This window comes from Bubalus kerabau, chromosome 11, assembly GCF_029407905.1.
Source record: "Bubalus kerabau isolate K-KA32 ecotype Philippines breed swamp buffalo chromosome 11, PCC_UOA_SB_1v2, whole genome shotgun sequence".
In the NCBI taxonomy this organism is placed as follows: Eukaryota; Metazoa; Chordata; class Mammalia; order Artiodactyla; family Bovidae; genus Bubalus; species Bubalus kerabau.
Window position 1 is genome coordinate 69881757 of NC_073634.1, and position 121896 is coordinate 70003652.

General features: G+C 43.9%; 1 protein-coding gene across 2 annotated transcripts; it reads left to right on the plus strand.

Moving 5' to 3' along the window:
- Positions 1–30675: 30675 nt before the first annotated feature.
- ARHGAP25 (Rho GTPase activating protein 25) lies at positions 30676–121584 on the plus strand. 2 transcript variants are annotated; one of them, XM_055540528.1, is made up of 11 exons: positions 30676–30808; positions 74608–74807; positions 81520–81607; positions 88888–89004; positions 103109–103316; positions 109045–109177; positions 111178–111251; positions 112808–112929; positions 113724–113908; positions 117720–118246; positions 120717–121584. In XM_055540528.1, exons 1-11 carry the CDS (start codon positions 30748–30750, stop codon positions 120922–120924), a joined length of 1923 nt encoding a protein of 640 aa, XP_055396503.1. In that variant the 5' UTR covers positions 30676–30747; the 3' UTR covers positions 120925–121584. The 2 variants fall into 2 exon arrangements, with proteins under 2 accessions (XP_055396503.1, XP_055396505.1); XM_055540530.1 differs by lacking the exons at positions 30676–30808; positions 74608–74807; positions 81520–81607; positions 88888–89004 and adding exons at positions 95415–95605; positions 95684–95930.
- Positions 121585–121896: the final 312 nt, after the last annotated feature.

Sequence of the window (121896 nt, forward strand, 5' to 3'; positions counted from 1 at the left end):
TTGGCGTTCTGATTTTTGCATAGATGAACATCAGCCTAGGATTGCTCAGAGTTGTTCCATCTAAAGGACATGATCAGTTTTTGGTCATTCGCTCCCATTTCAGGTGACTCTTGATACCCCAGACCACTCTTTCTTTCTGGAAGATGTCCCTGCAGCAGGTAACAGTTTTCTCAAGGTCAAAGCCCTCAGTCAACTGGGTGAAACATTTGTTCCCTGATATGGACTCAGTGGTTTTTTCTAGTTCTTACATAACTAACTGGGTTGTCAACTAGGGGCTGACCTTCCCCTCGAGACATAGGTTAAATTACTTTTGACCTTCTAGTAACTGGGCCTGTGGAAAGTAAAACAGGATTTCTGCTACATTTCCCTAGGGTGGACCAGTCTTACATTGCTCTCTGAGTCTCCTCTGCCTCTTAGGCTTTCTGCTTCCTCCTGGGTTGTCTGGGTCATCCCATGCCAAATGTGAAACAGAGCTGCTTTAGTTTCCACCGCAAAAACTCACTCAAACAAGCATGTGTAAGACTCTTAACAGAAAGAAGGACCCGGCGAAATGATGAAGGAGATCCAAGTGAGAGTTCACAGCTCAAAATGCAATTCCTCCTTCTCAGTGGCACCCAGCTTTCTCTCCTCCTCTCTGCTTTCCAGTGGATTTCCTGAGGAGGTCCAATGACGTCTCCTTTCATTTGTAGGTCATTTCAGCCCTCTTCTCTTGAGCCTTCATTTTGGCCTTAATGGAGCTACTCATGCTGAGTAGCAGTGGAGGCGATATTTTTCCTCAGGTTCTTTTCAAATTATTTTTCCAAAGGGGAAGAGTCTTCTTCCTCAGACGAATTTTGGTGCAAACCAGAGGTTAATATTTTGTCAACCTCGGGACTTCCCTCATGGTCCAGTGGTTGAGAATCCCCCTGCCAATGCATGGGACATGGATTGGATCCCCGGTCCAGGTAGATCCCACAAGCCTTGGAACAGCTAAGCTAGTACACCGCAACTACCGAGCCTGTGCTCTAGAGCCCTTGAACCACAACTACTAAAGCCCATGTGCCTAGAGCCAGTGTTCCACAACAAGAGAAGCTACCAAAATGAGAAGCCTGCACACTGCAACGGAGAGTAGCCCACATTCACCATGACTAGAGAGAGCCTGTACACAGCAACAAAGACCCAGTGCAGTCAAAGTAAATAAATAAAAATGATAAAAAATATTTTTTCAAGCTCATCATGATGATTTTAACTCAGTTACTCAATACAGTTAACTCAGTTACATTAAGCTCCATTCACAACCTTGATGTTGAGACATAGAAATGGATGATTAGAAAAAAGAAGAGAGGGAAAATGTTCTTTAGTAAGAAAAACACACATTACAAAAGCATTCTTAATAAAGCAATAATACAGATGAAAAGAAAAGTTCAATCAGTTCAGATGGGCACATAAGCATAATAAAATATCTCATGACTTCCTCCCACCCCCTCTTCTCCCACCTGCTCCCCAGGGGCTGCCACTTTTGACCGTTTCTGCTTTTAGTTCATCTGATGGTTACAATCATAACTTCCCTGAATGAGAGAGATGACTAAGCTCTAAGCATGAGGGTGTACCGTGAGCACTAGAAGGCTTAGCTTAAAACGTGTGGGCAGGAAGTCAGGTTAGAACGACTTAAAATGCTGAAAGAGGATGGGCCCTTCACTGTTGGTTGCTTCCTCAAACCCAGTAACCACACTGTCAGCATCACCTGGGAACTCTTCAGAAAAGCAAGTTTTTGGCCCTATCCCGACACTTACTGAACCAGAACTTCTGAGGTGGGATCCAGCAATGGGTGTTTTAACACATACTCCAGGCAATTCTGATGCACACTCAAGTTTGAGAGGTACTGCCCTAAATCAGCCACAGCATCACATTCCTCTTGTCTACAATTGGCTTAGGATAGACATGTGACCCTGTTCTGGTTACTGAGATGTGGCAGGTTTGTTTGAGGGGCTTCTGGGAAAAGAGTGCTTTCTCTTAAAAGGGATGCATGAAAGAATGGGGGCCATCCTTGGTCCTTCTACCAGGCAAGAGGGTGGAACTCCCGTGGCATCTATTGGTGGTGGGGTGAAGTGACAGAGTGAACAGGGAGGAGTTGAGAGGTGGAAAGAATCTGATGTCCTAATGATATTCTGGGGCTCTGAAATTAACTGTCCTGAAATTATCCTCCCATGGACTTTTTGTTGTATGCATGGGAGAGGAGAGAGGACAGGAGAATGGACCTACTCTGCAGTTTATTTCATAAACATTTGTTCAGTCATTTTCATCCCTGAGTCCAGTACCCCTGTTCTGCAGCAGGCTTCTCCTGGACATGTTCTGAGCTGACATCCCTTTTGCCAGTGTCTATACCTCTGTATAATTCTAACTATTGGCTCACTTCCAGAGAGTCATGAAAATTCTCAGTCTGCTAATCCTCTCCTATGCTCTCCATTCTTCCTGGTTTTCTTTATATTGTCATTTAGATAAGATTGGAGGAGAGCAGAGCAAGAAAAGGAATATACTTAGCATTGCCAACTTGAATCAGAAGTCCTGGTTTGTTTGTTTGCTCTTATTGAGACTTGACACCCATTTTCCCTGGTAACCCATTTCAAAAGGAGAAAGAAAGAGGAAGTGCATAGAGAAAGAGGAGAGCTGTTCAGAGTGGCCTCTTCTGGGACATCCATGTAACCCTTGTGAGACATTTCCGTATGTGGAAATTATGCTTAACTTTTTCATGCTGTGGCTTCTCCCAAAATGTGGCTCCTTCAGGAGAGACAGGACTACTGCAGTGAGTTAGTGTGGCAGTAGAGAAGCCCAGCAGGGCTCCTGAGCTCGTCTTGTGTGGCTTCTACCATTTCCTGGAGCTTGGGACAACATCCTTCCCTCCCAGAAGTAATTGAAACTGAAGTTTCAACTGTCTAGTACAAGAGGATTAAAAAATATGTGTATAGTTTTATCCAAACCCTCAACCACATGAAGTAATCTCTTTTAGCATACATTGATTTATGTATTAATTTTACTGAGTATAGCTGGTTTACAATGCTGTGTTCGTTTCGGGTGTACAGCAAAGTGAATCAATTATGCATATACATATAGTCATTCTTTTTCAGATTCTTTCCCCATACAGGTTATCACACGATGTAATCTTGAAGTAGCACTTACACTGGTGAGAAACCGCCATGGGATCTCTAGAGCTATTTTGGATAGGCATCTGTATTCTACTTTATAGAATAATTTTCCAATCTATACTTCTTTTAATCTGATGTGGTTTTGCCACAGCTATTTCAATTTATGCTTTGATCTTAACTGAGTAATACATGTGATTCTTTTGCTCTCCGTAAAGGTCAGAACGTGACATTCTGTTGTTTAGAAGAGCAACCCTGGGTTGTTGAGGGTCGGCCAGGATGGAGAGGCTTTTTCTGACTCTAGAACTTAGTCAATATATGCCTTTCTTTTTGACCTTCAGATTCTTCCTCTGCAAAAGACAGAGATTAATCGCAGCTTCTGACAGGCTTATGGCGCTGAGGCTTGACAGGGGTGGTAGATAAAACTGACTGCAATGTTGTGTAAGAAAAATCAAAGGTCTGAAGTAAATACACCATCCCCACCACTGAGAGTGGCAACAATCACTTGATCTTTTAAATTTGCACTTAAAAAGTAGGTGGATATTCCTGATGCATATTTGTTTGTCTAAATCTTGTCTGTAATGCACTGGCAGAAAAGTTTTGGTTTCTTTAAAATAAGAGTGAAATTTTAAAGGCACATTTTAAAACACTCAGTGTAGAGATTTTTATGATTCTCCCTTGCATTTACCCATCTGTGATTTGACATATTTGATAGTGACATACATTCACTCTCTCTTTCCAAAGCCATTAACTTAATTTTCATAAAAAGAGTTCTGCTTTTTTCTTCACACTCATATTTCATTAGTTTAGGTAATCAACTTAATCCTATAATTAAAATAGTAAGTACAGCTTGTATTGCCTTGGGACACACTCACTTGGGAACAGAGCCAACTGAGTTTATATGTAGAATATACTTGGTAGAAGTGGAAATGAGTGATGCGACCTGCCCTGGGCATGCCTCAGACACCTGTCTAAGTTTTATAGAGGACTGGACAGAGTTGGGAAGGTGCCAAGCAAATGTGTTCCCTTTGTCCTTGTTCACTGTTGGTGGAAATGTAAATTGGTGCAGCCACTATGGAAAACAGTATGGAGGTTCCTTAAAAACTAAAAATAAAATTACCATATGATCCAGCAATTCTACTCTTGGGTGTATATCTGGAAAAGACAAAAACTCTAATTTGAGAAGATTCTCCTTAGTTCGTAGTAGCACTATTTACAATAGCTCAGACATGGCCAAGCACCCATCAACAGACATTGGCTTAAGAAGATATATATATATATATATATATATATATACACACACACATATATATGTATGTATATATATGAATACACATACATACATACACACACATATGTGTGTGTGTGTGTGTGTGTGTATACACATGTGTTCAGGCTCAGTCACTCAGTCATGTCTGACTTTTTGTGACCCCATGGAGTAGTCTGCCAGACTCCTCTGTCTATGGGATTTCCCAGGCAAGAATACTGGAATAGGGTGCCATTCTGTGGCTCATGCATTGGCAGGTGGATTCTTTACCACTGAGCCACCTGGGAAGCCATATACATGCACCCACACACATTAAAAAGAACGACATATTGCCATTTATAGCAACATGAATGGACCTACAAAACAATATACTTAGTGAAGTGAGTCACACAGAAAAAGACAAATATATGTGGAATCTAAAAAATAATACAAGTGAATCTATGTATAAAACAGAAACAGACTCACAGACATAGGAAACAAATTTGTGGTTACCAAAGGGGAAAGAGAACAGGGGGTAAATTAGGAGTATGGGATTAACAGTTATAAGCTACTATGTAATAAAATCGATAAGCAACAAGGAAATACCATATAGCACACGAAACTATATAGTCAACATCTTGTAATAACCTATCATGAAAAATAACCTGAAAATATATAGATAATTGAATCACTTTACCACACACTTGAATCCAACACACTATTGTAAATCAACAGTGCTTCTATTTTTAAAAATGCATGTTCCTCTAGAGAGCCTGGCTACTCAAAGGCTGATCTGGGGACCCGCAACGTTGCATCATCTGGAATGTGTTAGCAATGCAGCGTCTCGGGCCTCACCCCAAACCTGAATCGGAATGTTCATTTTATTTATTTTTAATTCAACAGCTTTTCTTACAATTCACATATTTCATAGAAGAAGGAATGTGGCACACAATCAGGTTGTATAAAAAGCAATAAATGCAGATTTGTTGCGGTTGCTCTACTGACACCTGGGCAGGCTCTCCCCACATCAGACCGAGCAGCGGTGCTTGTCCAAGGCCCCTCTGCAGATGCAGCGCCGGGCACACTCGCCCGGCCTCCAGGGCAGCAGGAGTAGCAGCTCTCCTTGCGGGAGCTGCACCGCAGGTCCCTGCCAGTGGACAGGAGCGCTGGGGGCCCCTCGGGAGGAGAGCTGAGGCTGAGGTCCGGAGGAAGTGGGCAAGCAGATCCACTGGTCTGGTGCGGGGGGCATACAAGGTTCACTTTAACAAGAACCCTGATAATTCAGTCACAGAAAAGTCTGAGAATCACTGCTCCGTGTCTGCTTTAAGGCCTCTGTTCTTCCCACTCTCCATACTGAAAAAGCTATGTCATGGATAGGTTATAATCTTGTTCTGAAAAAAAGGGAAAGATTGTTTTATTGGAAATTGCCTCCCTGGCCCAAGCTAGCTTGTGAACCACCCAAGAAAATCAGTTTTAGAATCTTTGAGTTTTTGCTTGCTCTAATGACAAATTACCACAAACTCAGTAACTTAACCTGGATTTATTCTGAATAATACTAGAGATCAGAACTCCAAAACCGGTCTCACTGGGCTAAATTCAAGGTCTTAGAAGGGCTTCCCTGATGGCTCAGACTGTAAAGAATCTGCCTGCAATCCAGGAGACGCAGATTCAATCCCTGGGTCAGAAAGATCCCTTGGAGAAGGGCATGGCAACCCACTCCAGTATTGTCACCCAGAGAATCCCATGGACAGAGGAGCCTGGTGGGCCACAGTTCATGGAGTTGCAAACAGTTGGACACGACTGAGTGACTTGCACTTTCTTCACTTTCAGCAGAGCTAGTTCCCTCTGAAGGTTCTGAGGGAAGACCGACTGTCTCCTTACCTTTTCCAGCTTCTAGAGGTCACCTGGATTCCTTGGCTTGTGGTGCCTTTCTCACCTCACTCCAACCATGCTTCCATATTCACATAATCTCCCTGTCTTCTTCCTAGAAGACCCCTGGTGTTGACACTGGGCCCACCTGGCTAGTCCAGGATCGTGTTCCCATCTCAAGATCCTTGACTTAATCACACCTGCCAAGTCCTTTCACATATTTTCAGTTTCTGGGGATTAGGATGTGGACATCTATAGGCTGACCATTATTCAGCATTCCACATCGTCAGACATTGTTTTAGGGAAAGTTAGCCTTTTTATCCGGAGAAGGCACTGGCAACCCACTCCAGGTACTCCTGCCTGGCAACTTCCATGGACGGAGGAGCCTGCTAGGCTGCAGTCCATGGGGTTGCTAAGAGTCGGACACGACTGAGCGACTTCCCTTTCATTTTCCACTTTCATGCATTGGAGAAGGAAATGCAACCCACTCCAGTGTTCTTGCCTGGAGAATCCCAGGGGGAGCCTGATGGGCTGTTGTCTATGGGGTCGCACAGAATCGGACATGACTGAAGCGACTTAGCAGCAGCAGCAGCGGCAGCCTTATTATCATTGTGGGCGTGCTGCATGTTAAGTCGCTTCAGCTGTGTCTGAATCTTTGCGACTCCGTGGACTATAGCCTGCCAGTCTCCTCTGTCCATGGGATTATCCAGGCAAGAATACTAGAGTGGGTTTCCATGCCCTCCTTCAGGGGATTTTCCCCACCAGGGATTGAACCTGCATCTCTTATGTCTCCTTCAATGGCAAGTAGGTTGTTTATCACTAGCATCACCTGGGAAGTCAGTATTTAACAATGCCTGCTATGTCCTGGCACTTTACATCCATGAAGCCTAATCTTTATTATCTGGTCCTTGTAGATGAGAAGTCTGGAATTCAGACATCACAGTAACACAGAGACTGTTACCCAGACCCTCATGAGTCCAGACCTACTGAGCATCCCTTGGTACCTGGCTTGTTAACTCAGCACAAGTGATGAATCCAGGCTTGTCCAGTTCCCTGTTATGCCCACTGATCTTAAAGCACATGTTAATTTTGAGAAGAAATTTTGAAATGTTATTCAAAGACTAAAGTGTTGGTTTTTGTGAAAAGCCCAAATGACTTCCTGTGCGCTATCAACTGAGTGATCAGCCCATTTCTAGAAATCACACACCTAGACAGGAAAGGTTCCATCCTTAAAACTGCAGAAGTCAGAAATGCTGTCCCTTGGCAGGAGGCAACTTGTGAGATGCCACTCTGATGAGCTTCCAAGGCAAACTGTGGGCAGAGGAATGAAGCTGGGACAGAACAGAGGTGGCAGACATGGAGATGTTTCAATTTGTTTGTTTTTCTAAGAAAAAAAATTTTTTCAAACAAAAAAAGTTTGTTTTTCTCTTACACTTGCTCTGGAAGCTGTGCTATGGGCAGAGGTCAAATTCCTCTCAATATGTGGCCATAATCACCTTGTTATTGGGATCATTTAAAGGGCAAGTTCAAGGACCACAGTTTGCTTTCAGGATTGCCCCATCCCCCAGATTCAAACATCCTTTGGCAAAGGTGGGCAAAATCTATGCGACTGTTAAACGTGTAGGCTCTTTTCTGATACACTTACCCCAACTCCCCACCAGATGTTGTGGAATATTTGAAGGTGATCTTGTTAGACTCCTCTGCTTGAGCAATATTATCTTTCAAACCTAAAATAAGCTTTTGTAGAAATCCAGCTGTGCTTACAGACTGAATGCAGAAACACTTACAATATGCCCAAGCTCCAAGGTCTTACCATGGGTTTAAGTCTTCATTCTTTTTTCTGCCCAAGTGTCTGGAACCACACATGAAATTCCTTGGTGACAACTTTACTACCATCTCTCCATTAACACTGAAAAGAGTGATGTTTCAAAATGTGTCCAAGTTTTAATTTGTGTTGGCTATGTAAAATTTCATAAACAAAGCTTTTTTGGAATAGCATATAAAGTATGTCGACTCTTTTTATAAGACTGGCCAAAACTCAGACATTTGACTGAACTCCTCTTTTTACCATCGGAACTAGCAACCAGAAATGAATTCCTGGGACTTCCCTGACGGTCCAGTGGCTAAAACTCCATGCTCCCAATGCAGGGGATCTGGGTTGGATCCCTGGTTGTGGAACTAGATCCCATGTACCACAATAAGAGTTTGAACACCCTGATTTAAGGGTTCCACATACCACGAAAATGAAAGATTCCAGGTGCCACAACTAAGACCTCATGCAGCCAAATAAATACTTTAAAAAGGAAATGAATCCCTATGTATAAAACAGATAACCAACAAAGACTTACTGTATAGCGTATGGAACTATACTCAGTATCTTATAATAACATATAAGGGAAGAGAATGTAAAAAAAGAATATGCATATGTTCTTATATGTATTAGTATACGCATATACATATACATAAAACTGAATCACTTTGCTGTACACCTGAAACTAACACAACATTGTATATCTACCGTATTTCAACAGAATTTTTTAAAAATAAATAAAATTAAAATTAAAAAAAAGAAATGAGTTCCTTGCTTTATTTTGCATTTTATACTTTCTTTTAAGGATTATGTTGTATGTTTTGGGATTAAGGTTTGCAACAACTCATGGACAAAACATACATGTCTGACCTTACTCTTAAACAAGTTAGCTCTCTAGTCCATGCTTCAGCTTTCTGATCTGTAAAATGGGATGAGTCGTACAAGTTTGTTATGAAAATCATGAGGGTTTGCAACGGGTGTGAAAGTCAAACTGTTCTCATCACCAACGTGTGGAGTTAAAGTTCCAAGCTAACACCAACTCTTCCCTTCCCTCAGCAGCAGGGTTTGGCTATACTGTGTATAATCTCTCAACGTGAACCATGGGTTTTATATCACCGATGAAATCAGCTGCCCTTGTCATTTCCTGTTCTGGCAGCACCCTGCTGAACATCTTGTGATCTCCGGGAACTAGAAGCTGGCTGACAGAGGATGGGCCTAACAATATAGCTGCCCAACTGTTGGATTAGATTTCCTCTTGGTGGCAAAGCTCCAGATAGACTAGAGACAACACGTTTACCTTTCTGCAACTTGAATCCCTTTCTGTCATCTCGGTGTTGGGATTAGAACGCTACCCCCTCCCCACAACACCACTTCCTTCCTCCAATGTGTCCAGGCTGGTGGAATTGGGTGTGTCATTGTTTGCCCACGTGCTGGGCTGCTGTGGGGTGGTGGGGAGGGGAGCTCTTTAAACCACAGTGCTGGTTTGTGGTCCAGAATTAGTCACTACTCTCAGCATCTCAGCCCTGCAGTGCTTTGTGGACAGACAGCGCCCTTCCTCACTCCTGTCCACGCCCCTCCCCAACCAACCCAAGTTGGCTTTGCAGCCTTACGGACCATTGAAACAAGGCTGGGCCCTCCTGTTCCCCAAGTGGTAGCTAATACAGCACGTGTTAACTTGCTAGCCATCAGCTTGCTGCTGCTGCTAAGTCACTTCAGTCGTGTCTGACTCAGTGTGACCCCATAGACAGCAACCCACCAGGCTCCCCTGTCCTTGGGATTCTCCAAGCAAGAACACTGGAGTGGGTTGCCATTTCCTTCTCCAATGCATGAAAGTGAAAAGTGAAAGTGAAGTCGCTCAGTTGTGTCTGACTCTTCGTGACTCCATGGACTGCAGCCTACCAGGCTCCTCCATCCATGGAATTTTCCAGGCAAGAGTACTGGAGTGGGCTGCCATCGCCTTCTCCAAGCCATCAGCTTACTTTCTTATTAAATCACATGAAGTGGAACTTCAAGGACTCTTCAGGACGCATCATTTTGCCAGTACAAATCATATTCTTCTTCAACCTTTATTAAGAACTTGCTATGTGGCAGGCACTACCTTCAGTGTTTTTGATGTATTGTCTCATCTGATCATCTCATCAGCGCTATGAGATAGATGTAATTACCTTCATTTTGTATATGGGAGAAGTAAAGCTTGGAGAGGTTCATTAACATGGTTACAGTCACACAGGTAGACTAGTGAGCAAGGAGGATTCAAACCTGGGAGTTGGCTTTAGAGGCCCTGCTCCCCATGGTGACTCCCACCCCAACTCAGGCTCCTGACCCTCCCAACACCCCACCCCGACCCCTCACCAACCTTTCCACATCAGTGATGGGTTCCTGAGCCCTCAAGGACAGCTTTGTGAAGCACTGGGCCAAAGACTCAGGACAAACACCGGCCGGTGCCAGTAGGTGTGGATGCCCTTGGGCAGATGGGGAATAGGTGAACCATTTCCCCACTCTCTGCACTGAGGGGAGTGCACTTAGCTTGGGTCCACGCTGAGAGGAGTGTGCTTGGCCTGGGTCCACACTGAAGCGGGTGTGCTTGGCCTGGGTCCACACTGAAGGGGGTGTGCTTGGCCTGGGTACACATTGAGAGGAGTAAACTTGGCCTGGGTTCACACTGAGAGGAATAAACTTTGGCCTAGGTTCACACTGAGGGGGGTGAGCTTGGCCTAGTTCACCCTGAGTGGAGTGAACTTGGCCTGGGTTCACACTGAAAAGAGTGGGTTTGGCCTAGGTTCACACTGTGAGAAGTGAGCTTGGCCTGGGTTCACACTGCAGGGGGTGAGCTTGGCCTGGATTTACACTGAGGGGGGTGAGCCTGGCCTGGGTTCACACTGAGGAGAGTGAGCTTAGCCTAGTTCACCCTGAGTGGAGTGAGCTTGGCCTGGGTTCATACTGCGAGGAGTGAGCTTGGCCTGCGTTTACACTGAAAGGAGTGAGCTTGGCCTGGGTTCATAATGAGAGGAGTAAACTTTGGCCTAGGTTCATACTGAGGGGAGTGAGCTTGGCCTGGGTTCACACTGAGGAAAGTGAGCTTGGCCTAGTTCACCCTGAGAGGAGTGAACTTGGCCTGGGTTCACACTTAGAGGAGTAAACTTGGCCTAGGTTCACACTGAGGAGAGTGGATTTAGCCTAGGTTCACACTGAGAGGAGTGAGCTTGGCCTGGGTTCACACTGAGGAAAGTGAGCTTGGCCTAGTTCACCCTGAGAGGAGTGAACTTGGCCTAGGTTCACACTGAGGGATGTGAGCTTGGCCTGGGTTCACACTGAGGAAAGTGAGCTTGGCCTAGTTCACCCTGAGTGGAGTGAACTTGGCCTGGGTTCACACTGAGAGGAGTAAACTTGGCCTAGGTTCACAGTGAGTGGAGTGAGTTTGGCCTGGGTTCACACTGAGGAGAGTGAGCTTAGCCTAGTTCACCCTGAGTGGAGTGAGCCTGGCCTGGGTTCACACTGAGGAGAGTGAGCTTGGCCTGAGTTTACACTGAAAGGAGTGAGCTTGAGCTTGGCCTGGGTTCGCACTGAGAAGAGTAAACTTTGGCCTAGGTTCATACTGAGGGGAGTGAGCTTGGCCTGGGTTCACACTGAGAGGAGTGAGCTTGGCCTGCATTCACAATGAGAGGAGTGAACTTGGCCTGGGCTCACACTGCAAGGAGTAAACTTGGCCTGGGTTCACACTGTGAGGAGTGAGCTTGGCCTGGGTTCACACTGAGAGGAGTGAGCTTGGCCTGCATTCACAATGAGAGGAGTGAACTTGGCCTGGGCTCACATGGTGAGAATTGAGCTCAACCTGGGTTCACACTGTAAGGATTGAGCTTGGCCTGGGTTCACACTGAGGGGAGTGCACTAGGCCTGGATTCAGCTGGCATATGGGCCTGTATTCCAGCAGAGGGACACCACCACCTCTTTGCTCTCTCTCCTTATAGGCAAGTGTGACAATGGCTATGTTTTGTTCCTGAGCTGGCCATTCCCGTGCTCACATAGCCCCATGGCTGCAGATGGTAAGGAGAGTGGAATAGACAGCAGATTCCGTGATGCTGGGCCCACTGGGAGGAGTGGCCATAAATGGAGTTTCTCTAGTCAGAGATTTCCAGCACATGATAAAGGGGATCATTATCATCCAACAGTGTGTGGCCATCCATTTGAGAGAGATGGGCAATTCTGTGGCCTAAAGCGGAGCCCCCTGTTCGGGAGCAGGGAGCCTGGAAAGTTCATCTGCTTGTTTTGGCCAGACCCCTGGAGGCCTTCTCACTTAGCTGGCAGACAATGTGTTTCTATATCTGATAGATTCCTAGTTGGCCTTCCTGGTCCTTGGTGGCTGTTCCCTCACTGTGCTGGTTCTGAGCATGGATCCTGCAGGCCTCTGGGTGCTATGGGCTCACTATCATGGCTGCTGTACCCAAAGGCTCCTTGTGGTTTTTCATTCCAAGTATTTTTAGTTTTCATAAGTGGACCCCTCACCCACCCCCGTAGAGCAAATCCAACATTTGCAGCCAAGAGGAGGGAGACCCTGGGTACCCACTGACCCTCCTGCCCACGATCAACCCTGCACAACTGATGGAACCAGTGTTTCCTCTGGTGAAGTGTGTTAATTTTGAGTAAATGCTGCCCAACTAGGTGTGTAGAAGGGCATGGAGGGGGTCCCCAGGGTGGAAAGATGTCTCCCCCACCCCAAGGGTGCTAGCAGGTCAGGAGAAAGCAGTAATCAGAGTGGCCACAATGTCAGCAGACCACTGAAATCCCTGAGAGGGCGGGTGCAGACCCTAAGAAGGTGTGGCAGTCTGGTGGCCATGCATGGTAGACTCCCCACCTGGGGGAACTGGGGCCATCAGCCTGCAGGCCTTTCATCCCTCTGCTTCTCCTCACAATCCGGAAGGACTAGGGGAAAAATGGGACCCAAGATACTTCCCTTGGATGGAGCAGTTACTGTATGAATACACTGTCCAGCCTCTGGAAGAATGAGAACTGGGGTCCCTAAGGTGTGAGCCACCAGAATCTCTAGATGAAATCTCTGTGCTATGGAGTGACAGGCAGCAAAAGGCTAATGCAGACATTTTTTGTTTTTTTAATGGAAAAATAAAGTATCTAGACTATCCGATCAAGAGTGGGCAGACACACCTGGCCTAGCCTTTTTTTTTTTTCATTTTTAATACAATTTTTAAAGGTTATTTTGCATTTACAATTATCACAAAATGTTAACTATCCTCCCTGTGTTGTACAATGCATCACTGAGGCCTATATTTTTTAAAATTTATTTATTTTAATTGGAGGATAGTTACTTTACTAGGGGTTTTCCTGATAGCTCAGTTGGTAAAGAATCTGCCTGCAATGTAGGAGACCTGGGTTTGATTCCTGGGTTGGAAATATCCGCTGGAGAAGGGATAGGCTACCCACTTCAGTATTCTCGGGCTTCCCTTGTGGCTCAGCTGGTAAAGAATCTGCCTGCAATGTGGGAGACCTGGGTTCGATCCCTGGGTTGGGAAAATCCCCTGAAGAAGGGGAAAGCTACCCACTCCAGTATTCTGGCCTGGAGAATTCCATGGACTGTAGTCCATGGGGTTGCCAAGAATCGGACATGACTAAGTACTTTCACTTTCTTTCACTAACTTTACAATATTGTGATGGTTTTTGCTGTACATGAACATGAATCTGCCATACGCATACATGTGTCTCCTCTCTCCTGAAATCCCTTCCTACCTCCCTCCCCTCCCCATCCCTCCAGGCTGTCACAGAGCACTGGCTTTGTATTTTCTGCATCATACATCAAATTCCCACTGGCTGTCTATTTTACATATTTTTGTATATGTTTATGTTAATGTATATGTTTCAATGTTATTCTCTCAAATCATCCCACCCTTTCCTTCTCCCACTGAGTCCAAAAGTCTGTTCTTTATGTCTGTGTCTCCTTTGCTGCCCTGTGTGTAGGACTGTCGATACCATCTTTCTAGATTCCATGTATATGCATTAATACACTGTATTTGTCTTTCTCTTTCTGATTTACTTCACTCTGTACAATAGGCTCTAGGTTCATCCACCTCATTCAGATCAGATCAGTCACTCAGTCGTGTCCGACTCTTTGCGACCCCATGAATCGCAGCACGCCAGGCCTCCCTGTCCATCACCAACTCCTGGAGTTCACTCAGACTCACGTCCATCGAGTCAGTGATGCCATCCAGCCATCTCATCCTCTGTCGTCCCCTTCTCCTCCTGCCCCCAATCCCTCCCAGCATCAGAGTCTTTTCCAATGAGTCAACTCTTCGCATGAGGTGGCCAAAGTACTGGAGTTTCAGCTTTAGCATCATTCCTTCCAAAGAAATCCCAGGGCTGATCTCCTTCAGAATGGACTGGTTGGATCTCCTTGCAGTCCAAGGGACTCTCAAGAGTCTTCTCCAACACCACAGTTCAAAAGCATCAATTCTTCGGCACTCAGTCTTCTTCACAGTCCAACTCTCACATCCATACATGACCACAGGAAAAACCATAGCCTTGACTAGACGAACCTTTGTTGGCAAAGTAATGTCTCTGCATTAGAAGCGACTAAAATGCATTCCTTTTTATAGCTGAGTAATATTCCATTGTGCATATGTACCACAACTTCCTTATCCATTCATCTGCCAATGGACATCTAGGTTGCTTCCAAGTCCTGGCTATTGTAAATAGTGCTGCACTGAACACTGGGGTACATGTGTCTTTTTCAATTTTGGTTTTCTCAAGGTATATGCTCAGTATTGGGATTGCTGGGTCATATGGTAATTTTATTCCTAGTTTTTTAAGGAATCTCCATACTGTTCTCCATAGTGGTTGTATCAGGCCTATCTTACACCCAATAGTTTGTGCCTGCTGCTGCTGCTGCTAAGTCGCTTCAGCCGTGTTCAACTCTGTGCGACCCCATAGACGGCAGCCCACCAGGCTCCCCCATCCCTGGGATTCTCCAGGCAAGAACACTGGAGTGGGTTGCCATTTCCTTCTCTAATGCATGAAAGGGAAGTCGCTCAGTCGTGTCCAACTCTTAGCGACCCCAGGCACCTCCGTCCATGGGATTTTCCAGGCGAGAGTCCTGGAGTGGGATGCCATTGCCTTCTCCAAGTTTGTGCCTACTGACCCCTCATCCTTATACTGCCCCTCCTCCTCTCTCCCCACACCCAGCTCAGTCTTAAACTGGACTCACAGTGGATACATTTACATACCCATGTGGGGAACATGGGAAACCCCGGATGGAAAGTTTCACAGCCCTGCCAAGACCATAGGCAGCACCTGGATCAGCCTGTCCTATGAAATCCCAGGCATAATGGGTACAACCCCCAGGGCTCCATCTAGGAAAGAGGGGAAAAGGGGTAGAGAAAGCCCAAGAAGGGAGCTTGGGTCAAATCGCCATGAGAGGCCCTCACCTGAAGCAGGAGGGCTAAGAGCAGTTTTGTTAGACAAGAAATGGAGGAGTTCCCAATTCCTAAGCCATAGGGGGAAATGCTGAAAGCCTGAAAGGGGAACCAGGCTTGGCAGAGTCTCAGGGGAACCCGGACACGTGTGCCTGAGTTCTGTCCATCTCTGCATGGGACAGCGGGCTTGTGTTCAAGGCCGGGGGACCCAGCTGGACTTCAGAGAGCCTGTGGGCAGCCACCTAGGTGCCAGCACTTTGGCTGCTGGTTAATAGCAAAGAAGGCTCAGCAAAATCAAAGCGAAGGAAGCAGGGCTGTCAGCCCAGTGAGGGGCACTTGGGTGGGCTTGCCCTTGCTGGACTCCTTGGGCAGTCTGTCCAGACCTGTGGCCCTACTGTGGGACCAGCTGTGAAACAGAAAACCAGTGGGCTCCCTGCAAGCCTGGATGGGCCATTTCTAAAAAATGACAGGAATGGACCAGATTTATTGAGAAATTTCTCTTGTGATAGTTGGACAGAGTAAGAAGGAACAGATTAAAAACCTCGAGCAGGTATGAGAGGGAGGGTGATCATCCAGAACACGGTCAAGGTCAAGGAGGAGAAAGAGCAAGAGGACTCCCTTCCTGCCCTAGGGCTCCCTCTAGGGATCAGCAAGCCCCTACTCCCCACTGGGCTCCAAGAGTGAGGGGAAATAAAGGGCACTAAATCTGGGCACCTCAACCATTTCCACCCATCTTTGGGGTCTGGGGTGAGCTGAGTGCTTGGGAAATGCTGGTCCATAGGCACTTCCTGGGAGGTAATCATAAGGCCCAGGCTCCTCTGTCACAGAAGACCCCTGGGCCCCTGAGAGTGGATGAAGGAGGGGTGGGAGAGCTAGTCCTCCATCCCTTACTCACAAGGCCTGCTTGGCATGTTGGCCTCCAAGCTGCTCTGACCTCTCCTCCTTGCCTTCACTGCAAGACACTTGTAAAAGGGCTTGAATGAGGGGACTGGGAGGAGACAGGCTCTAGTACTGCTTATAGCCAGTCAGTCTGGGATGGACACAACTGGACCTGAAGATGGGCGTGGGCTTATACTAACACACTTTCTGGTCCCTAGAGGTTCCTTCTAGTGGCAGGATGGAAACTCCTTGTTCCTCTCTGAGCCTATTGCTCCAAAGAGAGGCACACATCACCTAACTCACTTGGGAAGGAATGGAAGACCCCAGCTGCCTGACCATGGACATGCCTGACACCGGAAGGTGGTGGAGTAGGGTAACTTCCCAATCCAGACACCACAGAGCTATGTTCTGTGTGCTGAGCCACTGGGGTCAGAGAGCCAAATTAGAGCTGAGCAGGGATGTCCGGTGGAGACTACATGGCCAGGAAACACGGGGCTTCTCTTCTACCAGTGGGAGAGGCTGAGGCACCCCTGGACTCAACTTCCCACTGGACTGGGGGCCCTGACTCTCCAGGTTAAGGAGCGGACGTTTCCCCCAACCCCCTGAACACCTGGGCTGTCCCTGAGGCCCCTTGACATATGAGCCTGCTTGACATCTGAGCCTAAATGGTATATATCTCCTGGGCAAGACCTCTCATGCCAGCCCCAGGGAAAAGGAGGACAACCTGGGGGAGCATCCCCACGGGGGCAAGGCCCACAGTGCATTATCTCTGCAGGATGCGGGGAAAACAGGGCCAGGAGCTCCTGAGGCCCTCAGGTTAATACCAACTGTACTTACTGATGTTCTTCCTGAGCCACTAGGGGGACCAAAATAGTTTAAGGTCAAGGAAGTGTTTGTTTACATGATGTAAAATATCCATCCAATGGATCTAAGCCCTGAACGCCAGACTCCCACCCAACTGCCCACTGGACCATCTCCACTTGGAGGTTTATCGGGCATCTTTAGCTCATGATGTGCTGACCTCCACCCTCTCCGCCTGGCCTGAACCTTCCCCATCTCAGCCAATGGAAGCCTCGTTGTTCCATTTTCTCAGGCCAAGACCCCTGTATTTTCCTTTGATTCCTCTCATTCTCTCACACCCCTCACCCTATCTGTTAATAGAACTGACAGGACTCATCTACGATGCATTCAGAATCTCACCCCTTCTCACTAGCTCCTTGGCCACTGCCAGAGCCTGTGCTGGTCCATATAGTGATGCTTTTGTAATATTTAGAAAAATATCACTCCATGACTTAATGGGTAGACAGAGCCTTTGAGAAAGGAATGGTTCCCCTTCTTCTGGAAGAATGCAGTGCCATACTCAGGCTCTGGCTGGATCCCAGGACCCCTTCAACCTGTTGGTATGGCCGGTGCCTCTGCAAACTATCAACCATGTGTGGTGTGCTGGCAGGTCCACACCAATCCAGACCCACCATGCCTTCTCACCTGCGTTGTTGCAGTCAACCTCTGAAGTCTCTGCTTCTGTCCTTGCCCTTCTCACCCTTCACACAATTTGCCCCTTTTTGTTTCCTTCCCACCTACTTAAGCTGGGATCTCTTATCCCCTCTTCCCCAGCCCTCAACATGGAAGCCATAGTGATTTTTTTTTTTCTATTTACTGAAGTGCAGTTGCTATGCAATATTATATAAGTTACAGGTGTACCATATGGTGATTCACACTTTTTAAACGATGTACTCCATTTATAGTTATAAAATGCTGGATATGTTCCCGGTTGCCGTGCAACCCCTCCTTGTAGATTATTCCCTCTTAACCCCCTGCCCCTCCCCCTCCCTCTCCCCACTGGTAACTAGTAGTTTATTTTCTCTATCTGTGAATTCACTTCTTTTAAAAAAATATTTACTTGTTTGTTGTACTTTTTTTTAGATTATGCATTTAAGTGATGTCATACAGTATTTGTCTTTCTCTGTCTGACTTATTTTGCTTAGTGTAATGCCAAGTCCATCCATGTTGCTGCAAATGGCAAAATTTGATTCTTTTTTATGGCTGAATAGTATCCCATTACATGTATATTGCTCATATCTTCTTTATCCATTAATCTGTTGATCAGCATTTAGTTTGCTTCTATATCTTGGCTGTTGTAAATAGTGCTGCTATAAACATTTGAATTAGTGTGGTTTTTTTTTTTTTGGATATATAGCCAAGAGTGGAATTAATAGGTTTTATTATGGTTCTTGGACTTCCCTAGTGGCTCAGACGGTAAAGTGTCTGCCTACAACGCGGGAGACCTGGGTTCAATCTCTGTGTTGGGAAGATCTCCTGGAGAAGGAAATGGCAATCCACTCCAGTATTCTTGCTTGGAAAATCCCATGGACAGAAGAGCCTGGTAGGCTACAGTCCATGGGGTTGCAAAGAGTCGAACACGACTGAGTGACTTCACTGATGATAGTTCTACTTTTTTTTCAGAAATGTCCATACTGTTCTCCATACTGGCCACACCAATTTACATTCCCACCAACAATGCATGAGAGTCCCTTTTCTCCACATCATCACCAACGTTCATTACTTATGTTCTTTGGATGGTAGCCATTCTGACAGGTGCAAGGTGATAGCTCATTGTGGTTTTGATTTGTATTTCCCTGCTGATTAGCAATGTTGAGCATCTTTTCATAATGGTCTTTTAAAACTACAAGTCAAGTTACTCTTCTGCTCAAAACCTCACTCCAAGCATAAGCCAGAGTCCTGACCAGGTTCTAGACGGCCCTGTGCAATCAGCCCCCTGTTACCTCATCGACCCATCCCCAATGATCTCCTTTTCTTCCCTCCATGCCATGTACAAGGCTGTCTCACAGTTGTACTTGAGTGGGGCCCTTGCATTCACTCTCCTTTCTTCTGGAATGTTCTTCCACAGATACGCACCTGGCTCATTCCTCACTTTCTCAGGTCTTTACTCAAGTGGGGCACGTCCACCCACTTACAGCTGCAGCCACCCCCTCCTGAAACTCAGCACCACTTTTCCCTTCCCAGGGCACAACTACTCTCCCCTACAGTTCTCACCCCTGTTTAACATAGCACACTCACTCTACTTATTATTGTGGTTGGTTATCTCTCTCCTCTCACTAGAATAAACTTCACAAAAGCAGGAGGTTTTGGCTATCTTGATTTTGGCTGTGTTCCCAGCACCTAGAACAGTGCCTGGAACATCACAGGCGAACAACTTATTTGCTGTTTGTTGAGTGAGTGAGCGGCAGGAAGCACAGTGGGACTTTTACACTGAAATATATGAAGTTGTTTTTGCAGGTTAAAAGTGGTCAAATATCAGGAACTTCATGCAGTTCATTCAGTCTAATACAATGTAACCCATGTTTGGCCCAAAGGATGTATTATGTGGGGGGACACTTTCCTCACATAACACTTGCTCTGTGTGCTCCCAATCAAAAACTTAAGATTCTGTGTAATCCTTGGGTGACAAATTTCCCATTTAAATGGACATTTGTCTTCCTAATCCTATGATAGATGGAACAACCTTCCTCTAGGTAAAATTCAACAGCATTATATATCTCTATTTCTAGCTCTATATCCATATATATATATATATATATATATGTTTATGGGATATTTGGAATCAGTGAAGGTTAATAGACTGTCAAACTATGAGCAACCATAAAAATCAACCCTAGAGCCTTGGCAGAGATGAGATTAGTATCAAGTAGGGCAGGTTCTCTTCACAGTTCAGGCCTGGAGGAACAAGGATCCCAGCAGAGATGCTTGTCTGCCATCCCTTGACCCAGACAGAGTGTTCAGTGGGCAGAGTCTCTTCCTCTACCAGGCTGGATTTTTTTTTAAAATCTATTTTACTCCTATAGCCAAGGGAAAAGGAATAAGACATTGAACTTGTGCTTTTAAAATTTCACTGTCTTAAAGGTACAGACTATTACAACCCATATGAAACACGATATTTCTCTTGGTGTCTCTAAATGCCACACTCCAGAACACACCTTCTGTAGAATCAGTTATATCCCTGAAGGTGCAGCCTTTAACCCTGCAAGGGCTTCCCTGGTGGCTCAGACAGTAAAGAATCCGTCTGCAATTCAGGAGACCTGGGTTTTATCCTTGGGTCGGGAAGATCCCCTGGAGAAGGAAATGGCAACCCACTCAAGTATTCTTGCCTGGAGAATTCCATGGACAGAGAGCCTGGTGGGTTACAGCCCATTGTGTCACAAACAGTCGGGCACAACTGAGCGACTTTCACTTCACTTGAGTAGTAACTTAAAGGACAGTTGCTGGTCGGGTGCACACCCAATATGGGGCACACATCCCAGCGCTAGGAAGAGCCAGGTAAGGAATATAAGTGTGTGAGACTAGCTCACTCGTGTCCACAAAGAAATGTTTTCTCCCAAATGTCTTGACCTTCCCAGACTACCTTTATTCTCCCCACTTTAGAATGAGACATTCTAGAATAAGTTGAGTAAACTCCAGGAGTTGGTGATGGACAGGGAGGCCTGGTGTGCTGCAGTCCATGGGGTCGCAAAGAGTTGGACACGACTGAGTGACTGAACTGAACTGAACTGAGAATGAGACATGAGTGCAAAGTATCATACTCTTCTTCTTTAATCTAGCCCAAGGAAAACAGCAGCACAAGTGTGACGACAAATGGCGCCTGGCCCCGCCTCTCTGGAGCAGAAGAGTCTCGGCACTCCCCACCTATGTGACCAGGGTAGCCCCTGCTGAGCTTCTGCAGGATGGTTTTCTAAGCCAAACCATCTGATTCAAATTCCATGCTCACTGAAAAGCTGACAAGATGAGGTGGGTTGTTACAGACGATGACTGGGGAAGGTGGGGTAGGCGCTGGAATAGAGATTCAAATCCCCAGACAGCTGGCGTGGGAAGGATCGGAAAGGACTGGGGATGGTGTTAATATTTGCAGGTGGGCAATCAAAATTCATGAGCCCTGGGTGGGGTCCACAGAAAGGAGAGAGTTCTCAATGGATGAGGTGGGATCAAAATCAGCAGGGGTTGTGGGGGCCTACCAAAGTGGGGGTTGGAAGTGGTCCAACTAAGGGGAGGAGTGTTTTAGCAGATATTATTTAGAATTATCATGTGCGGTGATAATAAAAAAAAAGCGGATGGCTTTTAATTTTGTTATACTTTTTAAATTCTCCGCAGACAATGACATCTATTGTCTGCTTAGGGCAGGTGCCTCCCATTGCTCCCTTTCCCGGCCCCAGCCCCACCTCACACTCACTACTGAGAAATAAAGACATTAGATTCAGAGATCTGCCACCATGGACAATGCCTTATTATTATTATTTGACCAAGCATCTCTTCAAGGACTAGGGGAAACAGGTGGGATGGCAGCCAATCCTTGACCTCCTGTTAGACTCCAAGATTTTATTGTTAAATAGTGAAATGGAAAGCCTCTTTTGTTTCACTTCCAATGCCAAGATGCTCAAGATTTATCTTTGTTTATATCCCACCTCCCAAAATATACAAGCAAGGCTATTAAGGAAAACCATTGGGCCAGCAAGAGCAACAAAGCTTCTCTCTGTTCCTCCTAAGGAGAATCTTATTGATCACCGGTGTGTGTGTATGAGTGGTGTGTGTGTGCACGCGTTAGTCACTCAGTTGTGTCTGACTCTTTGTGACCCCATGGACTGTAGCCTGCCAGGCTCCTCTGTACAGGGAATTATCCAGGCAAGAATACTGGAGTGGGTTGCCATTTTCCTTCTCCAGGGGATCTTCCCGACCCAGAGATCGAACCCAGATATCCTGCATTGCATGCAGATTTTTTATCATCTGAGCCACCAGGGAAATCCAAAGGTACTGCCCTATTTCACAAGAAGCTAAGAATCTGGGCTCAGAGAAACCTCCCTGACTTTGTCTCATAGGCAGAAACATCCTGACAAAGGTGGACACTCAGGTGTTTGTCCTGGAGTCTGTTATTCACTCAGAGACACACACCGTGGAGAATCTGGAAAGCTGAACTGCCTTCTCTGTCGTACATCTCTCTGATGCTCATCAGTGAGGTGGCTACTGTATCATCCTCCCTTCTTCTCTCCAGGCACTGCTACAAATCCCTGCAGAAAATACCAGCTACAATAGCAGTGATGATGAGGAGGATGATGACAAACACGACCTGGAGCATGTGATGGGGAAAGAGAGTGAGGAAGCAGGGGGCAAAGGATTCTCTCTAGCAGACCTGACCACTGCTGGTAAGATGGGACTGTGGTTTCAGACCCAACATCACTTAAACATTCATCAGGCAGCAGGTAGGGGAAAGGGGTACTTCAGAAGTACATAGGAAAAAGACCACCAGAAATTTGGAATGAAATTCAGCATGATGTGCATCAGCTTCTCCTTAAAGAAGGGCTTGAAGGAACGAAAACAAAGTAGTAGAAATTGGAAGCAGTCAAAACTGGAAGTCACGTTTTAACTGAATGTGGTTATAGCTACTTCTCTGGATGTTTCAAGAAGCAGAATTTAAGCTTTAAAAAACAGAAACAGCCAATAAATAGATGGAAACATTACTGCCTTCAGGAAAATGCAAATCAAAACTACAATGAGATACCATTCCGTACCTACTAGAATGGCTCAAATAGATGATAATATGTGTTAGGGACAATATGGAAAAAATGGAACCCTCCGACATGGCTAGTGGGGACATAAAATGAGGCAGCCACTTTGGAAAACATTCTGGCAGTTCCTCAAAAGTTTAAATGTGAGTCACCATATGATTCAGAAATCCCACTGCTCTGTATATACCCAAGAGAAACAAAAGCATATTTACATGAAAATTTACACATGAATGTTCACAGCAATATTATCATAATATCTCCAAAGTAAAAATAATTCAAATTTCCATCACCTGATGAACAGATAAACAAAATGTGTCCATATAATGGAATATTCTTTGGTCACAAAAAGAAATAAAATTCTAATATATGCCACAACATTGATGAACCTTCAAAACATTATGCCAAGTGAAAGTGAGTATTATTTTTAAAAAAACACATATTATATGACTCCATTTATATGAAATGTCCAGAATAGGCACATATATAGATTCAGAAAGTAGACTAGTGGTTGCCTGGGGCTGGTTGGGGGAATGGGGAGGGTCTGCTAAAGGGCATGGGGTTTTTTTGGGGGGATCGCTGACTCGATGGACATGAGTCTAAGTGAACTCCGGGAGTTGGTGATGGACAGGGAGGCCTGGCGTGCTGCGATTCATGGGGTCGCAATGAGTCGGACATGACTGAGCGACTGATCTGATCTGAATGAAAATGTTCTAAAATTGTGGTGATGTTTGTGCAACTCTATGAATATAGTAAAGAAAATCACTGAATTTTACACTTTAGATGTGTGAATTGTGTGGTATATTATTAATCATATCTCAATAAAGCGTTAAACAACCAAACCAGTGAAATAAAGAACAAACATGAGAAACTGTCTCAAAATGTAGAGGACGATAACAGAAGTGACGAAATGAAAGACAAAGAGGCAACAAATAAAGAGCTAGCAGGTAGCTAACTGGAATTTCTGGAGATCCAAGTGCCAGCGGAACAAGTCACAAGTAAAGGTATAAGATAATCTCCCTCTTGAGCGAGCTCCAGACTGCTCAGACACATAGATACCTAGGCATAGTTAAACCCTACAAATGGCCAATATGCATATTAAAAAGTAACTTCAGTTTCACTATTAATAAGAAGTTGTTTGTTTAATTGGCAATGATTCAAAAGAAAACATGCCAACTGTTAGCAAGGCCATGATGAAACTGGAGTCCTCCTATAGCACTGATGTGAACACGAACTGGTAGAACCTTCTGGAGGACAGTGTGAGAATACGTCAAGATAACTACTCATGTGTTTTTGTCAAGGCATGTTAGTGTTTATCAAACAACATGCATTCTAATGTTTTAAAAATTAAAACTATACATAAATATATATACAGACACTTCCCAGGTATATATACATAAATATATATACAGACACTTCCCGCCTGCCAATGCAGGAGACATGAGAGATGCAGATTTGATCCCTGGGTCAGGAAGATCCCCTGGAGGAGGGCATGGCAACCCACCCCAGTATTCTTGCCTGGAGAATCCCATGGACAGTGGAGCCTGTTTGGCTACAGTCCATGGGGTCGCAAAGAGTCAGACACGACTAAAGCAACTTAGCACACAAACACAAACACAGGATGTACTGTACAGCATGGTGACTATAACTAACGTTATATATTTGAAAGTTGCTAAGAGTAGATCTTAGGCATTCTGACCACACACACACACACACAAAGAGTAAGGATGTTAACTATGTGAGATGATGGGTGTGTGAATAATCTTAATCTTAGTAATCACACATGTACAATGTATATGTATATCAAATCATCCCATTGTACACTTTCAGTATAAATAATTATATTTGTCAATTATTCCCTAATAAAGATAAAAATACATATACACACACAGTACACCCACAGAGAAGACAGAGAATGAGAAACATTTTCATTACATCTTAAACAATAACAGTGACTTTTATTGTCTTTATACTTATTTAAATATATGGAATTTCGAAAGATGGCAATGATGATCCTATATGCCAGGCAGCAAAAGAGACACAGATGCAAAGAACAGACTTTTGAACGATGTGAGAGAAGGCGAGGGTGGGACGATATAAGAAAATAGCATTGAAACATGTATATTACCATCTGTAAAATAGATGACCAGTGCAAGTTCGATACATGAAGCAGGGCACTCAGAGCCAGTACTCTGGGACAACCCAGAGGGGTGGGGTGGGGAGGGAGGTGGCGGGGGTGGTTCAGGATGGGGGGGTTTGGGAGCACCCATGGCTGATTCATGTTGATGTATGGCAAAACCCACCACAATATTGTAAAGTAGTTATCCTCCAATTAAAATAAATAAATTAAAAAAAAACTTGCATAGACATCTCTAATGGTAAAAATAACAATAAAAGAAATCTACTGTTGACTCTCATCTCAGGGTAGAGTCCAACCCCTCAGCCCGTGCCTGAGGCCCTGCCCCTTTGGCCCTTTTTCCTTCCTCCAGCCTTACCCTGCAGCCATATACCGCTCCAGGTACTTCCCTAAATGGGTTTCCTGTTGTAGCAGCTCTCTGGTCTTTCATCAGCCAGGACATCTTCCTCCCACACCCCGACCCTGCTCCTTGTCTGCCTGGTCTCTCCTGGGAAGCCACCCTGGCCACCCAAGCAGAGCTCACATTTCCTGCTCTCACCCTGCCCTGTGTGTGCACTATTTTTATGCCACCAGTGACATTGCCGTGATGTTTACACTTCTCTCTTCTGAGTCATTTGTGGATTAGTCAGGTTGTTAATCATCCTGTTTACTCAGCATTCATCCAGCACAGTCCTGGGTAAATGTTTATGGAGTGAAGTGGGGAACGAATGAATGTGAGCTCTGGGCTCTCACACCAGCAGAACATCTACTCTTAGCACCTAGTAGCTCCAACCTGCCCTGGATGGACAGAGCCCGCCGTCTTCTTCCTGGGGTATCTCTCCTTCCTCATTAGCAATGCTCACTCTTTCTGTCCACCCTCCATCTCTGTGATTGGAGCTTCCATCTCTGCAGGGACAGGGGCCAGGACCGTGGGCATCTTTTTTCTCCCATAGGAACTCGTCGGGTGCCATCAATCTTACCACCTGGCTGGCTCTTACCTTGTTTTCCCTCCTGCCGTCTTTCACTCTCACTCTCCCTTGGATGTCTATCTCAGCCTCCCCATCCTTATCCCAATAAAAAGCTCCCCAGTGGCTTCTACTTCCTCCAGTGTAAAGTCAAACCTCTTTCCAGGGATTCAGCCCTGATCCAGCCCTGGTCTCTCTCCCCAGATTCACCTCTCCTCCATCCTTCCTCTTTTATCCATTTTAGGAGCAATCTGATGAGTTCTTTCTTGCTTCTGTGCCTCTTGCATGCTGTTTGTTTCATCTAGAAAACATTTTAAACCCTTTTGCTTCCCTAACTCATTCATGAAGCCTTAAAAGACACTTCCTCCAGGAAGCCTTTCCTAACTCCCTAAGGCTCAATTAGGCCCCTCCAAGGCCAAGAAAGGTCCGTCTAGTTAAGGCTATGGTTTTTCCTGTGGTCATGTATGGATGTAAGAGTTGGACTGTGAAGAAGGCTGAGTGCCAAAGAATTGATGCTTTTGAACTGTGGTGTTGGAGAAGACTCTTGAGAGTCCCTTGGACTGCAAGGAGATTCAACCAGTCCATTCTGAAGGAGATCAGCCCTGGGATTTCTTTGGAAGGAATGATGCTAAAGCTGAAACTCCAGTACTTTGGCCACTTCATACGAAGAGCTGACTCATTGGAAAAGACTCTGATGCTGGGAGGGATTGGGGGCAGGAGGAGAAGGGGACGACAGAGGATGAGATGGCTGGATGGCATCACTGACTCGATGGACGTGAGTCTGAGTGAACTCCGGGAGTTGGTAATGGACAAGGAGGCCTGGCGTGCTGCTATTCATGGGGTTGCAAAGAGTTGGACACGACTGAGTGACTGAACTGAACTGAACTGAAGGTAAAGTCTCATGCTTTCCAAACTTTCAATTCAACATGCCCCTTCGCATGTCATATTTAATTGTTTACTTAATTGTTCTCTCTCAACAGACTGTAAGTTGAATGTAAAACAAGAGCAGCTTGTTTAACATTCTGAACGTGAACATTCCGCCAATATCCAGGAAAAAATTAAGTCCTGGGACTGACCTGATGGGCCAGTGGTTAAGATTTCACCTTCCAGTGCAGGGGTGAGGATTTGATCCCTGGTCAGCAGCAGCAGCAGCATCCCCTAAAACCAAACATAAAACAGAAGCAATATTGTAGCAAATTCAATAAAGATTTTAAAAATGAACCACAACCTAGATGTCTACCGGCAGACGAACGGATACACATATACATAATGGAATATTACTCAGGTATAAAAAGGAATGCATCTGAACCAGTTCTAATGAGATGGATGAAACTGGAGCCTATTATTTAGAGTGAAATAAGTCAGAAAGAGAAAGACAAATACTGTATATTAATGCATATATAAATTAAGTTCTCAATAGCTGGTTAGCATTCAATAAGCAAATAGATGCATGAATGTTTGCTTTTCCTTTTGCTGTTGCAGATGCTGATTCAATCTTCGGAACCAGACAAGACATCTAGTTCTTCATTTTCTGGAGCCCAGGAATCGGGAGCAGCACAGCAGTGGTGCTGCCCTCCACCTCTACACTGGCAGCGGAGGGCCCCAGAGCAGGCTCTTGGAGGCAAGGCAGTTGTGCTGGGCCTTTCCGGGGTGCTTTTCTTCTGGCTGCCTTTCTAAGTATTCACAAGCAACTTCCCCATCAGTCACGAGTTTTTCCAAGACTTATAGGAACGTACCCTGAAGAGTAAGGGAAGTTCTCTGCGTGTTTCTACATGCTACCTTTAAGATCTTTTCAGAGTCCTTGAGTTTAAGGTCTCAGGACTGAAACTTTGGGTAATATCAAGTTTCCTGTTGAGATGCTGCTGGGCTGAGCTCAGGATGGCTATCTACCTGTGCCCCCTCCCCATGCCCTGTGCAAGTGAGGACAGAAAAAGAATAGTATTGTTTGGGTTGGGCAGGCAGTCATGCAGAGTGGGGGCTGTGAAATGTGCAGGGGGCTGAGTCAAGTTCAGAGGCATCCAGCACCCCTGGGGTGGTTGGAAGGTAGGTGGCTGAATGAGCTGGGTTGGTGGGATGGATTGGAGTATTGATCAGTCTCTTTTAGTCTCTCCTCCCTTCTTCCCCCTCCGCCTCAGGGCTGTGAGTATTTCCTGTCTCACTGACTTTGGACTTGGTCACGTGATATGTGTTGGCCACTGGAATGTGAGCAGATATGGTAAGAACAGAAGCTTTAAATGTGCTCCTGTGGTTCTTCCCTCTTACAGACTTTTCACTCACAAGAAGGATATGCCTCAGGTCACCTTTGCCCCTTCAGCCTGGTTCCCCAAACATACATTTTGGAACAGCTTTGTTTGAGATGGTTATTCATTATATGAGCAGAGATGTGTATGACTGGGAGGTTCAGGGAACAATTTGGGCTGGAAATGTACATTGGAAGGATCAGCAGATGCATAGCATGCAAGCCTTGAGAGAAATGAGCTCACTGAGGTGTTGGTATAGATGGAAAAAAAGTTCACTGAGTGCATCCTGGTTTCTTCCAATATTTAGAATTCAGAGAGATGAGATGGAGTCAGCAAGGATATGGAGATGGGGCAGAAAGACAGGCAAACAACCATGCCAGCAAGGAGTCCTGGGGGCCAAGTGGAGAGTGGGCCTGGAGCTGGAGAAAGTAATCAAATGTGTCCAAAGTGAAATGACAGGCAGAACTGACCAGTGGGTTCAGTGACAGTGATGTTATCAATGTACTTGATAAGAATATATTTGGGGGAGTCATGGGATCAAAAGATATACGAAAGAGATTCAGAAGAGAATTATAAGACAGATATTTGCAAATACATAAAATTCTTATGTAAACTTTGCTCAGAAATGGAGAGAAATAGAGCCATAACCAAAGGGGGAAGAAGCATCAAGAGAGATTTTTTAAAACTATAGGATGAAAAAGAATAAGTTTGAATGCTGGTAGGAATGATCCAAGAGAGAAGAAATTGATGATGCAGTAAAGATGGAAGAGTGGTGACACGATTCATCCTTTGTAGCCAGGACAAGATTGAGTGTGTGAACTTTCCTGCGTGGAGGTGGGACCTACAGTGGTGGGAGCTTACAGAAATTCTCCTCCATTGCATCAACTTTCTCAGTGAAACAGGAAGCCAGGTCACCAACAGAGTGAGCATGTGGGAGGCAAAAAAAGAAAGTACGGCAGAGTCTTCTAGGAGAGTGGGAAAAGGAATGAACCAAAGATTTGCAGCTAGTATGCTGGCCAGTAGCGACTCTTGTGAGCCTTCTTACCTATTGCTTTATTAGCCCCATTACCCTATGGCCTCATTAGTCTCATTACCTACTGTCTTTATTAAGGCTCATGACAGCCCTGTGAAGTAGGTCCTATTGTTTACCTCATTTACAGATAAGACTATTGAAGTACAGAGTAGTCAAGAAACTTGTCCAAATTCATACAGCTTGAAAGTGGTTGGGCCAGGATTTGAACACAAGCAGTCTGGCTCTGGGCCCAAGTACTTAATAATTAAGTTCGTCCAGCCCAGTTGAACATATGAAAGCCTGTCATGGAACCGAACTAAATGGAATAAGGATTGAAATACGCTTGTGGTGCACCCACTGTGTGTACTAGATGCCTTCACAGCTCTGTACAGTCATGGTTATTATCGACCCATTTTACTGCTGAGGATACTGAGGCCCAGAGAGATTCAGTTGCTTATTAAAAGCTAAAAAGTACTAAAAGTAGAAAAACTAAGTACTAAAAAGTAGAAAAACTGTTGCTTATTAAAAGCTAAAAAGTACTAAAAGTAGAAAAACTAAGTACTAAAAGTAGAAAAACTAAGCACTAAAAAGTAGAAAAACTGAGTTTTGAACCCTTATCAGCCTGATTCCCAAACCCACAGCCTGTACACAAGGTCAAAGAACCATTGTAACACCTAAGTGGGTCTACTTAGCTAATGTTGACTTAAATACATCAGAATCCTCCTGACATCAGGTTGAGATCACTTGGAACCTTTACCCAGAGCAGGTGGAGAATTTACTATGTGGGCCTTATAGCAGGAAGAACTCAAAGAGGGTGCCTTTGAGGGAGTGCTGATTGTCTTACTGATCATTTTTGGAAGCGCAGTCTGTTCAGTGAGAAAGGAGGCTTAGAGGTATATGGCCAGAGTCTTCTAATTTTAATCAAACCTATAAAGTTTATACCCCAACAGCACTTACTCTACTTATATAAGCATTTCTAAAACCTATTCTCTGAAAAAAGAACTTCAGAGCTCAATGTATCATCTACACTGAACAGCCACCCACTTCCTCAAATGCAAGGAAGCAGACAGTTAAAAAAAAAAAAAAGCCAAGAGGCAGCCGTTGTTTATCACGACCTTGCCTCAGTGAGGCCTGAGATTCTTTCGAACAGGAGCTTTGCTTCCCATGACGCAGAGCGAAGTGTCAACTGGGATATTTCTGGTAATACTGAAAGCAAGAGAAGCAGGGTGTACACTTCACAAGGCACCAGCCCCCCGAAGGACCGTGGGAGGGCTGGGGTGCCATCCCCCATGACAGATGGATGGACCTTTCATCTGAGAAAGGAGAAGATACTTGGGCAGATCAACCTCAAACCCAAGATTGCTTGTGAAGCAATCGTAAAGGGGAAACACACACACACACACACACACACACGCTCGAGAGGCAAGAAGACCAAAAAGCCAAGAAGGGCGCGAATTGTGGCAGATTCCCCGCTTCAGCACTGACTCACCAGACCAGAAGCAAAATGTCCCTGAAGTTGCCAAGAAACTGGGATTTCAACTTGCGAGGGGAGGCTGGCAAAATAGGTACGGTCAACGTCTTTTTGCTGCTTTTGTGGTTCTTACACTTGAGTTCCCACCATTTGCATGTTGGTCTGCAGGGAGCATAGTCTGCTTAAAAATGGATCTCTGGGCAAAGCTGGGTGTGGGGTGAAATTTGCATTCAGATTGATATATTGGCTCAAAGTCCCCAAGCACCAGGGGAAGGCTTCTTTTTTTTTGGTTTATTTGGAGGTGGTGGGAATGGAGCTTCTTGGCATGTGGGATCTGGGGTACTTGGCGTGGACTAAGGCTACAGATCTCACAAAACATGGTGAGTTTTTCTCTGTTTATCTTGGAAGGATAATTTCCCTCCTGTTTGGACATATCCATGTATGAGTGGGTTTTGACAGAGTCTTGGAAGTGCTTGATCTGTTCTGTTTTGTGAGCCCACTGGGTCGCCAGACCTCTGTGAACTTGGGGCCGAAATGGTGTTACTTGTAGCAAAAAGTAAACAGTGTGGAACATACAGGCATTTGAAGGTAAAGATACTTTTAATTAAAAAGGACAGAATGGAAGGGAAATCTAGAGGAGTTGAAATAGATGCATTCTAGATAAATTAAATTAAGGGACTCTGGTATGCTTTCTGAGATACTCTGGCCTTTAATTCTGGCCTCTTCTCATTAACAATATTGGTGATATATTGATTTTTTTAAATAAATTGTTATTGAAATACAGTTGATTTATAATATTGTGTTAGTTTCAGGTGTACAGCAAAATGATTTGGCTGTGTGTGTGTGTGTGTGTGTGTGTGTGTGTGTGTGTATATTCTTTTTTTTACATCATCTTCCACTACAGGTTATGATAAGATATTGAGTATACATGTATGTCATTTTTTAAATTCTACATGTAACCAATATCATATGATATTTGTCTTCCTTTGGCTTACTTTACTTAGTACGATTATCTCTAGGTCTACCATGTGATCCTTTGATTTTAATGTATTCCATAATTGTTATCATCAGTTTCTTTATATGGGTTTGTTCTACAATTAAATTGATCACAGTAATTTACAATAGAGCAATTGACTTGGAAATGATTCCCGTGTTTTACCCCTATACATGTATAGTGAGATAATTTCCTTGATACTAGACATAGACAAGTATTAAGGTGTTTCTAATGACTTAGAAATGTTCAGTTTGGAACAGGTCTAACATGGACTTCTAATGATGGTTAATGTGCTACTCAAACAAAGGATGTGTTGCAGAAAGTCACATATCTAAGTGTTAATGATTACAGGTCTAAGAAAAGATTTGAAAAAAAATGAGAGTAATCAGAGAAGCCATTTATCTTGGTAACCAGAGAGGATTAGTGGTCTCTAATCAAGCTGGGAACTATTGCAGGTTGGTTCAGAGAATAAGAAGAGATTTTATATAATCAGAGGCTTTTCTCCTAACTACTGTTGATAGCAAGGTACTTGGCTAATGCTCATTCTATTGTTATGTCATAAAAATTTGCTTTTAGAAGTAAAACTTCTATAGTTCTGTTCCTTTGAAAGTGTCTTGTTTCTATTTATGTGGGGTCATTCTACCCTCTCATCATCTGTGTTTCAGTCTTATTCTCCTTCTGTTTAAAAAATGGGAAATGAGACAATTAATGGTTAAATGATTAATTGATTAAATAATTAAGGTTTTTTTTTCAGCATATAGGACATTACCACATTAGAGTACAGGCCTACATAATCTCAGACTTGGGATTAGGTTGGGTAGATTTCATGTGATATCAACCAATGTTTCTTAAACCATGGTCCCATAGTTAGCCTGTGTCAGAAGTCACCATAAGTGTTAGGTAAAAATACAGATTCCTGAGCATCATCCTGACTTGTAAAATCAGAATCTCTGAAGGGAGACCCAAGCATCTGCAATTTAATAAGCCTCCAGCCCTCCATCTCACCTCGTCAAGAAGTCCTGCTGTAGGGGCTGTGGTCTAAGTCAGTGGATTTGGGAAATTGACGTTCATCTTATATAGCATGGTGCTTGGTCCCAGTGGGCACACAGCAAATATTTGTTGACTGAATGAATGATTGAGTACAAGCAGATGATATTGTTTAGTACTATTTAATGAAAATATCAGGCTTCCCTGGTGGATCAGTGGTAAAGAATCCACCTGCCAAACAAGAGATGAGGGTTCAGTCCCTGGGTCAGGAAGATCACCTGGAGCAGAAAATGGCAACCCACTCCAGTATCCTTGCCTGGGAAATCCCATGGACAGAGGAACCTGGTGGGTTATAGTCCATGGGGTTGCAAAAGAGTTGGACATGACTTGGCAACTAACAACAGTAATAACGAAAAAAAAGATAATCACAAAATGAAATGCAGAGGAGCCCTTGTCATTATCTATGCCATTTACAAGTTTGTCACCCCAAGGATGGGACTGCAGCCAGTATACTTTTCATGAATATCACGTTGGTGAGAATTCAAATCACAAACTGAGCCCTCCGAGGGAGGAGAGTCACTGACTCAGCCATGGGACCTCCGGTTCCCTCTCCAGCATCCTGGGTCCAGGTGTGACTGTAGGAACTGACTTAAGAATAACCAGTGAAGCTCATATCTATTAAGACATGTCAGGGTGTCAACGACCTGTAGTTTCTCCAGCCTGGGCGAGTCAGGAGTAGATTAGTTTCTAAAGCTGGACACTACAAATTTTGGGGCTGGTTGATTGTTGTGATGGGGGTTATCCTCTGCATTGTAGCAGTGGTCCTCAACCTTTTCGGCACCAGGGACTGGTTACATGGGAGACAGTTTTTCCATGGGCTGAGTGGGGGATGGCTTTGGGATGGCTCAAGTGCGTTACATTTATTGTCCCCTTTATTTCTATTATTATTACATTGTGATAATGCAGTAATGTGAGCAATGGGGAGTGGCTATAAACACAGATGAAGCTTCACTTACTTGCTCACCTCCTGCTGTGTGACTGGATTCTTAACTGACTGGTTAAGCCTGGGGGTTGGGGACTGGTATGCTGTCCGGTATGATGACCAGTACTGGTCCACGGCCTGGGGTTTGGGGAGCCCTGCATTCTAGGGTGTTAGTAGCATCCTCGGCCTCTATCCAGTAGATGGTGGCCGCACCCCCCTACCACCACTAATGAGACAACCATATGTATCTCCAGACATTACTAGATGTCTTGGGAAGAGACAGCTCTCCTAGTTGAAAATCACTGAAGCTGATTATCATCAAGAAGGTGTGGTTATCAGGCCACTTGGATCTGGAATTCAACTACCACCTCATGATTCATTGTCAAGGGCAACTTTCAAGAGGCTCTTAGTAAGTTATAACTTCAGGGGCTGGACAGTACCCTAGAAGGATACCAGGTTCAGCACTTGTTTAGGGAAATAGCAAGACACTGATGTGGCCCAGGAAAGGGCCCAATATCTTTTTGCTGAGTGGCACTTCTAGTTGCCCTAAATCTTATCTTGAGAGTGCTGAGCTGAGGCTTGAATGAAAGTGAAAATTTCCAAGGTGGGGAGCAACTCTGTACTTCCATCTCAGAGACTGAGGAGACCCCAGTGAATGGGAGGTGGATAAAAGACCACACCATGGGTCTGGATGTATGGGAGAACCTGACCCAGGCCACCCTGGATCTGATCTATTGGTCTTGGGAGGGAACAGGGGTTGGAGGTAGGGGAAATGCTGGGCCAACGACTTGACTTGAGATGGAGCCAAGAGCACACATTTCTTCCTTTGATCCTTTGTCATCTTCAGTTTTAGCGCAACACTTAAAATTGCGACAGCTCTCCATTGCTTTCTTGCAGTGTTTTTTCTTATTCTTTGCAAATATGTTCTATCGCTTATTTGTCTTTGTAACAGAATTGTAAGCCCTGAAGGGTGGTTTTAGAATGCAGTGTCCTTTCTTGTGCTCTGTCCAAGGATCTGGCACATCCAATGGATGGAATGTAGGTGCTCTATTGAGAAGGTGACCATTGAGGGAAAGCCCCTTCTGCCCTGCGGCTGGAAAGTGCTTAGTTAGAAGATGACTGGGTGAATTTCAGGACTTCATTGTATCCATCCAGTTGCAGGCACATCTTACTTTTTTTTCGGGTACCCTAAGCCGAACTAGGGGAGAAATGGCATCCCACTCCAGCACTCTTGCCTGGAAAATCCCATGGATGGAGGAGCCTGGTGGGCCGCAGTCCATGGGGTCACTAAGAGTCAGACAAGACTCAGCGACTTCACTTTCACTTTTCACTTTCCTGAATTGGAGAAGGCAATGGCAATCCACTCCAGTGTTCTTGCCTGGAGAATCCCAGGGACGGGAGAGCCTCGTGGGCTGCCGTCTATGGGGTCGCACAGAGTTGGACACGACTGAAGTGACTTAGCAGCAGCAGCAGCAAGCCGAACTAGGGGAGAATGGGCCCTAGAGAGCATATGACTCTGAGATACATTTTTAAAAAGAAGTGACTATGGAGGGTTACTGTTTTCAACTTTCTTTTGTGTGTGGACATATAGTTTTAAAATTTTTATTGGAATATAGTTGCTTTATAATGCTGTGTTAGCTTCTATTGTACACCAAAGTGAATGAGCTATACTTTTAAAACAAATTTATTTTTATTTATATTTTGACTGTGGTAGTATGCAGGATCTTAGTTCCTTCACCTAGGGATCGAAACTGAAGCCCCTTCAGTGGAGAATCTTAACCACTGGACTGAGAGGAAAGTCCACTCAACTTTTTTTTTCTTGCTGAAGTTTAATGTTGAGAAAAACTTATTCAGAAACAAAAATTCATTGTTTTAATCTCCCAAGTAATACAGTGAATAATGACAGTAGAGGAGGGTTTTTTCCCCACTTGATTAATCATTATTTTTCTGATATGGAATCTAGTTTTGTCCTTTAGAAAATTAGCATAAGGAGAATAAAAATATTTGTTACTTAAGGCCCTAGAACTAGATCAATTTCCAGTGTAAATTATTATTCTTGTTTAAAGAAGTTAGATTTGAAAGTATAGTTTTAGATAGATGCATAGATAGACCAACAGAGACAGAGAGAACTGAATATATAAATAAGTCCAAGAATCCATAAAAATGCTTTAAAAAATGAGCAAGAACATGAATAGGCATTTTACAGAATAGGAATAATGATTCCAATAAATACATAGAAATATGGTTAATCACAGTAATTAGGAAATGTAAATTAAAAGTACAATAATATACCTACTCTCACCCACAAAAATGGTTAAAATAAAAAGTCTGACAATACCAAGTGTTGTTGGGGACGTGGAGTGATAGGAACTGTCAGACACTAATAACAACTTTGGAAAACAATTTGACATTCAGTTTAGTGAAACTTGGAGAAGGAAATGGCAGCCCACTCTAGTATTCTTGCCTGGAAAATCCCATGGATGGAGGAGCCTGGTAGGCTGTAGTCCATGGGGTCGCTAAGAGTCGGACACGACTGAGTGACTTCACTTTCACTTTCATGCATTGGAGAAGGAAATGGCAACCCACTCCAATGTTCTTGCCTGGAGAATCCCAGGGACGGGGAAGCTTGGTGGGCTGCCGTCTGTGGGGTCACACAGAGATGGACACGACTGAAGTAACTTAGCAGTAGCAGTTAGTGAAACTGATGATATACAAATTCTATGAAGTAGTCATTTCCCTCTGGAGAGTGCCCCCTGGAGAAAATATTGTGTGTATGAACATGAAGAGATATATAGCAGTTCCACAGTGGTATTTCTTGAAATAACAAGGGACAGGAAACAAACAAAGTGCCCATCAATAAAAGAAAAGAAAAAGAAATTTTAGTATCTTTATAAAATGAAAATAAATTTATAATAAATTTATGAAATGTAATACTATCCAAGAGCAAAAAACTAATTGTGATGTATTTCAATGAGACTGAATGGCAAAAACTTAATATTAGACAGAAAAGGGAAGTCACAAAATCAGAATGGGATTCATTTATAAGAAACTTAAAAACTATGTATGTCTGCATATGTATATGGCAAAACTATAAGGGAAATAGAGAAACCAATTAACATAAAGTTCTGGGTGGTTGTTACTTCTGGAGGGAAAAGAACAGGAAATACATTTGGAAACTCCAAAGGTACCTAGAGGGCTCACCGGTAAAGATCCTGCCTGCCAATGCAGGAGATGTGAGTTCAATCCCTGGATCAGAAGAATCCCTGGAGTAGGAAACGGCAACCCATTCCACTATTCCTGCCTGTAATCCCATGGACAGAGGAGCCTGGTGTGGGGTCAGACATGACTTAGTGACTCAACAACAACAAAGGTACCTAACTAATCTTAATTGGTAGGCACATAAGAGGGTATTTTATTAATGTGTATAAAATGAACAAAGAAAGAAAGGTGTAAATAAACCCTCGGAAATCTGGAAGGAGGTATACAATTTGTTTATACAATTGACCCTTGAACAAGGTGGGGATTAGGGGCACAGGGCCCTCCCTCCCCATTCCGTGCAGTTGGAAATCTGGGTACTGTTATCTCTGCCACCAGAACAAAGGAACTGATAAATGACTCACCCAAGGAGGTAGGATATTGAAATAGGAAAAGAATCTCCAATTGGACATAAACTTTTTGCTACATTTAATTTATTTAAAGATCTGTAAAGTGAAAACATAGAAATTATATTTATCAAAAAAATAATCACCTATAATTGGACATGCCAAGTTCAAACCCATGTTGTTCAAGGGTCAACCATAGTAGCTAATTATGGGTGAAGGATTTATGGGTGAGGTATACCCACACATATATGTACTATTACATCATAGGTATTTGCCAGACTTTCTATAGTGAACAAATATTATTAATAACTACATCATTAAGAATGTGTGGGTGCTCAGTTGTATCTGACTCTTTGCAACCCCATGGAATGTGGGCCTTCAGGCCCCTCTGTCCATGGGATTTCTCAGTCAAGAATACTAAAATAGGTTGCCATTTCCTCCTCCAGGGGATCTTCTCCACCCAGGGATCGAACCCATGCCTCCTGGTGCTCCGGTGTTAGCAGGTGGATTCTTAACCACTGAACCACACAAAACAAATTCCAGTGCTTGGCCAGGCAGGTTGACATGAGGTTTGGCAGGCGGCACATGCTCTTTGGTGATTTAGAGCCAGCTGCAAAGCCCTCCTCCAGCTGCAGAGGTTGCAACCAGCCAGGACTTATACATGGCCATCTGCAGACTTTCTGGGCCTCTAGCCTTGGGATACAGGGTTTTCCTGGATCTACATGGTCCTTCTGTGACCAGGCCAGCCTGGTTGAACTCCTCAGATTGGAACAACCAAGATCATGTAGCCTGCGGTGACTGGTCTATGTTTGTGGCATTCGACTCAGGTGAAGGCTTTCTTTATAATTCACTGCCAAACTTCCAAAGTGCTCATCCAGACCAGCCTGGGGTCTGGCCCAAATGTGTTGGGCTATATGCTGTAGCTGCCTTTGCACACCCCGAGCAGCTCCTGGTCCCTGAGGCATAAGGGGCCCCCCCACACACAGGCCGAGTCCAAAGGAGGCGTGTTGATTCCTCAGCCCATGACACAAGGGTACTGCTCCTCTTGGGACCCACCCCTGTCTCTGTTCCTTGTTCCAGTAAAAATGTCTCTCCCTATGTAGTCACTGACTTACCTTTAGATACAAATTAAATACATGCCTCTTGCTGCCGAGGTCGAGAGCCTCCTGACCACTTGGGGAACGGGGACTGACATCATCCCAAACAGCAGCAGAGTGAAGACCAATTTGAGTAATGATGGGAAGTCAAAATCTTGTTTTCTGCTCACTTACGGATAAAGTCCTCCTGGCAGACACTAGGCAAGGCTGACTTAGATTCTGACTTAGCTTCTGCACTTTTGTTAGATTGGAGCCAAGTGCCCTTGGATTGGCAGAGGTGAGCTCAGTTGCTCTTGGTACATGAACTTCCAAAAATGTGTCTAGGGTGAGACGTGCCTAGACATACACCTACGCAGGGCATACACAGACCTAAGTACCTTCCAGGCATGGTCAAGCTGTTGTCTCTGGCTCTCTGTTTATAAAGCATTGGCAGAGAGCATCCTATGGGAGAACTAGGGAAACTCTGCCCCTTCCCTTCACAGCTGGAGCGTGGTCCTTTGAGAAAAGGACACTCATTATATGGCAGTTAGAAAGATCCTGTGACTGATTAAAAAGACTAAGTTGGTGATAATGGTCCCACCACACACAAGACAGCTTGAAAGAAAAAAAAAAATGTAACCTCTCATGAGGCAGCTCTGTTGTTGATTAACTGGATATGAGAAGGGAGTGTATAAGCAGCTTTTATGAAGCCCCAGCTGCGGCCACAGCAACTGACACCAAAGGACACTCATAGAGATTCAAGGAAATACCGCAGGGAGAACCAGCGTGGGGCACAGGCCAGTGGGAGGGATTCAAGCTAGAGCGTGGTATGTAAATTTTGTATAATCCCCAGACAGGAACTGAGATGCAGAAGTTACAAACAGAGAAGATAATTTACATTTCTTGATACTTTACTCATCACCATTTTTCTCTTTGAAAACTTGATTTTTCCTTTGAAAATGTTCTAAAAAATCAAAATCACTTTGCAAACAAATGATACCCATAGGTCTGGCAAACAAATATAAAGGCAGTCAGTCCTGCTTTCTGCTTTTGCAAGGCTTACAGGCTAGTGGGGCACAGATAAGCAATTACAGGACATCAAGACAAGTCCTGTGATGAGAACAGTCATGGGAGCCATAGGAGGGCACCTAGGAATCTGCATTCTGGCCCCGCCACCTCTCTCCCCATCACTGCCATCTCTTTTCTTTAATATATAGATGCATGTGTTCTTCAGTGAATCCCAGACTTGCCATCCTTCTCACACTGATTTTCCTGTACATGGTCTTTGTTCTTTCAGAGAAGAAAAAAGTTCGATAATTTTGTGTAGCTCCTCCCTGTGGAGGGATTACACCTGCCCACTTGTCTCTTGTAGCACCTGCTTCCCCAAGCAGACACAGACAGACACACTCTAGACCCCAGTCACACCTTCTACAGTTCCTGCCCTTTCTCATCTGTGTGGAAGCCAGTCTCCTCGGGGCCCCCTTAACCACCACCCAATTCCTGCTTATGTTTTAGCCTTCCCTTGATCTCATTTGACAGACTGACATGCTTCCTCCTTTCTGTAAAGACAGTTGTGAAACTGACTGTGTGTCTTTTTTGTCTTGGCTGCCAGGAAGCTCAGAGCTAAATCGAAACTCTATCATGTTTTAGTCATAGCATAAACGTCTTGTCCCCTGGGAGCTCCTGAGCCTGCAAATCACTGGAAGAAGAATATAGCAATCCTTTCCCAGCCCATTTAAACAGAGACACTCACAGCTCTAGAAACTGTAGACTTCCTTTGTGGTGAACTCAGTGAAGGCTCCTGAACATTCAAGATATGATTCAAACCTACTAACTGATCACTTGGTTTTAAACAAAGCATTTCTCCTTAATCAATAACATGCAACACCGGTGCCCTAGGTCCTCCCAGGAGAGAATTAACTTGAATTGTCTGTAGAAAGTGGCATTGACTGAGGTGTGTCTAAGGGATGAATTGCCCATTGGTTTTTCTTGATAGGAGTGTAGGAGAACAAGAGGGTGTGTGTGGAACTGAAGACAGTGCACGAGCTTGGGATGCCTTTTCTGACTTGCAGAAACATTCACTTCATTATTAAACAGAATTAATAATACATATGTTGAGAGGAAGACATTTCATGCATATAACACAGTAGATGTTTAGCAAACACCTGTTTCCTTTCTTTATAGATAATCTCATTTCTAACCTCAGATCAAATGAGAAGCTGTACTAGGGCTGCCTTCCCTTGGCATCCTCGGTGAGATGAGCTCACTGAGCTGTGCTTTACTGTCACATCATCAGTTTTGATCACCACCACAAGTAATGAGTTCTTGAAATCTGCTCCTGATTATTTTGTAACAAGGAAAACAAGAAATGAACAAGGCAGGTGACTCTTAGATGTAATTCTAGGTGAGAAAATTCGCTGAGAATTCAGTGCCTGTGCTTTGTCTCCTTTGAGGGATTGGCATTCTTCCTCCTTTCTGTTAAGACAGTTGTGAAACTTACTGTATTTCTCTTTTTATCTTGGCTGCCAGGAAGCTCAGAGTTAAATTGAAGCTCCATCACAACTTTCACCCATGCAGCTAGCACGCATATTTTCCTTTGTCTTTGGTATGAATTTATGTGTTCATTGCAAATGAGTTTTCTATTTGAATACGAAAACCCATGAAGTCTTTTCTTTTAAGGAGAGAGTATAAATATATGCAATCTATCAATATATACCTCCTCAGGTATCCTGGGAGTAGATTTCCTACTTACTAGTGGCAACTGGATATTGTAATTTTTCTAAAACCAGTGTTCAGAGAATATTGGTGCTGAGAATCAATTCTTTTAGTTCACAAATGAAAACACATTTCTATGATCACTCATATTTTTTCACTATTTATATCAAATCATGGTGTGTTCAGTACACTAAGACCAAACATTTTAATTTCATTCATTCATGCAACATTTATTTGCTCACCTTTACATTATAGACCCTTTTAAGGACCATCCTCAATATCACGCCTAGTGATAGCTGGTTCACTTCCTCCCTGTGCTACTCAGTTCATTTCAGTCACTCAGTTGTGTCCGACTCTTTGTGACCCCATGAACTGCAGCACACCAGGCCTCCCTGTCCATCACCAATTCCCGGAGTCCACCCAAGCCCATGTCCATTGTGTCGGTGATGCCATCCAACCATCTCATCCTCTGTCATCCCCTTCTCCTCCTGTCCTCAGTTTTTCCCAGCATCAGGGTCTTTTCAAATGAGTCAGCTCTTCGCATCAGGTGGCTAAAGTATTGGAGTTTCAGCTTCAACATCAGTTCCTCCAATGAACACCCAGGACTGATCTCCTTTAGGATGGACTGGTTGGATCTCCTTGTAGTCCAAGGGACTCTCAAGAGTCTTCTCCAGCACCACAGTTCAAAAGCATCAATTCTTCAGTGCTCAGCTTTCTTTATAGTCCAACTCTCACGTCCATATATGACCGCTGGAAAAACCATAGCCTTGACAAGATGGACCTTTGTTAACAAAGTAATGTCTCTGCTTTTTAATATGCTGTCTAGATTGGTCATAACTTTCTTTCCAAAGAGCAAGCGTCTTTTAATTTCATGGCTGCAATCACCATCTGCAGTGATTTTGGAGCCCCCAAAATAAAGTCAGCCACTGCTTCCACTGTTTCCCCATCTATTTGCCATGAAGTGATGGGACCGGATGCCATGATCTTAATTTTCTGAATGTTGAACTTTAAGCCAACTTTATCACTCTCCTCTTTCACTTTCATCACGAGGCTCTTTAGTTCTTCACTTTCTGCCATAAGGGTGGTGTCATCTGCGTATCTGAGCTTATTGATATTTCTCCGGGCAATCTTGATTCCAGCTTGTGCTTCTTCCAGTCCAAAATTTCTCATGATGTACTCTGCATATAAGTTAAATAAGCAGGGTGACAATATATAGCCTTGACGTACTCCTTTTCCTATTTGGAACCAGTTTGTTGTTCCATGTCCAGTTCTAACTGTTGCTTCCTGACCTGCACATAGGTTTCTCAAGAGGCAGGTCAGGTGGTCTGGTAGTCCCATCTCTTTCCAAATTTTCCACAGTTTATTGTGATCCACACAGTCAAAGGCTTTGACATAGTCAATAAAGCAAAAATAGATGTTTTTCTGGAACTCGCTTGCTTTTTCCATTATCCAGCAGATGTTGGCAATTTGATCTCTGGCTTTTCAAAAACCAGCTTGAACATCTGAAAGTTCATGGTTCACGTATTGCTAAAGCCTGGCTTGGAGAACTTTGAGCATTTCTTTACTAGTGTGTGAGATGAGTGCAATTGTGCAGTAGTTTGAGCATTCTTTGGCATTACCTTTCTTTGGGATTGGAATGAAAACCGAGCTTTTCCAGTCTTGTGGCCACTGCTGAGTTCTCCAAATTTGCTGACATATTGAGTGCAGCACTTTCACAGCATCATCTTTCAGGATTTGAAATAGCTCAACTGGAATTCCATCACCTCCACTAGCTTTGTTCATAGTGATCCACCCCCAAAATGTGTACACACAGATCTTGTTTCCAGATGGGGCTGGTGACACTCTACTGCTGGAACTCTGGCCTATGACTTCTGAACCATCTGTATGTTTCCTTGTTGGTTTGGGGGTTTCAAAGTGAAAGGGGGAGTGGTACAGTATTATGTTTCTGTTGCTTATATAAAATATTTTTTAATATTTACAAATAATTTTATAAAGTTTACCAAAGAAATTTATAACAAAGTCTGAACTAGTTACAGTGGCATGAGCCAACTATGTATAGTATGGTAGTTAGAAAGTTACCTTGGAGTCAGACTGCCTAAATTTGAATACCACAGTCACTCGTTGCTGGTCGTGTGACTTTGGTTCTCACTTTCTTTATCTGTAAGATGGGCATAATCACAGTGCTAACCCATATGGCTATTGCAATAATTAAAGGAGATGATCTTGGTAAAAATCCTTTAGCATAACAGCAGACATTGACATGTGTTTCATAAATATCACTTATCATCATCACCATCAAGGGCATTACTACAATCTAGGTTTTCTACTACAACTCCTTTTAGCCAAGCCATTGGTGAAGGCCACAGCCAGCAATGCTAGCGTCCACTTTGGTTTGTCTTGGTCCATTTTAGTTCCTCTCTATTTTCTTTAGACAGATGGTCTTTGCAACATCTGCTGACCCACTTTCCTGCCCAGTGTTGGTCGCCTGGCATGTCTTGTTTCTGACTCCCTTACCTCCAGTCTTTCAATCCACAATCCTTCTTTAAGACATACAAATTTCATCCATTATGTCTATATAACTTTGTCATTTTTTCTTTTTCTTTCTTCTTGCTTTTCTCTCTCTCTTTTTTTTATTGACAGTTCTATCCCAAGTTGGTAAAGAACCTGGGTTGTGATTTTCCTATAAGGATAAGGAGGAGCTTCCGGTAAGTTTCCTGTAGGATGCCTGCTGTTGAAAGTTCAGTCTCCATGCTGTTGTGATGGGGGCCATTCCTCATGCTTCTCTTAACTCTGGGTGGGAAAAGAGTGAGTGACTCTGGGTGGTACACCACCGGGAAGACCTCCTACTGTTTTATTGAGAAGCTGTCTCCTCCAGGGCTGCAGGCATCGCCCACATCACAAGTCTCTGGCCTCTGATGTGAGCTTGCATCTTGTTTGTTTGGGCCTCACTCGGGTCAATGTTTAATGTCTGTGATCACTTACATGTGAGTTACCGTAGCAGCAGACTAGATTTTCCAGTTCTGTAAGAATCCTGCAGGTAGCCATCTATTCATTTCCACATCATTATTTTTAGATACAAGTGAAGAAAGAGCAGGACCTTCTAAATGAGAGCTCTGTCTTTCTCGGCCTCAATTCTGCTCTTGCAACTGAAGGGCTCTTGTGAGTGTCTTCTCCCTTCCCTGTCCTTCTGCATTTTGCTCTGGGCATTTGGTCATTTAGATACAGGAAACCCATTCTGCTGGTAGATGAGGAATCTCACCGGGCATGCAACCTAGAGTTATTAGGATCACAGGTACAGAGCATAGTTGTCACTCTCAGTCCATGCTTAGCCAGGGCTCTTTGTGCTCTGTCCTGAGACCAGCTTGGGCACCTCTCTTCTCTGTGTGAGCCATCCTGAGTTCTCCCACTCAGCTAGGGTGACCAGCTGTCCTGACTGGCCTGGACCTCAACGGGTTCTTGAAACTAGTATAGAAACCAGAAAAGTCACCCTAGTCCCATGCTCTAAGTTTGAGATGTTTTGACAGAAAATTGCCATTATTCTAATAGTCTCTCTATTCATTGAACTGGATTTCCAATGAGGTTGTATAGTTTAGGGTAAAAATAAATAGGAAGAACATCTTTAAACCTTGACTTTTTATTTTTTGGTACTTATGATCAAAAGTCCTTCCAGATTCTTCCTTCAGGCTACCTGAATCTGCCATGCTAACTTCCTCTGTTTTCATGAAATTTTAAAATTCTTGCTCATACTTTCTCTTGAAGATTCAGAGCCACACCTGTCAGTCATGGCAAGGAACGTCTTCCCTGCTGCTGCTGCTGCTAAGTCGCTTCAGTTGTGTCCAACTCTGTGCGACCCCATAGATAGGAGCCCACCAGGCTCCTCCATCCCTGGGATTCTCCAGGCAAGAATACTGGAGTGGGTTGCCATTTCCTTCTCCAATGCATGAAAGTGAAAAGTGAAAGTGAAGTCGCTCAGTCCTGCCCGACTCTTTGCGACCCCATGGACTGCAGCCTACCAGGCTCCTCTGTCCATGGGATTTTCCAGGCAAGAGTACTGGAGTGGGGCGCCACTGCCTTCTCCGAACGTCTTCCCAGAATGACACAAAAATCCCCCCTTTGTGGAATCTATGTCTGGCCCCTGGGTTTGCCATTATACTTTCTGGGTTTTCTTTCAATTCTACCCCTTCCTCCCCACCACTATGGCCACCACCCATCTGCCTCTGGAAGCCTTCCTGAAATTGCCCAAGTAAGATTAATCCCCCTGCTTGTGTGAAATTGTTCCATTTTGCTTCTCTTTTGACGAACACATTTATCAGACACCTACAATGTGCTGGGCACTGTGCTAGGCTGGGGGTGTAAGAAGATAAGAAACACTATGATCTTCACTTGAAGTAGCTCAGGCTCATTGGAGAGACAGGAAAGCAGGGCTCTCCCATTAGAATCAGAAAGTCATAAATGACGTAAGTGCGATTGTAACATTTAAAAAGCTGACGCAGGGTTTGTTCTGTAACTAAAGTTTCCGAGCCCCAACTGAACCACAGCCCCTAAGTATCTACAAGGGGCGAGTTTTCACTTGTTAATTATAATACGCGCGCGCCCCGCCTCCGCCCCGCAAAAGCCTCCAACTCCAGGTGGCTATTCTGACTAAGTGCCAGTAGAGGGCGCCCAAAGACAACATAGCTACATTAACAAACGGGTTGTTTCCCTGGTTTCTCTCCAGAAAGCCCTGGACTTAACCAGGCTGTGATCATCATAAAGTTGTCCCCATATCTCATTCCTCTGTGGCCTGAAACACCCAGCATTATAACAAAAGTCACCTTTGTAACTTTAGAGATACAAAGTGAGTTCCAGATAATACCTGTTTCTTGAAAGGAACTGCTCATAGTCCTAAATAAACCATGTCATTCTTATCACTGTACCCTCTCTGAAGTCTCACTTGCAGGCTTCCCATGTGGAAATGTGATGTGACCACCACATCTTACCTGCCCAGGCTACGCACTCCAGCAATTCCTCCCATTCCATTGGTTCTACCACGTTTCCACCATCAATCATCCATTATATTCTCTTTAACATAGATAGATAATTTTGGGATTGCAGAGCTGTTAAACAGACACCCTCGACTCCTCTGCCTTTCCATCTTGCCTTGATAATCACCTGGTAAAACGCTTCACTATGTTTAAACTCAACAACTGACTTTCTTGGTGCCTTTGGCATCTAATCAATGGTAGGGAAAATCAGGCCACTGAGCTGCCTGGATTTACTTAAAATTTGTGATCGATCATGTTAGGTGGGTGTTAAGCCAAGCCAGAGAAGCCTACTATGCCTACCTAATAAATCTCCTTTCCTTTTTGCTGAAACATTTTTTTCTTTTCTGAATGCTTTAACACCTACTTCCACAGTCACACTCACTTTTACATTTCTTAGAGAAAAGTGTGTGTAACTGATTGAGAACCGCCTTGTTTTCCTACCACCAAGGGCTTCTGTCTACCCACATCTAACCCCATCTTCTCCTCAAGAACTTCCCTTGATATCTGGACATGGGACCCCCATTTGGAGACTTGGATCTTATAGGGTCCTGCTCAGGTCTGGCTCTGTGTTCCTCCTCATAAGACAAGGCATCTTCCCACCTGTAGCCTGGGCCCTGCATGCCATCTAGAGCACTTGGGAATGTGAAATTCCTACAAGGATGGCCAGAGCTGTCTTCCTGGGTCCCCCCAGTGGTTGTTCTGCAGATGGTTGTTGGCAAGGAGGCTCAGAATAGAGCTTAGATGTCTGGGCTGGTGTGTCCACATGCATGTATGTGAAGCCCCTCACTCTGCTAAATGGAGCTGGGATTGGGAGGAGAAGGGGTGTGGGCTATATGATGAGGGGCCTCTATCTGTATTCTTGCCATACTTTCTCCAAGGTTGGTGGTGAAAACCTGACCACTTGTCATCTACAGTCAGCCAAGGTAATCACTGGGGACCCCACTCCACTAAGAATGTCCTTGTCAGCATCACTGATTGTTGATATCTGGGCCAAGGGTGCATGGCTGTACTGGTCTCATTTTACTACCCTGCAGCGTTTTACCATGTTAGCAATTTCTGCCTTGAAATAGTCTCCAGGCTGGCTAGTTGCCACACTCGGGGCCTTCCTTACTGCATTAGCCACTCTTTCTGAGTCTTCTTTAATGGAGTCTCCTTCTCCACCAGACACTTAGCTTTGAGATGTTCAAGGCAGAGCTGGCTCCATCATTTTTAGGGCCTGGTGCTGAGTGAAAATGTGGTGCCCCTCATTCCAAGTTATGAAGAATTTCAAGATTGTGAGCTTGAAGAGCACTTCAAGTAGAGCACCGATGCAGGTGCTGAGATGTGGGGCCCAGCGCGACCTCGCAGGCTGTGCGTCTGTGAGGCCAACCAGGCTCAGGACTCAGTTCCCTGGTCTTCTTCTATTTATCCAGCCTCACTCGTTGGATGCTCTCATTGGGTGCTTTAAATTCCATCTACCCTTTTCTGTGTTCACCCTAGTCTTTCTGCTGGGCTCCAGACTGCTCACCATCTCCAATTGGATCCCTCTTGGGCTTCGCTCTCCCAGTACATCCAACACAGACTCCAGAATTCTCTCTCTTCTCACTCCTCCCTACCCGGTTTACCAGATCTCAATAAAAGACTTCACTTTTCACCAGGTTTCTCAAGCTTCCACTTACAGTCATCTTCCACTCATCTTTTTCTCTCCCACCCTGCATCTAACCCATCAGAAAAAATTTTTTTGATTCATTATTGATTTGGGTTCCCCATCTGATTTTTTTGTTGTTGTTATTTCTGGTACTGTAAACACCATCATTTCCGGCCAAGTCTTCTGCATTTGTTTGCTAAGTAGTCTTCCTGTCTCCCATCTTGTCTTATACAATTTACAATCTGCACTGTGGCCAGTCTCAATAGTGTTTTTTTTTTTTTTCTTTTTCCCCCTTCAATTATTTGCTTTAATATAATGAAGTTGTTATCCAGATAATTTTTACAACAACAGTCCTGATTTCTCAGAACATTGAATAACCACCCCCTCAGCAGAATTTAAAAGCAGAAATCAACTTGTGGAATGCTTTCTCCAGTATATTTAGAATGAGATTCAAACCAATGAGACCTGCCTATGGAATCTGACCCCAACCATTTTCCCCAACCCACCTGCTGCTTCTCTGTTTCTCTCACATTGCCCTTCAGCCACACTCACCTTCTAGTTCCTTAAACACTTGGAGTTCAAGGTCACCTAGAGGTCTGTCTTGCCACTGTCTCTCTGATATGCCCTTCCCCAGCTCTTACCATGACCTTTCGTCCATTTGGCTTCAGTTCAAATATCCTCTCTTTGAAGATGTCTTTCCTGCCCACAGTATCTAGTATAATAACATCCCCCTGCTCCAGTCTCTCTTTATCTCATTACTTTATTCTATTTTCTTTATAGCACTTTAGTATCAGAAATGATATTTATTTGATTTCATTTTATGATCTCCAATTCCTACTAGACTATAAGCACCTTGAAGGAAGGGCTTTGTCTATTTCCCTCACTTTTAGGGCATTGCTGCTAAGAACAGAGCCTGGAATCTAAACGGGTGATCTTGGAGATTTTTGTGGTATATCTGGGGACTGTCCTGTGGCCTGCTAACTTTTCTCCACCCCAGTGAATTTCTTGAGTAAAAATAAGATCAATGCATGTTTTTTTCTGCTGCCCTTACTAGTGTGGAGCAATGATTTGATTCAGAGAGATGATTCTGAATTTCTTTAAGAGAAGGAAGTAGAACTTTTGGTTTCTGAAGCTATTTTGGAAGAACATGCAGGTGACTGAGCGTCAGCTGTTCTCAAGAGAGGTCAGGACCAAGTCACAGGGTTTAAGCTGCTGAATAGGGTGACAAACTGGACTGGCTTTGGCAAGCCCACAACCCTCCCAAATTTGTATGAACAATTATATGTGCAGATTCTCAAAGGAGTCTATACAAAGGCTAAAACCACTGTTTTATGTTTCCAAGCACCAAAAAAAACACAAACCCTCACTAAGGAACCTGGTGATAATTAAACACAATATAGTGGGCACGTGGGTCCGTCCTCTGTCTTGTCCAAGGGTATTTTCTGGGTGTCGTGTGTAGAGAGTGAAAGGAGAGAAGACTGAGTGGTGGGAAAATGCCACACGGTTCCCTAGTTCACGGCCTTTCCTGGCCCCACAGTGTTCCTGGCCTGGGGCAATTTGAGGGAAACAACTAACTGGGAAGTTCCTAGAACTGCTTCTTGATGCTGACCTGCAGGTCCAGGCATCCTGGACCACATCCCGGTCGTGGATGTGTAAGCTGAAGTGGACTGTGGCCACCAGAGGGCAGCACACTCAGCGGCAGCTGGGACGGATCTGTTGGCCCAGCCAGACCTCTGAAGCTCCCTTGGGCAACTGAGCTGGTTCAAGGCCACCTTGCCATTTCATTCGATTCAAAATAACGTGGTCTTGTGCTGCAGATGATTTATTTTGGCCCCCACTTGCTATGTTGGGGCGGGGGTTGACTGTACTTTCTGTACACTGACTTGGTCCTCAAACCATAAAGTTCAGGTGGAAAATTACCCTTCATATCCTGATAGCTCTAAGAGAGTATAACTTGGGACTGACATAAGCAAGCAAAACTTATAAATGTTTGTGGAATCAATTATGCAAACAGGGGAACATAAGTTATGGTTCTATTTGTTGTATAGTAGCATAAAAAAATGCAAACTGTTCTTCAAGGGTGAAAAAAGAAAGCTTATGAATTCCATTTCAAGGAGAAACCTACTGCTTCTACTTCCAAGGGACTTGAGAACCACGGTCATTTATTTAATGGTAGGCTTCTAGTGGGTAGGTGGCCTTGTCATCACTTTACAGATACGTTCAATAACGTCTTGGGGGATGTATTCCCAGCTCCCCCTCTTGGCTTCTAACCCATCTGCATGGGTGGCCACAGGCTCAGCTTTTGCAAGTCTGCCCTTGGACAGAGCTGGCTCAAGCTGCATCTAGCTTGTTCTCTCTCAGCCTGAGGTTCACAGAGAATGGGCATTTGCAACAAAACCCTGCAAATTGTAGGGCACTGAGAGAAAGGTCCTTGAACTCTAAGAGCTCAAAACTTGCAAAATCTATCTTAATTTCTGATCATCCTGAGCCATGGTCTTTTTCCCCAAATTGCCTTAGTTTTTTAAAATAATTTGCTGTCTTTACAAAAATTATGCACACATGCACATACATACATAAGGTATGCACATGTATGCGTGTGTCTATATCAGGGTTTGTCAGCTTCAGCACTGGCCCATTTTGGTCTAGACATCTGTTTCCTGGGAGGGCTGCCCTGAACACTGTGGGGTGTTTACCAGCATCCCTGGACTTCTCCACCTCATGGCAATAGCAACCCTCCAAGTTGTGACAAACAAAATATCTCTGGACATTGCCAAATATACCCCAGGGTAAAAACGTCCCCCATTAAGAACGATTGATTGATCTAGCTATTGGTTCATGTATGTGTGTTTGTGTGTATATATGTATGTATGTACACATGTGTCTATCTATCCATCTATATTAACCAGCTTGATTCAGAGTCTGTTTTTTGCAGCCAAAAAAAAAAAGTTGGTAAGACAATGATAAAACATGAATAAATTCTGTAAACTGCTCAAATAAGCACACAGTAAGTTAGCAGCAAAACCAGGCCTGGAAAATCAGATCTCAGAAACACTGCGCAGTGGGACTTCTACGACTTGCTGCCAGAGAACTCCTTTTGGGGGTCTCTCACCCCACCAGCTTCCTATCATTGTGCTCTTCCTTGTACTACAACATGGTAACACTGCAATGAAGAAATGGTGTGGAGGTGAGGAAACAGCATGGCTGCGTTGCCTTGTTAGCCTGGGACACCAACATGAGTCATCCGGGTGAGGACCATGGTCAGACTTTCTTCCTTGGATGTAGGCTTGGTGCTGGGGATGGCAGGCCATGAGGTGGACCAGCCTTTGCAGGGCTACCATCCATCCTTCCTGTGATCCTGCTCCCTTGCCGTCTGGGGAGATTTGGCTTAATATTTTGGTCCTCCTGACATTCCCTTGTTTTTTGAGGTCACTCACCTCGCCCAAGTCACTGTGGGATGGTAGGAGTCACTTTTTTTTCCATTCAGAACTTATATTAGCTATGGAAACTTTTGAAGGTCAGGAGGAAGTGAGAATGTCAGGTGGTTCTGTGTAACAAACATACAACAAATGAGAGTGGATGAAAGAATTATTTTGAAATTCACATCTAGGGAAACATATTTACTTCGGTCTGCAGTTGTGTGCATTTTGGAAAGTGCCTAGAGTCATGTGATAACCATCAAAGTCAAGATACAGACAGGTCCAACACCATCTCTTTTTAATCAACCCGTCTGGGCCAACCCTGGGCAGCCTCTCATCTGTTCTCTGTCCCTATAGTTTTTCTTTGTCCTAAATGCTGTGTAAATGCAATTGTGCAGGATGTAGCCCGTCTGGAGTCCGATCTCTTTTGCACAGCAGAATGTATTTGAGGTCCATCCATGTTCCTACTTCTATCAATAGTTGTGTCCTTTTTATTGCTGAGTATTATTCCATCATATAGATGTAGCCACCTGTCAAAGACACTGGGATTGCTTCCAATTTTTGGAGGTTATGAATCACCTGCTATAAATATGGTATTTACAGGTTTGGTATAAATATAATGTCTCATTTCTCTTGGGTAATATTTTGAGTAGTGGGACTGCTGGGTCATATTGTAAGTGTGTGTTTAGCTTTGTAAGAAATCACCAAATTGTTTTCCAAAGTAGCTGAACCATTTTGTACTCCCACCAGCCAGGTTTTAAAGTTCCAGAGGCTTCTCATCATTGCCAGTCCACACTGTTTGTTTTGAAATTTTATTTCAGTCATTCTAATATGATTGTAAAGGTACCTCTTGTGGTTTTCCTTTGTTTTCCTAATGGTTGATGCTGTTTGGCATCTTTTCATTTAGCAAATTATCTGTTCAGTGTTTTACCCATTTCAAAAATTGGTTTGTTTGTTTACTTATAGTTGAGTTTTAAGAATTCTTTATGTATTCTGGGTACAATAGCTTTGTCAGATATGTGATTGGCAAACATTTTTTCCCCCAATCTGTGGCTTGCTTTTCATTCCCTTAGTGCCTTTCAAAGAGCAAAAGGTTTTAATTTTGACGAAAGCCACCATCAATTTTTTCTCTTTTAGACTGTGCTTTCGGTGGCAGGAGTAGTTTCCGCTAACTCTGATCCAGGACACTCCACGGATATCAAATGTTTTGTAGTTGTTATAGACTCTTTGAGTCTCTCATTCAGCTCCTGCCTGCAATGGTTTGCAAACATTTTCTTTCATGTTTCCTCTCCAGCACTGCCCACGTGAACACACCCACACACTTAAGCATTACAAGCACAGATTTCCTGTGTCACTCTGAAACCTCAGCCCTCCCTTTCCAGGCCTCCTCCCAATGATCACAGAAGTCACATTTTCCAAAGTACTTTTTATCATGCAGAGGAAAGTGCTGGAGATCGGAACGGTCAGTGCTCTTTTTAATGGCCAAACAGTCCAGAACATCATTGTGAAGCCTCTGTCTCAAAATTATGCAAGTAAAAATGGCATTCTGGAATCTCATCCCTGCAAATACATCCATCCCTTGTGTAACAAAGCTCACACTTTGTGTCAATGGGATTTAATGTTCAAGTGAATTAATCAGCTATGTTTGTCTACTTGTATTTTGAAATATCTTTCCATATATTCAAAGGGACAGATGATTTTGGGGACTATTTTTAAGTCTGGGTACAGCTTCCTGTCACTATCTTAGGTGAGATTTGAAGTCCTCCCATTTCACAGCTGATACAAACTAAGGAAATGCCAGAAAAGTGAAGAAGAGAGGGGAAGGGTGGAGTTAAGGAATTGAAGGAGAAAAAAAGTGTGATCCATTCTTGAGCACATGAATAAATCTTTTCTTCCATGTTTAAAATTCCACATTAAGATGCTTGCTACTTCTTTTCTGATTGAACCCCATGGAAGTCATTATAAAACATGTCAGTTATTTTATCTTTATTTAGTGCATACCTTGAGTTGAATGAAATCATTCCCTTTCAACAAAACCTCATGCAAACATAAGTGATTTTTTACGTTTTATGCTGTAAGATGGGCCAGACCAGAGAGAGGGACTTGGGACTGGGGACAAATCTTGCGTGTCATAGTTCCAATCACTAAGTCACCCATGTGTGGTTCCCTGTCTTCTGCTTCCTGTTTATCCATCTGGGCTTCCTGCTTCTTCAACTTGTGCACCTACAACTTCAAGGCTTAGTTTGTCTTCCAATGGCCGTTGGCTAAAAGCAAACAAATGGATAATGGAGGAAGAAAGAAAAGTGATGTTTTTCTAGATCTTCTATGGACAACAAGAGATGTAGTGCAGAGGCTGGGAGGACCATCGAGGGTAGAGGGGGGAATGGTCAGCTACAGAGAGCCATCAGGGGAAAGGTCTGTGTCTGCCTGTCAAAAAAGCCCACACTTCAGACAGATGCTTTCAGAAAAAATCCTAACATTTTTGTGAGGACCTTGAGCGATAATAGGGAAACCCCCTTGAGCATTTTTTTTCAGACAGCTGATAACGTTTGACAGCTTTGAAGAGGAAGCACAACTGCAGGATGCCAGCAGCAGACTCACAGGGGAAATTCTGTCTTCTTCGAAGCCTCACTCAAATACTGTGATGCACAGCCTGAAATGGATGGAAATGCTGGTAAAGAATATTATTTCACAAAAAAGTGAAATCTCAATGATTTCCCACATCATTAGCTCTATGTGAGACCTTGACGTTAAGGTTTTTTTTCTATCGGATTATGTTTTGTGGACTTTAATTTCTTCTGTCGATCCTCAAAAAAATGTTTCATGGAACTGTAAACTGTCCCCGCAATGGAAATGTTCACACATTCCACAGCCCTCGATTATACGACCCAGGAAAAGTGGCAGAAATTTTCTGCTGTGTCATCACAGAAGTTTCTTTGCAACTCTCACCTTCATCACTTTTCCTTACACAGCTAAACACCAAACACTTGGCCCTGCTCCTAAGAACTTCTTTCTTGAAGTTTTCTTAAAGATGCTTTCAAATTTCAGTAGTTGAATTTTAGGCAATGTAGAGTATCCTTTCAGCTTCCTGTTTCTGGTTTGAGATAGACCTTTCTTACCACCTAAGAATGTATTCTATTCTTGATAATTAATTTTGTAATATCAATCGATATTGTTAATTTATCAAATGTAAATGCAAAATATTAAAAAAATGGCTTTTCAATTCTTTATTGCTGTAATAAACCATTGTATAATTTTCTTAATAATGAAATATTTGCCTTCCTGGAGTATTCTAGACACTTGGGCTACCTAAGTGGGAAAACAGGCAAATCACTTAATTTGTGGAGTTTAATGATCTATTTTAAATGGTGAAGTGAAAGTCACTCAGTTGTGTCCGACTCTTTGCGACCCCGTGGACTACACAGTCCATGGAATTCTCCAAGCCTTTATAAATGAGTTATAAAATGGAATTATAAAATGGAGTGGAGCTACCCACTCCAGTATTCTTGGGCTTCTCTTGTGACTCAGCTGGTAAAGAATCTGCCTGCAATGCAGGAGACCTGGGTTCGATCCCTGGGTTTGGAAGATCCCCTGGAGAAGGGAAAGGCTACCCACTCCAGTATACTGGCCTGGAGAATTCCATGGACTCTATAGTCCATGGGGTCACAAAGAGTCAGACACGACTGAGAGACTTTCACTATGACATGAGTTATGAATTGTTCCTTGTACAGTAAGTAACCACAATTCAGTTTTAGAACAATTTCATCTTTCCAGAAAGTTCCCTCTTGCCCATGCACATTCAGTCTCTACTTTTACTCTCAGCTCCAGGCAACTGCTCATCTGCTTTCTGTCTCTATAATGTTGCATTTTCTGGATATTTCTTACATGGATTTGCAGTATGCTATCTTTTGCATTCAGCATCTTTCACTCAGCATAAGGCTCTTGAGGGTCACCATGTAGCAGCATGTATCAGTTCTTCATTCCTTTTTATTTGTGGGGCAGTGATGCATTGCACAGCCATGGCTTTGTGTTCATCCATCCAGCAGCTGATGGATTATGGATCATTTCCAGTTTGACCATTATGAATAATACTACTGGAAACACTTGCATGCAAGGAATCTGTGGACATGCGCTTTCACTTCTCCTGAGTAGATTCCTAGAAGTGGAATTGGGGCAGCATGGTAAAACTTACCTGTAACTTTTAAAGAAGCATTCAGTTTAGGAAGTTCAGCTTTGTTCATGGGCAATTTTTATTTTTCCTCTTTGGGGCTGCCCCAGGTTAGCTGAAAAAATTTCCCCCGCTCTCACTGGTTCAGTGGCCCAGGTTAGGCATCTGCAAGACAGGACATCCCTTGCTTTTCTGGCAGGACTGGTGTAAGCTGGACATGGCCTAGCCTGCCCAGCCAGGCCTCCGTGCTCTGGGGGTCTCCCTCTACTCCCCTCTCCAGTGCTGCCATTCCGCTCGAGGAGGTGGGCAGATTCTTTGGGGGACCATCCCCATCTCATGGACAACTGCCCCTCCACAGACACTGAACTGTGGGTTGGTCAACTCTTCTCTCAGTTTAGTCCTGCTTAGCCTCCAGGTCACAGAAATCCTCCTCACCACCAGCAGCTGACACTGTTTCTTTTTTAGTTTTACTTTCATTTCACATGTCCTCTTATTACTGAAGTCATTCTTTGGTCGTTCCGATGGAAATTTGGAAGTGGGGCTGTTATACCATACGGTCAAATCATCCAGAATTCCAGGGGATCCTTCCTTCCTGGGATCCCTCAGGTTGCCTCTTCTTTTTCCCCAAGCCCTGCCCTTCTTAGCCCCAAAGAACTTGTTCAGGTTCTATGGTTTCTGTGATGTTTTGGCTGACGGCTCCAAACTATACTGCTCTCCCTTCCTCCCTGAGTGCTTTCTCTCTTATTTTCTTTCTGAAAAAATGAGTCGGCTCTGCTCTCCTTTTCTCTAATTCTGTACTCTGTGTGCATATCGTATTAGTAGAAACTGCTTGGATACAGAGAGTAGAAGAATTTGGGGCTGAAGAGGACCTTAGCAAGACTCCTGCCCAACCACTTCATTTAAAATATGTAGAAACCAAGATGTGCAGAAATTATTCTTATTAATGACAATGCTGTGTGTGAGTGTGAGTGTGTGCTCAGCTGCTCAGTTGTCCAATTCTTTGGGGCCCCATGGACTGTAGCCCACTAGGCTCCTCTGCCCATGGAAATTTCCAGGCAAGAATATTGGAGAGGTTTGCCATGTCTTCCTCCAGGGGATCTTCCCAACCCAGGGACTGAACCCAAGTCTCTTCTGCCTGCATTGGCAGGCAGATTCTTCATCACTAGCAGCACTAGCGTAACTGGGAAGCCTGCTTAATGGTGATAATACTAAGCAAAATGTCCTATCCCTCCTGTATAGGACATTTATGTATTGTATCCTGCTGGCAAATAATACCATCAGGCAGGGAAGGGGGATTTGCCCAAGATAACATACTAGTGTCTGAAACGCCTTATTTGAAAACTTTTGGACTTTACCTTGGTTTAGATTATAGAAATTTTTCTAACATTGGGACAGATCCCCCTCATTCAGTTCTTTCGTTTTTCAACACATGGCCAATCTTGTTTATGAATAATAATGAATTATTCTAAAGTTTCAGTCAGTTCTTTCTTGACTCATACACACTAAGTTTTAAAATTTTTAAATTGGGAGATAGCCTGTAGATCCCTGAAGAAAAAGCTGATGTAGAGATTTTACAAATAACTCTTGTTTTCTTTATGAAAAAATAACAGCAGGTAGAAGACATAAAAATTACCCATAATTCCACCTACCAGGAAAATAACCTATAACCCTACATCAGTCTGGTGTGAATATTGCATTATGTTTTTCTGTGCTATGCCACACACATATTTGTGAATTTCCTGCACTATAATGTATATGTGTGTGTATTTAACAAAATGAAGTCATATGCTATTTTGGAGTAAGTAGATTTTAACCTAGCTATCAATATATAAATTCAATGTTTCCATGTCATTATAACCCAAGGAAGCATCAACTTTAATGCACAACATTTTATTTTATGGGCACACCATACTTCATTCAACCGATTCCATGTTGTTGAACATTTAATATTTACATTTTTTAAACAATAATGCTGCAGTGAGTACCTTTACTTACATTATTGTCTCCTTAACTAAATTAGTAGAAGACTTCTTGGTCAAAAAGGCATGGATGTACCCGCAGATGTTGATATGGAAAGCATGATTTAAAGTTGGAGAGATGCATCCAGAAAGATGATGGGTCCATAATATCTGGGAGCTAAGGTATCACCCCAGAATAAATTGATCAGGCAGCCTATTTAACTGTCAGTCGTTGAGGAATAGTTACAGAGGCTTTTGTCTTTGTGTTTCCTATCCTGTGTTATTACTTGGACTTCTCAGAGGAATCTTCTTTAGCCTTCTATTGAAATTAGCACTATAACTAGAGTGTGCCAAATCATCTGGTTTGATTAACATCACCAGATTATGTCTTTTTCCACATTAATTTTTCTTAATCAATTACATAAATGCATTGCTAGAGACCTGTGATTTTGGTATGCAGTCTTGACTGGGTTGGCAAATTGTTAGACATGTTGCATCTGAAAAGCAGAGTTACAACACAAAGTAGTTGGCTGAAAGATATTTAATAGGCCAATCAGAAAAATTTAGAGTTGAAAAAACTTGTTTCTAATTAAGAGTTGGAAAAAGCATTCAAGGTGCTTTATTCTCATCCTTTTATTTTACAAAGGAGGAAATGAAGACTCAGAAAGGCCCAGAGAATGACACAGCTGCTTTGTGTCTGAGCTGGAACTTGAGCTTCGGTCTCTTGACGGCCAATGAGATGGCCTTCCACTGCTCTAGGCTGACTGCCTGCCGGCTTGTCTGCTGCAGGCTGGGGTCACCATCATCAAGTGTAAACGAGTTACCAGGTTTCAGTAGCCTATGGACTAGCACTTCCTTCAATTCTTGTCATTGTAAATGCTGATAATCAGTCACTCCATTCTTTCCATTGATCTTGAATTAAGCGTCCAACATCCCAGACATTACTTCTGGCCAGAAGGAATTGTCAAGCAAGATGAAGCCTCTTTGCCTGCCTTGCAACAGCTGTTTTTAAAGCTCCTTCTGCGACTCTGGGGAATTATGTGTGTGTGTATGTACATGTACACACACAGACCATCACCACCACTAACAGTTTGAGTAAAAGCCGACTTTACAGGAAATATCATCCTAAATTGAAAGCGTCAGGGGTTCCTGGGTTCTTCCCCTTCATTAACTGATAAAGTGACAGAGCTGGGAAACGGAGGGGCAGGCTCTGTCCGGAGGGGAATGCGTACGTGTGTGGCAGAACATCTGTCTAACATCACTCTGCAACGCTCAGAGGAGCAACCAACAGGTCTGGAAATGCAGGCCTGGGAAAACCAACAAGTTGAAGTTCAGGGCAACAGCTGATGTGTGCAAAAAATTAAGCTTAAAAGAATTTATTTTTAAAGACTAGTGAATCTGGAAGGAGTCTTTTTAAAAAAACTATACATACATTTAAAATACCAAAATACAGAATAAGAATAATGACCCTCACCATGTATATCTATTACTGAAATTTAGAATTATCAAGATTTTATCACATTTGCTCTATTACTTTTTCTTTTTTTTGCTGAGATATTTTAAAGACACTGTGTAACTTTATTCCCCTTACTTAAGTGTGCACCTCTGAAAATATGGACACTTAATTTCCTAACCATATGCCTGATTACATCTATGAAACTAATAATTTATAAGTATCCTTTGTCTTCCATCCATAATCTAATTGCCTCCATTTTTAATAGAATCTTTTTATCAGATTGTACAGTACGAGAAGAGCCGACTCATTGGAAAAGACCCCGATGCCGGGAAAGATTGAGGGCAAGAGAAGAGGGTGACAGAGGATGAGATGGTTGGATGGTATCACTGACTCAATGGATATGAATTTGAGCAAACTGAGAGATTGTAAAGGATAGGGAAGCCTAGTGTGCTGCAATCCATGGGGACCTCGAAGAGTTGGACATGACTTAGCGACTGAACAACAGTAAGAGAAACATGTCTTGTAAGCGAGGCCCATCCCACTGCAAGAACTGTTCATTGTTAACACTCTTAATAGAACTGTAATGTTAAAAATCACTATTCCCAAGACCATAGAGGGCCCCTAGAAACAGACTGGAGTGACATCTGTAGGCTAGTTAATGGCTTGTAGCATGATCAGACCCACTCCAGTGTTCTTGCCTGGAGAATCCCAGGAACGGGGGAGCCTGGTGGGCTGCTGTCTATGGGGTCGCACAGAGTCAGACACGACTGAAGCGACTTAGTAGCAGCAGCAGCAGCAGCAGGGCCCAGTGTTTGATTATCGGGGCCAGCCCTAGGGCATGGCCCTGGCTGGGTCCCTACTGTGAGTTCCTGGAGCCACAGAATTTATTTGGGCTTATAAAATGCAAATAGTTCAAGCATTCTAATGCACTACTTATTTATGAATGCCAGTGACTAAGCAGAACCCCTTGCCTAGAACACATGACTGACTTCGACAGAGGAAGGGTCAATACTAATGAGTACATCTGACTGTGCTAATGTCCTACCGGTCTTAACGATGCAGAGTGCCTCCTTCAGTTCATGTCTGGGGAGCCAGGTAGCTTAGATACAGTGAAGGGGCCACAGTGTGTACTCCAGGGTGTGTGTGCCACTCATTGCCAAATCTCCTCTTCACCATGAGCTGAGGAAGAGGCAGCCTTGAGCAGTGTTTATTCGGAAGTGCTCACAATTCTGTGTGCTTCTTGTTTTTATGCTGGCTTCCTGTTATGCAAAGATCGGCCGAGGGGGCCAGTGAAGTGTTGCAACGGATGGAGACACACACCCACAAGAGGCAACAGCTCTGTGCATTCCCAAGAGACACACAAGTTCCAGAATGTGAACACCAGAGGGGTGGCCCTGGAGAGGCAGCCTAGGTCAGGTGAATTCAAAGTGTAGACCTTGAAAGCCTGAAGACCCTTGCTCTCTTCTTCGTAATCTATGGAGACCACATTCTTACCTATTTCTACAAAAGACGTAGCTGTGTGTGTTAAGCCCCTTTGCAAGGCAGAGTTTGCTTTTTTAGACTGAAAGCCTCACTTGTCAAACAATGAATGTCTCTGAGCTATAGAACACAGGAGCATTAAACCTGCTCAGGTCCTGGGTCTGGAGGCAGGTATTCAAGGAACAACTTTAGGTATTTCTTTGAATTCTGTCTTGTGAATTTGTCTCAAGGCCAGTGTCCTGGGTAGACCCATGTGACTTCATTCTGGGTGCACAGAGCTGTCCTCGGTCTTACATCTCTTTACCTTTTGCAGGGGTGGGGGTGGAGCAAAGATTTTTCAAGCCAAAGTTAAAAATGAAACAGAATTTATGACAAAATTCCAGGAGAGTACTCACAGGATAAATGTATTCTAAAGTCTAAATGCCAGGTTTTGAAAGTGGAAAGATTTTTTTAAAGCTCCCCACCTCCATGAATAGTGGGTGTTTCAAAATAGAGGTCAGTTTGCCTTGGAGAAGGAAAAGAGAAGAGGGGGAGAAAAAGTGGACCTGGAGGTTCTGAAGTTAAAAGACGTCATTTTTTTTCTAGGAAAGCTGTCTTCCCACAGTCTGTTAACTGGATAGCTGAGGGTCTGCATGTGTGGTGGGCAGGATAGTGTGTGGGTGGGGGTGTGACTGTATGTGAGTGCGGACGGATGTGTGAGTTTAGGTGTGAGTGTGGGGAGTATATGTGTGTGGGTAAGTGTAAGTGTGTGTGTGTGCATGCGCGAATGTGGCTATGTATGAGTGTAGAAGGGGTGGGTGTGAGTGTGTGTGTGTGTGCAAATGTGTATGGCTATGTATGAGTGTGTAGGGGGTGACTGTGAGTGTGTGTGGGTGTGTATGAGTGTGTGGGTGTGTGTGCAGGGTGTATGGAAGGTCTAGGCAATGGTGTAATGACCCCTAGTGACCATCTCCAGGAGGCAGCCATGAGGGGCTACTGTTTCCCACGGCTCCCAGGGCTGCCCCCTCAGCCACGTGGGGGATCCGCTGTGAGCTGCCCTGTGCGCTGAGTGCTGGGCCCCCTGGGGTTGGTTCCAAGTTCCTACTTCCCAGGTCTCAGCCCCTGGGCTCTGCTCAGGTCTCCTCAAAGGAGCTTGTGCAGACAGCCAGTAAGGCACAGCAGGACTGCCTAATATGTCCATTTTCCCGTGGGGGTCAGCACCGCCTTGGTGCCGGGTGGCACTTTCAGTGCTACTGTTCCCCATCGCTCTTTCATCAAGGCCTGCTGAGCCCTGAAGAGCTTATGCTGGGCGGAAAAAGTAGCACAGAGTGGTTTACACATAACATTGCAGCAAGATGGGCGGAGGCCAAGGCAGGTGTCTCCCACGATGGGCGGGGAACCGTCTCCTCTTCACTTCCCTCTGACTGCCTAGCTCTGTGAATTTTTACACACGATTCCCAGTCCTGGTGTCTCTCTTTGCCACTAGAATATGTGCCTCTCTGTGGGCTCTTAGGTGGTGCTAGTGGTAGAGAACCTGCCTGTCAATGCTGGAGACTTAAGAGACGCAGGTTCAATCCCTGGGTCAGGAAGATCCCCTGGAGAAGAAAAGGGCAACCCACTCCAGTATTCTTGCCTGGAGAATCCCATGGACAGAGGAGCCTGGCGGGCTACAGTCCACGGGGTCACGAAGAGTCGGACACGACTGAAACAACTTCGTGCACAGCACATGTGCCTCTATGGCCTGTGTGCCTAGGTATGGATTTGGGGCTTTGAAATTAGATTTCTTGCTGTGTACCTGGACCAGTCACTTCACTTCTCTGAGCTCCAGTTCCTGGTCTGTAAAATCTAGAGCTTTCCATGAAGACACAGGGTGAGCGTTCAGCCACGCTGGACTTGAGCCTGATAGTGTGCTTGCACGGTGGCTGGCACAGCTAAGACCTCGCTAAATACAGCACTGTTTGTGTGGATCTTTCACATCAGGGATTCCATCTTCCCTGGCTGCTCTGACTGCGTGGGCACAAGTGAACATATCTAGAAATCCCTTGGTTGCAAATATATACAATGTCTGGTGATGACTCACATTTCTCACTAAAATATTTATTTTATTCACTCAAGAAATATTTGCTGACAACCTTTAGTTGACCAAATGCTTTTCTAGGAGGTGTGGTTAGACTGGTGAAAAAAATTTATAAAAATCCCTGTCCCTGGGAATCTACTTTCTCACGCCTGAACTTCTGTCTTTTCACACTTTGCGGTTTGTGATCAATAATGAATCCCCTTTTTTATAAAAGAGGAATATGAGAGGGCTCTGGTCCACCAATAACTAGGTCAGAGTGGAGTCAACTATAAGACATCAGGGTGCAGTAGAATGTATTTTTGTGTGCCAGGCTGCACAGCAAATGTTTGAAGCCTCGTAAGTCTTGAGTTCACTAATTTAGAGGGTTTCCTCTATATTTTAAACTCTGCACATTACCTAGCACCATGCTCTGCACATAGGAAATGCCCAGGAAATTTTACTGGTTGATTAATTTAAACAATATAAGTTTCTTTGTTAAAGAGAACATATCCTATGAATCTTCTGCCTGTGTGCAGGCTTAGTAGCTCAGTCCTGTCTGACTCATTGAGACTCTTTCAACTGTAGCCCGCCAGACTTCTCTGTCCATGAGATTTTTTTTTCAGGCAATAATACTGGAATGGCTTGCTATTTCCTCCCCTGGGGATCTTCTGGACCCAAGGATCAAACCCCCGCTTCCTGTGTCTCCTGCATTGTAGGTGGATTCTTTACCTGCTGAGCCTTATTCAACATTATTTTCTCTCCTTCTAACACACACACATACACTTTCTTCCTCTCTCTTTGTTACTTCCAATTAGCTTTTCTGAGCAAGACACAGTGAGGGTGCTCCTTCATGATACCAAATGAATAAGACATGGTCCTTGTCTCAAGAACTGCTTCATAGCTCTAGCACCTGCAGACATGAAATAAAAAGCACAAAGATATTTATTCCTTATACTGAGCCATAGTTCAGTTCAGTCGCTCAGTCGTGTCTGACTCTGCAACCCCATGAATCGAAGCAGGCCAGGCCTCCCTGTCCAGCACCAACTCCCGGAGTTTACTCAAACTCATGTCCATCGAGTTGGTGATGCCATCCAGCCATCTCATCCTCTGTCGTCCTCTTCTCCTCCTGCCCCCAATCCTTCCCAGCATCAGAGTCTTTTCCAATGAGTCAACTCTTTGCATGAGGTGGCCAAAATATTGGAGTTTCAGCTTTAGCATCAGTACTTCCAATGAACACCCAGGACTGATCTCCCTTAGAATGGATTGGTTGGATCTCCTTGCAGTCCAAGGGACTCTCAAGAGTCTTCTCCAACACCACAGTTCAAAAGCATCAATTCTTCGGCGCTCAGCTTTCTTCACAGTCCAACTCTCACATCCATACATGACCAGTGGAAAAACCATAGCCTTGACTAGATGGACCTTTGTTGGCAAAGTAATGTCTCTGCTTTTTAATATGCTATCTAGGTTGGTCATAACTTTCCTTCCAAGGAGTAAGCATCTTTTAATTTCATGGCTGCAATCACCATCTGCAGTGACTTTGGAGCCCCAAAAATAAAGTCTGGCACTGTTTCCACTGTTTCCCCATCTATTTCCCATGAAGTGATGGAATCAGATGCCATGATCTTAGTTTTCTGAATGCTGAGTTTTATGTCAACTTTTTCACTTTCCCCTTTCACTTTCATCAAGAGGCTTTTTAGTTCCTCTTCACTTTCTGCCATAAGGGTGGTATCATCTGCATATCTGAGGTTATTGATATTTCTCCGGGTAATTTTGATTCCAGCTTGTGCTTCTTCCAGCCCAGCATTTCTCATAATGTACTCCGCATATAAGTTAACTAAGCAGGGTGACAATATACAGCTTTGATGGACTCCTTTTCCTATTTGGAACCAGTCTGTTGTTCCATGTCCAGTTCTAACTATTGCTTCCTGACCTGCACATAGGTTTCTCAAGAGGCAGGTCAGGTTGTCTGGTATTCCCATCTCTTTCAGAATTTTCCACAGTTTATTGTGATCCACACAGTCAAAGGCTTTGGCATAGTCAATAAAGCAAAAATAGATGTTTTTCTGGAACTCTCTTGCTTTTTCTATGATCCAGCGGATGTTGGCAATTTGATCTCTGGTTCCTCTGCCTTTTCTAAAACCAGCTTGAACATCTGGAAGTTCACAGTTCACGTATTGCTGAAGCCTGGCTTGGAATTTTGAGCATTACTTTACTAGCGTGTGAGATGAGTGCAATTGTGCGGTAGTTTGAGCATTCTTTGGCATTGCCTTTCTTTGGGATTGGAATGAACACTGACCTTTTCCAGCTCTGTGGCCACTGCTGAGTTTTCCAAATTTGCTGACATATTGAGTGCAGCACTTTTACAGCATCATCTGTCAGGATTTGGAATAGCTCAACTGGAATTCCATCACCTCTACTAGCTTTGTTCGTAGTGATGCTTTCTAAGGCCCACTTGACTTCACATTCCAGGATGTCTGGCTCTAGGTGAGTGATCACACCATCGTGATTATCTTGGTCGTGAAGATGTTTTTTCTACAGTTCTTCTGTGTATTCTTGCCACCTCTTCTTAATATCTTCTGCTTCTGTTAGGGCCATACCATTTCTGTCCTTTATTGTGCCCATCTTTGCATGAAATGTTCCTTTGGTATCTCTAATTTTCTTGAAGAGATCTCCAGTCTTTTCCATTCTGTTGTTTTCCTCTATTTCTCTGCATTGATCACTGAGGAAGGCTTCCTTATCTCTCCTTGCTGTTCTTTGGAACTTTGCATTCAGATGCTTATATCCTTCCTTTTCTCCTTTGCTTTTCACTTCTCTTCTTTTCACAGCTATTTGTAAGGCCTCCTCAGACAGACATTTTACTTTTTTGCATTTCTTTTCCATGGGGATGGTCTTGATCCCTGTCTTCTGTACAATGTCATGAACCTCCATCCATAGTTCATCAGGCACTCTATCTATCATATTTAGTTCCCTAAATCTATTTCTCGCTTCCACTGTATAATCATAGGGGATTTGATTTAGGTCATATCTGAGTTTTTCCTACTTTCTTCAATTTAAGTCTGAATTTGGTGGAGAGGGGAATGGCAAACCACTTCAGTATTCTTGCCTTGAGAACCCCATGAACGGTATGAAAAGGCAAAATGATAGGGTACTGAAAGAGGAACTACCCAGGTTGGTAGATGCCCAATATGCTACTGGAGATCAGTGGAGAAATAACTCCAGAAATAATGAAGGGATGGAGCCAAAGCAAAAACAATACCCAGCTGTGGGTGTGACTGGTGATAGAAGCAAGGTCTGATGCTGTAAAGAGCAATATTGCATAGGAACTTGGAATGTTAGGTCCATGAAGCAAGGCAAATTGGAAGTGGTCAAACAGGAGATGGTAAGAGTGAACGTCGACATTCTAGGAATCAGTGAACTAAAATGGACTGGAATAGGTGAATTTAACTCAGATGACCATTATATCTACTACTGTGGGCGGGAATCCCTTAGAAGAAATGGAGTAGCCATCAAGGTCAACAAAAGAGTCCAAAATGCAGTACTTGGATGCAATCTCAAAAACGACAGAATGATCTCTGTTCGTTTCCAAGGCAAACCATTCAATATCACAGTAATCCAAGTCTACACCCCAACCAGTAACACTGAAGAAGCTGAAGTTGAACGGTTCTATGAAGACCTACAAGACCTTTTAGAACTAACACCCCAAGAAGATGTCCTTTTCGTTATAGGAGACTGGAATCCAAAAGTAGGAAGTCAAGAAACACCTGGGGTAACAGACAAATTTGGCCTTGGAATATGGAATGAAGCAGGGCAAAGGCTAATAGAGTTTTGCCAAGAGAATGCACTGGTCATAGCAAACACCCTCTTCCAACAACACAAGAGAAGACTCTACACATGGACATCACCAAATGATCAACACAGAAATCAGATTGATTATATTCTTTGCAGCCAAAGATGGAGAAGCTCTATACAGTCAGCAAAAACAAGACCGGGAGCTGACTGTGGCTCAGATCATGAACTCCTTATTGCCAAATTCAGACTGAGCCATAAAAAGGAATGAAAATAATACAATTTGAAGGAACATGGATGCAACTAGAGGTTATCATACTAAGTGAAGTAAGTCAGAAAGAGAAAGACAAATAACATATAATATCACTTATATGTGGGATCTAAAATATGGCATAAATGAAACCATCTACAAAAGAGGAACAGACTCACAGACATAGAGAACACACTTGTGAATACTAAGGGGATAGTGGGGGAAGGAGTGGGATGGACTGGGAGTTTGGGGTTAACAGATGCAAACTATTAAATATAGGATGGATACATAAGGTCCTACTGTATAGCACAGGGAACTATATCCAATATCCTGTTATAAACCTTAAAGAAAAAGCAAAGAATATGAAAAGGAATGTGGACACATGAGTCCCTGGTGGCTCAGTTGGTAAAGAATCTACCCGCAATGCAGGAGACTGGGCTCAATCCCTGGGTCAGGAAGACCCCCTGGAGAAGGGAATGGCAACCCACTCCAGTATTCTTCTTGGAGAATTCCACAGACAGAGGAGCCTGGTGGTTACTGTCCATCAAGTCACAAAGAGTCAGACATGACTGAGTGACTAACACACATACACAGACATATATGTAACTGAGTCACTTTTTTATGCAATGGTAATTAACACACCATTATAATTCAACTAGGCTTCTATAAAAACATAAATTAAAAAAGAGATGTTTATTTTCAAGCCATGGGGCCTTTGATCACCTACACAGCCAAATATGCTTTTCTGAAAGTGAACACTGAGATCAGAAGCTCAAACACTTCTTTATAAAGGACCTCTTGCTTTTGAACAGTACTCGTACCCTTAAGGGTCCTCTAACAGAACATGGACGTTTGTGTAAGTGTGTGGTTGAGAGTCTTGGCAGAAAGAGTGATCAGGGCTGAAACCCAGCCAGTGCTCCTCTCATGAAGCTGTTAGCTGGCGAGTGGCTACATCCATCCCTCCAGGGGTACTATCCTGTCCTCCAGGACAGCTCCTGGCCCAGGGGTGTGAGATGGGCCAATACTGGTCCTGGATCTTTGCTTAGCGTGGAATGACAGCCTCTCCTTTCACATCCCTTCCAGGCAGCAGCCCCTGCTCCATCACTAAACTCTTGGGGAGACTGGATTTTCATGCTGTACTTCCCTTCTTCCACACTTACACCTAGTGCAAGCTCTCTGTAAAGAGAAGGAAAACAGTAACTTTTCTGCCTTGTATCTAAGTTGATCTCCAGTGCCCTGATTTAAAAATGTTTCCCTCAATGCTAGTCTCCCCTGGTCAGCCTTTTCCTTGATTTCTGAACATCTGTTATGTTACTTTCCAGATAGGAGACTCTCACATCCTTTCACTTATACCTCTTTTCCCCCAATAACCTCTTTCTGAACACATAGGCCTCACCTGTCAAAACCAGAATTCTGGGGAAGTCAAAAGCTCTCAGTTCAGTTCAGTCGCTCAGTCATGTCCAACTCCTTGTGACCCCATGAACCACAGCACGCCAGGCCTCCCTGTCCATCACCAACTCCCGGAGTCCATCCAAACCCATATCCATTGAGTCGGTGATGCCATCCAACCATCTCATCCTCTGTCATCCCCTTCTCCTCCTGCCTTCAGCATCAGGGTCTTTTCAAATGAGTCAGCTCTTTGTGTCAGGTGGCCAAAGTATTGGAGTTTCAGCTTCAACATCAGTCCCTACAATGAACACCCAAGACTGATCTCCTTTAGGATGGACTGGTTGGATCTCCTTGCAGTCCAAGGGACGCTGAAGAGTCTTCTCCAACACCACAGTTCAAAAGCATCAATTCTTCACCACTCAGCTTTCTTGATAGTCCAACTCTCACATCCATACATGACCACTGGGAAAACCATAGCCTTGACTAGATGGACCTTTATTGACAAAGTAATGTCTCTGCTTTTTACTATGCTGTCTAGGTTGGTCATAACTTTCCTTCCAAGGAGTAAGCATCTTTTAATTTCATGGCTGCAATCACCAGCCCACCCTTATATTTCATCACACCCAGAACAGGACTTTCCTGCCCATTCCAACCCACCATGCTCTCTGCTTCTTTCCCTGCATCTACAAAAGGGCCTCTGAGGTCTATGAGCTATCTGGAGGCAGGGTTGTGTCTAGCTGATCTTAGATCCCAGATCCAGTCCCTGTTTCCAGTCTGTGCCAAGTGTTTGGCCAATATGCATAGAATGAATGGATGGAGAAGGCCCCCTCACCTGAGCCACTCAAACCTCAAACCTCACCCCCACCTCCTGTTCAGCCGGGTGTGGGGCTCCAGTGATCCACCTCACCACTACCTCTCCTATGCTCTCTGTTCCCCTGCCATCATCCTAATTCAGACCTCTGGATTTGTACCCAGAATATTGTACACTGTCCAGTTAGTTTTCCCCTTTTCCTTTCCTCCTTCCCTCTTCCTTCCTTCATCTCTTTCCTTTCATCACTTCTATCTTTTCTCTCATTTAATATAAAATCAAATCTATACTATGATAATAATGCTAACAATTATGACTTCCATTTAATGCCCACGTTTTAAGAGGCAGACATAGGCTGACGCCTGTCCTCTTAGAGTTCAAGTAGAGAGGGAAGACAGAATAAGAAAAGGACCAGAAGGCATGATAAGTGTTTTGAAGGACATGTATCCCCAGCTAAGAGAGACCAGAGCCCAGGGCTTGATTCAGTCTGCCTGAGCTGAAAAGGCTTCTTGTGGGAGGTGTGGCCAGAAGTCTTAAAGGATGAACAAGAACATTCCAAGAGGTCCAACTGGGGGTGGCTAAGGATGGGTGGGAGAATATTCCAGCAGAGAGACTAGAATATTGTCATGGATAAAGTTCAGGATGGGTATGGAGGAAGGGCAGGAAACACCATAGGAGAATCACAAAGGATTCTGAATCCCATGGTAGGTAGTTTAGCCTTCATCTTTTGGGATAAAGATGTTGGAGGGCCATTGAAGGCTTCTAGGTCAAAGAGTGACATGGTTAGACTTGTGTTTCAGAAGATCCATGTCATAAACAATGTTATCAGTGGGTTAGAGGTGAGATTGGTAGGAGGGAGACAAGTCAGGCAACTATTGCAGAAATCCAGGGAGAGGATAAATGGGCCCCCCAAAATGGAGGAGGGATCAGAGAGAAAGAAAGCTGTTGATTGTGAAGATGTAGGAATGGAGCAGCCTTCTGGATTGGCTGGTTTCCTGGGAAGAGGTCAGTCACAACAAACCATAGAAAAGCAGGTTTGAATGTGTCTGTTGCACAACACGAAGAATGGGTGGGAGATGGGGGAGGAAGTGGTTAAATTCAACTAGCAACACATGACCTTAAGATCTTCACGGTGGTACATGTGGGCAGTTGGGTAGATGAGTCCACAGCTCAGGAGAGGGTGTGTGGGGGGTGGCCATTTAAATTCTACTCCCTTTTCAAATTTATTTAAACAAGGTTCCCAGACTAATGCACTGCTCAGATCAACATATTGAGAAAATATCTTCAGAGATTTCTGGCTTTGACCGAACTATTCCCATCTCACTCACATGTTCACAGCTTCTAAAATAGAATCTAAACAGATGCAGAGTTGAGAGAAGTTGGAAGAAACATCTGCGAAGTAGACCTTAGAAGATTTTGTGATTGATTATCTGGAGGGGGAGGGGTCAGACGATGAGAAGATAAAGAAAGGAAGTGATAATGCCTCCCCAGCTGACTTCTCTGTTTAAACTTCCTCCTTTAATTTTTTCTTATTCCAATTTGGGGCAAAAAACAGCTAACTTCTACTGCAGAAACTTCATCACTGAGAATATGGCACTTCTTCTGTGTCTTTTTTTCTGTCTCATCTTGCCCTCCCTCGCCTGCAGACTAGAGTGCAACCTATTCAGTTCAATTAAATCACTTGTCTATTTTATCACAGACCTCTCTTGCTCAGGTAGGTGAGCTGGCTCCCTCTAACCTCTCAGATCAAGGCTGAACTTCTAACTCTGCCATCAGAAGCCACTTCTTGTCTGGACCCTCCAGTTTCATTTCTCTATTTGATGAAATGATACTCCCACTGTTATGGCCTGTTTCATCTCCTGCTTGAAATGCCAACCAATAGAACTTTCTGTGATGATGGAAATACTCTATATTGTCTATTACTAGCCATGAGCCTCATGGGCTATTGAGCACTTGAGATGTGGCTGGTGTGAACAAGGCACTGAATTTAATTTATTCTAATTCATTTTGATGTATGTAGCCAGTCATAACAAGTGGTTACTATATTACTGGCCAGTGCAGGTCTTGGGGCCTATTCTTTCTTTATCTATGAGAGGAAAGGTGGGTTTCCCACATCCCTAGAGTATTCTGTAAACTTTTAACAACTGCCTTCCAACTGCCCACCTTGCTTCACTGGCCACTCACCACCTCCTCTCCAGCCCACAATCCAGCTCAGACTTCCTGCCTGAAGGGCTGGGAGTATGCAGTAGTATGTGATGACTGGCTTACAAGCAAAACTTATCACACTTATTATTTTTATTATGAGAAACAGCTCCCATAAATAGTAACAGATTTCTTTGTTTACTTTAATCAGGAACAAGTCACACCCACAGAGAAGAGAGACTGTTCGAAGGAAAAAATCAGGAAATGTAGTTAAAACTAAGTCCAACTTAGGGCCCATCAGGATTTCTTCTCTGGTATTTGACTCATCTCATGATGAACGGGCTGGCTGAGGGGCCTTACTGAGGGCCGAGATGGGAGACAGCTCTGATGTGGGACAGAAGGAGCCCCGGCTTCTTTACTGTCTCATCAGAAACTCTGCTATCATCTCCCCAGTATTCGGGCCTGATTCTAGCAGTGCGAATTTGTTCTGAATCATCTGTACTCATGGCCCAGTGCCCCAACTCACATCACATTTGATAGACGTATGGGTGAATGTGATCATTTCTGAAATATAACAGATGGTCAGCCAAGGCCTAGATCCCACACGTGCGGACAAAGTGGTCACTTACTTGCCACCAGGACATCAAGACCCCTCTTAACCAAGTCTGAGGATATAAGCTTCGTATATCTACTCTTCCTTTGCCAGGCTATTCTATAATGCACGGATGCTTCTTGGGGAAGGTGTGGAGCTTTGCATGTTTGTTTCTGTTACTGCTGTTTTTGCCACTTTTGTTGTTATTGTTCAGTTGCTCGGTTGTGTCCGACTGTTTGTGACCCCATGGACTGTGGCACACCAGGCTTCCCTGTCCTTTGCCGTCTCCCGGACTTGGCTCAAACTCATGTCCGTTGAGTCAATGATGCCATCCAATCATTTCATCCTGTCGCCCCCTTCTCCTACCCTCAATCTTTCCCAGCATCAGGGTCTTCTCCAATGATTCAGCTCTTTGCATCAGGTGGCCGAAGGGTTGGAGCTTCAGCATCAGTTCTTCCAATGATTATTTAGGGTTGATTTTCTTTAGGATTGACTGGTTTGATCTCCTTGCAGTTCAAGGGATTCTCAAGAGTCTTCTCCAGCACCACAGTTTGAAAGCATCAGTTCTTTAGCACTCAGCCTTCTTTATGGTCCAACTGTCACAGTTTTTGCCACTACAGAGCATGAAAAATTTCCCAGAGCTATCCCAGCATCTGAATTCTTCTTCACTGAGTTGGTTCTCTTCAGCCTCCAGTGTCTTTTTGGGTCCTGCTCCACTGCTCCTACTTCATCAGTGCTTCTGGAGTCCTCTGGTTTCTCCTATCTCCTGGAGGAGTTCTAACAGTTTCTGTGGATCTCTTGGCGGGGGTGGGGTGTAGCCTGAGTCTGGGGAGACCAGAGTCTTCAGAACCACCACATGGCACCCACCCGATTCCCTGCTCTCCTGCACAGGCTGCCTTTAGTGGCACCATCCTAGAAGCCATATGAAGGTTTCTCATTAAGCACTTGCTAGGAGGGATGCCATCCCTCCCAAGTCTGGTGCTGCTTCAGCTGAATGATCACATGAGTCCCATTGAGCTGGGCTATACAGAGGCTATTGAGGTGAGAGAAGATCCCTGTGCATCCGTCAGAATCCCTCACTCTTCAGTCTTCTTCCAAAATTCTGAATACAAACCATTCTTTCCACTTCTGCCCTCTTTCTAGTACAAATGTGAGCCTTTCCAAGTGACAGTCTCTGGCCTAGAGAGACACTTCAAATTCCCTCCTCCCTTTGGGTACTCCTCCCCAAACCCTCCTCTGGTTCCCTCGGATCATTGAAACAGCCTTAGAGCAAGTGATCAGCCCCAGAGTGGCTGTTCTTTGAGTTACAGATGGAAGACCTTGAAGACAGCAGTAAAGGGAAGAGCAAGATCTAAGATAAAATCCTTAACTGGCATGCCACGACACATGGATATAAAGCAAATGTGTGGCTAGCATGCTGCTAAATTGTCATCAGAATGTCAAGTTACTTTTTACTACAATGGGGTATCTGCACTGTTATGATGTCTGTGCAAAGGAGGTTGAATTAAGTATGTCTTGTGTCCTGGTGTACAACATAGGCTGATCTCTCCAGTCCCTGGTGAGAGGCAAGGGGTGATGCTGCAAGCTGCACCTTGGGAATGACAGTATGTGGCAGGAACGCAACCCTTTGTGGGGTCAAGGAAGCCTAGTTAGGGAAGAGCCCATCTCAGACAGCAATACAGGATGAAATATATAAATAGGGTGATAACTCTGGATCCAATTAGGGTCTGTGGAAGAAAGACTCTGTAATGCTGTATACAATTCTGGTATTTGAAAGCATGTCGTGAACGGAAATACAGGATGAAAAACCAACAGGGAATCAAAAGCCATGAGAGAAGTTGTTGCTTCAATGCACTGAAGGTGGGAATGAAGGAAGAAGGAAGGTTTGATGATGGAGCAACATTTTGAAATGAACAGGGAAGTTTAGGAGATCCTCAATGGTGATCTCCATTTTCAAAGTAGGAAGTAAAGTCATCTGTTGATAAAAATAATGAGTGACATTTGTTCACCTTGGAGGAGGGACTGTGCAAAGTGGTGTGTGTATATATATATACACACACACACATACATACATACATACATATATATTCATTTAATCTCCACAGCAATTCCATAGAATAGGGGCTATGATGATCTTAGTTTAACAAGTGAGGAAACAGGCTCAGAGAAGTTGCCTGATGTATCCAGGCTGAAAGATCCAAGAAAGGAAAAACCAGTCTTTAACCAGGTGAGATGAGATGGGCTGAGAGAGGAGCTGGCTTAGTTCAGCGACGTCATGAACGTTCTGGGGACTGACAAAAGCTGGACAAAGGGATTATAAGATGGAGACTTCTTCCAGCAAGGAGGAGACTGCAGACACTGCAGACTGACAGGTACAGAGTTCACTTAGCACAAAGTTGAGGAGACAGGGAGCGCCAACATGATTTTAAGGGCACTGTTGAACCAGCTGGGAAACAAGGAAGGGAGAAACAGAGAAAGGACGTTCTGACCCGCGGGGGATCCCAGGTTGGCTGACCAATTGCTGTGGAAAGGAGGGAAGGAGAGAGTTATCCTCAGTGGGAGTTACCATGGAGACAAGCTGTGGGCGCCTGGACCTAATCTGATGACAGGCAGAGCTCTCCTGTGAAAGCAAAAGGAAACTACACGGTGCTGTGGGTTGAAGGGTCTGGATTCAAATTCTGCTTCTGTGTCCTGTTTGCAGACTCATGTTCCTTTCAAATGCTTGTATGCTGTCAGCCACATGGGAGGGGCAACCCAACCGAAAGGGTAATGGGAAGGCAGCCACAGAAGGCCCTTGGTCCAGCAGAAAGGGCTGTGAACTCGCCCAGTGGGCAGGGGGACAGAAAGCACTTGACAACTCTGGGCAGAAGGATTTGGGAGGTGCCCACATCCTGCGTGGTGGCTGTAAGGTCAGGGGTGAGGGGCTTTTGGGGGCAGCCGGGGCAGGGCAGAACCAGACAGTGAGGCTGGGGAACACAGCAACTCCTTCTACGGAAGAAGTCAGGCAGCTTCTGGGGGCTCTGCAGCTGCGTGGGACTCACCCTGAACCCTGAGAGCAAGAGGCACTATTTTCTCCTCTCTCTTGTCAGATATTGACTCCCACGCAGGAAAAAGGAAGCACCTTTTGTCAGATGCTGCGGCCACTTCCTCTTCAGACGGCTCCAGCCAATCTCTGGCTTTGTAGAAGGAGGGAGCAGACTCCAGCTGCCGGACCTTGCCGGTGGAGAACCCCAGGGCCGGCGCTGGTGGGAGTGGGCCCCTCGGCTGGTTCGCTGGGTCCCGGGGCATCCTCTCTGCAGCAGATCTGGAGCCCTGAGCCCGGCCAGGCTGGGGCCCAGTGCCTCCCGGGCCCTTCCTGCACACTGCTTACAGCCCAGGTCAGCCCGCCTGTCTGTCCCTCTCCACAGCTCGGTCAAGGAGCGTGATGACCGGAGAGCAGATGGCGGCCTTTCACCCTGCATCCACCCCCAACCCGCTGGAAAGGCCCATCAAGATGGGCTGGCTGAAGAAGCAGAGGTCCATCGTGAGAAACTGGCAGCAGAGGTACTTCGTGCTGAGGGCGCAGCAGCTCTATTACTACAAAGACGAGGAGGACGTAAAGCCACAGGTACCAACCAGGCTTTTTGCACCTTCTTCCTACAGCGGTCCCCTCCCGGGCGTGGGAGGCGGATAGACCGCCGGAGATTCCTACAAACTCACAGGGGGCTTCTCTCTAGGATAACATCCTGTCCATTCGAAAGGACTTCTCTGTCTTTCTCAGCCTTGTCAAGATAATATAAACTGGGCTTCAGAGATGACAGGGTGATGATGCTCCACGGAGCCCCAAGATGATCACTGGGGCTCTTCCTAAACACAGCACTAAGTCAAGCCTGGCAGCTGCGGTCTTTTCTTTTTAACTTTTTATTTTGTATTGGGGTATAGCCGATTAACAATGCTGTGATAGTTTCAGGCGAACAGCGAAGGAGACTCCGTGACAGCGTGGTCTTGATGGTGATGCAGAGCACAAGGGCTCAGGGAGAGTGGATTTGGGTTCAGGAAAATTGATCTGAGGCTTTGATTTATTTGTCTGTTCAATCAGTATTTGTTGAGCATCTACTTTGCACCAGGCAGTGTTTTGGGGAATTGAAATAACCCCAGTGAGTAAAACAGATTAAAAACAACAACAACAACAACAACCCTGCCATGTAGAACTTAGAAGATGGGGTGGGGAAGACAGAAAATAAACATAATCATTAAGACAAGTATGTGGTTTGTTAGAAAATGACTATTTCTATGAGGAAAAAAATAGAGTGGGCTATGGGGATTGGTCATTTGAGGGACTTGGTAGTATTTCAAGAAGGGTGGTCAGGATGATTTCATGAAGAGGGGGACATCTGAGCAAAGATTAAGAAGGAGTGGTAATTGGCCAGGCAGATCTCTGGGGAAAGAGCACTCTAGGTGGCAGGGACGGGCAATGCAAAGGCCCTGAGGCCTGAGGTAGAGTGTGTCTGATACGTGTGGGAAATAGCAAGGACAGCAGAGTGGGGATGTAAGAGTTAGAGAATGAGAGTATCAGAGGGGATGAAGTCAGAGAGGAAAGGGCAGGAGGTGGGGGTGCAAATTGCAAAGGACACGGTAGGCCTCTGTGAGGACTTGAGCCTTCATACTGAGGTAAATGGGAGGCCTAACAAGGTTTCCAGCAGAAAGGGGTCATTCTTGGTGTGTGTTGTAAAAAGATGGCTCTGGCTACCATGGTCCAAAATAGATCCAAGGCGGAAGTGGAGAGGCATAAGGGTGATTTAGATGAGAGGCTATAATGTTTAAAATCTCAATAGGAGTTGGGGGCTGCAGGAAAATGACCAGATTGCCTGGTATACTTTGAAAGTACAGTAAACGGGATTTCCAGGTGGAGTGGATGGGGCTTGAGAGGACTTTGATCCTAAATCTTGAGCTTGGGTCTTTTCTTCCGGCCTCATGGCCATTGTGGTAAATGAGAGCAAAAAGAGATATTAGTGACATCTGAGAAGCCCCAGGTGTTAACTGTATGTCTCAAAGCAACCAGGAGGGCTGGACACCCTCTCCTAGAGTGGTGGAGGTGAAAGAGTAGGCTTGGCTGGAAAGGGTTTACTAGGGAGAACAGACTCGAGAACCTTCTGGAGGCAGGGAAAAAGTCCCCAAAAAGGGTGAAGATATTAGAAGTGGGTGACAGGGTATGTAAAGAAACGAGACGTTTCTTTTGGAAGAGGACAGTTCTCTCTAAGGGCAGGCTTGAGGCTCTGTAACACATCGGCAATGCCTGGTTGGCCCTCCACCCAGAGGGCAGGGAGTGTTTGTTCCTGCAGAGGCTGGAGAGGGGCTGGAGACCCCACCACTGACTGAGTTCTTGATCAGTGTCCTGTGTGTAGAAACCAGACTTTCTTCACTTGACAAACAGACCCCATCAGAGTCAAGCAATTACAAGCTAAGATGGAGTTCCTAGTGCATTAATAGTGAGTCAGGAAGTCTTCCCATCTGCGAAGAGTGAGGGAGATAGCAATGTGTTGGCCTTCTGAAATTAGCAGATAGGGCAGCTCAGTGAGACTTACTTCACTGAGGTGTAGTGGGGGGAGCTTATGTTTGGTTCGACTACCATCTGGCCATGTAATTATTTAATTTTTCTAGACCCCTCTTTCTTCTTTTGTAAAATGAGACAGTTATCTGTCACAGGATTATATGAAGCACATGTAAAAAGTTGTTTTGTAAAAGCATAAACTGATGTCAAAGGGTAAAATAAATTTATTGGTGGTCTTAACTTTTTTCCCTTACCTTGGGAGGAGGAAACTCAGAATCCTCTCAGGGTTAAATTAGTAAAGCTGCTTCAAGGATGACAAGTGTGGCTTATATTTTAGGAAACCTATTAATGTATCAAGCCAATAAGTCAAGATCCAGAAGTCAAATGAGAAAAATTACACATCCCCTAAAGAGATGGCTGAAAAGAGAATTTGATAAAATTCAAAACTCATTTCAGATATAAAAAGTTTTTTTAAAAAGCTTTTAGTAATAAAATGATAGTTTCTTAGAATATTTTACATTATATGGGTATGAACATTTTGACTACAAAAGCCATATGGGAACATGGTAGGAAATTTGGAGGATGCAAAAAATCAGAAAGTAGAAAATAAAAATTATCCCATTAGGAAGAAATAGCTACCCAAATCCTCAATTCTTCCAGTTTTTTCTATGCATACACATTTAGAAATATCTATTCTAAGTGCAAAATTAGTATAATAATATTTTAATTAAAAATTAACAATATGTCATGAATATTGTCCCTTATTATTAAATATTCTTCTACAATGTAATTCTTAGTGGTGGCAAAATAATTTCTTGTGTGGACATTCTATAATTTTTTAACCAATTTCATCCTATAAATTAGTTGAGAATTTGGGCTGATGTTTCTATATTACTGTAACAAACAAGAATTAAGTGGACATCTTGTAGACTTTTCATATATCCATCATTATTTCGTTAAGATAAAGAAAAATCTATACAAACTAAAGAACTTTTATTATACTATCATTTAACATTGTTTTGGGATCCATAGACATTGCAAATATCTTGAAGTGAAATGAAAGATATAAACTAAATTCATGGGAAAAAAATAAAGGTCTATTTCCACCCTATGTTTCACACCATTCATGATGCTGGATGGAATAAAGACTAATGTGTGAAAACAAGTTCATAAAGATCCGAGAAGAAAGTGTAATTACCTGCATGATCTTTGGGAAGCACGTATTTCTTAAGCACATTTTAATTTCTTAAGCTGATTTTAATTGCATGAATAGAAATTTCTCTATCTTAAAAACCAAAATAACAAGGTGAAAAGGCAAGGAATAAACAGGAAAAACTGTTCATATACATCTGGTAAATATTCTTCATATCTAAAGTACTCTCAAACCTATAAGAAACAGCAATAGGAAAATGAGCAAAGGACTTAAACAATTTCCCAAAGAAATGTAATAGCCAAAAGGCATATGTAAAAAATTTCACTCTCAGTCGTAATTAAAGACATGCAATGGAAGTTAATGAGATATCATTGTTCTTTTATAAAATTGGCAAAGATTTTCTAGAAATTCCAATATTAGTGAAGACTAGGGAACAGGAATTCTCATGCACAATTGGTAGAAATGAGAATCTGTACAACCTTTGTGGACAGTAATATGCCTCTTTAAAAATGCAAATTATTTGACCCTGCATTCCTAACGTAGGGGTTTATAGTGACATAGAAAGAATATATAGCAAAAGGGGCTAAGTTATATCAGGGAACTTATATATATTTATACAATAGAATATAATTCAGCTGTTGATGCTGAAATTGATACTTTTTGAAAATGAAAGACATTGATAATTTAATTGCTTTGAAAAAAAGCACTTAACAGCAGAGGATGATTTATATGCTAATCCCATTTTTGAGGGAAAAAAGAATCATGAATCTGTAATTTATGGGAAAAGACTTGGAAAGAAATACACAGATGTGTTAACTGAGTTATCTGAGTACTGGAGTTACACAAAACTTTAATTTTCTCTTTATCTATAACTAAAATATAAATTAGTTGTAAATTTAAAAAGAACACACATCCCTAAAAAGCTCAAAACACAAAAATGCTGCAATCATCTTAGAGCAATGATACGAAAAAGGCCCTCATGTATACTGATGATGAGTACGTGCAGCCTTTCTAGAAAGCAATTTGGCTAGATTTCTAAGAGCCAAAAATATCATATCCAGAATGACCTTGTCATTCTGGTTTTAAGAAGCTCTTCAAAAGAAATCAGATATATGCAGTGCTATTTGTAAATGAGAAGCATTGGATAAAGTGTCTGACAAAGGAGAATGATTAAGTAAATTACAGAGCCCTGTGTAATGGACTCTTATTTATGCTCTTCCAGGCGGGGGGGTTGGGAGAAGGCAATCTGTACATTTTTTCCTCTGAGTTCTCAGAAAGGTCTGTCCAGCTCTAACAGTATAATGCCCTGTAAGTCCATGACCTAGTTTTCTATAACTCATTCCAAAATTTCTTTGTCAAGGAAGTTGTTTAAAACAGAATCTCAGTGAATTGCTCTAAGTCTGTGCTACAGTAATAGTTTTAGACAATCCTGGTATAGCTGTCCCGTTGCTTCATCTGGTTTCTCTGAAGTCAGAGCAGATGGCTGTCTCTCGGGGGCAAGCTGGGAAGTATTTAACCAACAGCCTGCTGGTAGAGGAACTATTTTGGATAAAGCACTTGCCAATTTCTGTGGTGTAAATACTCCCACCATGGCTGATTCAAGCTACCAGCATCCCTGAACTCAGAATTGAGAACGGAAGTACGGTAGCACAGTGTTAGACACTACTTCTACCACACAAATTGATTAAATGTAACTACATGAAGAAAAATGATAGTAAAATATAGCAAAACATTAGGTAAATAGAAATTTTTTTTAATATTTATATGAGATGATGGATGTTCACCAGACTTATTACAGTGATTGTTTCACAATGTTTGTGGGTCAAATCATTGTGCTGTGTATCTTGAACTTGGACAGTGTGGTATGTCACTTGTGTCTCAGGAGAACTGCAAGAAAAAAAAAGAAAAAAAGAATTAGAAAATGATAAATTCTGCATAGTACTATCTTTATTTTTAATACAAAATATTTCATTGAAAGTTCATATAATTTAACGTTTAATAATGGCTATGAGCTATGGGAACAAAACATAACACTTGTTTTTTAGACAGGAGGGAGCCCTGCCTAGTAGGAAGAAAAATAAAATGTCATTTCAGAGGTGTCTGTCTCTCCTAAATACATCTCTAAACTATTATTTGATAAATTTAATTCAAATAGAGTAAAAATAAAATGTGTAAGTACCATTTATTGAATAGTTATTTGGTGCTGGGATCTGTGTTAAAAGTCCTGCATATACTCTCCAGCAGCATAATCTCAGGGTCAATTTTTTCCTGAGACCACTGATATTTAAAGATAATGAGGAGTGTGTAGGTGGTGGCTATTTTTAAATAATAAAATTAGAGAAGTATAAACAGATATTTTTCATTTTCCTTCTTCCCCTGCCTCCCTCCTCCCACTCCTTCTCCTCTTCCCCTTTCTCCCCTCCCCCTCCTCTTCCTCTTCTTGTTTATTTTCTACTCTGTTTCTCAGTCTTAGACATTTTAATTTCTAGACCCCCAAGGAACATTTATTCTTTTGGGATTCTGAGCTGATATGAAAGTTGCTTAAGACTCTTCCTTTATAACTTCCTTGTTGCCAATCCTTTCATCTGTGGATTGTTCTAGAAATAAGACGTCCCTGTTTACTCAACTCTGAATCAGATACACTACCTATTACAGTCAGTGAGATGTAAATTATGAGTGAGTAACTCGAGGACAAATTAGTTATGTCCTTTCCTGCAGTTACTTAGACTTTGAAAGCATTGGTTTCCTCATCTGTGAAATGGGTGTGGCCATCCTGCCCTGCTGTTGATCTGGGGCTGTTCTGAGGTCTAAGGAGATAGTGCGTGTGACTGCACACTGTCAGTGGTGAAGCAGTGAGTGCACACGTGGTGGAGGTGACTTGTTTTTCTGATGACATTTTCATGAGTAAGGTCACAAGTTCCACCCTCGCTCTTCTACCCTACCCACCCCCGTGAATCCATGATCCTCCTCCCCTGTCCCTTCAAGGGACATTATGCTGAAGGGTCTCAGCACCTCAGCTGTGATGGTGAAGAGCACAGGCTGTGAACTCACTTCTGAGATAATTTCTGCCACTTCCTAGCTCTGTGACATTGGGCAAATCACAGAACCATTCTGATCCCATTTCCTCACTTGTGAATTTGTGTAGCAAAACTCTACTTGGAGAATTGATGAAAGGACTAAGTGAATAATACACAGTTGAAGTGCTTAGCAAAGGCACAGACTCCTGGAGTGTGCTGCTGCTAAGTACTGCATCTCCTTGATGACCTTGGTTCAGTCCTCAGTGCCCCCTCTGGTGACCTGGCAGGTGCTAGGATCCCCCCAGTCTCAACATGGCCTCCACAGAGATCAGGTGTCTGGTTTGGCCATGAATTTGGGCTCTTGGAAAAGTAGGAAGAGACACAGGTTGTTAATAGCACCCTCTCAGCTCATTCTTGGGTCAAGACCTTGTCCTCTTTGTTTCCTCAGGCACCTCCCTTGTGCTCACATAGCTACAACTTAATTTGACCAAGGTCTGAAGAGCCGAAGGGCCCGTTTGAAGCTGAGATGCTCACTTTCATGTTCCTCTCCAACAGCCCATCTAGTTTGAAGCTGATGACATTTCTGTCTATCTTAAAGGCCTTGCTTTCAATCTTTCAGGGCTGCATGTATCTACCTGGAAGTACAATCAAGGAGATTGCCACAAATCCAGAAGAAGCGGGGAAGTTTGTCTTCGAAGTCATTCCAGGTAGGTGACAAAAAGTGGGAGAGATGTTCGTTACATTCCCGGGTTACTTCTGATCCCAGAAATCAAGGCTACATTCAGTGAGTCTGTCAACCAGCTAGCCAACCAACCTAGTAAGAATGCATAATAGTTCTATATATAGTTAATGATCCTATACTAATTGATTAATAACATAGAAACTAAGTGGATGTGTGTCTGATTCAGCTCTGTAAGTATTTCAGGGGCACCCGCTTGGAGCCAGCTATTCACTGGGCACTGGGACACTGATCTGAAAGTACATCACCCTCGCTAACTAAAAGGGAGCTTCCCCGGTGGCTCAGTGGTTTGTAAAGAATCTGCCTGCCAATGCAGGAGACACAGGATCGATTCCTGGATCAGGAAGATCCTCTGGAGAAGGAAATGGCAACCCACTCCAGTATTCTTGCCTGGGAAATCCCATGGATAGAGGAGCTTGGCAAGCTACAGTCCATGGGGGTCACAAAAATGTTGAACTTGACTTAGCAAGTAAGCAACAACATGAAAAGGAACTTAGCTTTGAAGGTGAGTGGGACAATAAAATGAACAAAGTATAAATCGAACCATGAGAAACTGCCGTGTTGGTAGGTAATCAGCAGTCTCATATGGTGCAATGTGAAACTTCCTAAGAACTCATTACGTGTCACGTGCTGTCATTCCCCTATTACACAAGTTAACAGCACGCTGGAGATGCCTCTTTCTAATCAAGAGTTACCTTCCTCGAACTCAGGTAGGGAACGGGGGAATTTGTCTCAGTTTGTCTCCAGGGGAGTTGATGTGTCACACTGAAGCTGCTTCTGCCCGTCTGTTGCCCCACCAGGAGCTCCAGGGCTGCTGGTCCAGCTCTGCAGCCAGGTTTTGCTGCTGCCATGGTGACACAGCAGGAGAGGCCCCAAGTCCCCTGAGTACCCCTTCCCTTAATTCTCTCTTTAACCCTCACACAAGTCAGTCGTATGCATAAGAAACTTGAGGGGGAAGGCAGTACAGCAGAGAGGGTAGACATGCACTATTGGAGCCAGCCTGCCTGGGGCCACATCTGGCCCTGCCATTTGCTGTGTGTGTGATAGAGTAAAGTGAAAGTCGCTCAGTCGTGTCCAACTCTTTGTGACCTCAGCAGGTCCATGGAATTCTCCAGGCAAGAATACTGGAGTGGATTGCCTTTCCCTTCTCCAGGGGATCTTCCTGACCCAGGGATCGAACCTGGGTCTCCTGCATTGCAGGCAGATTCCTTACCATCTGAGCCACCAGGGAAGCCCCTGCTATGTGTGTAATTGTGATCAGTTATTGAATTTAATAATTTAATTATTTAATTTCTCCTTGCCTCTGTTTCTTTACCTGTGAAATAGGGACAATGATGATGATGGTGAGGATTAAGTAAACAAATATATATGTCATACTTGGTATAGTATCTGGTAACAGTGTCATGTCAGTGTTTGATGTTTTGGCAATAACTAGAGGAAATTGTTGGAGAAGGCAATGGCACCCCACTCTGGTACTCTTGCCTGGAAAATCCCATGGATGAAGGAGCCTGGTGGGCTGCAGTCCATGGGGTCGCAAAGAGTCGGACATGACTGAGCGACTTCACTTGCACTTTTCACTTTCATGCATTGGAGAAGGAAATGGCAACCCACTCCAGTGTTCTTGCCTGGAGAATCCCAAGGACGGGGGAGCCTGGTGGGCTGCCGTCTGTGGGGTCGCACAGAGTTGGACACGACTGAAGTGACTTAGCAGCAGCAGCAGCAGCAGCAGAGGAAATTGTAAAATTCAGAAATCAATCTCCAAACTGGCTATGACTGTTTATAGAAAACAAAGAAAAATAGGATATTTTTTTAAAGTTCAGCTCTTCCTAAGTGGCCACCTCATGGGCCTTCCCTTGATTTTTATATGAGGAGCTATCCATTTTTCTTCCTTCTGAAAGGAAGAGCCTACTTTTCCAATCTCTCCTTTCTGAGAGAACTCCACCCCTTTCCCACAAATTTTTTTCTCTTTCTAGGGCCCCTTTCCAGCACAAATCATGAGACACAGCCACTTATGATAACTTGTGTCCCCTAGCCTGATTTTTCAATGTAGGGTGACTCTACTGAGAGTTCCAACTAGAAATTTACTGTGGGCTTTGCACCAAGAAGCCAGTGCCTTTGGAGACTGCCGTGCTAGGGTTGGGTGAAGATTTGTCCTCTCATCGTAACTTACACTTGCAGTTGTCTCCTGGGCTGCTGGGCCAGTTCTTGGGCAAATTCACACATGTATGTAGGTGCACGCACACACTCATCACATAAGGAAAAACAACACTTATAAAGCAATAGTAAGGTAGGGAGCCATTTTCCCAAACATGTCATCCTTCACCCAACCTGAAATGAGACAGTGCTTTCTATTACAATGTAGAGAATTTTCAGTTCCTTTTTTGGTCATCTTTTTGTACGAAAAGATTCTCAGGGGTCAACCCTGGCATAAGAAATGGCCTTCCTAATCAGGGCCCCCTCTCTGTGATCACCAGTGTTAGCTGTACAAAGCCCATAGAGAAGAGTTCCACTGTTGTTATGCTCTGCTTTTCTTTATTTGGAGCAGGCAAAGATTTGTGGCATGCTTCCCTTCCCTACTTAACTCAAGCAGAATAGCAATCTCCCACCCAAAGGGAATCATCAGGTAGCGGGGGGCTATTCCTTCTGTGGAATATGTAGGATTTAATTCTCATACTGCTTTCTGAGATGTGACACCAAATTTCTTGAGCACCTGCTATGAGCTGCACATGTAGGAACTGGGAACCCAGCAATGAATGAAACAGACTGTAAGCAGCTTAGAATCAAGGGAGGAGACTGACAACAAGCTAAATGAATGAGTACATTGTATAGTTTTATGATGAGATCAGTACTATAAGAAGAAACCAAAGTAAGAGAGAGGAAGTTCTGGGTGAAATGGGGATGGCAACTGTTGATTTATCATTTGAAGGAGAGCAGGCAGAATAGACATCATTGAGAAGGTGACCTTTGAGCCAAGATCTGAAGAAAGTGAAGGCATGAGCCAAGTGCGTATCTGGAGAAGAGCATTCCAGGGAAGAGAACAGCCGGTGCCAAGTCTCTGAGCCTATTTCTCATGTTCAGGAAACAGCAAAGCGGTCAAGGTGGTTACAGTGGAGTGCTGAGAGGGGAGAAGAGGAGGCGATTTGTTCAGGGGTGGGCCCAAGTTTCACAGGCACTGGTCAGTAACCACAAAGTTTGATTTTTGTGCTGGAAGGATGGAAAGCCATTGGGAGTTTTGAGCAGAGAAGTAACATGATCTAACTTTTGTTTTAAAACTCTTTTGAGGCTAAAAAGGGGCAAAGACATAGCAGGAGCAGCAGAGAGGAGGTTATTGCAATTATACAATTGAGTGATAGAGACAATGAAGGGGGTGAGAAATAAAGCAATTTTTGGACACATTTTGAAGACAGAGAGTACTTCATTTGCTGACAGATTAGATGTAGCAAAGAGAAGTCAAGGTTGACTTCAAGGTTTTCACGCAAACAGGAAAGCTGGCTTTCCTGAGATTTGTGCATGTAGAAGATCAAGGCTTTAGCTTTGTATTTTTGTTTTAGTATTAAGTAGTTAACTCGATTTTAATGACAAGGAAAACAATGTTCAGGGTAATTTAGCTACTGCTTCCATAGAGGTAGGGATATGATGTTAAGAGATTTAGAAAAAAGACTCCCCACTAGATTTGGAATGGGAGGGGAGATGTGAAGGAAGGGTCCCTAGAGAAAATAACATTTGTACTATATTTTAAAGGATGGGCTTCTCTGATAGCTCAGATGGTAAAGAATCTGTTTGCAATAAGGGAGACCCGGAGTTTGATCACTGGGTGGGGAAGATCCCCTGAAGAAGGTAATAGCTACCCACTCTAGTATTCTTACCTGGAGAAATCTGCGGACAGAGGAGCCTGCCAGGCTACAGTCCATGGGGTCACAAAGAGTTGGACACAACTGAGCAATTAAACTTTGGCTTTAAAGGCTGGCTAGGAGTTCCTTAGGCAAGGGAAAAAAGAAGGTAGGTTCCTAACAAGAGAAACAGCCCAATAGGTGACACATGCTGAACAGACTGTTTAAGTCAGAGAAAGTATGTTTCTGAGGGCAGAGCTGCTATTCTTGGGCTTTGTATTAATGTCAAACAGTTTCTCTCAAAGACAGCTCTTCCTAGCACCTCAGTGTGTCTAAACACTCATTTGTTTGTAGGGCAACAAGAACTTTCAAATTCCTTATGGTTCTTGTCTCTCAAATCTATCTTAATCTCACTCAGCCTCACTTTCCTTAGCCTTTGAGAGAACCTACTTCTGAATCCATTTTGTCATCAGCTCTTCTGATCAGAAAGATCAGTCACAGAAGCTCTGATTATTTAGAAACATCAAGATCTGGGTATTTCTTAATTGTTGCCATGATGCAACCAAACGAGTCTCTCAGGAATGAGTGTGAATTGAAAGGCATATTCTCTCAGACTGGAGTGTAGGAGTGATGGAAGACACCAGATGAATTTTGGCCAAGGTCAAATTTGAAGCACCATGGGCTGATGGAGACTCTTGAGAGAAAGATCTGTAGCCTTGCCCTGAGTTTGGTGGTAACTTAGTGGGTAACTTATGGGCTTCCCACGTGGTTCTAGTGGTAAAGAAGCTGCCTGCCAGTGCAGGTGATATAAGAGACGTGGGTTCGATCCCTGAGTCGGGAAGATCCCCTAGAGCAGGAAATGGCAACCCACTCCAGTATTCTTGCCTGGAAAATCCCATGGGTGAGGAGCCTGGTAGGCTACAGTCCATAGAGTTGCAAACAGTTGAACATGACTGAAGTGACTTAGCACTTACTGGGTACCAATGAGCAAGGCCCGTTGCACCTCTGGGCTTCATTTATCTGTGGAGCAGAAATGATAGTAGAGCCTTATTCTACTTCAAAGGGATATTGTGATTCCTTTGGGATTCCTTAGTTCTTCCCCGAGGGCTTTTTACTGCCTATTTTACTTCTGGAAACATCTGGATGTTCCTCAATAGCCAGTGCTTCTGTGGACTGAGACCAGAAGAGCTGTTGATGACCCAACGATAAGATGGATTCAGAATCAGGTTTGTTGTCATTGTTGAGTCACTAAGTCATGTCTGACTTTGTGACTCCATGGACTGTAGCATGCCAGGCTACAGAATCAGGTTTCTCCAAAGCATAAAGAAAGTGAGACTGGGTAATTTTAAGGTGGGTTCAAGAGACTGGAAACAAAGGAACTTTGGAAGTATTCTGTTGCTGTGAAAGAAAATACAGGTTTGGGCCCAACTGGGCAGATATAACAGGTTCTTTTTAAAAGTTTTTTTTAAAACAGATGAACCTATTGCCAGGCAGGAATAGAGACACAGACATAGAGAAGGGACACTTGGACACAGTGGAGGAAAGGGCAGGGTGGGATGAATTGGGAGAGTAGCATTGAGATATAGATACTAACATGTAAAATAGATAGCTAGTGGAAGGCTGCTGTATAACATACGGAGCTCAGCTCAGTGCTCTGTGGTGACCTAGAGGGGTAGGGTGGAGGGTGCGGGGGAGGGACACTAAAAAGGGAGGGGGTATATGCATACATACAGCTGATTCACTTTGCTGTACAGCAGAAACTAACACAAAATTATAAAGCAATAATACTCAAATAAAAAAATAATAAATGAAAAAACAAATAAAATTGGGACTATGTTTTCTGACATCTAAAAGAAATTGAACTTATTTGATGTACATTATTATGTAAATTACAGGTGTCCAATATAGTGATTCACAATTTTTAAAGGTTGTACTCCATATATAGTTAGTATAAAATATTGGCTATCTTCCCCATGTTGTACAATAAATCCTTGTAGCTTATTTTATTTTATACCCAATAGTGTGTGCCACTTAATCCTCTACCCCAGATTCTCTCTCTCTACTTCCCTCTCCCTACTAGTGACCACTAGTTTGTTTTCTATATCTATGAGTTTGCATCTCTTTTTTTTTTTATTATATCCACTAGTCTGTTGTATTTTTTAGATGTTATCTATAAGCAATATCATACAATAATTATCTTTCTCTGTTTGACTTATTTTACTTTGCATAATGCCCTCCAAGTTCGTCCATGTTGCTGCAAATGACAAAATTTCATACTTTTTTACTGGCTGAGTAGTATCCCATTGTATGTATATACCACATTTTCTTTATCCATTCTTCTGTTGATGGACATTTAGGTTGCTTCCATATCTTGGTAATTATAAATAATGCTGCTATGAACATTGAAGTGTTTGTATCTCTTCAAATTAGTGGGGTTTTTTTGTTTGTTTTGTTTTTTGATAAATACCCAGGAGTGGAATTTCTGGGTCATATGGTAGTAGAACAAACTCTTTTTGAAGGAAATGCCCTGATATTTTGAAAAGAATGGGTTGATATCCCCTAGAATAATTTGAGATTTAATAGTATCTTGTCGTTGCCCTTATTTTCTTGTTGTTTTTAAGACCTATGTTTGACGGGTTCCCTCTCTATGCCTCTCCTTCTCTCTCTCTACTTGTCTCTGTCACTTTCTCTCATTCTTTGTCTCGGTTTCCTGTCCCTACTCTGCCCCCTCGTCATTTCCTCTACCCTTTTGTCCACTTGACAACTCCAACCCAGGACATACTACAGATGTATGTCTATAATATTGGGTTTAAAGTGAAAACAGTAAATAAAGTCCTAACAGACTTCATTGGTCTGTCAACTATGTATCAATAGCCACTGTTTGCAATGTCTCATGCAGGCAGGAGAGCAGTAATCCTGAACAAGAAGTACTGATTCACAAGAGAGACACCTGTGTGCTCACTCTCCCTCCCTCCTGAGTTGCTGTTTCCTTTCCTACACCCACAGCTGAGCTCAGGGTAGCCGAAGAAAGTATCCATGACTGGCGTGATAGACTGAAGTCTTCAAAACTTGTACGGGCTGAGCCTGTCTCCTCTAGTACTGACATTGCCCCTCGCACTTCCTCTTTCTTTTGGTAGGAAATGGCTTCTGTCATTCAAGGGAGCAGATCTCAGCCCAAATCAACAAAATTGTCAACCACTGGGTTCAGTGATTCATCTATAGAATTGGGAGTTTCAGCAAAAACAGCAAAGGTGCATGGATATTCAGTTCTTCTAGGAATAAGTAGATGCTTTTGTGTTGTTTGACTGATTGTTTAATTGGACCAAAGAAGCAATTCAGGCTTGACTTCCCCCTTGCTGCCCCTTGCTCTACTCCGTGGCAAATGTAAGACCTTCATTAGTGTTACTTCTTCCTCCAGCCTCATGTGACCAGAGTCGTACAGGACAGGATTCCTATGTCCTCATGGCCAGCTCCCAGGCGGAAATGGAGGAGTGGGTTAAATTCCTTAGGAGAGTCTCTGGCACGCCCTCTGGAGGTAAGGACCCCTGCAGGCTTTTCTGAACAGGTGTCTGTGACATCTCAGAGATGGGAAGGAAGTAGTTTCAGACATGATCTTTCCTGGAACAGTGTTCAAAGAAGACCACGAGGGGACAACTCTGAGGTCGTGCTCATTGCCAAGGCTCTAACTTCCCTCCCCCAGTGATATCAAAGCCAACTCTAGATTGGCTGGAAAGATCTGTGTTTGCACTCATTGACAAATGTGTGTGATGCCCTGAAGTGGTCCTTTCTCCTCTCTGGACACAGTGCTTTCGTCTGTAAAATGAATGGATTGGAGCAGCTGACCCCAGTCACCAGCAGCACTAACCTTCAGCGGTACCAAGAGTCTGCCCAGTTATAGGGACTTCGGAACCTAAAAGGGTTGATGGCAGGATCTATGCTAAAAGCATAAGTAAGGCTGATCAGCACAGGAAAGGCAAGTTGCTGTGGGGGTCAGACTGGGGAGAGGTTCTGGATTTGTGTCTAGTGTTATAGGTATGCACTTTTCTGGCTTACAAGTATTTGAGTGTACAAGCTCAAGTTCAAGGTTACAAGCTTGAGTATTTGAGCTCTCTGAGAAACTTGATGCTGTGTCCACCAGGAGCCCTGCCTGTGAATAACTAATGTGGAAAAAAAATGAAATTAACAAACAGGTGAATCCAGTATGTGATTTTTCATGTCATAAAAAATATGAAAGAACTGATGTGGACATGATCTCAAGGGACCACATAACACAAATGAGTGTATTCAACTTTTTTAAGAAGACACTCATTTTTGTCAACTTCAGGATAACTGTGTAATACATGATTATCAGTTATGCTGCCTGTTAATTTATAAATCATTTGGGGGGGTGCTTTTACAACTCAAATATTATGTATTTTTTAATTGCCCAATTATTTCTTTCAAAAATGATGAGCACCTTAACAATTTTGTGGACATTTGAAAAAGTATAGGAAAATAACCACCCATAAGGCTACCGAAGATATTTTTATATTTTCCTTTCAGCCGGTGTTCATATATACACACTTCTTCCCCAGGATGATAAACATAGGTTATATGCAATTCAATACCTTTTATTTTCTAGTTTAATTTTCCAAAATGGTTGTATAATCTTAATTGGAAAAATTTATGCAAATGATGTTAAACAAGAAAGAGGGACGCATTGGGCATCTGTAGTCTCTCCTTCAGGAAACCAAGGGCAGGAACTTCCAGGAGGACTCAAGGAGCTGAGACTGAGAACTGATCAGCATGAGCTTATCCTGTTTGTTTCTGAGGGGCCATGCAGCTGTTCATTCTGTTTTTCTCTGCCTGCTTGTCTGTTTTCATCTAGTTAACAGCCCTCTACCACTCATGCCAATCCCAAATACTGCTGTGCTAGCTCCAGCTTTCCTGTATTTCTCCCTTAACTACCAGTGGAGATTGAGCTCAACCTCTTGTTCAGTCACTAAGTCCTGTCCAGCTCTTTGCGACCCCATGGACCTGCAGTACACCCAGCTTGTCTGTCCTCCAGTATTTCCCAGAGTTTGCTCAAATTCATGTTCATTGAGTCAGTGGTACTATCTAACCATCTCATCCCCTGTCGCCCCTTTCTCCTTTTGCCTTCAATCTTTCCCAGCATCAGGGTCCTTTCCAATGAGTCGGCTCTTCACATCAGGTGGCCAAAATATTGGAGCTTCAGTTTCAGCAACAGTGCTTCCAATGAATGGGGTGGCAGCAGAGGCTGAGCTCATTCCCTTTCATGGATCACAGCCTTGTGGCGAAGGCACTTGCATTACTCAATGAAGCTATGAGCCATGCCTTGCAGAGCTACCCAAGACGGATGGGTCATAATGAAGGGTTCTGATAAAGTGTAAGGAAATGGCAACCCATTCAGTATTCTTCCCTGGAGAACCCTGTGAACAGTATGAGCTCAGCCTCTACCATGGCCCCATTCCAAACTCCTGGCTCAGCTGTGGTCAGGATCAGGGGCAGGGATGCTGTCCTATGACCTGCATGGGGGGTTGAGGGGTGGGCTGTGAGAACAGAAGTGACTTGGATGGGACAGCCAAACTCAAGAGTGCCTGCCTCCTACAAAGAGCTGCAACCTATTACCAAAAAAAAAAAAAGTGTGATTTCATTAACCATTTCCCAATTCCTAAATATGGCATTTTTGGGGGTGCTAATCAAGTAGAGATGAGATGTTTATTTATTAAATGTCTATTCGGTGATGCTCACCCTGGCTGGTCTTATCTGTGACCTTCCTTACTGCCCTGGATTGTGAGATGGTTGACGTTTTCTTTCCTGGATCCAGTGCGTTGACTAAACTGACAAGGGTAGTAGATGCCTCCTAAAATATGTACGTGTTCTGAGTCAGAATGCTGTGGCTGTGCTGTGAGCAGCGCCCGTGCCCCCTGTGGTGCTCTGCTCCGCCTGGCAGGGTGAACTGCTGCTACGGTCATAACACAAACGGGGATTTCTTCCTCGCCCCACCTGGAGGCCACCACCATCAAAAGCCAGTCAAGCGTAAGTCCTGTAGGCAGAGGAAAGTCCAGGGGAGGACAAATAAGAGCACGCACTATTTATTTATTCAGAGAACAAGGTTTGGATTTGATGTGGCATCTCAGACCCTTAAAAGTTTTCCGTTGAACCAAACTCAGAGATCTCAGGATGAGAAGGCATTTGAAGACAGCAGAGTCCAGTCTGAGGCCATGGGACAAGTCAGACATTTGTCCTTCCTGTTTTTAAGTCAGGACAGTCCAGTCCTGAGGAAGTAAATGATTTTTCCAAGGGGCCCAGGTATCAAGGGGCAGCAGCAAGGCTACTGTCTCTGTAGAGGGCCCTCTTTTGCCTTGTAAAGTGCCGCGGATCTGGGTCTACTGGGTCCCCAGGGCACATCCTTCAAACACCGGGAAGACACTGAGATCTGTTGCTGCTGTCTTTTTCCAGCTCTTCATGAAACTTTCTATGACTTTTTTTCACCCAGAACCTAATCACATCTCACCACCTTCACTACCTCCATCCGAGTTGAGATGCCAGACTGTCTTGTTCCAAGTGCGGCTTTGATCTTCACACTCTCTCCAGGCTTTCATCCTCTCCATCTTACAGTCTGTTTTCAACAGAGCAGAAGAGCAAGCCTGTTAACTCTGTCATATCAAGATCCTGCTCTACTCATCACAGTCCAATAGCTTCCTTTCTCTGTCAGAGGAAAAGTCAGAAGCGTTAGGATGAACCTGTACACAATCTGCCCCCATCCCTGTGACCTATCCAACCTTGTTTTCTAGAACCCTCTCCAGTGCTCATTTCACTCCAGCTTCACCAGCCTCCGTGCTCTTCCCCAAACACCCTGGACACAGTCCTGTCTCAGGGCCCTGGCACTTACTGCTTTCTCTGTCTGTAATCCTCCTTTCTCAGACAGCTGTGTGACTTGGTCCTTTGCTTTGCTCAAGTCCTTGCTCAAATATCACGTCAGCAAGCCCTGCCCCAATCGTCCCGTTTAATATCAAGCCCTTTTCCCATCAAGTCATTCTCATGACAGTTCTGCAGAGCTGAGGCTTCTTCCTGCCCCAGTTCCTTTTCTAACTCTCGTGATGGGAGAGATAGTCCACGTGGTTCCCACGCAAACCTAACTTCTTCCCCATGGCTCTTCCTGCCTTGGAACTGATTCTGAACATGCCTATAACCGTGTCTGATTCTGGGACCAACTTCGGTGGATATGTGTTGTGGGGAGGGGGAGGGTTTCCCCACAAGTTCAAGCAATTCTTCTACAGGAGCTAAGTGTTATGCAATTGAACTCAATTTTGACACTATCTACAAAGGTAAAGAGTCCACCTGCCAGTGAAGGAGATGCAGGAGACGTGGGTTCAATCCCTGGGTTGGGAAGATCCCATAGAGGAGGAAATGGCAACCCACTCCAGTATTCTTGCCTGGAGAACCCCATGGACAGAGGAGCCTGGTGGGCTACAGTCCTTGGGGTGCAGAGTCAGATAAGACTGAGTGACTGAGCACACACGCATGCATCAAGAGATAGCTTCAGATTTCACAGATTAAGAGCTCAGTCCTGCAAGACTGCCCCCAAGCACACACTCACTTCATATGCCTTCGACAAGTCCATATTGTACCATATGTATCTGACCAAACAGCTAGAGATTAGAAATTCCAACAATCCCTCCTTGGGTTCTAATAATTTTCTGGAGTGGCTCAGAGAACAGAGGAAACCAGTTTACTTACTAGATTACTGGTTTATTATAAAAGGACAAAACTCAGGAACAGACAAGTAGAAGATATGTGTAGGAAAGGTATGGGTAAGCCCTCTCCCCGCACCCTTCTATCAGTTCCTCCTTGTGTTCAGCAACCTGACATCTTTCTGAACCCATTTTGTTTGTTTGTTTTTTTATGGAGGCTTCATTATATAGGCAGGATTGATTAAATCAGTGGTCACTGGTCATTGAATTCAGTGGCCAGCCCCTCTCCCCTTCCAGGGAGGCTGAGAAGGCTGAGACTGAAAGTTCCAAACCAATAATCACTTGGTTGGTTCCCCTAGCAACCAGCACCCATCCTTAGCTAGGATCCAAAAATTACCTCTTTAACATAACAAAAGACACTTGATCACTCTCATCTCAGGAAATTCCAAGAGTTTTAGGAACTCTGTGCCAGGAAATGGGTGGAAGAGCAAATGTATATTTCTTATTATAAATCATGATATTGCACCTTGGAAAGCAACATTTTGGTGCACCTTGGTGTTCCAGCTTTTTCCTTCCTAGACAACCAGTTTATCTCTCTCCTCCTCCCCCCTCCTTTTTTTTACTACGCTTTTCCTAAGGGTCTGTCTGGAAAGGTTAGATTAATTTTTCCCGGAAGTTCTGGATGCAATTCTAGAGTTTTCTAGAATTAAGGAGAACAGAAAGGGAAGTGATCACATCTAAACTTTAAATGACTCTTCCCCAGGCTCCCAGCTGCCCATTTTCTCAAACCATCTCCTGCCTTTAGTAAGACGGCTCTGCCTTCCCTGGATCTGGCCCATCCCCAGGAGGCTGTTAGCCAGTTTGCAAATTGGTCCTCAGTGGGGACCCGCTTTGCCCTCTTCCTCTGGAGGCTGGCCTCTGAGGTTTTCCTGAGCCATCGCTGGGCACAGAAGCGCTGCTCTAGGTTGTGTGCAGTTTTGCTCCACCCAACCAGGATATAAGAGCCTGGGGGCAGGTCCCACGGTTTAAAAGTCTTTGTGTGTTTGCTAGCACTAGACATGGAGCAAATAAATATGCAATTGTTCTATTCCTTGGGTTCTTTTTCTCTCTCACTTCTTACTGTGTCTGCAGCCCTCAGAGCAAAATTTCACAACCCTCAGCCCAGTGTTGCCTAAGGGAGTGTGGTTTCTGTAATTCACTGTTACCCTGTGTGCCCTGCTTCTTTTCTCTAGCTAAATGGGACATTACAAGGGATGGTCTCTGTTTCTTTTCATTAATTCTTTCACCTCCTTCCCCCTGAGGCCTCAGCACTCGACAGATACTCAACAAATATTTATTTACTCAACAAATATTTCTTGAGCATGTGTCACGTATCAAGCACTATGCCAGCACTGGGTACAACAGTGAGAGAGAGAAAGAGGAGAGAAAAAAAGACAAAGTCTCTACTTTCATAGTCTAATAAAAAGACACAGAAAAGAAGTTAAAACTCCAAGGAAACCCGTAAAATTACAATTGCATAAAGTACCATGAAGAATAAATCTCATGATGCCATATGGGGGGAAAACGTCTTTATTAATAAGTTCAGGAAACTAATGATGATTCAGCTTCTATCTGAAAGGCCAGAAAAGGCCACCTGGGCAAAGAAGGGGGAAGAGGCACAGTGTCTTAGCCAGAGGAACCACATGTACAAAAGTCCTGTGGCAAAAAGGAGAGTGGGCTCTGGAGTGAGAGGAAGGTGTGAACAGTGGAGATAGCCTGGTTAAAGCTGGGTCTTTATGCTAAGGTGGTTTGGATGAGGGTAAGGAAGGTGGAGATGGAGAGAAGTAAGCAGGTTTGTATAATGTTTCAGGGGTAACATTGCCCAGACATGGGAGTGAATTTGATACTTAAAGAGAATACGGTATCAAAGATGAGTCCTCCATTTCTATGAGTGCATGGAGGGATGAACTTGGTTGGTAGCATCACACTGTCCAGGATCCTAGCTGGCAGTCCTTCCCTGTCCTTCCCTGTCTTCCCCCTGACGCCAAGAGTCCATTTCAAGTCTCCTGGGCACGCCTAGCTGGCTTGCTGCACTCTTTGCTGAGTCTTCTCAATGGGAGGGGGGAAATCTTCTCATTTTACCCAGCAACCCACCTCCCAGATCCTTTTCTCTGAAGGCTCAACTGAGCCACGTGCAACTCATTTCTAGGGAAGGGTGGGCTGGCTTCATCAGCGCTAAGTGAAATCCTGTGTTCCTGCCAGAGGCTTTGATATATGGAGCGATGCTGGGAAGGGCTGTGTGTGGGCTTTCTTTTTCTTTTTTTTTAACGCACCTCCCTGGTACTCCTTGAATGGCAGTTGACAATTAGCTGCTAAGTAAAAGGGGGCACTTATTTTTATTGCGGGGGCCTTGACAGCTTTATGTTCACTCTTTAAAAGCTAAGAGTCATGTGTGTTAAGGTGAGTGGGGAGGAGAAGACGTGTGGGAAGGAGGAAGGGAGGGCCAGGGGCAGGTGCCGACAGATCCCATGGTTTCAGTGCTGGAGTCAGAACCTGAGCAGTGTTTACAAGCATGTGTTGATCTGGAAACAAGAGAGAATGGTTCCTGCAGCTTGTGGAGGAGGGAAGGTCTGAGGCTGGCCCTGCAGAAAGTACGATTCCTGGGCCCCCGCCATGCCTCGTATCCCCAGGATGCCGCGGTGGGAGCTGGGCTGTGGCTTTCCTGCCCTGGCACTGCTCTTTTGCTGGAATTTCAGGAGGAAAACCCCCAAGCTCCAAAAGAAAGGTATTTCTTTCCAATTTTGTGATTTGCTTCTTCCACGAAAAGAGGCTTTGCCCAGTGTTTCCCTTCCCTCTCCTGTCTGAGAGGGGGATGCTCCTAGGACTGAGCCTCTGGGGACAGGAGTGGGAGAGAGAGGCAGAGAGGGGGCTCTCCGTGACCTGGGCTGGACCGGAGGCCGGGTGGGAGGGCTCTTGTCCTGAATCCAGGAGTGTTTGAGCAATGATGAAGGAGGAATGAGATTAAAAAGGAGGTGACAGCTAATCCTACTTGTGCTTAACAGAATCAATACAGTGTTCAGGGGTTTTCCAGCAAATCTGGGGTGGAAGCTAGAGAAGTAAGGAGTGAAGGATGGCTTGTGAGAGGAGACTACACAGTTTACCCCTTTCTCTGTCTCCTTGAGCTTTTTGGATGTCTGAAATTTTACCTGGACAATTTTATTCCACTGACTTTACACAGGAAAGATTAAAGTATACTGGTTTTAGAATCCCAGGGTAAACATTAATATAACCTTGGACAGATTTGTAACCTGAGTCTCAGTTTTCTCATCTGTAAAATGGGACAATAATATCTAATTTATTATTTTTATGAGGACTAAATGAAAGAGCACATGAAAACTTTTAAGGTAGTTTGTCATAAAATTAGCTTAATTAATTAAATTATTAATAATTATATGGCATATTATAATTACTTAAGATTTGTACCTGTTTAGATGGAAATGCGTTTGTTAATGGTAATGGGTCCAAAGTAATGAGCAATTCTGAGTGGACGAGTGGTTGGAGAGGGTAGAAAGGGCAGTTCCCTGAAGGGCTGAGTGCAAACTAGGAGGGCAGAGAAAGGGGAGCTGGGTTTCTCCTCTTAGTATCCGTGGGGTGGGAAATGGTCTTTGAGTACTTTCTAACCCACTGTCTGTTGTCTTCCCCCTTCACTGATCCTTCACTGGTTTCCCTTGATTTCTCAGTTCATCTATTCCCTTATAGCTAGGCTATTTCTTGTCCACCCAGGATCAAAGAATGCAGGATCTTTGAATTCTTTGTCCACCCAGGATCAAAGAATTCAGGATACTCTAGCAATCAGGATCCAGAATTCAGAGGTAGGTAGAACTCAGGATTGGGTCTTTGAAGTTCCAGGGATATTTCGGACTCCAAACTCATGACATGTGATGTGACATGAAGAGTGACAAACCCTGATGTAGACAAACTGAAGAAACAAGGTTGCCCTTTCTCTCATGTTAGAAGGGATCTGTGGGGTCCTGGTGTCTCCAGAGCAGGCAGTTGTCATCTCTTGTTGGTAAGACTAGCTTGCACTGATTTCTAGGCTGGAGCTGGAAAGTTTGGAGTCTTCATCATATAGGTGATATTTAAAGTCATGAGATTATAAAGTACATGCAAAGGCGGAAGGAAAAACTTGAGACATTAACCTTTAGCGGACAGGGAGAAAGGAGGAATCATCCAAGGGGGCCGAGAATGAGGCTGGTGAAATAAATGGAGAACCGAAAGCCATGTGAGAAATTGTCTCAAGAAGGAAGGGGTGATTTGCTGTGTCACATGTTGCTGATGCAGCAGTTCAGAAAAAGACTGAGAATTTGATCACCAGACTTTAAAAATGTAGAAGCCATTGATTTCCTTTCCAATCAATCCTAAAGGAAATCAACCTTGAAGATTCATTGAAAGGATTGATGCTAGAGCTCCAATACTTTGGCCACTGATGGGAAGAGCCCAACTCACTAGAAAAGATCCTGATGCTGAGAAAGATTAAAGGCAAAAGGAGTCAGCGGCAGCAGAGGATAAGATGGTTAGATAGCATCACTGACTCAATGGACGTGAATCTGAGCAAACCGGCATGCTGCCAGTCCATGGGGTCACAAAGAGTCAGACATAGTGACTGAACAACAACAACAAATTGATTTCCTTGGTAAAGTGCAAGTTTGGGGAAGTGCTGACCAGAGTGCATTTGGGAGAGAAGGGACAAGGAACAGGAGGAATGGGAGACAGCAGGTAACAGCTCTGTGAGGACGTCTGTCATGTGCCAGGCTCTGTGCCAGGAGATAAAAATAGATGGTGAGCCAGACAGGCTGTCTGCCTCTGAGGAACCCACAGTCCAGTGGAAGAGAGATACTTAAATAAATCATCATAAGACGACATGAGAAGTGATGGAGGTATACACAGGGAGTGCCGTGAGCACAACGTAGGGAATAACCAGTTCCCTCTTAGGAGAAGGCATTTGAGTTCAGGCTGCAGGAAAATCAGGTTTCCCGGTGGGGAGGAGGAAGGGCTTTCACTCCAGAGTTTTCAAGAGGAAGGCTGGTTTCCCTTCTATCATAATCTACAGTTACCAAAGAGTCTGGGCTGCAGCAGATGCTCAGGCTATATTTGTCAAATGATTTTATGAATTCCAGTGGAAGAAGTTTGCAAAAAAAGAATTGCAGAAGCACCCATTACAATAATGTTTGCAGTACAAGTGAGGATTGAGAAGAGAGGCAGTTTAAAGTGAATTGAAAATGTCCTGATCTGTTAAGAAGGAAGGAAGGGGCTGCACATCATTCTAATGTGCAATAATTAGTACCTTGTGATAACGGCTTTGTATTCTCAATGCCTAGGAAAGTGCCTACTGCTTGAATAATTGACTGAATTGCTATTGCTTGTGAGAAAATCTATAGAAGGAGCAGTGACTTGGGAGAGTTGGGAGTGGGATGAGAGTGAGACTGGAGAAGACAGTGGGAGAACTGCCATCAGACATTGGGCTCACAGGAATACAGGAGAGAGAGAAAGAAATGAGAGAGGCAGAGATGATATCTATAGAAAGAGGTTGGACCAGATATGCAGATTTGTGTCAGTTTATGGGTGCTATCCAAATGCATGGACTTGTATGAACTTTCCCAAGGATAACATCTAGAGTGAGGAGAAGTCTGAACTGGGATGCTAGGAAATGACACACTGAAGGAGCAGGTAGAAGATGGACAAGTACAGGAACCTGCAGAGGAGCCTGCGGGGAGATGAGACTAAAATGAGGGTGGATGGTTTCATTGCCACGTAGGGAGGAAGTTTTGAGGAAGGAAGGAGAATCAATACCATTGGTCTTCAGAGAAGACCAGCAGATTGTGGAATGAATGAAGGTCAGTTCAGTTCAGCCGCTCAGTTGTGTCTGACTCTTTGTGACCAAAGAGTCACATCACCAACTCCTGGAGCCTACTCAAACTCATGTCCATCGAGTCAGTGATGCCATCCAACCATCTCATCCTCTGTCATCCCCTTCTCCTCCTGCCTTCAATCCTTCCCAGTATCAGGGTCTTTTCTAATGAGTCAGCTCTTCTCATCAGGTGGCCAAAGGATTGGAGCTTCAGCTTCAGCATCAGTCCTTCCAATGAATATTCAAGATTGATTTCCTTTAGGATCAACTGGTTTGATCTCTGTGCAGTCCAAGGGACTCTCATGAGTCTTCTCCAATACCACAGTTCAAAGCATCAATTCTTCAGCGCTCAATTTTCTTTATGGTCCAACTCTCACATCCATACATGACTACTGGAAAAAACAGAGCTTTGACTATATGGACCTTTGTTGGCAAAGTAGTGTCTCTTCTTTTTAATATGCTGTTTAGGTTTGTCAGACTTGGCCATTAAGAGGGCATGAGAAATCTTAGAGAACAGATTGGGTGGGAAGATGCTGGTGAGGATACCAGATTGAAATAGATTGAGAGGTTACATGAATAACAAGGGAAACAATGGAGACCATGGGAGTGGATGACTCTTTCCAGAAGCATACATGTTTCTCTGTAAGCATATTGGTGAAGAAAAGAAAGGAAGTATTTATTGATTGCAGGAGAGCTGGGGTGGGAAATGATTCTTTAATAAACTGGTAAAGACTTAGATGCAGATGCTCTTTCAATTTAAGATATCAAAGAAGAATGAAGTCCTAGAAAAGACAGAAAAGGAGGGTACCTCCGTTTAAGAAACATCATCTTAGACAAAAGCACAGGGTACTTTTCTTCCTCCAAGAGAGGACAGGCAGATGGACAGAGGAGGGAAGATAGGAAAGGCAGGGCCTAGAGATCACGGTTTCTTTCATGATGTCCTCCGTTTGGGGAGATAAGGACAAGAGGAGACAAGGTCACCTGCTAAGGCAGAGGGGAGGGGATGGGTGGTGGGCTCAAGGGTGTGGTGAAGATTTGGACCCGAGGAGATTCTGGAGGGTAAAGGGATATTGGGAAATGCGTGTCCTGGGGAGAATGACATTGAAAGTCGTGACTGTGGACCATGGGAGGAAGAGACAATGAACACAGGAACAAGGCTGAGAGACTCAGATGAGGAGGAAAGCTGGTGGACAGGCTGTGCAGAGGTGTGTAAGAAGGAGATTGATTTCAGATCATCTGCCTCAAGACCTCAGAAATAGAGCTCACATTTGACAGCTCTGACATCTTTGTGTTTGGGATATCTTTCTCTGCTGTGATCCAGTGGGCTCCTTGAGCCCAAATGTCAACTGCTCTGAAACACATCTGCTTTTCCATCTAAGGTGCCCTCCCTAGAACTCTCAAAGGGAATTTTTAAAATGCCCATTGTCTATGCTTTAAGTCAGATCATTTAATCGTTTCCTTCCAATTTGGTGCAAATATCTATCTAGCTCCTTTCACAGACAAGTAGAAACCTAATTCTATATATTTCTTGACACCTTCTAATTGTTTCTTATCATTTTGCATGGGTCCTTTCATTTTCGTAACATGGTAGTAGGCTAATTGAAAGCGAGAGTCACCTCTTACAGGCCCTTGTCTGTAGAACCCATTCCACATGGCCTGCTGCTGATACATGCAGGGCACTCAGTAGATGCCAGTGTGAGGCTGATTCACTTACTGAGGGCATCCCTGTTAGGGTTTAAACTACGGAAATGCTCGAGTTGTCATTAATCGTGGAAAGCACTTGATTAAAGATGGCATAGCTCATTAAGTAATTCAGCAAAATTGTTTGACTGTCTACCTTGTCCCCATGCTAAACATAAGGGTGAAATCAGGTTGAGTTGGACTGAGAGATCACATGAATGACAAGAGAAGAAGTAGAAGCTCTGAGGGCAGGTGACTCTCCTGGCCTACTCCTGGCATTATGGAGCCTACAGTCTTGCAGAGGGCACAGCGCAGATAAGTGATAGTAACCCAGTGAGAAAAGGATTGGGACAGTACAGAAGGGATATAAATGCATTGAGTGAGGATGGAGTTTCTCAGGCTGGGTCAGGGAAGTCTTGGCAGAGGTGATGGTATTTGAGTTGGGCCAAGGAAGACATGGGCTTCCCTTCTGGCTCAAATGGTGAAGAATCTCCCTGCAATGCAGGATACTGGGGTTCGATCCCTGGGCCAGGAAGATCCCCTAGAGAAGGAAATGGCAACCCACTCTAGTATTCTTGCCTGGAGAATTCCATGGACAGAGGAGCCTGGCAGGCTACAGTCCATGGGGTCGCAGAGTCAGACACGACTGAGTGACTAACACTTTCACTTCAAGGAAGACATAGAATCTTAGTAGACAGGGGAGAGAGATGAGCAGACTGGGCAGCTTGAAGAGACTGTCCAAGGGTGTGTAGTCTGGTGAGTACTGTGGGCTTTGAGATCATCAGGGTGAGGTGCCTTTGGGGGCATGGGAGAAAGTCAGGCCAGAAAGGTAGGTAGGGGCTGGTCCAGTTGCTGACCTAAGGGATGCTGGCCCTGGTTTTCAATTTTTACCCACAGAAATATTTAAGCAGACAGTCTCACTGGAATGCTGTAAGTAAAACAGATAACAGCCCAGCAGGTCTGAGGTGATGAGGATCCCCTGGAGCTTTGAGGGGTAATTTGAAAAATGCTGCTGTGGCATTTGGGGAAGAAGTGGGTGATTATTAAAAATGGAAGCATACTTGGGTAGACCAGTTGTTTACAAAGGTAAATAGCAGGAGGATTTTGAACAATTATAGGAAAGGAGACCACAGCAGAGGTAGGGAAGGAAGGAGTCCAGCTTGGCCTCGGGCAGTGGGGAGTAAGGAGGACCCGGATTCCAGAGATATGGCTGCAGCTCTTACATGTGGCAAACACATTAATTAGAGACCAAATAAAGGGGACCCACCAGAGAGCGAATCATGGGGAAACCAAGGGACTTTGGGCACAGTGTCCTAGGGATTGGAGTGGTCAGTGCAGCAGAGCCCTAATGATGCCAGAGAGAAAACCAGGCAGGACAGAAATGAAACCGTGACTGTCTTCTGACCTCCAGGACATGAAGGGCATGGGGCCCTGGTGGGGAAATGGGTAGCCAGCCAGTGTCCTGATTCATAAACTAACCTTGTTCCACTGCTGGGGTGGGGAAATTATAGAGCCAGATGCTGGCAGAGCTGGGTGGAGCTGGTCCACACATGCTTCGCTGGAGGCAGTGTAATTCAGAAAAATATTTCTGGAGATCAATTTGCATACCATAGTCATTAAAATGTTCAAACGGCTTGACCTAGTAATTCTACATGTGAGAATTGGCCCTAAGGAGATAGTTCAAAAGGAGGAAAAACCAATGTTCATCCAATCCAAATGTTAATTAATCAATTAAGCAATTAATTAGAAATTATACATTGAACTAGATACATTCCTGGACCTCTGCTAGGCTAGTGACCATGGTCACTGTGGCAGTGTTAACAACAGTAGAACATAGTAAACAACATAAATTATTTAAAATGCTGCGATGGTTTAATACAGTACGAGACATCCATATGATAGACTATTATGCTTTAACGCTAAATGACACAAGCAGAATTCAAAAGCTTCTCTTGCGTTTACTGTTTGGGTGTGAATTCTGACTTGTACTGTGTCCTGGCACCTGACCTTGGCAAGTTCATTAACGCCTCTAAGGCTCCGTATCTTTAATAGTAACACAGGTATAACAATACTATCTCATGGAGTTGGCTGTCAAGGTTAAGTGAGGAAAGGTGTTCAAATTTAGCACAATTCCTAGCACAAAACAAGCAGTCATTAAAAGTGAGTTGTTCTTTTGAATACTATAAATGTAGACAAACAGACTGACCGACAGCCTCAAATGGACAGCCCCTACTTTAGAGCCCCAGGAAATATGATGTGTGGTTTGTCTTGTATATTTTGTTCAGTATCATTGCAGAAAATCCTATCACTCTGACTGCTCAGTTCTGCCAAGGGAAATTGGAGTGACGGGCAGGCTCTGCTTTCTCTCTTCCCAGCCGTGTTTGGCCAGCGCTTGGATGAGACTGTGGCTTATGAGCAGAAGTTTGGCCCCCACCTGGTGCCCATCCTGGTGGAGAAGTGTGCCGAGTTCATCCTGGAGCATGGTCTGAATGAAGAGGGTATCTTCCGACTGCCTGGGCAGGACAACCTGGTGAAGCAGCTGAGAGATGCTTTTGACGCAGGGGAGCGGCCCTCCTTTGACAGGTATGCTGTGCTCACCTCGTCGCCCCTGTGCCCTGCTTGGCTGAGAGGACCTTTGTCTACCAGTGGAGCTATGGGACTTGCATAGATGCTTCCAAAATCCCTGGCTTGCAACAGAAAAAGCCTTTTGTTCTGTCCGTAACTCAACATTTGGGAGCCTGGAGCATGGTTAGAGAAGCATGCTGAGCATTTGTGTGAGAGAGGACATGAACTAGGACTAGGGCCTTGCAGGTCAGTCAAGAGGTATGTAGGATATGGGGGGAGGGGAATGCGGACTCAGGGAGAAAGATGGGACCTAGCTCAAGGCGCACGATTTGAAGCAGATGAGGGATGGAGAATGGCGGAGCTGGCTGGGCAGACTTGGGGTGGTGGATTAGGTACCGTGTCAATATCCAAGGGTTCCGATGGTCTTTCTTGGCTTTCCAGAAATGTCCAGGGCCAGGACTTCTTGCTTATCTGCGGGAACACAGTCCTGTGCAACTCTGAACTTAATTCAGAACCCTTTGGGAGGGAGTACAGACTGACATCATGGCAGCCTGGTGTTTTCCCAATCTCGTCTGTGGAGGTTGCCCAGCCCTGTTTGGGGCATTTCAGGTGCAGTGATGTTTCTTCCACCCTCCCCCTTCCCCCACTGCAGCTACACAGCCCAGGTTCTTCTCTGCCCTGCTCAACTGGCACAACCGCCACGACATTGGATACTTTTGACCTGTTGTGCAATATTTGCTCAGTTGCCTGCACGCGCTTGTCCTGCTGGCAAGAAAGAGCCATTGTTCTTTCGAAATCAGCAGCCCATAAACCGAGGTTTAGTGAGCCGAGCCTGAACTCTCACCAGTCTCCAAAGATTGAAATCCCCCCAGGAGCTTGTTTATGATGGAGGACTAGGGCTGATCCTGGGGCAACCATGAAGAGCTAAGTGTGGTACTGTGTCGACTGTCTCGCCCTCCCTCTCCTTCACCTCCCACTCCAGTCACCAAAGATGCCCACTCTCCTTCAGAAGCATTGCTGAGACCCGTCTCTTGCTCTCCATTCTCAGCCACTGTCTTGGTTTGGAGCATCATATGTCTGTCTCTGCTGTCCTTGGCATCCAGCAGGTTAATTTATCAAGGTACTGTGTTTTAACAGGAAAGCAACAGGCGAAGATGTTACTGGAATGAGAGCAGGTTACAGGCATCAGATTTACAGAGCTTTCTGGGAGGACCATAAGTCACATTTCACCATCAGGCACCTGTTCAACCAAGTGCACTACCTTTACACTGACTTTTCTTGTTTTTAGCTAGCTTTGCATGGATCAAAAGATGCAGATGGGTTATTGCTAAAGCAGTGAGAGCAGTCAGCCAGGAGGACTAGAGGTGATTATGGGAGTTGCCAAACACCTGCCTGAGGCTTGAGCTCCTACATTTATAAAGTCAGCCTGGGTGGTTGGAGTTGAGTCTTTGATTCCTGTGAAGTATTTGGGGCTGGAGGAAGGAGAGTTTCACACACCTTGTCTGATTGCTCCACCCCCTAGGACTGAGGAGTAGAATTTACACATTCAAAGTAAGAAGGGTCACCTGAGGCTCTTCAGAGCCGACTCTTGGGGCCACGTGACCCCTAGGGTACTTGTCTAGATCTTCTACATTGGTCATGTGTGCAGTTCCACCATCAGATCCCCCAAATTACCTCTCTAGAAAGAAGAAAAACAAAGGTGCTCTTATTTGGTAGGTTCTACTGCAGATATATATGGTTCTCATTACATATAAGTAAGAATTTTAAAATGTCTTTGTCGAGTTACTTCTGGGCTGGATACTGCCCATATATGATTCACTTCCCATACCTATATTTCTGTGAGAAAAGGACAAGTGTGCCACATTATAAGGTTACAACGCAAGGGTTGGCAGACCATCTGAGAGGCCTTGGCTAATCTCTGATGGGTCAGTCATTGAACTCAGAAGTCACTTGGCTCCTGACTTGTTCTTAGTCTTTGATTAAAAAAAAATATATATATATATATATATATATATATTTATATATATGGACATTTCTTTAGGTTGGAGGAAAAGCAAACTCAGGAAAAATCATGCTGGAAATTTAGACTATAACCATAATATTTGAGCCAGTTCTGTAACCATGGGGGCACAGACATTAAACCAAAAATTTAGAGACAAAACTGTATAGTTCTATTGTGTTAAGTGCCAAGAAATGAAAAATAGATGGTATTTTTTTTCATCTATTTTTAGTTTCATTTTTTCAACATTTTTCATTTCAGCAGGGGGCTTTTGACATGATCTGCTGGATTTAGGGGGCTTCCCTGGTGGCTCAGACAGTAAAGAATCCGCCTGCAATGCAGGAGACCTGGGTTCCATCCCTGGGTTTGGAAGATCCCCTGGGAGGAGGGCATGGCAACCCAGTATTTTTGCTTTCACCCCGAAATGATACTTAATCTGAGATACAATAAACAAGCCTAAGGATTTAGCCAAGCCAAGCAGAATTATCTTCCCCTGACAAAATGTACTGGAAAGCTTTCAGTGGGTTGCAATAGTCTATGATGATTTAGATGGCTAATTGTGTTTTTTGATGATAACTTCAAAGTATGAATCCTGTATCTGTGGTTACAGTCCCTTTCTCAGTTCTAATGTTGGCTATTACCTTCTCCAGATTGAGCTATCTGTAGAGTTTGGCTTTTTTGTTGTTATGTTTATCTTCAAAATTTTCTGGTTCTTGATGTACCATCTATACTATTTTTCTCATTTCAAATTCTTTGTTTTCCATATTTGTTCTGTGGGTGTGTTCTGAGTTTTGGGGGCTGTGCCACATGATGGACGATGCATTGGAGAATGGAGTCATGGCAGTAGGAAGCCAAATAGGGGCTGGGGCAGAATCCTGGCAAAAGACGATGGCCTTCTGGAACAGGGCGGGGAAAGGAGGGGCAGGACTTAGAGGGATTCCAGGGGCACTTGCAGAGTGAGATTAGAGGATGTGCGGTATGGGAAGGGCTTCAATTAAACCAGAGATGCACGTTGGATGGACAGTGATTCAGGGGCACTGGGACAAAGGAGATTTCTGGACTTAGGAGAATGCTGCTCTGCAAAGTATCAGATGCTATTTTCTGGGGAACTTCTCCTGCATTTTGATGCGAGGGCTTTGCCAAGGTATTTTTAGGCAGTGACTCAGCAGGGAAGTCTTTTCCATAATCCCCACTTTAAAGTGAATAGTCCCCACCCCTGGTTTCCTGAGGGCAGCAGTGGAGCAGAGGCATGGCCCTGTGCTTGCTGGAGTTCTGCTTTGGAGTTCACGGGCCGCAAAGGCTGGAGCCTTTTCAGGAGGCAGCGCCAACCACCAGCCATCGAAACAAACCAAAGAGAAAACATTTACATGAAATGTCAAGACAGAGAGCTCCACAGTCAAGCTGTGATGTTCTGGTTTCTGAGGCTTCAAATGCCTGCCTTCTCCTCCTCATGCCCAAATCCACCCCTCCTGGCCCTCCTCCAAGAGTGGTTCCCACCTAGCCCATCCACTTCTGTATCCCCCATTGCTGATGTCCAGGAAGCACTCAGCTGAACCTTTTACCACATCACAGCTTTTTAAAATACTCCTGGGGCTGTCTCTTACAAACACGAGTTTTTCTTTTTCTTTCTTTTTTAATCGAAGCATAGTTGAATTACAGTGTTTCGAGTGTACAGCCAAGTGATTCAGTTACACACACATATATATCTATTCTTTTTCAGATTCTCTTCCATTATAGGTTATTACAAGATATGGACTATAGTTCCCTGTGCTATGCAGTAGTCCTTGTTTACTTATTTTATATGTAGTATTGTGTATATCGGAGAAGGCAATGGCACCCCACTCCAGTACTCCTGCCTGGAGAGTCCCATGGATGGAGGAGCCTGGTAGGCTGCAGTCCATGGGGTCGCGAAGAGTCTGACACGACTGCGCGACTTCACTTTCACTCTTTACTTTCATGCATTGGAGAAGGAAATGGCAACCCACTCCAGTGTTCTTGCCTGGAGAATCCCAGGGATGGGGGAGCCTGGTGGGCTGCCGTCTATAGCGTCGCGCAGAGTCAGACACGACTGAAGCGACTTAGCAGCAGCAGCAGTGTGTATATGTTAATACCAGACTCCCAATTTACCCCAACCCTCCTTCTTCCTTTGGTAACCATGAGTTTGTTTCCTATGTCTATAAGTCTATTTCTGTTTTGTAAGTAAGTCCATTTGTACCATTGTTTTAGATTCCACATATAAGCAATATCGTACATTTGTCTTTCTCTATCTGACTTACTTTACTTAGTATAATCTCTAGATCCATCCATGTTGCTGCAAATGGCATTATAATATTTTTTTTAAAGGCAGAGTAACATTCCATTGTGCAAATATGTAGCACATCTTCTTTATCCATTCATCTGTCAATGGACATTTAGGTTGCTTCCATGTCTTGGCTATTATAAATAGTGCTGCTTTGAACAGTGGAGTGCATGACCAGTTTTCCATGATATGAATGAAATAAGCATATGTTTTTTCACTATTGAACTTCAAGTTTATGGTATATTCAGACTCATTTTCTCTTATAGAGCTGTGGGATAAATGCAATAGCTCCATAAACCCCAGGGATCAGTAGACTTTTCTTAAAGGGCCACAAATAAAATATTTAGGCTTTGTGGGTCAGACAATATTTACTGCAGCTACTCAACTCTGTTCTTATAGCATGAAATCAGCTGAAGACAATACAAAAATGAATGAGCATGGCTATGTTCCTATAACACTTTATTTATGGATGCTGAACTTCAAATTTCATATGATTTTTCACTTGCCATGAAATATTCTTCTTTTGACCACCCCTCTCCCCCCCAACCTTTTAAAAACGTAAAGCCCATTCTTAGCTCACAGGATGTACACATAAAGGCGATGGGCCAGATTTGGCTTCTGGGCCATGGTTTACCCAGTCTTGCCCTCATTCTCCTTGTTGATAATGTGCTGCCTGGCCTATGCCTTAATTCCTCATCATCCTTCAAATCTTTTCTGAAGCGTCTCCTAGGACTCCCCAGTTCTATGTTGGATATCCCTTTTCTACATTTCGATGCAGTCCCAGGTCCTGAACGTCCCTTGTCTTTGCACTAACCACACAGTATTATAATGACTGGTAACATTTGAGTCTGTACAGCTTTGTTACTAGATGAAGACAGGGGTCTTGTGTGTCTCTCAGGTTCACTGCTGAAATCCCTATATCTGACATAGTATCTTGAACTTAGTAGGTTCTCTCAACACTTACTGTTGAGAGTAAGTGTTGAATAAATGATCGTGTAAATATATGAATGAAGCCCAGAACTATGTAAACTCTCTGAGGGATTAAAGAGAACAATGGGCCATAGCTATAAACGAGTTATCACATGAAAAACTATAGACTACATAGAAAATGCTAAGTTGTAATATACTAAGTAACTTAGAGAAAGAAGAAAGCAATGAAGGCTAGATAGTTTAACAGGTTTAATGGAAAAGTAGACCTTCAACTTATCTTTGAGGCTCTTAGATAGAAGAGATAAAGGAAATGGTGTCGGGGATTGTTATTCCAGAAGGGGGAGTAGCAAAAATATTGTAGTCAAATGCATCTTTATCAAACTCTGCTGCTGCTGCTGCTGAGTCTACTTTGCAAAATTTCCTTTTGGGGACCTGGTTTTATTCAGTGGATCGCCAGCAGGGAGGTGAGGAGAATTCTGGAACTTTACTTTCAAAAAGCATTGCTTATTTTCTTCCAGAGATACAGATGTCCACACGGTGGCCTCCCTGCTGAAGCTCTACCTCCGAGACCTCCCAGAGCCCGTCGTTCCCTGGAGCCAGTACGATGGGTTCCTGCTCTGTGGGCAGCTCATGAATTCAGATGAGGCAAAGGTTTGTATGTCATTAGAGTAAGTTGTCCTACTTTAGAAGAAGGTAATGGTTACTGAACACTAGTCTGGTAGGCAAGCAACAGTGGGTCAAGGGTGGACCTTTTGGTGAGATACTTTGTTAAACTAGAACTTTCTCAATAGCAAAAAGTTGAATGAAGCCAATCATGGTGACAGTCTTTATGGGATATCGCACGCCAACAAAGAACTAGACTATCATCAATACCCTCAAGTCACCTTAAAGCTAGTATGAAAAGGAGGATGCTTCTGAGAAGGTTTCAAGCAATATGGCCTTGCTGAAACCTGCTGGAACAGAAAGACAGACTGACCAACCTGGAGGGCAGATGCGAGGTCCCAGTGTTCTAGCTTTGTGATACCATGCATGGCAGGCGTGGGTATATGAGGAACATATGCTGGGGAGAGGAAGGACAGGAACTTTCCTTGGCTCATTTCAGCCACAGCTGCCTGCAGGGCCTACAGTTCCTGTCTGCAACATCACAAAGCTCTTCACCAGCAGGAGTTTTGATCCTCAGGTAAATTGTTTCCTTAAAGGCCTTAGAGTCAACAGTTAACCACATTAGAATCATGTTAAAGAAACTAACCAACCAGCAAAATAAACCAGTAAAACCCTACTGACAATGATAAAACCTTCATGGTTTTTAATCAAGATTTGCAAAACTAAATGGTCCATGAATGTGTTTGCATTACACAGCTATTAAAGGGGTCTAACTCCCCACGTTGGGGGCGGGGGGAGATTTGTGTTTAGCACTACTAAGCTAAAAGCTCTCTCTGGCAAAATGGTGCGCAGAAAAACTTGCAATAAATTTAACTTTGATTTTGCCATTTATTAATAGCAAATGATGTATCTTCTGTAAGACTCAGTTTATTTTCGTAGACCAAGAGAACTTTCTACAATGATTGAACTGTTACATAGCTGCACTGTCCAATGTAGTAACTGCTCGGTGTATGTGGCCACTAGGTACTTGAAATGTGGCTAGTACAACTAAGGAACGAAATTTCTAATTTTATTGTATTTTATAATAGTCACATGTGGCAAGTTGCTGTTATAGTAGACAGTACAAACTTAGATTTCATAACAGGATCGTTTGGAGAACCAAAGGATATGTGTCACAAGTGAGTCACATTTTAAAATTATTGATTTGGGACTTCCCTGGTGGTCCAGGGGTAAAGACTTCACTTTCCAATGCAGGGGATGTGGGGTCCATCCCTGGTTAGGGAGCTAAGATTCCACATGCCTTGAAGCCAGAAACAACCAAAACATAAAACAGAAGCAACAATGTAACAAATTCAATAAATACTTTAATAATGATCCACATTAAAAAAAAAAATCTTTAAAAAATAGTGATGGCAGCCCCTGCAGGTACTAGGAGTGAAAACAGGAAAGAAAGTTTATAGTCCTTCTTCTTCCTGGCACATGCACTCCCTTGTGTGACTCTCTATGACATTCAGTGTCATCATGGAGCTCTAACCTTCAGACCTCTCACCTGCCCTCCAGGTTGGTCATCCTGGCCTTGTGTCCCAGTATGTTCCAGGAAAACCATATTGCTTGAAATCCTAGTTCTTAGAAGCATCCTCCTTCTCAATACATTTGAAGTTACTTGGGGGCATTTGGTTCTGGTCCAGTTCTTTATTGGAGTGTTACATCTCTAGCATTTATGAAACAAACAATTATTGTGAGTATGGTTATCACTTAGTTCTTGCTTTAGAGTAGCTCTGAGTTGGGGAGGAGAGCATAATTGCAGATGAATAAAGAAATACACTGTACAAAAAGCAATAAGCATCTCCATGCTGTTTTTGCAGCTTCCTGTGGATTTATAGTTATTTCAAAATGAAACATTTTTTTAAAAACATAGAAAACTATGGCGACAGACAGGATTAACTGCCAAAGTGTTGCTCCTGCAGAGATAAACCCCAGTTATGTTCCAGGGTCCCATTGCTGGCAAGTGAGCAGCCTCATTCACTGGTGTTGAAATCTCTTCCCAGGCCCAGCAGGAGTTGATAAAACAGCTCTCTATTCTTCCCCGAGACAACTATAGCCTCCTGAGCTACATCTGCAGGTAAGAGGCCCCTGGAATCAGCTCCATAATTTTCAGCCACACCAAGAAAGAGGCCCCCAGTTAGAGGAGGAAAGAGGATCTCTGTGAACTCAAGAGATTCTGGTCCAGACCTTTGGAAGATCAACTCTATTCACAGACCACTGAGGTAGTTTTCCTGTGACCCCAAGATAATTTAAAGGATCCCCTGAAAATCTGATCAACACAAAAAGGAAACATACATCTTCCTTCAAACCTACTCCAGGGCTGCCCAGAATCCTGGAACAGACATTAGAACCCAGAATCCTTAAAATTTTCTAGAATTATCTCCCATTTTCCTGACTCTGGATCATAACTTAGCACCCAGAGGCATTCATTCCAGGCCATCTTTCTTAGTTCCCTTTCTGAGGACCTGCTGTGTGCTGACTTTGTGGTAACGCACGGTATGTTGATTGACCCAGATCAGGCTGAGTTGGGAACCTGGATCTCCATCCCAGACATAGCTGAATTTCTCTTTATTATTTTTTTTATATTTTCTATAGTTTCCAAATTATAAAAGAGATAGATGCTTGGTTTGGAAACCAGCAAAATACAAAATACTGTATACAAACAAAAATTACCCCAAGTCCACTCACCCAGCAAAAATCACTATTAACCTTTGAATGTGTTTCCTTCTGAATGTTGTTGCCTCTGTGCTAGATCTTCACATCTATCAATATAAATAATAGGGAAACAATTTTTATACCAAATTAGAAATATGTATATATGTTAATAATATATATATATTTGTAACCTGCTTCTTTTGGCTAAACATTATAGTTTGAGAATTTTCCTATGTCGCAAAATAGGGTTATATATGACTCTGTAATATTCCATAAAGTTTTCTCATTTGGACACCACACCCTTCTCTGAGAATTTCTCCATATTGGGAATTTTATATTCTTTCAGCCTATTCCTTTAAAAGTGTTTTTTAGAGATAGTATTTAGAAATCCCTTTGCTGATCTTTTCAGAGTTTTTTTTTTTTTTTAATAATGAGTCTGAGAGCTTCATGCCTCAACTGGGTAGAATTATAGTGAAAATTCATTGTTAGTTTTTGAGCACCTGCTGAAAATTTGAGATGCTCGGTGGTGTAGTCTGAGGATGAGAGCAAGGAGGGATCATGAATTCCCATTTATGAAATCTCACTATAACATTTTCTTCTCTGGAGACTCAGCTGGGATGTACAGAAAGCCTGGGAGATAAGCCTGTAAAGTGAAGACTAGGCATGGTCCACACCCATTTTAGTCTTTCTCATCTCCTCTTAGCTCCTTGCACTGGACCCTGCTTTGTGCCAATGTAACTTCCTACCCACCCTTGGCCCCTACACCACCCTCAGCAGCTGGGCTGCTTGTTTCTTGTCTGCCTTGATCTTGAATCTTTCGAGACAAAACCAAATTCCTGTAGTCAAAGCAGACTGGTCCCATTCCTGAGACCAGGAGGAAAGAGTTGAGACATACCTCTGTGATCTTGTTGGTACCTGGAAGTACTTCCTTTTGGCAACTTCTTGTCTCCCACTCTGGGATATCCTGGCTGCCCGCAGGTTCCTCCATGAAATCCAGCTGAACTGTGGAGTTAACAAAATGAGTGTGGACAATCTGGCTACTGTGATTGGTGTGAATCTCATCAGGTCGAAGGTCGAGGACCCTGCTGTGATCATGAGAGGTACCGCTGGTCCCATGGTGATGGCAGGGGCAGAGGAAGTAATAACAGTGACATCACTACCAAATTGCTCTGCAATTTGCTGAGAATTTTCTGTAGATTATCTTATCTGAGTTGTAAAATAACCCTGTGAAATCAGCAGGCAGTTTATTTTCTGGGTCACAGCAGAGCAGAGAGGTTAGAGATTTACCAGTCATCACACAGTATGGTAGGCTAGCACAAAAACATTTAGCTGGTATTTCTTAGTCTTTTAGTATTTTTAAACACCCTTAACCAGAGAGTGCGAACAAATGTAATTTTATAAGACATCTCAGCAAGAGGCTACTTGTAAAGCTGTGCTGAAAAGACTTCTGAGGCTGTGTCTTAGTTCAGTGAACAAGAGTCCTGACACAGAGTATTGATGTCTGCCATGATTTCGGGGGGACAGTACGCTTGGCATATATTAGGTATACGCGCAGTAAGAAATCAGATGTCATATTGAGGACCACATCAGGAGAGAAAGATGTCTTCATTTTTTTTCTTGTTGTATTCCCTATTTCCTAATCAAAGACGATGCAGAGGACTATAGGCTGAAAACAACCCTTTTTCACCCCAGTCCCATATCCTTCTGTCTCATCCTTTTCAGGATCCCCTATCTCAAGCAATTAAGAAGGGTCCTGTGAGGAATAACTGAAGTCCTTGGGGGCCATGTGGTTTTAGAGTCAAGTTTAGTGACATCTCATGGGTGGAGACCCTTGAGGACTGCCTGCCCCCTGCCCATGGTCTTGCACTACAAATCTCTTTCTTCTTTCTTTCAGGGACTCCTCAAATCCAAAGAGTGATGACCATGATGATCAGAGACCATGAAGTCCTTTTCCCCAAGTCCAAGGATGCACCTTTGTCACCCCCTGCCCCCCAAAATGACCCCAAGAAACCTCCAGTTGCACGAAGCTCTGTGGGCTGGGATGCCACTGAGGACCCTCCAATTTCTAGGACTGACAGTGTAGGTAACGTGGTAAGGTGTAAAAAGCCTTCCTCTTTCCATCCAACTCTTCCTTCAGTCCAGGTCATTCCATGTAGGAGCTGCTCTGGGCTGGCAATCTGGGGAGTCCTGGGAGATGCTATGGCAGTGGATGCAGCTGGTATAGACTCATTTGAATGCATCTTGAAAGCCTGGCATCTTTCAAAAGCTAGTTTCTGTTGGTATCCTGGAGATGAGATTAGTGACATGTGTGCCCACCCCCCCAGTGACTGAGCAATGGGAGTCCTCACTGAAGCCCACATTAAAAAGGAAACCCTTTCAAATGCAGTCCAGGGAAGTTTGATAGGGAAATTAATGTATACCACAGTGTAAATGTTTCAGTGAGAGTTGTTGAAAATTCCGGGTGAAAGTCCAGAGAGAACTGGTTTCCTGCTGAGCCATGAAACGTGATTTCTTTCTCAGAGTATGTGATGTGTTTGTGTATTATTTCCCTTTCCCTGATAAGCTGTCTCAGCAATGTCAACCCCTCATTTGTACTGAAGGATTGCGGCTCACGTTCACAATGTCAAAAAACTCTGCAGACTCTGAAATTTAGACGAAGGCCAACAATTTACAAAGCTCAGCTATTTTTACATCTTTAGAGAAACAAATATTTTTTAAAAGAATATGTGAACTTTACGTAGCAGCTTGATTCTTGATGTGTGACCAAGTAATGAATCTAAAATTCCTGGTCGACCAGGTGCTGTCAGCTGCCTTCAGTACTGTTAATCCTGTGGATGGTGAAGAAAGTATTGGAAAAAAGGTGGTAGTGGTTGTGATTTTTTTCTTGGGTGATGCCTGTCTGGATACAGTGCATCTTACTAATACTCTAAAATCAAATTAATATTTAGAAATGTTCCTACTTCATATAGTGAAATCATCCTGGACATCCTTGAGAGTGGCCATTTTGCTCATTTGACAGGTTTCTGTATTTAGTGTAACACTAAAGAGAGGCACTGTGCTGGAGACCTTAAATAGATCACGTCTGGAGTCGTCACCCTTCCTCTGTAGGGCAGAATTTATCTTACACATCTGATAGCTGAGGTGCTGAGTCTCAGGGAGGTGGACCAGCTAGCCCAAGGTGATGGTACTAGAATGGCAGGAGAGTGGGGCTTAGACCTAGTTTGCATCTCAGGGCCCAGGCCCTTCTGATTCCAGGTGGGGTTGCTGATGCAGGTGATAAGCTAGAAGCCTTGAATGACAGCTTGAGCCCTGATTTTCTGATTTTACATTTAGGGCTCAGTCTTTTTCTCTTTCTTCTTAATTTAATCTAAACATATATATCCATGATTCAAAAACGCCAAAACAAAAGAAAAAGAGATATGTTTAGAGCTTCAGCTCCCTCTGCTCTCTCCACCCACCTCATTCTTCCCTGCCTTTATCAGTTCCTTTTTTGTCCTCCGAATGTTCCTTTATGAAAACATAAGTAAATATGAATGTAAACTGTTATTTACCTCCCTTTTTATACAAGGTATAACATACTCATTCTCTCCCTTTACACACACACACACAGGCACACACACATGCTACTCTGTATCTTGAATTTTTCTGTTTAATGGAATATTCTGGAGACATTTTCAGGTCAATACATAGACAGCAACTTCATAAACTGTGTTTTTGGCAGATGTATGATGGTAAAGAATCTGCCTGCAATGCAGAAGACCCAGGTTTGATTCCTGGGTCAAGAAGATCCCCTAGAGAAGGGCATGGCAACCCGCTCCAATATTCTTGCCTGGAGAATTCCATGGGCAGAGGAGCCTGGCAGACCACAGTCCATGTGGTCACAGAGTCGGACATGACTGAGCGACTCACGCACATGGTATTCCATTCTGTGCATGGATCATGATCTCCTCAGCCAGCCCCTAGAGATGAGCAGGTTACTTTTATTCCTTCATACTACAAACAAGGATGCCATAAATAATCTTGACCATGCTTTATTTCATGCTCAGACAGATATATTTCTGGCATAAATTCCTCGAAGTGGGATTGATGAGTCAGAGGGTAAATAGATTTGTAATATGTAATTTTGATTAAAATTGTTAAGTAGTGGTTGTCCTCTTTTGTGCTTCCACCAGTGATGCATGAAATAATCTATTTCCCTACACTTTTCCCAGCAGAGTATGTTAGTTTTCAGGGGGTGGGGGTTCCCATCTGATAGGAAAGAACTGATATTTCATTAATTTTAATTTTGAAGTTTTCCTGTTGTAAGAGAATCCAAACATTGTTGTCTTATGTGTAAGGGCCAGTTGCATTTTCCTACATAAACCGTCTGACCTTGTTCTTTGCCTATGTCTCTATTGATTATTGATCTTCTCAAATTTTATGAACTTTATGTATTAGGGAAAATAGCCTATTGTCCGTGATATGCATTGCAAATATTTTTGTTAGTTTGTTAATTCTTTTTTGATTTAGCATGTAGTGATTTCTGTGGCTTACTTTTAATTTGGGAAATCATGGAAACCCATGTAGATTGAATTTATCAAACTTTTCTTTTATGGCTTCTGGATTTTGGTCATGGAAAAGCCTCCCCATTCTAAGGTTATTTTAAAAGATCCTATTTTAAGACTCCTTCCCACAAGCAATTGATTTTAGTCAGCATTTCACTTCTAGAGCACGAGTTCCTTCAAGTATTAATGTAATATTCTTCTGAAAAAAATGCCTGGCAGAAAATCAACTAATGTGACAAATTAAGAGATGGTCTTCTTACCTAAACAGACATTTCTCCAAAGAAGACATATAGATAGCTAAGAAACACGTGAAAAGATGCTCAACATTGCTCATTATAAGAGAAATGCCAATCAAAACTACAATGAGGTATCATCTTACACCAGTCAGAATGGTCATCATCAAAAAGTCTACAAACGATAAATGCTAGAGATTGGGGAGAAAAGGGAACCCTCCTACACTGTTTGTGGGAATGCAAATTGATACAGCCACTATGAAGAACAATCTGGAGATTCCTTAATAAACTAGGAATAAAACTACCATACAACCCAGCAATCCCACTACTGGCCATATATCCTGAGGAAACCATAACTGAAAAATACACATGTACTCCAATGTTCATTGCAGTACTATTTACAATAGCTAGGACATAGAAGCAACCTGGGTGTCCATCGACAGATAAATGGGTAAAGAAGTTGTGGTACATATACACAATAGAATATTACTCAGCTATAAAAAAGAATGCATTTGAGTCAGTTCTAATGAGGTGGATGAACCTAGAGCTTATTATGCAGAGTGAAGTAAGTCAAAAAGGTCATATATTAATACATATATATGGAATCTAGAAAGATAGTATTGACAACCCTATATGCAGGACAGCTAAAGAGACACAGTCATAAAGAACAGACTTTTGGACACAGTGGGGGAAGGAGAGGGGGGATGGTTTGAGAGAATAGCATTGAAACATATACATTGCCATATGTAAAATACATAGCCACTGGGAGTCTAATGTAAGATGCAGGGAACTCAAAGTGCTCTCTGACAATTTAGAGGGGTGGGATGGGGTGGACGATGGAAGGGGGGTTCAAGAAGGAAAGGACATAGATATACCTGTGGCCAATTCATGTTTATGTGTGGCAAAGACCATCACAATATTGTTAAGTATTTATCCTCTAATCTAAAATACAATAATAAAGAAAATACCAAGGAAATAAAAGAGATGGTCTTCTGGAGTTTCATAGATGCGCACCCAGGAGATACCTTCTTTCAAGTTTCTCATCCTTATCCTGAGAACATGATGCATGTGACAAAAACCCATGTAACATCCATGGCCTTTTTTTTTTTTCAGGCCAGTGACTCAGATGCAACCAGCCCCACTGGACCACAGCCAAACGATGGGTGTCTAGAAGACAAAGCATCCAGGGACAAGCCAGGGGATTGGAAGCCGCAATCACGAAAAAGGACTCAGACACTCCCAAACCGGAAATGCTTCTTGACCTCTGCTTTGCAAGGTGCCAACAGCTGCAAAACAGAGATCTTTAAAAGTGAATTCTGGTCATCCTCTTCAGAGGCGAAGGCTGGGGATGGCCACAGGAGAACCATGTCTCAAGGTGTGCCGCAGCTTTTCGACTCCCAGCGGACTTCCACCTATGATAATGTCCCCACCCAGCCCGGGTCCCCTGGGGATGAAGCCAGTACACTCTCACCCCAGGCCTGTGACTCCAAGAGAGATGCTCTTGCCAGCCTAAATTCTGAAACTGGGCCTGGGAAAAAAATCTCTGGTGAAGACGAACTTGAATCTTTGCAGAGGATGGTCCAGGAGCTGCGAAAGGAAATAGAAACACAGAAGCAAATGTATGAGGAACAGATTGAAAAGTAAGTCAATCCCAGAGGGGCTTGGGCAGCCACTTGGTTTCCATATTAAAAGCAAATAGGGATTTTTCTCTGCCAAAGGAGTGACATCATGAAACTTCAATTATAGACGACAGATTCTATAGTAAGTAGTCTGGCTTAATGAAGAACAAGGGCAAAAAGATTGAGGAGATGACCAAATTAGTGAAAACACTAAACTTTAGATTAAATTCATGGAAAAGTAAGTATGTAGCTTAAGTAGCTTAACCAGCTATTTCCAAAAAGTGATTGTTTAAGCATCAACGTGCCTTAATACGAGCTTCCCAGGTAGAGTAGTGGTAAAGAATGTGCCTGCCAATGCAGGAGACACATGGGAGGCAGATTCAATCCCTGGGTTGGAAAGATTCCCTGGAGGAGGAAATGGCAACCCACTCCGGTATTCTTGCCTGGAAAATTCCATGGACACGGGAGCCTAGAGGACTGCAGTCCATGGGATCACAAAGAGTCTCACGCATTTGCCTTAAAACATTAAGAGAAATTTAAAAACTTTTTTGTATTAATGTCATTCACCAACTCTGCAAATATTTATTAAGGTGGCCACTCCTCCTGAAGGGGACAAAGTCTTCTGAATCCAAAATTGGGTGGGGGGTGGGGACACCCAACTCCTCCATGGGAGAGGAAAGAGGACTCAGTCCATAATACTTTCTCTAATCTTCATGCTTCAGACATCCCTTCTCATATAATCCCTTCAGTAATGAGGTGAAATAGGTAATACCCTTATTTTACAGAAGAAATAAGAGTTTGGGAAGTATAAAAAGGTTCCTAAAGGTTGCACAGCTAATCATTGATGGGGCTGGGATTTGAACCCGGGTCAGCCACCCTCCCGAGCCCACTCAGATTCTACCTCTCCACCACTGGAATCAGTGGTCAAGATCTAGCAGTGTCTCGTGAGGTTGCCCTCTAAACAAGAGGGATGTGGAGAACTCTGAGAAGAAAACTAGATTTGTGATGAGTAGGATTACAGAAAGTAAAAGTGTTAGTCCGTCAGTGGTGTCTGACTCTTTGCAACCCCATGGACTGTAACCCACCAGACTCCTTTGTCCATGGGATTTCCTAGACAAGAATACTGGAGTGGGTTGCCATTTCCTCCTGCCAAGTATCTTCCCAAGTCAGGGATCAAACCTGGGTTTCCCACGTTGCAGGTAGATTGTTTACTGTCTGAGTCACTAGGGAAGATGGGAAAGAATCTTCCTGCAATGTGGATTCCAGAGGAATGTCTAATTTGGCTTTAAGAAGAAATGGGCAGCGGTAGGCAATACTCTGATGAGAGGCCATTACGTGCAGCATCGACCAGGCCCATGAAGTTAGAAGCCAGTGAAAGTGTTAGTTGCTCAGTTGTGTTCAACTCTTTGCGACCCCGTGGACAGTAGCCCGCCAAGCTCCTTTGTCCATGGAATTCACCAGGCAAGAATACTGGAGTAGGTTGCCATTCCCTTCTTCAGGGGATCTTCCTGACCCAGGGATTGAACTGGGATCTCCTGCACATGCTGGAGATGGGTCTCCTGCATTGCAGGCAGATTCCTTACCATCTGAGCTACCATGGGAGCCCAGGGATGGGCTCAAACAGGAGATCAAGTCTCCATTTAAGAATGTCTCTGCCATTGGGTAGCATGGAGGCAGTATCTCACAGAATGAAACTCTGAAGTGACTTTTCTAACACATTCTCCTCACAGGCCTGAAATTCCCTACTGTGGTTTAAAAATGTCATATATATGCTCATTTTTCAAGGGTTAATTCAGCATAGCCTGAAGGGGGACAGACAGGCACCTGGGATGAGACTAAGATTTGGGGCAATAACAGTGAAAATCCTGGGAATTCAGGAATCCAGTAGATCTTGCACTTTGAATGGGATTCAGAAGTGTGGGTGGGGCTGGCAAGACCATTGCTCTCAAAGGGCAGCTCCCTGGATTCTCCAAATCTTGGTCTCCAGGAGCCTTCATGAGAGAAGGCTCTGATCCATGGTCTGCATGGAGCAGGATGAGAAGGCACATGTGTGTACACAGGGGCTGGGGATCCCTACACAGGGGCTGGGGATCCGTACACACGGAATCTGGGTGAGATTCAGCTGTCAATCAACACTTCCACAGAGCAGGACAGATGTAAGATGCTAGTGGGCTGTAAGTATTAGAGGTGGTATCTTCATTCAAAGACTTTATAGAGTGGTGGAAGATACAAAACACAAAACTATATGAAAAACAACACGAGATGTCACAGGATGGATGATAAATGACGAAAGAGGAGCGGGAACACGCTCTGGGAGTTCAGCTTTCCTGGGAAGTCCTCCTGTCTGGGGTGGGACACAGTAGGAGGCACAGGCTGGAGATGGGTCTTGTGATGTGGAAGGTGAAATGGACAGGGTGGCGGTGGGCAAGGCCGGAGGGAGAGTCTAGAGGTCATGCCTTGTCATCCCATTCTTTTCTTCCCTTCTTCGTAGCCTCGAGAAGGAAAATTATGACGTGTGGGCTAAGGTGGTGAGGCTCAGTGAAGAACTGGAGAATGAGAAGAAGAAGTCAGCAGCCTTGGAAATCAGCCTCCGCAACGTGGAACGCTCCCGGGAGGATGTGGAGAAGAGGAACAAGGCCTTGGAAGAGGAGGTCAAGGAGTTTGTCAGATCGATAAAGGAACCCAAGACCGACGCTTGAGGATCCCAGGAACCACAGAGACCGCCTGCAGAGACCCAGCACCGCTGCCTTTCTTGCTGCTAACCAATAGCCAGGAAGCAACATCACTCCCTAAGAGGGAGACGACATTTGGAGGGAAAAACATCACATTTCCCAATAAATAGATCGGTGGAGTTTGCAAGAGGATAAGAGTGAGCGGGGACTTGTGTGGACACCTCTGAGCCCATGGGGCTGTATTTGAAAGGATTGCATTATTCCACAGTGGTTTCAGCTGAGTGAAACAGCACCTTCCACAACTGGATGGCTGTGTCCAGTGGAGACTGACGCAGGCCACAGGCAACAGGCTGCCCCCGACAGAGGCTGGACTGAAGTGTTAGCTGTGTTTCCGTTGTGGAACAACTTGCTTGGTCAGATGTCTGACTGGGATGTCTCTGAGACACAGGGGCCAAAAATAATATTCAGCTTTTGAGTTCTCTGCCTTGGGGGAGGGGAACTGTGTTTTGAAGGGCTGTACCTGCTGAAGCCGGGACCCCATTCTGCCACCCCCACCATGAGGCACACTCTCCAGGGCTGGAAACTCAAAATTAGTGTTAGGCAAAGACAAACCAAGCAATAAACTGTATTTATGAAAGCAAAACCCGTTAGAAAATTATATTCAAATAAAGAAAAAAAAAAGCAGCAGCAGGGCTGTTGGTAATCCATGCAACACCTTTATGAGAGTAAATGACTCCCTTTCCTGGGGGCAGAGACATCCCTCTCGAGGCACGCGGTGAGCAGGACATGGGCTGTGTTCCAATTCCACTTGCATTTCAGGGGCCACGATTGACAACTTTTTTTAGAAGCTGTTTGTGAGTTTAGAGTCATGTCCATCGAGTGAACTCCGGGAGTTGGTGATGGACAGGGAGGCCTGGCGTGCTGTGATTTATGGGGTCACAAAGAGTTGGACACGACTGAGCGACTGAACTGAACTGAACTGTGAGTTTAGATAGTAAC

Excerpts from the sequence above, each read along its gene's own strand:
- ARHGAP25 (XM_055540528.1), top strand. The coding sequence starts at position 30,748 with ATGTCCCTGAAGTTGCCAAGAAACTGGGATTTCAACTTGCGAGGGGAG. Across the intron at positions 74,808-81,519 it reads AGGAGGACGTAAAGCCACAG|GGCTGCATGTATCTACCTGG; the intron begins GTACCAACCAGG and ends TCAATCTTTCAG. Across the intron at positions 112,930-113,723 it reads CCCTGCTGTGATCATGAGAG|GGACTCCTCAAATCCAAAGA; the intron begins GTACCGCTGGTC and ends TCTTTCTTTCAG.